Below are 120,135 nucleotides of genomic sequence, written 5' to 3'. Positions count from 1 at the left end.
CGTTGGTGTAATCGCTACAAGTCTTAATCTACTGCGAGTGAGTGTTGTTTAATAAAAAAATACATACCTTCGCGTGCAAATGCTAAAAAATATACTAACCCAAAAATATTCTGTGTCTTTCAGATTTTTTTGATAGTGTCATCCGTTAGTCGAACATTTGACATTGAAGGACTGATTATACAGATTACAATCTTATCTTATCAGTACATGTACATGTTCATGGTTAACAATGTCGGTCAACAAGTCACAGATCACAATGATCATGTGTTCGCCAGCGTGTAAGAGACTTTTACTTGACTTTTACTCGCAAATTCGTGCGCGGACTATTCAAACGTTGATATTAACAGACCATACAAAAATATTTCAGCGTTTTTATTCCTCATATGACCTGTACTTTACACGTTTCTAACTCGTTCTATCATTTTTATATTCGTGCCTTGTTATCTCAGACATGCGCGGTCTGTTAAGTAAAAGAATATAAGTGAATATAAATACACGCGGATATACATGAATATTTTTGAACCGGGCTCTGAAAAACCCACATAAATGATTGACTTATATATGAACTGACTGAATAATAATTTAATATGAACTTTTCTAATTGGTGGTCCAGCGGAAAACTCCAGTCACCGGTCAATTTAAGTGGATGTGCGCTAATGGGACCCACCTATATTTTTAAGGACAGCGCTCGTCTTCAATACTTTGACTCCAGATAATGAATGACGGCACGTTAACATGTTTCTTTTTTACTCAGTTTCGTTTCAATACGGAAAGAAACGCGATATAAAAACGGAGGCATATTCATTTAGTCCAATCGCTTTCACTATTCAAACTAACAATTTTTGCGGGCTGAAAACGGAAATATTTTTGTATATATGTATATATATATATATATATATATATAGTAGCGAGAATAATGTGGAGTTTTTAAGACGATAATCTTCGTTAAGCGAAAAAGTCACATTCTGTTGAAGGCTTGTATCATTTTGCTATTGCTAATTCTATCATCATTTTGTAGGTACGAAATACAGTGGTACGTAACTCCCTTACAAATACAGAAGATGGTACTTTTCATGCTGCAAAGAGGCAGTAAGACCTATTATTTGCAGCTCGGTAGTCTTTTTGCAGTATCTTTGAAAGGTTTCACGTCGGTAAGAAAATATTACCCGCAGTGTCGTCGGAAAATAGTAAAATAAGTCTTTTATTTCAAAATGTTTCTCGTATTAAACAGATAATTCTAGTATCGATGGAATTTTTTATTAATAACTAAAAATTCTATCGATATATCTATCAAGTCTATGAAAGTAATTTCGCGAATATTCGTTGTGATCCTTTATAGAAATTTAATATTGAGTTACTTCAAATTAAATTTATTTTAAATTTAAAAAAATGTACAATAATTTTTCCTATTGTATAACAACCATTTATTCTTTTCGCATTTCGCGTTTCGTTGTCAGCGTTACTTTAATGCATGATCGAAGGGGAATTTTTGATACCAACTATGATATCTTAAAGAATTATGTTTATAATATATTATTATTTCGTTCAATAAACATTATAATGGACTTATATCGTTCAATAAATTTTATAATATTGGCAAATATTGGAAATATCGCAAGAACTATTAGTATGCAACGAAATATATAGTACATATTTGTAATCCAGTTATATGATTAATTTTTTATTTGAATTATAGATCATAGTGAATTTCAGAGCAATCGATAAGTTACTTTGTAAAACATAAATAATAAATCAATATTTATAATTATATAAAACGTTACTAAATTAATTAATTAAAAATATTCGTAACCATATAATTTAAGTATTCAAAATTACTAGCCACTAATATTAGAAATAATGCGCAGCAATTAATTAATTAATTTACCACTATTAAATTTCTATAAGAAGTGTCAAAAGTCGCCGAAATATCTTGTTTGCTCATTATATATGTGCGTATATGACTAATTTTATAACAGGAAAAAAATATCTTCAAACTGAAATTATTAATCTGAAAATTTTTGTCAAAATTTTGGAATTAATAGCCTCGTATGTTGTAAGAGCGAAATCATTATTGGAACGCGTTTCTTTGCAGCTGATGAGCGCTTCGATATCTTATTTCACCTTTATCTATTCGACGCGACAATGAAGCGGGGATCTACCAACGACGTAGTTTATTAATAAGAGAAATAAAATATTAAAATAATTAAAATTTATATCCAAAGATTTATTTATTATACCGGTTTTTAACTGTCAAATGTAAACATATTTGGTAAACTAAATGTTGACTTGTTTATTCCATTTTAAATTGTAACGAGTACGGGAATAAGGTAAAATATTATTCCGCTGTACTCACAGATGAGGCGACATGTTTATGATTTTCTTAACGCGATTTATACATCATATCCAAAGTTAATTAACATTTTCTAAACTCTAACTTTGATGATATATAGCCATATAACAGCAGTGTAGGTCATTTATCACTTTTATAATATTTTCAAATTTGTGTTTCTTACAGCAGAGAATTCGATCAAATTTGACCTATTTTGCATGTCTCCTTATTAATCATTATATTAACATTAGAGTTCGATTATTTAATGAGGTACAAAACATAACCGAATTTATAAAGATTAAAATTAATTTTAGGTTGTTTGTTTCAGATCAATAGAAAAAGTACAAACTTTAGGGCAATGCGAACAGAATCGTCTCAACAGCTTATATTTAATCAATTATATTTTCTTTTATTATATGCATAAAACATAATAAACCTAAATTATTTTAAAGATAAAAGATGTATAAAACTTAAATATTATAAGTGCATTCATTTTATACAAAAAAATTTTTGGAAATAGCCTTGAGATCAGCCGTTTAAAGTAGAGACACTCCCTGAAAATTATTATCAACTTTTTGGAATGAATAGTCTCATATTTTAAACGTGCATTCATTAAGGGAATGAATATCTCATTGCAGCCGCTGATCGCCACGATATCTTATTTCACCGTTATTTATTCAACGCAACCCTAATAGAGATATACAGTATCAATGTAATCTCTCAGCAACGTATCTAAATAGAAATTTGCTAAAAGAATTAAATCTACGCTATTTTTCATTACTATTCCTAGGTATGGAATATAACCGAGGTGGCCGTGGTTGGCTTATTTATCTCATTACAAGAAATTGCTATGTCAACGAAAAGATATCCTGATATGCCGCGAATTATTTTATTTTATATGTTTTAAAAAGATGCAGGAACATAAATTTTCAGATACATAAATTTTCTGAAGACTTACTGCTGTAACGTGAGGTGATATATCAACATCGAGAGCCAAACACGATGAATAGAGTTCAGAGATGAAACGTAACGTACGAGTATAAGCGCTCGTGTTAGAATGAAACACATTAAACTACGAAGAACAGAAATATGTTTGCGTGTGGGACAGGATATTTCGTGAGAGCCCTTATGTCATAGCAAGGAAATATCTGGAAAAATATTTTCCTCCGGAAAATCGCTTAATCGCAGATATAGCATCAAAAACAATGGCGAAATAAACATTGCGTTTTCACGGTGTTATTTCGCGGTCATTTTGTTCTCATTTCGCGTTATTTAAAACATTGGCTACATTATGCTAGAATGTACGCTCAATAAGAGGTAAGTTATAAGATAATCATCCTACTCACACAAGGGGGTGGAGGCAAGCAAACCTTCCTCGATGTATTCGGCGTCAAGCGGGTCTCGATGCTCGTGCAGGGATGATTTACACGCAGTACGTTCAAACGCATCTCAGTCTGAATCGTATTCTCCTGCTTATACTCGGCTTGTGGCCCTATCAGCAATCGAAACTTGTTTCATTGCAGTTCGGTCTGCTTTTTGGCATTCTGACGACTTTTATTCTATCTCAAGTATGTTGATTGTTTTGTACTACAGTTATTACACGTTAATTTGCTTTGCAGTCAAATCCATAGAAACTTTTATTAGGATTCACGTTAAAATAATAACATTTTTAATTTCTCGATTCTTCTTCTTAGATAAAAAGCTTTTTGTTCCGGGGTAAGTTTAGATCTAATTATATAAGGATTTTAACCTGATCTAATCATATATATAAAACAGATAAATTTTTCTTGATTATGTCTGATTAGATCGCATATAATTATAACATGGGAATAAAACGCAAATGAACAAAAAAAATAACAATAAAAAAGTAATAAAAAATAAAAAAAAACAAATAACAATATTAGATATAAACTGATATGGAGTTATATATATCTTGATAAAATCACATATAAATAAGATCAATAGATCTTGCATATACCATAGTTATATGTAATTTAATACAATTATATATAATTAGATATCAAATTTTTCCCGGGTCCCTAACTTTTTATATAAAATATAAAATATATGTTATATAATTATATATATTATATATATTATATAAAATATAAAATAGGAAACAAAATTTATAGCACAAACACACGCGCGCGCGCGTGCGTCCTCGCATGCACGCATGCACGCACGCACGCACGTATGCACAAGAATTATAAGACATAAGTTGTTACGTGCATAGATTGGCGTGATTTTTACTTCAAAATGTACGATGGACCTAGTTCTAAAAATTCTCTTCACTGTATTTTTTTTAACTACCTGCGTGATAAATTACGCTTCGTTTTACGTCAACAACGAAGGAGTGAGTTAATGATAATTAAATACTTTGTATTCGAAAAGACAAATAATTTTTGAAGTTTTATAAATGTTTTTCTTCTTTAATTTTTATAGTTTTTCATTTTAAAAATTTTTTAGTTTTTCATTTTTATATTTTATAAATGTTTTTCTTTTTTAAACGCTTTGTAAACGACAATGTGTTTAAAAAGAGTCAAAAGCTCAAACATTAGTGCTAAAAATTAAGATATGGAGTAACAGATTTAAGAATTAAGATTAAAACAACAGGTGAAATCCCTGATCGAACAAATTCAGCGTAACTATGACGAATTAAAAGACGAGAACGAAATTGCTATCATGGATGAATACGGAAGCAAGACAAAATGTTATACTGTTATATTAACAGGTGAGGTAACAAGTTATGGTTTCTCTAAGACGTGATTCATACGTTAGATTTAAACTCAACAAATGTATTATTAACAATTTAAAACTAATGAAGTTCAAGTTTTATTTCTCATATTTATTTTCAAATCTTATATTGTGTTTGTAACATATATATCGAATTTTCGCAAAGCGTTCCGCATTATTTTCCCTTTCTTTACAGTTTTTATAGCATGTGGTATATCTGTTACTTTTCTATTGCAATTTTGGCAACGTATTCTCGGTATAATTCTGTCCTCAAACAAGACTCGACCGATTAACATGCTACAATTTATGAGTGAATACTGCGCCGATAAAGAGAAATATTTCTACTTAATTCTGCTGCACGCAAACGCGGCCCTTTACATATGCTGCTTCACGATGCTCAGCACTGGGACAATACTGTTATCATATGGTCAATATATTTGTGGGATGTTTAGAATTGCAAGGTAAAATACGAACTATTTATTTGTGAACAAAAATGGGTACAATATGCAGAGAAAAAGATTTCTTTAGATTTAGTATTCCTATTTAATTCACTAAAATTTATTTCATAGAAGCAGCATATACTTATACGAAATAATATTTGTTGGAGTAAAAATGTTATCGTCTCATTCAAGAAAACTCTATTATCTAACAGAAAGAACGCTATTGTTTGAAATATCTTTTAACAAAATAAAACATTATTTGGTTATAATAAATATGTAAAATGCAACAAAATTATTTCTTTGTAAGAAAATTATATTTAGTTTATTACACATTTTTTATTTAAGATAAATTTAGATATTCGTGGAAAATTAATCGAAACATTAGTTTCTTTGGAGCATGCCAATAATCATATTTATTTGGATGCAATACAATTTATTAAATTTGAAGAAATCTTTTCCTTAGTATAGTTATAATAGACAATGTTCGCGAGAACTTCGGTACGTGAATTAGTACTCATTCAAAAATGCAGCAGAAAAATATATAAGTATGCGCTATATATATTAACATATATATCTCACGGAAAAGATAATTTAATTGTTACGATATGACGTTTTATTACTTAATTTGACTGATATTCGACCATCAACGAGGTAGTTTGTATAGCCTATTTTGCGACATTTAACACCGGATGATGTTGTTAGCATACGATCAACCTATTCACGAAATATTCAGGATTCAGGTGATGGATAAGCTTCGCATTTGTGAAGGAAAATTTAAAATCACGTCTGCCATTTACAAAAATCCAGCGGCCGTGTAAAGTCTTATACGGCTAAAAATATTGGAGAAGAGTATAAAATATATGCTATATATGCGGACTTATATTGCATACGTTGCAATTTAGTTCGAATATTGTACACAAAACTTTACTTCCACCATTTAATAAATAGTTAACTAGTGCCGCTACTAATAAGCAGTCGTATCTCACATAAGTGCGTTAATTCAAGATATCATCATCGAAATTGTTTCTCAAATTGTTTACAGTTATCGCATCCGGCACGTGATGAAGCTGAACGTGATGCGACCAACGAATCCGCGGAACAAAAACTCGCCCTACGAAGGATTAATTTACGCAGTAGATATTCATCGCAAAACTTTACAGTTGGTATTAATCCAATTATATGCTAAAACGTGTGCAATGAGAAAAAGAGAGAGAGAGAGAGAGAGAGAGAGAGAGAGAGAGAGAGAGAGAGGAAGTGGGAGGAAAAGAATGAGAGAGAAAGATGTACGCTTTTACCTTTTGAAGGTTTGCCGAATGTCTAATGTCCATATTCTCGTTATCGTTCTTCTTACTGATAGGCGCTGGTGTAATCTCTACGAGTCTTAATCTACTACGAGTGAGCGTTGTTTAACAAAAAAATACATACCATTGCATGTAAATGTTAAAAAGTATATTAATGCAAAAATATACGGTGTCTTTCAGATCTTTTTGATATTGTCATCCATTAGTCAAACATTTGACATTGAAGAACTGGTCATACAAATTATATTCTTATTTTGTCAGTACCTGTACATGTTCATGGGTAACAATGTCGCTCAACAAGTCACAGATCACAATGATCATGTGTTCGCCAGCGTGTAAGAGACTTTTACTTGATTTTTACTCGCAAATTCGTGCGCGGACTATTAAAACGTTGATATTAACAGTTCATACAAAAATATTTCACCGTTTTTACTCCTCATATGTTTTACACGTGTTTTACACGTTTCTAACTGGTTCTATCATTTTTATATTCGTGTCTTGTTATCTCAGGCATGCGCGGTTTGTTAAGTGAGAGAATATAAGTGATTATGAATTCACGCGAATATACATGAATATTTTTGAAGCGGGCTCCGAAAAACCCACATAAATGATTGACTTATATATAAAGTGACTGAATAATAATTTAATATAAACTTTTCTAATTGGTGGTCCAGCGGAAAGACTCAAGTCGCCGGTCGATGTGAGTGGATGTGCACTAACGGGAACCACCCATATTTTTAAGTACAGCGCTCGTCTACAATACTTTGACTCCAGATAATGAATGACGTCACGTTAATATGTTTCTTTTTTTCTCAGTTTCGTTTCAATACGGAAAGAAACACGACATAAAAACGAGGGCATATTCATTTAGTCCAATCGCTTTCACTACTCAAACTAATAGTTTTCGCGGGCTAAAAACGGAATATTTTTGTAAATATATATATAGAAGCAAGAATAAAGCGGAATTTTAAAGATCATAATCTTCGTTTAACGAAAAAGTTACATTCTGAGGAAGGCTTGTATTATTCTGCTATTGCTAATTCTACAATTCTATCATTACTTTGTAGGTACAAAATACGGTGGTATGTAACTCCCTTACAAATGCAGAAGATGATACTATTCATGCTGCAAAGGGGCAATAAGGCGTATTATTTGCAGCTCGGTAGTCTTTTTGCAGGATCCTTGAAAGGTTTCACGTCGGTAAGAAAAGATTACGCACAGTGTCGTCGGAAAATAGTGAAAAAAGTCTTTTGTTTCAAAATGTTACTGCAATATCATGAGTATTCGTTGTGATCTTTTATGGAAATTTAATATTGAGAGCTACTTTAATTGAAATTTATTTTAAATTAAAAAAATTTACAGTAAATTTTCCGATTCTATAACGACCACTTAGTCTTTTCGCACAGCGTTTCGTGGTCAGCGTTGTTTTACCTTAATGATCGAACGGGAATTTCTGATACCCACTATAATATCTTGTGGATGTTTATAATATATAATTATATCGTTCAGTAAACATTTTAATGGACTTATATTGTTTAATAAACATTATAATGCTGGCAAATATTGGAAACAGCACAAGAACTATCGGTATGCAACGAAATATATAATACATATTTGTAAACGAAATATATATTACAATGTAATATATATTATATATTTGTAAACCAGTTACATGATTAATTTTGGATTTGAATTATAGATTATAGTGAATTTTAGAGCAATCGATAAGTTACTTTGTAAAACACAAATTATAAAACAATTTATATCAGACATAAGAAAATTTAATTATTTTTTTGGTTATCAAAAATTTGTAATTATTTTTGCAAAAATGCAGATGTTACTTCCAGAATATGTTTATAATATTTAAAAAGTAAATAGAACATCGCAGATAAGTTCGCAACGTATTCTAAAAATGTATGAAAAATGGTAATATTTTACGATGTAAGAAATATTATAGAATCACAAATTATAGTAATAATTATTATTATTAAATATTAATCATTAATGTGAAACATTATCAAATTAATTTAAAGTATTAGTGACTGTAATTTAAGTATTCAGAATTACTAGCCACTAATATTAGAAATATTGCGCAGCAATTAATTAATTAACTAATTTACCAGTATTAAATTTCTATTAGAGGTGTCAAAAGTCATTGAAACATCCTGTTTGCTTATTATATGTGTGAGTGTACGACTTATTTTATGATGAAAAAAAATTCTCTTTAAATTGGAATTATTAATCTGAAAATTGTAGTAAAAATTTTGGAATAAATACTCTCGTATGTTGTAAGAGCGAAATCATTAAGGAAACGCGTCTTTTTGCAGCTGATGAGCGCTTCGATATCTTATTTCACCTTTATCTATTCGACGCGACGATGAAGCGGTGATCTACCAACGAAGCAGTCCATTAATTAGAGAAATAAAATATTAAAATAATTAAAATTAAGATAGTTAAATTCAAAGATTTATTTACTATACCTTGATTTTTAATTATCGGATGTAAACTTACTTAGAGATTTTGCTGCCTTGTTTATTCCACTCTAGATTATAACATCCATTTGCTGCGTCGCACGATATACAGTAAATCATATTCTTCGGCAAGACAAGGAAATATACAGGTACATAAACTTTCTAAGTATTATCGCGACAGATGACTGCATGTTTCTGCAGATGTATCAGCATCAAAGGCTGAGTTTGAATGAAACGTAACGTACAAGTGTTCGTGTTAGAATGAAACACGTGAAATAGTGAAGAAATAGTGAAGAAATATAAGTACGCTTGCGCGGTCCTCGCGGGATAAGATCTCCCGTAAAAGTCATTATTTTATGAGACGATAACACCTGAAAGAATTTGTCTCTCTGAGAAATTGATCGTTGAATTGCGTGCTACTTCCCGATAATATTTGTGAAATACAGTTGTCGAATTCTCACGGTGGCATTTTACACGAATCATTATCGTATTTACACTAACTCGACTAATTTCTATTCAATTTGATACTAAAGTGGGCAAATTACCTAATCGATCGTTGGAAGATAGGAAGGGACGAACACATCCTATCGAATCTTCCGCGGTCAAATGCATATCAAACGTCGAATAAAGATGATCAGTATCGAGGTTCAGTATTTTAGTATCAGTAAAAATCTTCTACTAGCTACTGGCCTGTGGCCTTATCGGCAAACGAGAATTGCTCAACTTCAATACATATTATTCTTCACTATATTGTTGGTCGCCGTCATGTGTCACGTATGGCATAATGTTGAAGTAGTATCACTGCATAATAAGTTGTTATATTGCGGTTAACTGCGAGTTTCTTCATTTTTGTGCATTTTAAATATAAGAATTAACGCAACGTTCGTTATTAATATATTACGACTTTTTATATCGCAATTATGTGTCCAGCTTTGTTTAAATGTTAACTAAATTAAATAATAACTGTATACAAAATGCGATGTATTTTACATAATTCGTAATTTATTAATCGCAAATGCTCTCTAGCTCAATCTTTTCGAAAAAAACATTTGTTGATTGTAGTTTACAACGTTTATCACTATAGAATGTACTCCAGACATTATCGTCAAAGTGCTCTCTTCCATGTCCATTTTTATGGATTCCGTGATTCAATACTCCTCCTTTCGGATGAACATGATAACCGTAAGTTAATTAGTTGATTTTTTATCATGCTTGCTCATGTAAATAACTATATTAAAAATAACGTTTTATATATAATAATTTTCTATAAAATAAGTTGTTGAAATTACAGATCAAGATTTTACTGGAAGATCTTCAACACATATACAACAAGATGAAGGACAAGAACGAAATTGCTATCATAAAAAAATATGGAAATATTTCAAGATGTTATGCGATTTGGCTCACAAGTAAAATGAAATTATTCGATATCTATTATCAATTATCATTAATTAATTATTATTAATTAATGACCATTATTGTTATAATAATATTAGTATAATGTACAAGGTGTATAAAAAAAGTCAAATCCGTGGAACATCTTATAAAATATATATAAGTTTTTTACTTGCAATTAATTAAATAATTTTCAAGTAATTGTTAACATAGTTAGAAGAACGAGTTATATACCGCATAGCAAAATTATAGTCATTAAATATCAGCGTTGTTTTATTTTTAGTATCTGTCGTTTGTGTCCAATTCGGTCTTATTTTGATCCAGTTATCGTCAATTTTTTTCGACTTTGTTCAACCGAAAAACGAATCCGCGCGACCTACTTTGCTATTCCCAATGGAATACTTTGTGGATCCTCAGAGATATTTCTACTTAATAATGCTGCATATGAACACGGCAGTTTGTATAGGCATTACCGTATTAGCGGCAACGGGAACATTATTCATCGCGTGTCAAAAGTTCATCTGCGGACTGTTCGTTATCGCCAGGTAAAAAAGTAAGTACAGACTAAGTACAGAGGCGATTCTCATAGACGAGATACTTAAATTGACGATATTTCTCTAACGATGTATAAAAAATTTGTATTTCAACTTGTTATTTCAGACCAAGCTGGAATTGTAGCTTCTCCTTCCGCAAGGATAAAGCTGATTCAAGTTGGGTTTTCTTTCGTAAGGACGAAGAAGCACGCCGTTTGACAGATAATTATATAATAACGACGAAGTACTTGCAGTTACCGTGTCGAACGCGCGATAAGAATCAACGCGTCACAAATGGTCAACCCGAATAGCAGATATCTGACCTTTACGGAGATTTTCAGAGCTGTAGACATTCATCGGAGAGCTATGAAGTTGGTATTTAACTAATGGTATTGGGAGTACAAATTAGTTCGGTCCGTTTTCAAAAGATGGCTCTGGTTATATTTGTTAGTTATATTTGTTGAGTTATATTTGTGGACAGAAATATATCGAGGAAACTTGGCCAAAATTGCGACGAGAAGGAGTGCAAATATAACGCATATGACAAACACTGGAAGAAATGAGAAAGAAAGATGCACATTTTCTCCAAAAAATGCAATTCTATCGTTATTCATGAAATGTTGGTCAATAATAATTGCGGGATTTGGAATTTGAGATTTGTTAATTAACTTCGGATGTATAAATCGTGTTATATATTGGGAGTACAAATTAGTTCGGTCCGTTATAAAAAGATGGCTCTGTTATGAATGTTTCATAGTGACAGCTGATTTCAGTGGTTTCAAAGAGGTTAGACAGCTGTCAATAATATTCAGTTTATATCGCTTTGAGTTTCATACCTCTGTTTTTTACTGTGTTGAATATGTCAAATTTTGTGTTAACTAAGCAGCATTTGCGGGAGGTTTTAGTTTTCTGCTTTAATTGGAAGAAAAGTGCAGCTGAAGCGCATCGAATGCTTGTAGAAGTTTATGGTGACAATGCTCCAACTGATAAATCATGTAGGGAATGGTTTCGACGTTTCAAGAATGGTGATTTCAGCGTTGAAGACAAGCCTCGCTCTGGACAGCCAAAAAAATTCGAAGACAAAGACAAAGAATTGGAGGTATTACTCGATTGGCTCTTAATTTGGATCGCCTCAAAAGACAAGACATTTTTTCGAAATGGAATTCGAAAATTGCCTGAGAGGTGCGAAAAAATAGTAGCCAGCGATGGACAATACTTTGGTTAATCTGTTCATTCATTTTATTCGGAAATAAATGCATTTTTGAAAACGGACCGAACTAATTTGTACTCCCAATACATTTACGATATGTAATAGTGAACAATTTTTATGCTTTGAAGGTTTTCCCGATTTCTAGTAAATAAATTTGAGATGATGTTAGGAGCATTAATGTTGGTCGGAGTAAGCAGTTTGAGTTTCAATCTTTTTTGCGTGAGTTTCGCCTATTGATCTTCAATATTTCCTTATGTAATTCTAGACAATAACGTTCCGCATTAAGAATCGCATTCGAAAATTGTGTGATCTATCAGAAACGTAGAACCGCAGTAGATCGAGAACGCAAAATATGCAGACAGTTTCTAACAAAGATATTCATATTACAGATCTTTATGATCATGTCCTCCGAATATCGCAATGTCAAAGAATTATTGTTGCCCATTGTATGCACAGCTATAACAGCTACGTACTTGTTCTTAGCTAACTACATTGCGCAGGATATTACGGACCACCACAGAAGGATATTTGTTTCCGCGTAAGGAACATTTCCATAAGAATGACTGACATTTATTAAACTGACATTCGTAAGATAGTAAAATATGAAAGAAAAAAATATATAAAAAATAAAAAAATATTTATTCAGTACTAATAATATGTTTGTTCTTAAAACTAAATTCGTTTATTTAAATAGGATGAATAATTGCTTTCATGAGAAGTTATAAATCTAAGGAAATATATATCTTCTCCTTTGGAAAAGATTTTTCCTCAGTACAAAGTCTAAATATTGGTATAAGTAAACATATGATTAGTACCCATTGGATAAATGTTTTATTTTTTAGATATTTTTTTCTCTCACAATATAATTACTTCAAAAATACTCGCATTGAAAGCAAGAATTAACACAATTCTTGAAAGTCAAGCGTCGATAATTATTATTACTTACCTTTCCGTGTCCTCCCTCATTTTTCTCGTGTTATCGATTTGCTTGGTCTACTTAATAATTCGCAGATACAATGTTAACTGGTACAAAGCACCAATGCACGTGCAGAAGCTGATACTGTTCCTGCTGCAACAGGGTACCAAAGATTTTACGTTGAAAATTGGTGGACTGATCAACGGATCATTACAGTGTTTTGCCTCGGTAAGAAATTTTACCGTCTGTCAGAGATACGCTCGTCGATGCTTCCATACGCCGATTGTCACACTTTCGTCTGAACAATATCTATTTTATAGTTGACGAACACGTCGCTATCGTACTTCACCGTCCTGTACTCCACGCAAAGATAAAGTTGACAATTGCCGGTTTAAAATCAGAGAACATCGAACAAGGCAACGGTGCACCTCACGATCACTTGAACGTGCAATGGCCCGCCCATTTACCGATCTGTTCTGATCATAGCGAAATTTTTCTAGAAGACATAAAGTATCCCCCAAAAATGCAAATGTATCATCACATCCTTTCCCAATATATCCATATTCACTGACATTCTGACACGTTACAACAGCGAAAAACTGAAAGTCAAGACGAGACTTTCTTCCGAATATCAAACGTATCGTATGAGCGTACATGCCGGAATGAAGCACAGATAAAGCACAGAAGAGTGAAATACGGCTGCGCGGTCTTCGCGCAACAGGTTCTCCAAGGGGTGTTTCTCATAAGAAGAAAACATCTGGGAAAAACTCTCCCTTTGGAAAATCGATCGAACAATAGAATGTGCTTCTTTCAGCTAATGATAGTGAAAGCTCGCGGCTGTCGAGCTCTCACGGTGGCATTTTACATTCATCATACTTACGTTGACTTCGGCAATTTTCATTCATCAATTTAATACTGTAAAGTGAACTAAGTGCCTGATGGATCGACGGAAAGTAGGAAGGGATGCGCATACCCTATCGAACCCGCCGCGGTCAAACGTATGTCAGAGTTCACGTAGAGATGATCAGCATAGAGGTCCAGTACTTTAGTGTCAGTAAGAATCTCTTGCTAGCTATCGGTTTGTGGCCCTACCAGCAAACGAGACTCGCTCAACTTCAATACATCATCTTCTTGAATATCTTGTTGGCCGCCATCGTGTGTCACGTACGCTCAATATTAACGGAGTATCACTACGTAATAAGTCGTTACTTCTCACGGCAAGCTTCTTCTTTAATTATTGTTACTCGTTAATTTATATGTAATTATTATTATGTTATACTGCCATACATCATCGTTTTTGGGTCGCAATGAAATACGTACGGTTCTATTTAAATTTTATTTGTCAAGCAATTATCGTATGTAGGATGCGATGCATTTTATACGATTCATAATTCATTCAAATCGCAGAGATGTTCTTTACCTCGATATCTTCGATAAAACATTTCGATTGTAGTTTGCAACGTTCATCACTGCGCAATGCACACTGCACCTTGTTGTCAAAGTGCTCTCCTCCCTGTTCATCTTTATCGACGCCGCGGTTAAGTATATCACGTTCCGGATGAATAGCCTAACCGTGAGTTCAATCTTCGCTGTGCTTACCCGTGTAAATGACTTTGTTAACTGTGTGATATTTCATATTTAATAATCATATTTAATCTTCGATATAAGGAGTTGTTTAAATTATAGATCAAGATTGTGTTAGAAGAACTTCAGTGCATATGCGGTGAGATAGAGGATAAAAATGAACAGAATATTATAAAGAAATACGGGATTGTTTCAAAACGTTACGCGATTTGGCTCACTAGTAAGACGAATTCACGCAATGTCCGTTACGGATTAACAATTAATTACGATAACTACCACATCTAATTAGTTAATACGTGACCGTCAAATACATAGAAAGACATACAAATTATTTATCACAGAGAAAATGCGACGATGAAACATCGACATTGTTTCATTTTTAGTTATAGCTATTTGTGGCGAACTCTGCCTTATTTTGGTCCAATTATGGTCGAATATTCTCGACTTTATTCAACCAAGAAACGAATCCAGACCACATACCTTATTGTTCCCAATGGAGTACTTCATAGATCCTCAGAAATATTTCTACTTAATAATGTTGCACGTAGATGTAGTCGGTTTCATAAGCATTGCTATACTGCTGGCGACAGGCACGATATTCATCGCATGTCAAAAGTGCATCTGTGGAATATTCATGGTCGCCAGGTAAGAAAGTAAGTACAGATACGACAATCATAAACGAGGTTTTTAAATTGAGAATGTTTTTCAAACGAAGTAAATGAGATTTTTATTTGAATTTGCTATTTCGGTCGAAAATCAGACTAATAGAGCGGCTTCTCCTCTCGCAACGGCGAAGAAACACGCCATGTAACAAATTTCTATATAATAACTATAAATTCCTTGCAGTTATCGTATCGAACACTCGATGAAATTCAGCGTGCTTCAGAAAGTCAATTCGAGCAGCAGAAATCTGACGTTTGTGAGGATTATCAGGGCCGTGGAGATTCATCGGAAAGCAATGAAGTTGGTATTAAGCTATTAACGCGCATGTGATATGTAGTAATGAAAAATTCGTTCGTCTTCGAAGGTTCTCCCGATTTCTGGTGTCTAAATTTGAGGTGATGTTAGCTATGTTGATAGTAGCCGGGATTAGCAGTCTAAGCTTCAATCTTTTCCGTGTAAGTTCTTGACATTCTTCCCCGAGTGTTTGTCTTCACGTAGTTCGTAATGAGATTGATTAGCTTTGAATCTTACATTTGAGTGTCGCCACAAATTCCGCAAGAGCGGAAGGTGTAACACACGAGTATAACGTTCTAACAACACGAGTAAATCGTTCTAACGACGAAACTTCTTAGATCTTTCTGATTGTGACGTCTAGTAACGCCATCGAGGAATTGTTGCTACCTATTGGACTGGCAATTGCGATCACTTTATACATGTTCTTTGCTAACTATATCGGGCAGAATGTTACGGATCATAACAGACAGATCTTCGCTTCCGTGTAAGAGACATATTTGCACTGAAAAAAATTGCTACATTTAAATAAATATTTGTTATAAAGAACTTTGTATATAAGCTAGCAATCAACTTCGACGTTAAATTAATAACTCGCAGATACAACATTCGCTGGTACGAAGCATCATTGAACGTGCAGAGGCTGATACTGTTCCTACTGCAACGGAGTATCAAAGATTTCACGCTGAACATCGGTAGTCTAGTTACCGCATCCTTAGAATGCTTCGCCACGGTAAGAAAATTTGCCGCGCGTTAGGGGGCATTCGTATTCGTATTTTTATAACGAACGTAAAGAAAACATACCTGTTCCACAGCTGACAAACATGTCAATCTCGTACTTCACCGTCCTGTATGCTACGCAATGACAAGGCGGAAAATTATTAGCTAAATATCTCGCGATAAACACAATGCATTTCACACATTTTTCAACATATTGACGTAGCCCGTTTGTTTTCAAATCTGTAATGACCGTAGCAGTGCTTTTTTTAGAAGACATAAAACATCTCCCGAATGTACCAAAATAACATTTCAACAACCTTTCCTAATACTTACTGGCCTGTCGACAAACGACACATTAGCAACAAAAATCGAGCGAAGAGAGCTGTCGTTCGGAAATCGAACGTAACGTACGAGCGCACAGACTGAAATATAAATAATACCGGAAGTAGCGTCACCGAATAGCGGCTAATACGCTTGCGCGGCCTTGGCGCAACAGGTTTCCTCAGGGGTGTTTTTTTCTCTTGCGGGAAAATGCTATCTAGGAGAATTTCTCCCTCTGGAAAATCGATCGACTAATCGTACGCCTCTTTCAAACCATATGGGTGAAACGCGACTGTCGAGTTCTCACGACAGTACTTAGCTCTCCCTCGTCGTATTTACATTGACTTAAGCAATTTTTGTTCAATTTTACGCTACACAGGAGGGCAACGCGGATAATGGAATGATGGAAGTAAGAAGGGGTGCGCGAACCCCCATCGTCTTCCTTGCACGGTTCAAACGCTCCTCGAAAGCAGTGTAGAGATGATCGACATAGAAGCTCTGTACTTCAGTCTTAACAAAAATCTTCTGCGAGCTGTTGGTCTGTGGCCCTATCAGCAAACGAGACTCATTCAACTTCAATATACTTTCTTATTCGGTATAATAACGGCCGTCATCGTGTTTCATGTACGACGCACTGTTGAAGCAATATTATTGCGTGATAAATTATCGCGTTAAGATTAAGTCTTACTTTTACTTTCCCGAATTTTAAAAATATAAGTATTTTCATTCATTATTGTTATATTAAGATTGTTACTCTGCGATTATAAGTAGCTAAAGTTATTAAACTATTGTTTTATTAAAGAGTTATTAATAAATCAAGATTTATAATTTTTCGTATGAAAATAGGGACCTTTTAACGCGTCGACATTTTCGACGGAATTGTTGCTTGCAGTTTACTACATTTATAACCGCAGAATGTACTTCAAAACTAATCGTCAAAGTTCTCGCTTCCATGTTCGTATTTATAAACCTCGCGATCAAATACAGTGCGTTCTGGATGAATAGCGTAACTGTGAGTTGATTTTTTACCGTACTCGTCTATATAAATAACTTTGGTGAATTTGTTTTTATACGTAAAAATATTCAGTATAAGAAGTTGTTGAAATCACAGATCAAGACTTTATTGGAGCAACTTCAACGCATATGCAGCGAGTTGAAGGACAAGAACGAGCTTGCTATTATAGAAAAGCACGGGAATATCTCAAGATGCTACGTCGTTTGGCTCACAGGTAAAAACTCATGAAATAGCGAGACTATCGTCACAACTCAAATGCATTTCGGATAAATTTATCTAATAAATAAATATTTGAACGTTTCCATATGGAAATAAACTACAAAAATACTGGTATACTATTGGAAAACATCTTTGAAGAACAATAGTATACCAGTAATTTTTCGTATTCATAATTTATTTCCGTACGAAAATGCTCTTCAGATTTTTATCCATTAGATGAATTTTTCCGAAAGTGGAACAACTGGCTTTAAATGGTACTTCCGTCACTTTTGAGAATATATTATAAATTAATTAAAATTTTATCGTAAATTTAAAAAAACCTAATACAATAAAAATACCAAATGTTGAAACTTTCGAACAAAATAAATGTTACGTATTTGACACGTGTATTATTATAATTTATTAATTTATTTTCATGACGAGGTTACTTTTGTCACTAATTGGAACACTCACCTATCGCCAAATAAAAAAAAAATAATCGTTTAGAGAGTCAATATTTGTGCATTTTTAGCATGTATCGTTTGTGGCGAATTCATCTTCATTTTGATTCAATCTTGGTCGAGTATTCTTGATATTGTTCAACCGCGAAACGAATCCAGGCCGCGTATCATGTTGTTCCCAATGGAATATTTTGTGGATCAGCGAAGATACTTCTATTTAATTCTACTGCACATAAATGCGGCAGTTTGCATAGCTTGTATCACAATACTAGGGACATTAACGACGCTCATCTCGTGCCAAGAGTGCATCTGTGGGATGTTTGCGATCGCTAGGTAGGAAAACAAGCATGATGAAATAACTGCTATTAATGTGTAAGATATTTTTAGTTTTTTTATTGAAATTTGTTCTTAATAAATTAAATCAAATTTTCACTTTAGCTCGTCACTCAAACAAATAAATTAAATAAAAATAGATAAAAACTATATATTTGCAGTTACCGTATTGAACGTGCAATGAGGATCGACACGATGCGGGATGTCAACTTGAGTGGCAAAAATTTAATTTACGATAGGATAATCAAAGCTGTGGAGATTCATCGCAAAGCTATGAAGTTGGTATTTAGCCGATGACGCATATACAACGTGTTATGGGTGTATTGTATAGTGAAAAATTGTCTTGTACTTGAAGGCTTTCTAAATTCCTTATGTCGAAATTTGAGGTGCCGTTTGGCCTGTTAATAATGGCCGGAGTGGTTAGTTTGAGCCTCAATCTCTTTCGTGTAAGTTCATCCGCTTATGTTTTCGAGTGCACATCTCAGCATAATTTCACACGATTTTCTCCGTTTTTACTTTGAGACACGAGAACGCTTCATCTCATACGCGTAAAACTACAATAGATCAATATAATAGAATTGTGAAAATATGTGAAAATACGCTCGTGAAGTCGGTAGATTCCAGTGTATTTTTAACGTGAAATTCACGCGTGTCAGATCTTTCAGATCTTGTCGTCCGAATTTAATATCGAAGAACTGTCTTTACCCACTGCGTTCGCGCTTATGATTACTCTATACATGTTCTTGGCCAACTACGTCGGACAAAATCTTACGGACCACAACAGCCAGATATTCGCCACTGTGTAAGACACATGTTTTTGAGGCACCGATATTCGTAAGCGACGTAATAGTCACTTTAAAGATACTTGCTCGTCAAGCTCGAAAATTAACAGTATAAAACTCATAAGTTCCGAAAGTGACTTGGCCCATCGTTCTCTCACCTTTCTCGAATTATCTCTATTCGCTGTCTAATCAATGATTCACAGGTATAGCATTCAATGGTACAAAGCACCTTTGCACGTGCAGAAGCTGATATTGTTTCTTTTGCAAAAAGGAACCAAGGATTTCACCTTGAATGTGGGTAGCCTTCTCAACGGGTCCATGAAATCCTTCGCCACGGTGAGAGAATTGAATAGTGCGTCCGAGCGGGGTAGATAGATGATTATGCAACTTTTTTCTAAGAGTCGAAAAGAATAAAATATTTTACATGCACCCGACGACTTTAACCCGATCACATGTAACCTTTCGAACGATAGGAACGTAAAAGTTTTTACTTTTCACGTTTCCACTCTTATGGAAAAATTAGACGCGCACGTCTCAAACGGGATGAAATAATTCAGAATGGAATTTCTTTTACAGCTGACGAACACGTCAATTTCCTACTTCACTGTCTTGTATTCTACGCAAAGATAAGATTATACAGCGGGAGTATCACACGGTGCAGTTAATAATAAAGCAACGGTATATTCCTTATGTAACGTAAAAGAGTACACCGCAGCGTAACTTGTGCTATTATCAAAGATAAAATATCTTTAGAATATCTTTTAAATATAACGACGGGATAATACGAGATGTAATCCCATCGATATGTACCAGTGTTTTCCGCAACATACGCGCAACATGCAGCGCGATCAAAAAAGGCAGATTACGATACGTGGGATTGAATAGAAAATGAGGAACATACCTTGCACAAAAACATTAACTTCTTTTCGGTTGCAACGTGCATCGTGGGATATTGTATACATTCGTACACATTAACGTAGCAATGTATACGATGAACGAGGGACGTCAGAGACGTTCAGAATGAACAGACGTGTCCTTTCATGAATCGAATACGTATGTATCTGCGTTGAAGTGCTCGCGGCTCTAAGAAACAATGAATGATCCCGTATGACGTTATTATCAAATGTTACAGCCACAATAATTTTCTTTTTTATGTGGGAAAGAATCATCCACTGTATTTCTTTCTATGCGAAATTGCGCTATCGACTATGATGTTCATTTAGGCATAGGAACTCTACTGAGGGAGAATATTGTTAAATTGCGGTAGATGTAATCAAATTACGAGTATGCAGAGCGCAATATGGCACTTTCTCACAGCGCGTAATTCTACGGTAAAATTCACACTAAAAAGTAGGGTGTTGTATCGATCGATCAGAAAAGAGGGGATGAATGGAGCTTCAGAGACCTTTGCGCGGTCAGACGCATTTCGGTGCTCGTGGAGACATGATCTGCGTGAAGTCGCTGCAACTTGAATTCAATCGGGTTCTCTTGCTGGCGGTCGGTTTGTGGCCCTATGAGCGATCCAAATTCGTTCGAGTGCAATTGATCTTGCTCTACAGCATCTTGATAACCAGCATTATATTTCAGGTACATCAGACTTCTTAGATGTTTATTGCATAATTAATTAACTTTTGCATACTGTTACTCATAATGACCGTTCATTTACATGACGAATAGGTACGATTATATTAAAATAATTTCAATTGCAATATATGGTTATTTCACTTACGCACACCTTTCATTCATATATTACACGCAGAAGAGCAACTAGTGATTCCGGGGCTCTCCATTTGTCATTGATAGGGTTGGTAAATTATATTTAAGACTGTCTTAAGTTCATCTTCAAATGCTTTAAAAGTTACTAAGTGAAGTTAGAAGTTACTAACTTTGTAGCTTTCTAAATTAACACCTAACTGATTAGCTAATTGCAACCCTGGTCATTAAATACCGCAAGTTACGTTTGCGACGCGAAAAGCAGTGAGATCTCTCTTTTCCCCCCAGTTCACAGCGTTTATGACTGCGAAATACAATGCACACTTCGTCATCCAAGTTTTGTCCGCTGCATTCTTCTTCATTACCCTCCTGATCAAATACAACTCATTCAGTTTTAACATAGACAACGTGAGTACACGCAGATATGCGCTTTCACTCGTTCGTGGTGTAAAGCACCTTTCGTTACACGATTGACTTTGTTGAACCTCGCCAAGACAAACGGAATAGAAAATCATTGAAACGACAGATAAAGAATCTATTGGAGGTTCTCCAAAGCATGTACAACGAACTGAAAGACGACAGTGAAGTTATGATCATCAAAAAATACGGAACAATCGCGAAACGTTATACCTACATACTCACGTGTAAGACAATCACTTTTCATTTGCATATCGAGGGTATCAGTGCATCTAAGAGGATTATAATAATTTTCTTAAACTATCCTTCAGTACTCGGTATGATTGGATTATGTCTCTTTGTGTTCCTCCCATTTTGGCCACATATTTTCAATACCACGTTGCCTATGAATGAATCTCGACCGCTCGCCTCGCTACAGATCATTACGGAGTACTTTGTAAATCGAGAAAAATATTTCTACTTAATTCTACTACATATAAACACGGCATTTTGTATCGGCTGGGTCGCGTTGCTGGCGGTAGGAACGATGACTATCACATATTGGCTATATGCCTGCGGGATGTTTCAAATTGCCAGGTGAGGACACTATTAGTCGAAATTGGGAAGGTGAAAAAAATCAGTATTGAACAGTCTCGAACGGTTTCGACGATACATTGCGATTTCTACTTCAGGATTTCTTTGAGTGTTAACGTTTCTCACAACGAAGTTAAATTGTCGAATAATTATAGCAATGCTAGTTGTTTGCAGTTATCGTGTGGAGCAGGCTAAGACGAACAATTCTCTAAAAATAAGCAATGTAAGCAATGATAATTTGGTATATAGAAGGATTATTTGCGCTATACATATGCATCGCAAGGCTTTGAAGTTGGTATTCGTCACAGAAGGGAATCTCACATATGGATGTAATCCGTAAAATAGTGATAATATCTTATTATTTTTAAAGGTTTGTAAAGTGTTTCTTATCTACAATCGAAGTATCGTATTTCATCCTAATGACAGGCATAGTAATTACTTTGAGCCTCAATCTTTATAGGGTAAGTATTGCTTTTCACTATTAAAGCACATTGAATATTATGTTATTTCTATAGGATGACGATCTTGTTCATTGGAGTACGAATGATATCTAAAGTACTTCTATGAATCTGCTACGTAGACTGGATTTATTAGGGACATTAATTTGAGATTTAATGCTATGTTCGATGCAGAATATATGAAAGAATGCGGACTTTGCAAGACACGAAACAATTTACATTTCTACATTCACAGACGCATCAGATCTTTATTAGATTCTATGAAAATGAATTATAACGTCGTATACGTATATTTCAGATTACTGAAGAACTATTAACCGGTGTCAATTTGGAAAAATGTATGTCACCTTTCTTGTTTCTGATTGCCAACTACGTACTAATGTTTCTTGCCACCCATATTTCGCAACAAGTTAAAGATCACAGCAATCTCATATATATTACTGCGTAAGAAACATTTTAACGTTTCTCTATGTATATATGTGTTTGCGTGTCTATCGATATGATGAAAATTAAGTTTTAAGTTTCTCAAAATCGTCGATCGGACATATTTATTCTTTTATAGGTACAACTTCCCATGGTATGTAACTCCCTTATATGTGCAGAAGACTATATTATTCATAATCCAAAAGGCCACTAAACCTTTCAGTGTGAATTTCTTCGGATTAGTTATGGCATCTCTGGAGGGTTTCACAACGGTAAAAATCTAGCATGTAGCATTTAGTCACCTTGTATATTTTATATATTAAAAAAAACTTTTCACTTTTCACTATATAGTTGACGAGCACATCGATATCTTACTTTACCGTTATTTTTTCCATGGGATCATGATGTGCAATCATTGGTGCTGTACACTGTATGTAGTAATATTAGAACCAAATATATAATAAGATAAAATTGTGATTCGGATGCAATTAGCGCATAATTAAATGACAATCAACGCCGCAATAATCCAGAATGTTAATTTTGTATTGCTTATATATTTTTCCTGATGGGAGATACGTATCATGAAACATATAAGACTATTCTTAAGTGGAATAGTTCATTATTACTCTTCTTACGCCCTACAATTTTTTTTTATTTAATATTTTTTAATAGAGGGATTTTAATAATGCGTGAATTAAAAGTGTGGACTATTGTAATCAATCATGGACATCAAAACGTATGAGTGTCTAAAAGATACTGTGGTTCGGCTAACCAAAAAAGTGTTTGGTTAAAATTATTTTTAGCGAAAAATGATATTACATATATCACTGATCACTGATCTGAATAACAGACATTCAAAATTGCTTACGCACTTGTTACCGTACTAAGAAATTAACAACACAGAAAATCAGAATTTAATTCACAAAGGGATTTTTTATGCTGTGGAAATGCATCGTAAAGCTATGACGTAAGTATCTTTCGGATGATGTGTGAATACTTGATACGAGCGATTTAGCGAAACATGTGAGGTTTGCTTCAAGAATAACTTCTCGGAGCAACTTAATGTTTCCGTTACAAAATAGTCGCGACACCGATATTCGAATTTCCGAATTACACGACGTAAAAAAATATAAAGTTTTACACGGGTCAAGTTCGAAAAAAACGGAGAGTAAAACATTATCCTATCTTAATTTCGAGTTATATTTTGTTTTAACTACACCGCAACGAATGATTTGATTATTGAAATACTTAATGATTAAAATATAAAAAATTAATGAAGGGACTTAGGGTTTAGTTAATTTATTAAATGAAAATTTAACTAAAACTAAAATTTTAACTAAAAAAATACCCCTCTGTCATGTAGCGGATCTCATTTATTATTATACAATATACCCTGTTTTACAACAGTAATATTACAACAAAGTGTGTGTGTGTGTGTGTGTGCATCTGTGACTCCTCTGTTTAGATTCATCAAAATTTATATGTCCAAGATAGAAGTGCCTTTCTTCCTTATAATAGTGACCGGAGTAATTTCCCCGAGCCTTAATTTTTTCCGAGTAAGATTCGTTGACTATTTTTATTTGTACCACCGAACGAGTATGTAACACCCCATATAATATAGAACCTTGCAGCAATGTTGCTGCATGCATCTGTGCTGTATAGGACATGATATTATAGTATCATTAATATCGCACTGACACAGTTTCCTTAATAAGAATTCGAATTAGCTAAATCTGTTCGATACTACACGATACAAATTATTAACATTGCGATTCAAACGTATTTTGGAATTAACCTTGAAACATGGAACCTCAGCTTTTTCAGGATATATCGACCGGATTTGAATTCAGGAGAATGATATTGCCTATTATATTTTTATATGTCTTTCATATCTACATGATCATTGCTAACAATTGCACACAACAAATCATGGATCACAACGATCACGTATTTGCGACTGTGTAAGAAATATTTTTATAGCTAACAACATAAAGTATATAAATCAATCAATATGAAAGAAAAAGTGTTAAATTACTTTTTAAAACAAAGATGATCGTATCGAGTGTTTTCCTCGAGAGTTTTGAACTATTTTTATGTGCGTTCAATTCATAATTTCTTCATTAACTCGTAGGTATAGCGTCGAATGGAACGAGGTCTCTTTAGCTATGCAGAAAATAATACTGCTTATGTTGCAAAGAAGCAACAAACCTTTTCATGTGAGTCTGAGTGGGGTATTCACAGGATCTTTAGAAAGCACTGCCAAAGTAAAAAATATATACCGTGTAAATCAGTTTCTTTAGTGCAGCATAATTCAGATGAAAAAAACCGAAAAGTTCCATTACAGTTAATGAGCACTTCTATGTCTTACTTCACCGTTCTTTGTTCCACACGGCAAGAATTGTAACCTACGGTGGAAGAAATAATCAGAACGATCTTTCAAAGCAACCAAGACAACGAGGTTTAATTGGATCAATCACTTAGAGATGTTCAAGAATTATCACTTATGTGCAAATTAAAAATTTTCGTAAATAACAAATGCCTGTGCCTGTAAAAAATATAAAAACTGAGAATTCACGACATTATTTTTGATGAAAATTTCTTATGAAATTTGCTTTTACTTAAATATAATAGCGATTGCAGGAAATTATGAAGAAATTCCATTATACGATATGCAATATTCGTAAAAATGTAACTTTTTTCCACCTGTAAAAGATTAATATAAACAATAATCATATTCTTTATTTTTATTCAATTATAAATGATAATAAAAAATAATTTTATAAATCTACTATATGTAGACTCTAATTACTAAAAACGTTAATTCAATTTTTAATATTACGTTTTAGTATATTTAGGCTGGACGAACAAATATAGGCTGTGCAAAAAACGAAATGGAATACAACACTATATGCAAAAACGTATCTGAATTTTTATAATTTTTCTGACTATTTTTGTAAAACTATTTTTGTAATTCCCGTAAAATTGAGATTCGTACTTAATAGAATAAATAAAATTTTCATTTTACCTCTCCAAAGATGAAAATGTGAAACTTTTCATTTTTGCGTTTTCGCTCCTAAGGATAAGTTACGGGCAAGACCAAAACGAATGAGATAATGAGATCGAGATCTATACGAAAGATTTTCACAGTTGACAAACACATCGACTTTTTTACTTCACTGTTCTGCATTCTACACAGAAATAAAATTATCAAATAAGAGTATGCACCAATGTAAAAGAGTACATTGTAGAGTAGCTAGGTTTTTTTCTGTTAAGGCACAAAGTATTTCTTATGTGTTAACGACAGGATAACATGAGATATCACGAAATTTCTTAAAGTAATGTACTGATGTTTCCACCGATGGCGTACGAGATGAACCGCGTCAGGCGAAACAACTCAACGGCACATAAGAAGAAAGCAAGTTGCGATTCAACCGATCGAATTTTCAGTACACATACATATACACATATAAACGCACACACACATTTTGTACATTTATACATACTAAAGTAGCTACATATTCGCCGAGCGAGAGACCTTTTCCCTCAGGAATCGTATGTGACGTTTGACTACATGTGCTAAAGTGGTCGCGGCTCCAAGAAATGACATATACCTCTATTCCGCATTTCTACTAAATATTATAATATTATAATTATGATTGGGAAACGAACACGGTCGTATTTCTTTTGAGGTGATACCGTACAAACGACTCCATCGGACGTAGAACTCTTTAGGGGAAGAAAATTGCGAATATTCAGATCCGAGTATACAAATTATGGGGTTTCAGAATGCCATGTGGTACTTTCTCATCGCATCGCGCGTATTTCTATAATAAAATTCGCACCGAAAAGTGGGTTGTTATATCGATCAGCGAAGAGGAGGGGATGAACGGAGCCGCGGCGACTACTTTGCGATCAGACGCATCCTGGTGCTCGCGAGGACATGATCTGTGTGAAGTCGTTGCAACTCGAATTCAATAGGGTTCTTTTGCTGGCGGTCGGTTTGTGGCCCTATGAGCAATCCAAATACGTTCGAGTGCAACTTATCTTGCTGTACAGCATCTTGATAACCAGCATTATATTTCAGGTATATCAGACTCCTTAGATATGTATTGCATAATTAATTAACTTTGGCATATTGTTATGTCACAAAAATTGTTCACATACATAACGTTTAGATATGATAATATTAGAATTATTTAAATTGTAATATATGGTTATTTCACTTGCGCACTCTTTCCGTTCATACATTACACGCGGAAAAGCCACCAATGATTCTAGTTGATTCTAGAGCATTCCACTGGCTACTGAAAACTAGTTAAAATAGTAAATAATTTTCTGTTAAATTTAACACAATTCACATGTTCCAAACGGTACATATATATTTCTGTGTTAATTTAACACAAGGTTAATATATTGAAAACAAACATAAATATTACGTCAAGAATTAATAAAAAATTAACACTCGTAGTATGTTAATTGAAGTATAAAATGTGTCATTTTAATACTTATACATGTTGAATATCAACATAACACAGAATATTGAGATAACATAAATACAACATGTTAAATTAACACGTGAATGTGTTAAAATGTTAACAAGGACTGATTATAAGACATATATAAATTATTTTTATTACGTACACTCGGGACAAAAAATGTACAGAAATTTTTTTTTCCTCGCAGTTCACAGCCTTTATAACTGCGAAATGCAATGCACATTTCGTTATCCAAATTCTGTCCGCCGCATTTTTCTTCTTTACCCTCCTGATCAAATACAATTCATTCAGTTTTAACATAGACAACGTGAGTACACGCAGATATGCATAAACTTTCACTCGTTCGTGATGTAAAGCACCTTTTGTTACACAATAGATTTTGTTAAACCTCGCCAAGACAAATGGCATAAAAAATCATTGAAACGACAGATAAAATACCTATTGGAGGTTCTCCAAAGCATGTACAACGAACTGAAAGACGACAGTGAAGTTATGATCATCAAAAAATACGGAACTATCGCGAAACGTTATACTTACATACTCACGTGTAAGATAATCACTCTTCATTTGCATATCGAGGGTATCAGTGTATCTAAGAGCCTTATAATAATTATCTTAAACTATCCTTCAGTACTCGGTATGATTGGATTATGTCTCTTTGTGTTCCTCCCATTTTGGCCGCATATTTTCAATATCACGTTGTCCATGAATGAATCTCGACCGCGTGCCTCGCTACAGATCATTACGGAGTACTTTGTAAATCGAGAGGAATACTTCTACTTAATTCTATTACATATAAACACGGCATTTTGCATCGGCTGGGTCGCGTTGCTGGCGGTAGGAACGATGACTCACACATATTGGCTATATGCCTGCGGGATGTTTCAAATTGCCAGGTGGGGATACTATTAGTCGAAATTGGGTTCGTGAGAAAAATCAATATTGAACAGTGTCGATCCGTTTTGACGATACTGTGCGATTTCTACTTCAGGATTCTTTGAGTGTTAATGTTCCTCACAGTGAAGTAAAATTTTCGAATAATTATAGCAATGCTAGTTGTTTGCAGTTATCGTGTGGAGCAGGCTACGACGAACTATTCTCCAAAAATAAGCAATGTAAGCAATGATAATTTGGTATATAGAAGGATTATTTGTGCTATAGATATGCATCACCAGGCTTTGACGTTGGTATTCATCACCGAAGTAAATCCCATATATTGATGTAATCGGTAAAATAGTGATAATATCTTGTTATTTTTAAAGATTTGTAAAGTATTTCTTATCCACTATCGAGGTATCGTATTTCTTTCTAACATCAAACTTAGTAATTACTTTGAGCCTCAATCTTTATCGGGTAAGTATTGCTTTCCACTATTAAGGCACATTAAATATTACGTTATTTCAATAGCGTGACGATCTTGTTCATTGAGGTACGAATGGTATCTAAAATATTTCTATGAATCTGCTATGTAGACAGGATTTATTAGGATCATTAATTTGATAATTAATGCTTCGTTTGCTACAGAATATATGAAAGTGTACGGACTTTGCAAGACACGAAACAATTTATATTTCTACATTCATAGACGCATCAGATTTTGATTACATTCTATGAAAATGAATTGTATTTTCGTACACGTACATTTCAGATTACTGAAGAACTATTAACTGGTGTCAATTTGGAAAATTGTATATCACCTTTATTGTTTCTGATTGCCAACTACGTAGTAATGTTTCTTGCCACCCATATTTCGCAACAAGTTAAAGATCACAGCAATCTCATATATATATCTGCGTAAGAAACATTTTGGCGCTTGTGTATGTTTATATGTGTTGCGTGTGTATCGAAGTGATGAAAATTAAGTCTTTAGTTTCTCAAAATCGTCGATAGGCCACACTTATTCTTTTGTAGGTATAACTTCCCATGGTATATTACTCCTTTGCATGTGCAGAGGACTATATTGTTCCTACTTCTAAAGGGCACTTATCCTTTCAGTGTGAATTTGTTTGGATTAGTGGTGGCATCGCTGGAGGGTTTTATGAGGGTAAAAATCTAGCATGTAGCATTTAGTCACCTTGTATATTTTATATATTAAAAAAAACTTTTCACTTTACATTATATAGTTGACAAGCACATCGATATCGTATTTTACCGTTATTTTTTCCATGGGACCATGATATGCGATCATTTCCATGGGACCATTGATGCTGTACACTATATGTAGTAATTTAGAACCAAATATATAATAAGATGAAATTGTGATTCGAATGCAATTAGCGCATAATTAAATGACAATCAACGCCGCAATAATCCAGAATGTTAATTTTTTATTGCTTATATGTTTTTCCTAGTGGGAGATACGTATCATGAAACATATAAGACTATTTCTAAGTGGAATAGTTCATTATTACTTTTCTTAGGCCCACAATTTTTTTTTTATTTAATATCTTTTAATAGAGGGATTTAAATAATGCCTGAATTGAAAGTATGGACTATTGTAATCAATCATGGATATCAAAACATATGAATGTTTAAAAGTCACTGTAGTTCGGTTACTCAAAAGAAAATATTTAGTTAAAATTATTTTTAGCGAAAAATGATATTACATATATCACCGATCATGATCCGAATATCAGACATTCAAAATTGCTTACGCATTCGTAACCTCGAAACGCACACGACGGACTAAAGAATTGTAATGTAAAAAATGGTGATTACAATTGCGCGATTTTTCTTTAAAAGAAGCCTCTCAAGAATATACTCTGTCGGAAAAACGCATCTCTCAAATTGCCTTCGACGCAAAGATAATTGCTTAATCGTACACTCGTTCTTGCGAAAAATTTTTTAAGTGCGACTGTATGATATCGCGGTGGTATATTTCGTTATTTCACGTTGCTTAGAAAACTAAATTAAAGAATTTACTTAAGAATTTACTAAATTAAAGAATTTACACTAAAATATATATTAGAACAGAGGTTTCGTAGAATAATCAATCGAGCGAAAAGAAGGGTTCAGCGAATTTTCGCCCATTTGTTCGCGGTCAAACGACGCTCGACATTCGTAGAGAAATGATCTGTGTGGACATTCGAGATTTCAACATTAATCGGACCGTAAGCTTCTTTTGCTTACGGTCGGCTTATGGCCTTACGAAACATCCAAAATTACTCGCCTGCAATTGATATGCTCTATGATGTCTTAATCAGTTCTATTATATTTCAGGTAAGTCAATATTTATGTACACCTGATTTTTTTTCTAGAATACTTGTCAGTTACAAGATTTATGAACCACAATATATAGTTTCCATTATTACTACCACTACTATACACATATCTATCTATCTATATCCATCAATATAGATAAAATTATTATCTATCTATATCCATCAATATAGATAAAATTATTTGAAATTAAGATCACATATTTTTATCATGCTATAACTATTATAAGTAAATATGCATCATTGGATTTTTTGACAAGATATTCTATGTAGAAATGTGATAAATGATTTGAGATGTTTTTATATTAACTGGAAAAATATTTTTGAAACTCTAATACTTCAACGAATGTTTCAATTTTCGCAGTTTACAACATTATTGACTTTAGAATGTATCCCGCAGTTTATTATGGAAGTTCTGTCTTCCGTAAACTTTTTTGCTACTTGCATTATAAAATATATCTGCTACAGTCTTAATATGGATACTGTAAGTGATTGAATAAAACTAAGGTTCAATTATTTGTCGTAAATATTTTACGCCTAATAATTCTCCCCACAGAACATTCTTTGTTAAATTTCTCTTAAAAACGAATGGTAGATACAACACTTGTTGTAACTACTTCAGTACATAGTTGATGAGCTAAAAGACGAGGTTGAAATAGCTATAACGGCAGAATATGGGGCTACCGGGAAACGTAATATTATATATTTACTGGTGAGGTAATAATTATTTTCATTTCCTTGCTTCTTTCGTTTTCGTTTTCATGCTTTCTTTCTCTCATAATCCATTATCTTCATTACTGCTTGGTTTATGTCCAGTCACAAAAAGATTGCAACATTTATAAGTTTCGAAGTATTTCCTGTGTCCAGTAGAAAAATTTATTTTTCAGTAATCTCAGAAAGTACATTTCTCAGGCAGTACATTTACACATACATACACACACATAAACGCACATACACATTCTGTACATTTGTACATACTAAAGTAGCTACACATCCGCCGTGCGAGAGACACTTCCTCTCAAGAATCGTATGTGACGTTTGACTACATGGGCTAAAATAGTCGCGGCTCCAAGAAACGACATATGCCTCTATTTGGCATTTCTACTAAATATTATAACTATGTTTATTATTTAAGTAGGAAACAAACACAGGTCATATTTTTATCGAGGTAATACCGCACAATCAACTCCATCGGTCGTACAGCTCTTTCGGGAAAGAAAATTGCGAATATTCATATGCGAATATCCAAATTACGGGGTTTCAGAATGCCACATGGTACGTTCTCATCGTATTACGAGTATTTCTATGATAAAATTTGCACCGAAAAGGTGAGGTGTTATATCGATCGGCGAAGGGGAGGGGATAAGTGGAGCCGCGGCGACTACCTTGCGATCAGACACATCTTGGTGCTCGCAAAGACATGATCTGCGTGAAGTCGTTGCAACTCGAATTCAATAGGGTTCTTTTGCTGGCAGTCGGTTTGTGGCCCTATGAGCAATCCAAATTCGTTCGTGTGCAACTGATCTTGCTGTACAGCATCTTGATAACCAGCGTTATATTTCAGGTATATCAAACTTCTTACATATTTATTGAATAATTAATTAATTCTTGCATATTATTATGTCACAACGATCGTTCACATACATCACGATTAGATATGAAAATATTAGAATAATTTCAATTGTAATATATGGTTACATGACTTGCGCACTCTTTCCGTTCATACATTACACGCGGAAAAGCCACTAATGATTCTGGAACTTTCCATTTGCCACTTTCCATTTGTCAAAAATGTTACATTAGTACATAATTTTCTGTTAAATTTAACATATTTTACATGTTCCTAAACGGTCCATACACATTTCTGTGTTAATTTAACACTAGCATAATGTATCAAAAAATAACATAAATATAACGTTCGCAATTAATAAAAAAGTAACACTTGTAATATGTTAATTGAAGTATAAAATGTGTCATTTTAATAGTTACATATGTTATATATCAATATAACACAGAATATTGAGATAACATAAATACAACATGTTAAATTAACACGTGAGTGTGTTAAAATGTTAACAAGGATTGTTTTTAAGACAAATATAAATTGTTTTTATTACGTACACTCGCGGCAAAAAAATCTACAGAAATTTTTTTTTCCTCGCAGTTCACAGCGTTCATAACTGCGAAATGTAATGCACATTTCGTTATCCAAATTCTGTCCGCCGCATTTTTCTTCATTACCCTCCTGATCAAATATAACTCATTCAGTTTTAATATAGCCAACGTGAGTACACGCAGTTATGCATAGACTTTCACTCGTTCGTGGTGTAAAGCACCTTTCGTTACACGATAGATTTTGTTAAACCTTGACAAGACAAACGGCATAAAAAATTATTGAAACGACAGATAAAATACCTGCTGGAAGTTCTCCAAAGCATGTACAACGAACTGAAAGACGACAGTGAAGTTATGATCATCAAAAAATACGGAACTATCGCGAAACGTTATACTTACATACTCACGTGTAAGATAATCACTCTTCATTTGCATATCGAGAGTATCAGTGTATCTAAAAGGCTTATAATAATTTTCTTAAACTATCCTTTAGTACTCGCTATGATTGGATTATGTCTCTTTGTGTTCCTCCCATTTTTGCCGCATATTTTCAATATCACGTTGTCCATGAATGAATCTCGACCGCGTGCCTCGCTACAGATCATTACGGAGTACTTTGTAAATCGAGAGGAATATTTCTACTTAATTCTACTACATATAAACACGGCATTTTGCATCGGCTGGGTCGCGTTGCTGGCGGTAGGAACGATGACTATCACATATTGGCTATATGCCTGCGGGATGTTTCAAATTGCCAGGTGGGGATATTATTAGTCGAAATTGGGATCGTGAGAAAAATCAGTATTGGGCAGTCTCGAACTCTTGTCTCGAACATAACGATGCAGTGCGATTTCTAATTCAGGATTTCTTTAAGTGTTAACGTTCCTCACAACAAAGTTAAATTGTCGAATAATTATAGCAATGCTAGTTGTTTGCAGTTATCGTGTGAAGCAAGCTACGACAATCAACTCTCTAAAAATACTGAATATAAGCAATGATAATTTGGTATATAGAAGGATTATTTGCGCTATAGATATGCATCGCAAAGCTTCGACGTTGGTATTCATGATCGAAATGAATTCCACGTGTGGATATAATCCGTAATATACTAATAATACTTTGTCATTTTTGAAGGTTTATAAAGTGCTTCTCATCCACAATCGAGGTATCGTATTTCATCCTAATGACAGGCATAGTAATTACCATGAGCCTTAACCTTTATCGGGTACATATTGCGTTTCACTGTTAAAGCACGTTGAATTTTATGGTATTTCTATAAGGTGACGATCTTGTTCAATGGAGTACGAATAATATCTAAAATACTTCTATGAGTCTGCTACGTAGACTGGATTTATTAGGGACATTAATTTGAGATTTAATGCTATGTTCGATGCAGAATATATGAAAGAATACGGATTTTGCAAGACACGAAACAATTTATATGTCTACATTCATAGGCGCATCAGATCTTGATTACATTGTATAAAAATTAATCGTGCCGTCATATACGTATATTTCAGATTACTGAAGAACTATTAACAGGTGTGAATTTGGAAAAATGTATATCACCTTTATTGTTTCTGATTGCCAACTACGTACTAATGTTTCTTGCCACCTATATTGCGCAACAAGTTAAAGATCATAGTAATCTCATATATATTACTGCGTAAGAAACATTTTAACGTTTGTGTATGTATATATGTGTTGGCGTGTGTATCGATATGTTGAAAATTATGCTTTTATTTTCTCAAAATTGTCTATCGGACGCATTTATTCTTGTATAGGTACAACTTCCCTTGGTATATTACTCCCTTACATGTGCAGAGGACTATATTATTCATACTCCAAAAAGGCACTAATCCTTTCAGTATAAATTTGTTTGGATTAGTCATGGGATCTCTGGAGGGTTTCTCAAGGGTATGAATCTAGCGTATAATATTTAGTCACTTTGTATATTTTATGTATTAAAAAAGCTTTACACTTTTCACTATGTAGTTGACGAGCACATCGATATCTTTCTTTACCGTTATTTTTTCCATGGGACCATGATGTACGATCATTGATGCTGTACACTATACGTAGTAATATTATAACTAAATATGTAATAAAATGGAATTGTGATTCGGATGCAACTAGAGCATAATTAAATGACAATAAACGCCACAATAATCCGGAATGTTGATTTTTTATTGCTTTTAGGTTTTTCCTAATGGAAGGTACGTATCACGGAACATATAAGACTATTCCTGAATGGATTAGTTCATTATTATACTTCTAACTCCATACAATTTTTTTTTAATTTAATATCTTTTAATAGAGAGATTTAATAATGTGTGAATTAAAAGTATGTACTGTTGTAATCAATCATGGATATCAAAACTATGTATCATATGAATGTCTAAAAGACACTAGTTTGACTAATAAAAAAAAAATATTTAGTTAAAATTATTTTTAGCGAAAAATAATACTGCATATATCACCGATCATGATCCGAATAAGGGCCATTCAAAATTGCTTACGCCATCGTAACCTAGAAAAGAAACGTCGGAGTGAAGAATTGTAATGCTATAAAATGGTGATTACGACTGCGCAATTATTCTTCAAAAGAAGTCTCTCAGGAATATTTCTCTGTAGAAAAAACGTATCTGTCAAATTGCTATTGACGCAAAGACAATTGCTTAATCTTACACTCGTTCTTGCGAAAGATTTTTTAATTGTGTCTGTCCGATCTCGCGGTGGTATTTTTCGTTATTTCGCGTTACATAAAAAAATAAATTAAAGAATTTACTCTAAAATATATATTATAAGAGAGGAATCGTAGAATGATCGATCGACCGAAAAAGTGGTTCGGCGAAATTTCGCCCATTCCTTCGCGGTCAAACGACGCTCGACAATCGTAGAGGAATGATCAGTGCGAACACTGGATATTTCAACATTAATCGGCATCTCTTGCTTACGGTCGGCTTATGGCCTTACGACCAATCAAAAATTTCTCGCCTCCCATTGATGTGCTCAATGGTGTTTTAATCAGCACTATTATATTTCAAGTATGACAGTACATATGTATTCCAGATTTTTTTATAATAGAATATTTGTCAGTTGTGCGATTAATGAATCACAATATATAGTTTTCATTATTACTACCACTGCTATACACACATCTATCTATCTATCTATATCTATCAATATAGATAAAATTATTTGAAATTAAGATCACATATTTTTATCATGCTATAATTATTATAAGTAAACATGCATCATTGAATATTTTGACAAGATATTCTATGTAGAAATGTGATAAATGATTTGAGATGATTTTATATTTGTTGAAAAGATATTTTTGAAAATGCGATACTTCAACGAATGTTTCATTTTCCGCAGCTTGCAACATTTCTGACTTCAGAATGTACCCCGCAATTTATTATGGAAGTTCTCTCTTCCGTAATCTTTTTTGCTACTTACATTATAAAATATAACTCTTACTGTTTTAATATGAATACCGTAAGTCATCGAATAAAACTAACATTCAATTATTTGTGTAAATATTTTACGCTTAATAATTCTCCCCACAGTACATTCTTTGTTAAATTTCTCTTAAAAACGAACGGTAGATACAGCATTTGTTGAAACTATTTCAGTACACACTTGTTTAGCTGAAAGACGAGTGTGAAATAGATATCATGGGAGAATATGGAGCTACCGGGTAATATAATATTATTATATTTACGGGTGAGATAATCCATTATTTTCATTTTCGTGCTTTTTTCATTTTCACTTTCTTGCTTTCTTTCTCTCATAATCCATTACTTCAATTACTGCTTGGTTTATGACTAGTTACAAAAAAATTGCAACATTTTTTTGTAAATTTCGAAATACTTCCTGTGCCCAATAGAAAAATTTATTTTTCAGTAATTTTAGAAAGTATATTTCTCAGGCAGTACATTTACACATACATACACACACACATAAACGCACATACACATTCTGTATATTTGTACATACTAAAGTAGTTACACATCCGCCGAGTGAGAGACGTTTCATCTCAGGAATCGTATGACATTTGACTGCATGTGTTAAAGTAGTCGCAGCTCCAAGAAACGACATATACCTCTATTCGGCATTTCTACTAAATATTATAACTCTGGTTATTATTTAAGTGGGAAACAAACACCGGTGGTATTTCTTTTGAGGTGATACCGCACAATCGACTCCATCGGACGTAGAGCTCTTTCGGAAAAGAAAATTGCGAATATTCAGATCCGAATATCCAAATTACGGGGTTTCAGAATGTCATATGGTACTTTCTCTTCGCATCGCACGTATTTCTATAATAAAATTTGTATCGAAAAGTGGGATGTTATATTGACCGGCGAAGAGGAGGGGATGAACGGAGCCGCGGCGACTACCTTGCGAGCAGACGCATCTTGATTCTCGCAAAGATCTGCGTAAAATCGTTGCAACTCGAATTCAATCGGGTTCTTTTGCTGGCGGTCGGTTTGTGGCCCTATCAGCAATCAAAATTTGTTCGTGTGCAACTGATCTTGCTGTACAGCATCTTGATAACCAGCGTTATATTTCAGATATATCAGACTTCTTAGATATTTATTGCATAATTAATTAACTTTTGCATATTGTTATGTCACTACGATCGTTCACATACATCACGTTTAGATATGATTATATTAGAATAATTTCAATTGTAAGATACGGTTATTTCACTTATGCACTCTTTCCGTTCATACATTACACGCGAAAAAGCCACTAATAATTCTAGAGCTTTCCATGATTCTAGAGCTAATGATTCCAGAGCTTAGCCATTTAAAAAATGTTACAATAGTAAATAATTTTGTGCTAAATTTAATACAATTCACATGTTCCAAACGGTTCATATATATTTCTGTGTTAATTTAACACAAGGTTAATATATTGAAAAGAAACACATATATTACGTCAAGAATTAATAAAAAATTAACACTCGTAATATGTTAATTAAAGTATAATATGTTTTATTTTAATACTTACATATGTTGAATATCAATATAACACAGAATATTGAGATAACATAAATACAACATGTTAAATTAACACGTGAGTGTGTTAAAATGTTAACAAGGATTGTTTTTAAGACAAATATAAATTGTTTTTATTACGTACACTCGCGGCAAAAAAATCTACAGAAATTTTTTTTTCCTCGCAGTTCACAGCGTTCATAACTGCGAAATGTAATGCACATTTCGTTATCCAAATTCTGTCCGCCGCATTTTTCTTCATTACCCTCCTGATCAAATATAACTCATTCAGTTTTAACATAGACAATGTGAGTACACGTAGATATAGACTTTTACTCATTTGTGGTGTAAAGCACCTTTCGTTACACGATAGATTTTGTTAAATTTCGCCAAGACAAACGGCATAGAAAATCATTGAAATGACAGATAAAAAATCTACTGTAAGTTCTGCAAAACATGTACAACGAGCTGAAAGACAACAGTGAAATTATGATCATCAAAAAATACGGAACTATCGCGAAATGTTATACCTACATGCTCACATGTAAGACAATTACTCTTCATTTGCATATTGAGGGTATCAGTGCATCTAAGAGGCTTATAAAAATTTTTTTAAACCATCCTTCAGTAATCGGTATGATTGGATTATGTCTCTTTGTGTTCCTTCCATTTTGGCCACATATTTTCAATACCACGTTGTCCATGAATGAATCTCGACCGCTCGCCTCGCTACAGATCATTACGGAGTACTTTGTAAATCGAGAGGAATATTTCTACTTAATTCTACTACATATAAACACGGCATTTTGCATCGGCTGGGTCGCGTTGCTGGCGGTAGGAACGATGACTATCACATATTGGCTATATGCCTGCGGGATGTTTCAAATTGCCAGGTGAGGACACTATTAGTCGAAATTGGGAAGGTGAAAAAAATCAGTATTGAACAGTCTCGAACGGTTTCGACGATACATTGCGATTTCTACTTCAGGATTTCTTTGAGTGTTGACTCACAACGAAGTCCTCACAACGAAGTTAAATTGTGGAATAATTATAGCAATGTTAGTTGTTTGCAGTTATCGTGTGGAGCAAGCTATGACAAATAACTCTCTAAAAATATTGAATATAAGCAATGATAATTTAGTATATAGAAGGATTATTTGCGCTATAGATATGCATCGCAAAGCTTCGACGTTGGTATTCATGATCGAAATGAATTCCACGTGTGGATATAATCCGTAATATACTAATAATACCTTGTCATTTTTAAAGGTTTATAAAGTGCTTCTCATCCACAATCGAGGTATCGTATTTCATCCTAATGACAGGCATAGTAATTACCATGAGCCTTAATCTTTATCGGGTACGTATTGCGTTTCGCTATTAAAGCACGTTGAATTTTACGGTATTTCTATAGGATGACGATCTTGTTCATTGGAGTACGAATGATATCTAAAATACTTCTATGAGTCTGCTACGTAGACTGGATTTATTAGGGACATTAATTTGAGATTTAATGCTATGTTCGATGCAGAATATATGAAAGAATACGGATTTTGCAAGACACGAAACAATTTATATGTCTACATTCATAGGCGCATCAGATCTTGATTACATTGTATAAAAATTAATCGTGCCGTCATATACGTATATTTCAGATTACTGAGGAACTATTAACAGGTGTGAATTTGGAAAAATGTATATCACCTTTATTGTTTCTGATTGCCAACTACGTACTAATGTTTCTTGCCACCTATATTTCGCAACAAGTTAAAGATCACAGCAATCTCATATATATTACTGCGTAAGAAACATTTTAACGTTTGTGTATGTATATATGTGTTTGTGTGTGTATCGATATGATGAAAATTAAGTTTTAAGTTTCTCAAAATCGTCGATCGGACACACTTATTCTTTTGTAGGTATAACTTCCCTTGGTATATTACTCCCTTACATGTGCAGAGGACTATATTATTCATTCTTCAAAAGGGCACTTATCCTTTCAGTATGAATTTGTTTGGATTAGTCATGGTATCTTTGGAACGTTTCACAAGGGTAAAAATGTAGTATGTAGCATTTAGTCACCTTGTATATTTTATATATTAAAAAGAACTTTTCACTTTTCACTATATAGTTGACGAGCACATCGATATCTTACTTTACCGTTATTTATTCCATGGGACAATGATGTACGAGTTGTTGAACTGATGCTGTACCATATATAATAACATTAGTGCAAGATATAAATTAAGTTGAAATTATGATTCCAATATAATTATCACACAGTTAAATTATAACCATCGTTGCAATAATCCAATATGTCCAAATCTCAATTTTTGATTGCTTATGTATTTCTCCTAGTGCAAGATACGTATTATAAACATGTAAGACTCTTCGTAAATGGCATAATTCGTTACTCTTTTAATGCGCTTCAATTTTTTCACATTTCTTTGTTCCATACGGTAAAAATTGTAAACCTACGGTGGAAAATAATATATAATAAAATATAATCGAGACGATCTCTCGAAGTAACTAACACGACGAGTTCTAGTTGGATCAATCGCTTGGAGATTTTCGAGAGTTATCACTTATGTGCAAATTAAAAATTTCCTTTTATAACAAATGCCTGGGTCTGAAAAAATAAAATGTTGACAATTCACGACGTTATTTTTAAAAATGGAAATTTCCTATGAAACTGGTTTTTATTTACATACTGTTGCAATTGCAGGAAATTATGGAGAATTAGTTATATATCTGCCAAGCGAGAGACATTTCCCCTCATAGGTCATACCTGACGTTTGACTACACGCGGTAAAGTGATCGAGGCTCCATGAAACCTACGCATGTTCCTACGCGGCATTTTTATTAAATATTACAGCTATGGTTATTTTTTTGCATAGGAATCAAAACGTATGAATGTCTAAAAGACACTATGCTTCGCAAGTATGTTCGACGAATATTATTTTGAGCAGAAAGTAATATTACATGATCGATGATGATCCGAAGACAGCCATTTGTACTCGCTTATGCATACGTAACTTCGAAACACGCTGGACTAAAGAAACGAGTACCTATGACGCTAAAAAATGGTGACTGCGACTACATAAGTTTCCCGCAAAAAGAAGTTAAAGGAAGCCTTACAAAAATGTTTCTTCGTGAGAAAAGCGCATTTGCCAAATTGCCATCGGCGTGAAGACAATTATTTAATAGCATACTCGTTTTTACGGAAAATTCTCAAAGTAGTCTAATGTAGTTATTGCATAATTAAATAACACGCAAAATCAAAAGTTCATTAAGTACTTGATACTTCTTGTGAATTTATTTTCTAATGCGATATATGCAGATAATTGCGATACGTACCGCATGTACTTACTCGTACGTGCCACCATCCTCAAAGCAAAATTATTTCTCATAAGAAGCGATTTAACTGACCTTAAACAATAATCTGAATGCTGACACTTAACATCCTACTTAAGCGTACGAAGCTCCGAAGTATATATACACTCGCTGAAACCATATGGAAGTGTGACTCCGACAAGTAATGTCCGCGACTGCGCGTTTTTAACGTGGAAAAGTCTCTCGAGCGTGTTCCTCCGTGAGAAAAATGCACATGTCAAATTACTAGCCGGCGCTAAAATCGATCGCTTAATCGCGGACTTCCTTTGGAACGGGCAAATTATTAAATTGCACATTTTACGGTCGTACGCGTCGTCCCGCGTTAATTTTACGACGGAAAATTTCGCTAGAGAGAAAAGTCACGAAATGTTTGATCGACGAAAAAGAGGGGACAAACGGAGCTTCACTTTTTTTTTCGCGGTTAAACCCGATTCGGCACTCGCGCAGAGATGATCTGCGTGAAGTCGCTACAACTCAATCTCAATCGGATTCTCTTAATAACGATTGGCTTATGGCCCTTTGAGCGATCTAAATTCGACCGAGTGCGACTGATCTTCATTTACAGTATCTTCATAACCTCCATTGTGTTCCCGGTATGTTGCTTATGACGTTTAATATTTAGCATGTAATACCTGACAACTAATGTTGTGTAATTATAAACTATTACACTTTATTGTGCATTTGCATATTAATATACAATCATTAACACGAATACATTTAAACATAATTATATTATATAAATAATCATATTTGTGCACATTTTGTTCAGTTACGTATAGATAAGCGTCTGATAACATTATTCAACACTATTTTGCAATACGAATATGAATAGTCATTTCCGATATATTTTTGTTTGCTAAATACGAATCCGTTATCCCAATTTGGTTGCATCACGTCACAATTTTCAGAAAAATGAAATCTAAGAAGCCAAAAATGTCAATTTTGCGTTTTTCATGATGTTGCAGCACTGCCGGCAAATATTTTTTTTCAATTTTGTGAATGTCCCCTGAAAGAATCAATTTTTAGCTTTAAAATGCATTTTGTTTCATTTCAGTATGATTTTTCATTTTGTCGAGATGTAACATGAAATCAAAATAAAAATCATCGTTTTTAGCCTCTTTGGCTCCAAAGAGACGTCTTTTTTTTTTAATTTCTGACGTGATAGCTAAATTTGGACAAGTGTTTAATAGGCAGAAATATATTAGAAATGATTATTCACACTCGTGATGCAAAAAAAGGTCCAAATATATCGAACAATAAAATTATTAAAAAGATTTTTCACTTATTTATAAGATACTAAAGTAAATTTCGCCACACCAAAGCCCCAACAAAATCGTTTTGCGCAGCTTGCAACATTCGCGACATCGAAATGTACTCCGCAACTTATCATCGAAGTCTTGTCAGTTGCATTTTTCCTTATCTGCTTCCCGTTAAAATACATCGCGTTCTATCTTAATTTGGACACTGTAAGTATTAGGTTTTTCACTCATGCTTCAGCGTTTTGTGCACAGTTCCGCTAAACGACCAATTTTGTCGAACTCAACAAAAATATGTAACATAGAGAATTGTCGAAACAATATAGATAAAGCTTACAATGGAAATACTTCAGAGTACCTACGACGAGCTGACGGACGACAGTGAGATTGCTATCATAGAAAAATATGGAACTACGGCGAAACGTTACACCTGCGTGCTCACGCGTAAGACGTTTCACCGCTCTTGTGCTTTGGTTATTTAAAATTTTCCTTTAAGACAGCATATGTTGCAAGTCACATTTATACGACAATTTCCTCGAACTTTTAGTGCTCGTCTCACTCAGCATATCTGTTTTTACGTTTCTTCCATTCTGGCCACGATTTCTTGACGTCGTATGGCCCGCGAATGAATCTCGTCCGTATCCTCCGTTGCAAATTACGATGGAGTACTTTTCCGATCAAGAGACGTATTTTTACTTGTTCGCGCTGCACACAAGCGTGATTTTTTGCATAGGAGAAACTACGTTATTGGCGACAGGAGCGATTATCATAGCGTATGTGCAATACGTTTGCGGAATGTTTAGGGTCGCCAGGTGAGAACGCGGCAGCGGATACCGAAGTTTGAACTCACACAAGTGAGATGGGTTTCTTCATCCCAAGCTGGTTTGACAAAACTGCGATTTTTTCCACTTCAGGATGCAATCGCATTTTAACATCGTAAGCGGCTAGATTGTTATATGATTACAGCATATCAGTTTTTTTTACAGTTATCGTATGGAGCAGGCCATGGTCGGTACCTTAAAAATGAGTGACACGAAATATAAGAGCTTGGTGCACAAGAAGATAATTTACGCTATAGATATGCATCGCAGGGCTTTGAAGTTAGCATCTTACGATGCTTGTGCAGCAAATAAGATATATTTTAGCTGTGTAAGATATGCGATACACGATTATTCGATAGAAATTATTTTCTTTATTGTTTCCAAAGGTTTCTAAAGCTCTTTTTCGCCAAATTCGAGATGTACTTCTTTCTGTTAATGTTATCCATAGTGATTTCACTAAGCCTCAATCTTTATCGTGTAAGTATGAAAAGTTATATACAGTCAGTGTATAATTGTGTACGACCAATGAAATCGGCTTAGCATTAAGTGAGTAGAATCATGACAAAACGTGAGTAATTTCAGGCATTCAACCATGTTTCAGATTTATCACGGATTTTCAACTGGATGCGACATCGAAAGATCGATAACATCCACTTTATTTCTACTTTCTCACTATGTATACGTATTTGTGTCTAATCTGAACGCGCAACAGATCACTGATCATAATGAGCACGTATTTGCCACCGTGTAAGAGACATTTATATATGTGTGTATGATAGAAGCAGAAAAATTTCGTTAAATGAGAAGCACACACACACACACACACACGATGTAAAATTAATTGAAATAAATAATTGGAAAATGTTTCGCACATACGAAAAGTATATGTTTTAAGAATTATTTATTAAATTTTATTGTGAAATTAGATATTTCGTTACTATTTTGCAGATACAACATTCAGTGGTACACTGCTCCATTACAAATACAAAGAATAATATTATTCTTGTTGCAAAGAGGCACTAAAATGTTCTACATAAATCTCGTAGGACTGTTTGTGGGATCTATGGAAGGATTCACTACGGTATGAATTTTAATATGTATTAAAATATATTTACTTTAACGTACTTCATAAATTCATAAAGAATCATCGTATATGTTGCAGTTAACGAGCGCGTCGATATCTTATTTCACCGTTGTGTACGCCACCAATCGATAATGTAAAAATAATTAAAAATCCTGTACGATCCTATATATAAATATATAATTTAAATCTGAAATAAAGTTTATGAAACGTATGCTATACAAGTACATGAAATTGCAGCATAATTATGCTACGAAATTAAACAATATATAACATTGACAAATGAAGATATGTTTGATTCCTGATAGAATTTATTTATTTATTTTTTGATACGATACGCATACGCTCTATGATGCGCTATGTTATGTGCTTAATCGACGATAATCTGAAGAACGATTTTTAACGCTGCTTGCACAAACGTAAGCTCTGGAACTCCGTACTCGACAAGACTATGTGGGTTTGTGTCTCCGACAAGTGGTAACTGCGACTGCGTAAGCACCACTTCGATAAAGCTCTCAATAATATTTTTCCCGTGAGAAAAGCACACTTGTGAAATTGCGGTTGGCGTAAAATTGACCGTTTAATGATGGTATTGTTCTCAAGAGGAATTCTTAAATTGCGAGAGCCCCGTCTCGCGATCGTGTTACCGTTATTTGTCGTTCTGTATTATACATGCACAGTAAATTAGAACATTTATTTAAAAACACACGCTAGAAGAGAGAACTTCAGTAACGATCAGGCGAGAAGAGAACAAAGACGAATCTTCGTTCATTTCGTCATAGCCAGACGTGTACAGATACTGTTAGAAAAATGATATGCGTGAACACTCGATATTTCACTCTTAACCGGATACTTCTGCTCATGGTTGGCTTGTGGCCTTTCGAACGAACCAACTTAACTCGGCTGCAGCTGACTTTGTTCTATTGCATCATAATAAGTTTTATTCTATTTCAGGTATTTTACGGATCACGCAATACTTTTGATCGCTAAGTAAAGCATTTGACTACAAAGAGTTTGAAAATACAACGTTTGTTATTACTGCAATCACGCACAAATTTAAGCCTAATTAATATATCGAGATGTGAACACCCATTTAATAAAAGTAATATAACACCAATGTTATAATTTCTCAACGTTACATAATATATGTGTTATATTGTATTTATATTGCTGAGTGGAAAATTATAACATTGATATTATGTTAGTCTTAGTTGATCTTCACTGAAATAATTGGTATTATCGTATAATTATTACAGTTGCACTTATGTATCTTCCGTCCAATCATTATACATACAGAAGCAGAAAATGATTTAAGTTATGACTTAAATTTCAACATCTTTTTCATTTCTCACAGTGTACATCATTTGTGACTTCGGAATGCACTCTGGAGTTTATTATCGAAGTTCTCTGCAGCATATGTGTCTTTTTAATCTACGTGATAAAATACAATTCATACAGTTTGAATATGAATTCCGTGAGTAACCAATTAACAAACATTCACAATCGCTTGTATAAATATACAAGCACATATACTACTCGTACGGGAAAAAACTACAAGAATAAGACAAAATTTTTGTCGTGATTTTGTCATATTCTTACGGTCTTTCTTTTCCTGTACGGGTAGTCTGCACTAGAACTCGATTTTTTGTTGAACGTTGCAAAAACGAACGATAGATAAAACATTTGCTGGAAGTACTTCAATATACCTGTGATGAGCTAAAAGACGAGAGCGAATTAGCTATTATGGACGAATACGGGAACGCCGGGAAAATATATACTCTCACACTTATAAGTAAAACTATCCACCTATTTTAATTTTTATTACTCGATAATTATTATTATTGGATCAGTCAAAAAATTCTGCTCGATTTTCTGTCTTCCTCGATGGTAAGCTGGCCACTTTATGTGATAAAAATACAAAAATATTACCAGGATATCAGCATAGAACCATAAATAACGACTTAGCTATAAATATGTTTCTATTCAATATAATTAAATAAAAAATCACAATAGATTTTTTGATGATTGATCCAAATTAGATTTATGTAATAAGCTACCTGTATATGACAGCTTTTTTTAAATTATCCTTTAGTAATAGCCGTTTGCGGTTTAACTATTTTTGCATTTCTCCCACATTGCTTGAGCATTCTCGCTAATATGTCACCTGCAAACGAATCTCGGCCACATTCGCCGCAAATCGTGACAGAATACTTCATTGATTCGGAAAAGCATTTCCTTCTCATTCTGTTACATACAAATGCAGCATTTTGCATAGGGAAAGTTGTGTTGTTAGCGATATCAACGATGAATGTTGCATGTATCAAGCTAGTTTGCGGATTCTTCAGGATCGCCAGGTGAAACAATTGACATCGCTATTTATTAACAGTGAACATAAAAATTTGAGCGATAAACAATATATTTTATTATCTCAAACTAATTTAATGAGACTGCGATTATGTTCATTTTATTTCTAAAATTTTCTCGTAAATTAACACATGGCAATGCAGCTAAGTTATTCTTGATAATAAGATATAAATAATCATAATAATTATTTACAGTTATCGCGTGGAACAGACCATGATGATGTATACTCTAAAAATAAATAAAATAAACAACACACGAAATCAGAATTTGATTGAAAATGGGATTTTTTGCGCTGTGGATATACATCGCAAAGCTATGTGGTTCGTATCAATGATGGTTTACTGTATTATATAATGTCACTTCAGAAATAATTTCTTCAATAGATTTACACTTAGTAAATTAAATTGTATCAGGTTGTCGAGATACACGATCATGAAAAAGCATAGAAAAGCCAGTAAGAGCTAAGCGCGATTGCTGGTGTGAATACATTTATGTTAAATTTATATGAAGGATAAATATGTTTGTCAATATAAACTCACGTGCCAACTTATTTGCCGGATTTTTCAAACGTACACGGAAAATTTACTTTCCACGTCAAATCGATCGTGTATCCCAATTATTAATATTAATAATCCTCAAATTCCCACAAACTATTAATTAATTAAAGGTTAATTGATTTTCTTGAATATTGCGAACAATATTGCCTCAGCCAGGAATCGAACCTGGATCTCCCCACTTGCCGGGCGGGATACCTTAACCAATTCGGCCGCCGAGGCTTTACACTTAGTGTTATTTACAAAATACTAGAGTATCAATGTGATTTTTAAATTACTAAATATTCTGAATAAATTTGACGTAGAACGTTATATATTTATATACAAACGAAAACGATTCATTTACGAAACCGTGTTCACTGAGAAGTGTTTGCTTATTTTAGTTTATATTTTTCATTTTTACTTTATTGACTATTGTTTCTTAAACAACTTATATATATATATAAGTTGTTTAAGAAACGATATATATTATATTATATATTCATTTTAATTTTTAATGTCAGATTTAGTTATTAAAATATTTGCAAAATACTTAAAAAGATGAAAAAACTATAAAAGGAAGTAATATATTACAATACATCCTGCTTAATAGCAGTCATACTTTTTCCAAGCATTATTTCTCATTTTAGGTTCATAGAATTTTTTATTTCTAACATGGTAGTATGCTTTTTGCTGTTAATAGTGATTGGAATTGTTGCTTCCAGCATCACTCTTTTTCGAGTAAGTTTTATCTTCCGTATTCTTATACACACAACGGAATGCTATAACAGAATATTTAGCATTGTTTTATGTTAAGACAACTTGAATCGTAATTACTCACGATTTTAAATAGTTATAATCTTATGAAACACGGTACAATTCATAAAATATAGATTTTTAATCGAAATGCACGTAATATTTAACTAATTTGTAACTCGTATCTCAGATTGTCCAGGTGATTTCGTCTGGAATGGACTTCGATAAGCTGATATTGCCCTGTGTTTCTATAAATATATTTTATTTGTACATAATCCTCGCCAACTATTACGCACAACAAATTGTGGATCACAATGATCACGTATTTTTTACCGTGTAAGATACAGTTTTACAGATAATGAAATAAAATATATAAGATAAAATTAAAACAAGAAGAGATCACAATAATTCGTAAGACGCGAACATGGTAGTGTTATACATTTTTCTTTTACAAATCTTTACTTTCCGTTTTGGTTGACTGTATATTTGTTTATCGTTAAATAGATATAACGCCAAATGGTACAAGGCTCCTTTAAGTATACAAAAAATGATGTTATTCATGTTGCAAAGAGGCACTAAACCTTTCAATATGAATCTCGGAGGAGTAATCGTAGGGTCCTTAGAAAGCGCTGCTAAGGTAAAAGACGTACTAATGTTTCATCGATGCAGTGCCCATACCGGGAAAATTACAAGAATACGAAAAAATTACTGATATACCATTGAAGAACGATAGTTTTTAATTTTTTTGTATTCTTGCAGTTTTCTTCCATACAAGGAATTTTGGAATAGCAAACAGATTGAACATTTCTTTACAGATTATGAACGCTTCGATGTCCTATTTCACTGTTATTTATTCTATACGACGAGATTAAAGAAAATAATTCAGTGGAATGACTAAAGCAGATTTAAATTAATTAATTCGTTTGGTTCTAAACTGTTTAATCTAGGTTTGTCATTTGTGTGGAAAAGTAAGAAACTCATGAAATGTGTTTCCTGGAAACAACTAATATTGTAATTCATGAAGATAGAATGGGAAGTCAGCAACATTATACATAATACAAATGAATTATTCAACTTATATATCAACTTAGCTTTGGTGTTTAAATTAAAAATTTCTTTTAATAAAATATATAAATCTATAAGTGATATTAGCGATAAACATTGGCTTCACTAATGCTTATTTTTTGTAATGTAACGTATACTGCAATACATACACTGTTTGCAAAGCAAAATTTTCTCGTCATTTATAATATACTTAAATCCTTTTATTTTACATAGTTGAATTTTTATGGCCGTCGAAGCAAAGTTATTTTTAATAAAATGTGATGTTACGTACTTAGCCCACGATATTCTGAACCATAACATTCAACGTTGTTTATTCAAACGTAGCTCCGGAATATGTTCGCTCGATAAAGGTACGTGGAATTGTAACACCGAAAGATGGTAACAGCGACTGCGCGATTTTCGCACGAAAAAAATCTCTCGAGAATATTTTTTCGTGGGAAAAGCGCACTTGTCAAATTACCGTCGGTGTGAAATCGATCGTTTAACAACGGACTTATTACCATGAGAAACTCTTAAATTGCGCAAGTGTCCGATCTCTCGGCTATATAATTTGTCATTCTGTATTATGCATATATTGAATTAGGAAATTTACTTCAAAATATACACTAGAAAAGAAAACTTGTAGACGATTAAACGAAAAGAGAGGGGACGTGAAAACCTTCACTCATAGTTTTGTGGTCAAACGCGTGTCAATATTTGTGCAGAGATGATCTGTGTAAACACCCAATATTTCAGTATCCATCGGATTCTTTTACTTATGGTTGGCTTATGGCCTTACGAACAGTCCAAACTCACTCGACTGCAACGAATCTTGTTCAGTGGCACCTTAATAACTTTTATTCTAGTTCAGGTACGTTGAGATTTTTAATTTTATCTCATAACAATTTTTTTACAAAACATATCGTCCTTTACGGAAGCAAGTTAAACAACTAATAATTTAAAGGTTTTACTTCTGCTGATAAAACGTAAAAGTTACCATTACGACGAGATATTATAAGGAATTTGTTATTTCTTACAGTTTGCAACATTCGCGACTTCGAAGTGCACTCCGCAGTTTGTCATCGAGGTTCTCTCTGTTACGTTTCTCTTCATCGCTTATGCAATTGAATACACTGCGTACTGGATTCACCTAAAAACCGTAAGTAGACAATTGGCACATTGTCAACCGTTACAAAAATATTTCGCCGTTTTTACTCCTCGTATAGCGCCTTTTTAGCGCGTTTTTGAACTGTATCATTTTTATGCTCGTTTCTTACACTCTCAGGCACACACAGTCTATTAGACGAAGAAATATGACGAGTATACGGGAGTATGATGAATGAATATTTTTGAGAAGATTTCCGTCTTCGAAATTCATTTTTCAGCTGATGAGTGATAGCATGTTCATATGTTTCTCTTTTATTCGGCTTCATTTCGATATGAAAAGAAGTACGACAAAGAGCTATGCATTTATTCGTAGTTAAATGTTTAAATGTACGTTTACACACCTCAAATTTATACAGTACTTTACTCAATAATAGATAGTAGATAGTTTACCATTACCATTTGGATATATTCATATGTAATTCGCTATAATTCCTCGTTATTAAGGAAAAATACTTCTTTCCTACTTAAAAACGGGGTTATATATATTCAACTAAATGCAGGATTTCACTACTGAAATGAACAATTTTCGCGGGTTAAAAACGGCGAAATATTTTTAAGGGGATCGTTCGTGTTGTCAATCGATTACTTTGCATGCTCGTAATTTTCAATAAAAAGCATTTCGCGTTCCGAAAATTATACACTGTCTAAAAATTATTCATTTAATTCCGAAGAAAGCAAATGTCACAGAAAATTATTGCAATGGTAGATAAAACATTTACTGGAACTACTTCAACATATTTACGACGAGCTGAATGACGAAGAAGAAATTGCCATTATGAATGAATACGGGAATATGGCTAGATATCACACTGGCATACTCACGAGTAAGACAATCTCTTTTAGTTTCTTGCGGATGGCGAAATATTTAATTGTTTATTTCAAGTTGAACATTACATGTCAGCACGCCGTTGAATATTATATAATCATCTATCGAAAAATCTATCGAAAAATGAATTATATACTTAAAATATATTACATACTTGAAAGTTTCCACATATTTATGCATTGTTAAGACGAGATATCAGCGGAGATATCATATCAGCCAGTTCCTTTCAAACTGTATTTTTCGTCTCGTCTCTGATTAGACATTAGAAAATATATGAGCATGAAATTTGAAGTAAGCCGCCGTATGTGACGCGTTCGTGGAAATTTAATGTAAAGAGCAGAGACAGGAGAATGAAGAAGGAAGAGCTTGAAGTATTTGACGATTTTGTACTTTGGAATATTAAAAATCTACGATTTATGTGACAGTTGCTTTGAATCATTTCTTAGTTTTGTCCACGTGTGGCATGTCCGTTTTTACGTTATTCCCATTCTGGCCGTGCATGTTCGACATCGCATGGCCCGCGAACGAATCTCGACCTCATACGCGGATATATATTCCGACTGAGTACTTTATCGATCAAGAGAGGTACTACTATTTGATTATGCTGCACTCCAACGTAGCATATTACGTGGGCTCAACTGCATTATTAGCGGCCGGAACAACCGGCATGTCGTATTTTCTACACATCTGTGGAATGTTCAAAGTCGCCAGGTGAGAAAATCGACATGATAATAAGTGAAAAGATACAGACGGTGAAGAAATATTCACACTGAAAGAAAAGATCAGCGGTTTTGATCAAAAACAACCGATCAAGTAATGTATCCGAACGACTTTGAGGCTTCCAATTAAACGTTAAGTACTTTTATCCGATTAACGCAATTTCCGATTAAACGATTCCGATTAACAGAAATTCAGTTAGCATGTGTGTCTGTTAAACAATCATTATAAAAATGTATAACATCATATAAATGTATAATTGGATATTATATTGTACTTGATCAGATAAAGAAAGAATAGTTTCTTTTACTTTACGTGATATCCAACAAAAAATAATATAGAATACGAAGTGTAAAAACAATCTTCGATTGTTAGCAATCTCCTGATTGATTGTCTCAAGTTAATTCAACGGGGTTACGAATGCCTCGCCGTTCGCAGACATTCATATTTCGTTCATATTTTTTAGTGGCTCATATTTTCCTCTGGCTTGTGTGTTGTATGCGCTTTTAGATTACCGTAAGAAGTACAGTATATTAATATTTTGCAGTTATCGCGTGGAGCAGGCCATGATGATCTGTAGCGTGAGAAATCAGAATCTGATTCATGAAGGGATTATTTATGCCATAGATATGCATCGAAAAGCTATAAGGTTAGTAACGATCGGACATATACAATAAATGCATACGGTTTATCATGAGATTCACTATATAGACAGTTTTTCCCAATAAATCTGTGCTTATAATATGATATATCTTCTATGAGTTTCAAATCGTTTCTATTTTAACAAGTTTTTAACGTAAAACTCAATTATCCACATGTATTGAAGATTGAAAATAAAGGGGTCAGGAGGAAAGTTGGTTGCCGAGTAACTATCTAAATGAAAATGTAACACGGGAAACTTCTCCCTGTGATATTTCCATGTATATGATATATACTTCTTAACGGTAGCGGTATTTTCATGGGGATAACTTATCTGTTTAGGTTCATACGACATTTTATTTCCAAATTGCAAATATTCTTTTGCCTCTTAATAGTGAGCGGAGTAATTTCTACGAGTCTTAATCTTTTTCGAGTAAGTTTTGTCCTCACCATAAGTATTCGTCCATGCTTTAATAATCACAAACAATATATATCATTTTATAAATTTGGTTTACATTAGGACAGCTTAATTTCCATTAGCAATTATAACGAATTAAGTTAAATTAAGCGTATGTAAAAATTGAGCTCCAGCGTGAAACTCATGTCTCAGATTTTCCAGGTAATAACATTTGGATTCGATCTGGAAAAACTGATAATACCTTTTATTTGTTTAAATACCACTAACATCTTCATAATACTTGCTAACAATAACGCGCAACAAATTACGGATCATAATGACGACATGTTTGCTGCTGTGTAAGAGATAATATTTAATTTTAACAGATATAAGATAAAATATAACAAATAAAATTAGAACTAAGAAGAAATAAAAAAACGTATTTTGCATAAAACGAATATTGTTTTGTTGGGTGTTCCTTTCAAGAATCTCCACTTTTTTATGCGATTAATCGGTTAGTTTTTCATCGTCCCTTAGGTATAACGTTAAATGGTACAATGCTTCTTTACGTATACAAAAGATGATACTGTTCATGTTGCAAAAAGGCACTAAACCTCTTTGCGTGACTCTCGGTGGAATATTCACAGGATCTTTAGAAAGCGCTGCCAGGGTAAAAGACATATAGTGTATTATAATTTAGTCGAATACGATACATTTTAAATGCTAATACATTCCATTGCAGCTAATAAGCACTTCGATGTCTTACTTCACTGTTCTTTATTCAACACGCCAAAATATGTAGTATACAGTGGAATTATTTCGACGTTGGAAGTTAAGTCGATTTTCTTCAATTGAATCCAAAAGTAATCCTAGATACATGATTTTCAGTGTGAATTATTTTCGATGTAAATTGCTTAGTAATTTGACTTTTTAAAGTATTTCTGCTGTAAAAGCAATAAATTACGAAAGGTACTGTTACATAAAAATGCAAAAATGATCTTGTCATAATTGTTCCCTTTCGTGTAAAAAAAGTGTGCATCAATAATCCCTTATAAACTGATATTAGGACAAATATTAATAAAAACAATAGAGACATAAATACTACTGAAAGTACTACTGAATTCGACTATACTGAGTTCCAAACTATATCGATGTATTATTTCACGGTTTTGTATTCTACATAGCAAGATTCATAACATGATGAAATAGTTGTTTTCAGCTTAAATCAATTTTACTCTTCAAGTGTTATTGCAGATAAATATAAGTAATATAAATGACCATTTTAATCTGGACAACTCACCGGCAACGAATCGATGTGTCGATAGTATACTGATGTACAGTAACGGACAGAAAAATTGCGAAACTTTTTTACGGTGAGTTTCGCAACGCATCCCGTGCCCCATAAGAGAATTTGTTTCTAATAATTATCAAAAGATACATTTCCTATTGGACACGAGATGCGTTGCAAAACTCATTGAGAAAAAAAGTTGCAACTATCCTGTCCAGAACTGCACATCGGTTTTCGAGGCACGTGGACTGATGCTTCTACGCGAAGATTCAGCGTGACCTGCGAGCGTGCATGCGACAGAACGAAACGCATGGTGACGCATTCGCCAAGGGAATAATTTTCACGCCTGCGTCGTTCGAACGACAGAGCAGCCCCTCCGTGTGTATTTGTATTGTATGAGAAATAAACATCTGTCAAATTTCTTTCGGCGTCGTATCGATCATTTAATCATACAGCACTTCTCACGAGAAGCGTGCTGAACCGCGAGTGTCTCATTCTCACGGTGGTGTTTTCCCTATCATTTTTTTCCGCGCCGTTCCCGTTAAATTGTGTAATTAATGTTAGAATTTCCGCTGGAGGGTGCGAGACCATAGAATATTCAATGAAGCGAACGCAAAAGCGGGGTGAGCGAGACTTCACAGGGTTTTCCGCGGTCACATGTGTCTCGCCACTCGTCGCAGAATGATCTGCATCAAATCGCTGCATATCAGCCTCAATCGGTCCCTATTGCGAGCTGTTGGCTTATGGCCTTACCAGCAATCCAAGTTGGTACAATTACAACTAATCTTGTTTCTCGGTATTTTGTCAACCTTCATTTTATTTCAAGTACGTTAACATTTTTGCAAGGAAAGGTCTGGAAGCGTTCCCTATTGAATTTTGAAAGCCTTAAAAATATCGCAAATATGGGAAATATATAATAGATACGATCTTTTAAAAACGTTTCTTCTACTATTGCAAATTTTCAACTATTTAAAACGTTCGTACAACTCGTATCTGAAAGAAATTTTTTTTCAAAATTTAATTTTCTTAGATAAAATTTTTGACATGGTGTAGAATGTTTTTAAATTTGGTAATCATTGAGATGTTTAGATAGTAGAAATAAATATGAGAGGGGAACTTTCATATTGAGAAACAAAACATATTGTTAAAATATAGATACATAAATATTAACCGCATCAAAAGCATTAAAACACATTGAAATAAAACATTTTCTTATATATTTTGCTATTTTTATATCAAACCATAATAAAATACATATATATGAGGAATTAACTTCAGAAGATTGTTTCAACCCCTAAATAGAGAAAATGTTTGCAAAAAGATTTTCTTTTCTATTTCTCGTTTTTCTGCAATATATTCAAAGTTCACGAAAAGTGACATGTGAGATTTCGAAGCCTTCCTTTGTTGGTACATTACGACCCCTCAATAAATCAACTCTTGTATTACGAATCGCTTTCATTTTATTCAGATGCAAAGACGATTCGTACGTAATTTCCCTAATTTCATAGGACCTGGCGCAATTGGCGCCATTGCAATGTAAATATCGTAATAAAATTATTGCTTGCAGCTTACGTCGTTCCTGACATTAGAATGCACTTCGGAACTCGTCATCAACGTTCTCTCTTCCACGTTATTTTTCATTACATTCGTCATTCAATATGTCTCATTTAGGCTTAACAGAGAAACTGTGAGTAGACTGTACACAATATATCATATTTGCACACACGAAGAATAATGTTTGCAAATAATGCTTGAAAAGCGACACGACCCCTTTTGTGTAACGATGAAAGCGAAACGAAATTGATTATTCTTAAACTGACAGGTAAAGTCTCTGCTAGAAGTACTTCAACGCATATACAATGAACTAGTAGACAAGAATGAGATCATTATTATGAAAAAGTACGGGCAGCTCGCGGAACGTTACATCGCTGGACTTATTAGTAAGGCAATACGATTTATTGTTCATAAAGAAACGCAATTTAACGAGCTACATTTGAAGCCATTTGGCGAGTGTGCGATTAGATTTTTGGCGCAGCGAATTTACCGATTTTGGAAAGTTTTTATTTTTTGTATTTCAGTGTGTTTAATAATCTTGGCGACTTTGATACTTTTGTATTCATTTGGGCCGCTTATTCTTGACACACTGCGTCCTTTAAACAAAACCCGACTGCGGCCCTCGTTGCAGTTTGTCACTGAATACTTCGTCAATCAAGATGACTATTTCTATCTGATCTTGCTGCATGCAATCGCAGCATTTATAATTGGTACAGTCACAATGCTGGCGACGGGATCGCTACTGATAACCTTATTTCAATATGCGTGCGGAATGTTTCGAATCGCCAGGTGAGCAAAAAAATCGGTAAGCGAAGATACAGCGGAATATGCGATGTGTACAATTTGTTATCTCCACAAACGCCGAAAAAGACATTACGTAATTGTAAATAAAGTCGGTACCTGGTTCATAGAAATTAACGTAATTCTAACACCAGAAAAACAAATTATTCGCAGCTATCGTATTGAACATGCGATGACAATTGGGACCGTACGAAGCGTAAATACAGGAAACGAGAGTTCCATTTACGAGGATTTAATTTATGCCGTAGATATTCATCGCAAAGCCATGCGGTTAGTATTTCGACCGGAAATATGTTATGACGTGACGCGCGATAACGTGTCTTCTTTCTTGTCCAAAGGTTCTCCAACATGTCAATATCAAAATTCAAAGTAATGTGCTTCATTTTAATAATTGTCGGTGTGATGTGCGGAAGTCTCAATTACCTTCGAGTAAGACATATTTCCCGTTTTCAATTTTCACTATATTTTAAATAAAAACACCTGCAAACTCGGCCGAAATTGATCTCGATTGAAATTCTCTTGGCGACCTTTAATGATTATTAGCTCTGAATTGTAACATGCTCGTGCCTTAGATTTTTCAAGCGCTGACAGCCAAATACAATTACGTCGGAGAACTCTCGGTGTCCGTTACGTTCGTGATTGTCCATTTCTTCTATTTGGCCGTAAGCAANATGTTATGACGTGACGCGCGATAACGTGTCTTCTTTCTTGTCCAAAGGTTCTCCAACATGTCAATATCAAAATTCAAAGTAATGTGCTTCATTTTAATAATTGTCGGTGTGATGTGCGGAAGTCTCAATTACCTTCGAGTAAGACATATTTCCCGTTTTCAATTTTCACTATATTTTAAATAAAAACACCTGCAAACTCGGCCGAAATTGATCTCGATTGAAATTCTCTTGGCGACCTTTAATGATTATTAGCTCTGAATTGTAACATGCTCGTGCCTTAGATTTTTCAAGCGCTGACAGCCAAATACAATTACGTCGGAGAACTCTCGGTGTCCGTTACGTTCGTGATTGTCCATTTCTTCTATTTGGCCATAAGCAGTTACATCGGACAGGAGATCATAGATCACAATAACCACGTATTCGCAACCATGTAAGTGACATATCACAATCTCACTAGCACAGAGGGACCAAAAGAATTAATCTCGTTGAAATATAGTAATTTCCTTCACCAACTGTATCTACTTATTATTCCAACAAAAAAGGACCAATAACAATATTTGCATATTAGATTACCTTTACTAACATTAGAGTTGCACATATTACAAAAATAATCTCCTGACTTTAATCCATTGTATGATTAGAGTTACAAATTCCAAATACATATTTCTTAGTGCGACTTCCTCACGAGGGCACTCGTTCTTCGATGCGCGATTCTAAATTTTAATGAGAATCGTCGGTAATCATCTTCTCGAATTTTCTCCTATATAAATTTCTCTTCGATAAACATGAAGAAATTTCATCGAAAAATATAAATTAACAAACCTGATTGACCCGAATAGCATAGAACGAATATGTAATAATTGTTTATGTTTTCCTTCCCCGCATTGCATTCTTACGTCGTCATCTTGCAGATATAACATTGAATGGTACGGGACATCCTTAAACGTACAAAAGATGATACTATTTTTATTACAGAGGGGTAACAAGGCCTTTAATATAAATATCGGAGGATTGATTGTGGGATCGTTACAGGGCGCCGCCACGGTAACATTAAATTGACTCGATATGTTTTGTTTAGAAGAACTAATCAAAACTAGAAACTCATATTTTTGTAGATAATAAGTACCTCGATATCTTATTTCACCTTTCTTTACTCCACGCGGCACTGACACGAGATTTAATACAATGGAATAAACCTTAGTAGAAGAACTCTAGACACAAAAGATACACAAAAGATACTCGCTGTAATCTTATGACATCCATCATATTAGACCATTTAAAGTTAGCCAACGAACGAAATGCATTTGTACCAAGCATGTATTGATGCCAAGGAAATAACAAAAGAAAACGGAACAAGCATGACAATCTTATTAGTTAAATTATAGTAACATATAATTTGTGATTTTAACTGAAGGAAAATTTATAAGTAAAGCGTTAACGCATAAAGAGCTTAACGGTCGAAAACAAACATAACGTTTGTATACATTAAAACAAAATCGGAATGACACTTCCTCGTTTCGTAGAAGTTTTACACACGTTTCATTATTTTACGTAGTCGTAACATGGATAAGATTTTTGAAGAAAGGTAAGGTGTCAGAAAAACGTTAGGAAGAATGCAAAACCTCGATATCTACGGCGAAATGTACGTGAAGGCAATCGGGAGACAGTCGGTATGTCAGCTTTTAAGGTAGAAAGTCTGATGCCTCGTCGAACATTCCGACTAACAAGTGTGTGCACCGAAATAAAAAACGTAAAAAACGCTTCATTATTCGATGATGACTGTAAATGTACAAGTCTTCGATCAACAAGTAGCCCCGCTGACATTTTTTTGAGAAATAAATGTCCATTTCGAAACGACCCACCGACCACTTCGCTAGTGGAAACGCTTCCTTGGTTGCGAGTATTCCTATCTCATTGTTATTTCCCGCTGCTTTGCTTTAGGTTGATGTAAAATTGAAGCTATTAACGTTGGTGTATAGTTGAAGTAGAACTGGAATTGTACAAATAGCGAGATTAAAAAATTTATATTAATAATTAAGTAAAATAAACAATAAACAATAAATTCGTGAAAAATGAAAGGCTAAGCAGTTTATCACTTTATTTACTCGAATGTTATCGAAACATTAAAGTATATTAAAAAATATTTAATAAAAATACTTATGAAAATTAGAAAATAAAAAATAAGTCACTATATTATAAAAGCCTATGCATCTGCAAAGGTGTACGTCCTTTATATTTTTCCTGAAAGATTAGTTTAGAATTTAAGTATTACAGAAATTTTTAAGTATAATTTAGAATTTAAATACTAAAATGCTTCATATTTAACAATTAATTATTTATGAACACATGCGAGATTGGAAAATGGATGGAAAACGATAATGTTAAAAATTCCAACTTTAATATGTAATGTTTATATACTAAATATTTCAGAACAATGTATCGGAAACTAACAATTTTTAAGATTATTTAAATATTCTTAGATAAAGATGTTATTTCCAACATTATCTTCTTTTATAACACAACTCATCCAGTAAAATGATATCTTCAAAACACGTATAAAAGAATTATTGCGTAACCGCGACATCTTAGATTTTCCAGATTATATCTTACGAAGATAACAAATATGTGGTACTATTGCCTCACATACGTATCTATTGTTCCTGTATATATATTGTTCGCGAGCTTCTACGCTCAGGATATTATGGATAACAACAACGACGTATTTACAACCGTATAAATGAATCGCCACAGTATGGCACATGCACGAGTGTTTGTATCNTTATGGATAACAACAACGACGTATTTACAACCGTATAAATGAATCGCCACGGTATGGCACATGCACGAGTGTTCGTATTGCGATGTTATCAATGAATGTTGAGTATTGTACACGAAACGAACGAAATACCTGCACTCATTAAAATTATGAGAAGTCTCCAAAAAATACTCGCCAATTTTTCGTTATTTCGCAGATACAGCGTGGTACATAGCTCTTATAAAAAAAGATTATGTTGTTTCTGTTGAACAACGAGTCGATGAGTCGATGTGTCGATAATATGCCAGGATACTCATGGACAGAAAAATAACGACGCATTTATTCGATGAGTTTCACAAAGCATCCCATGCCTCATAAGAGAATTTGCTTTTTATAATTATTTTATAATTCTCAGAAGATATATTTCTTACTGAATACGAAGATGCGTTGCGAAACTCATTGAGAAAAAGTGTCGTAACCATCCTATCCATGACTGCACCTTTCCAAGACAGGTGGACTGATGCTTCTACACAAAGATTCAGCGTGATCTGCGAGCGTGCATGCGACAGAACGAAACGCACGGTGACGCACTCGCCAAGGGAATAACTTTCACGCCTGCGTTCGAACGACAAAGCAGCCCCTCCGCGTGTATTTGTATTGTATGAGAAATAAACATCTGTCAAATTTCTTTCGGTGTCGTATCGATCGTTTAATCATACAGCACTTCTCACGAGAAGCGTGCTGAACCGCGAGTGTCGCTTTCTCACGGTGGTGTTTTCCCTATCATTTTTTTCCGCGCCGTTCCCGTTAAATTGTGTAATTAATGTTAGAATTTCTGCCGGAGGGTGCGAAACCATAGAATATTCAATGAAGCGATCGAAAAAGCGGGATGAGCGACACTTCACGAGGTTTTTCGCGGTCACATGTGTCTCGCCGCTCGCCGAAGGATGATCTGCATCGAATCGCTGCACATTAGCCTCAGTCGGTCTCTATTGCTCGCTGTTGGCTTATGGCCTTACCAGCAATCCAAGCTGGTGCAATTACAACTAATCTTGTTTCTCGGTATTTTGACAACCTTCATTTTATTTCAAGTACGTTAACATTTTTGCAAGGAAAGGTCTGGAGGCGTTGCCCATCAAGTTTGAGAAGCCTTAAATATATAGCAAATATGAAAAATATATAATAGATACGATCTTTTTATAATGTTTTTTCTGCTATTGCAAATGTAAAACTATTTAAAACACGACGTTCACACAACTCGTATCTAAAAAAAAAGTACGATTCCAAAAATGAATTTTCTTGTGTACAATTTTTGAGATTGTCTAAATTTTTTTTTAATTTTGTCCTTACTGAGATGTTTAATTCGGAAAAATAAATATAAGAGGAGAGCTTATATATTCAGAAATAAAATATTTTGTAAAAAATTTAGATACATAAATATTAATTGGTTTAAAAATATCGTACAATTTTTATATAAAAGATTATTCTATATTTCTTGCAACTTTAATATCCACCCATAATCAAATACACATATGTATGGAATTAACTTTGGGGGGTGTGTTAACACCTAGGTAAAGAAAATGTTGATAAAAAATTTACTTCTCTTATTTTTCGCTTTACTGCAATATATCTAAAGCTCACGAAAAGTGGCGAGTGAAATTTCCAAAATTTCCTTTATTTGTACGTTACGATCGGGCAATAAATCAACATTTGCACTACCTCTCCAATCATTTTCATCTTATTCAGATACAAAGACAATTCATGATTAATCTCTCTAATTGCATAGGAAATAAAATTAGGGTGATTGTGATGTAATCGTCAGAATAAAATTATTGCCCGCAGTTAACGTCGTTCCTGACTTTACAATGCACTTCGGAACTCGTCATCAACGTTCTATCTTCCACGTTATTTTTCACTACCTTCGTCATCAAATATATCTCATTTAGGCTTAACAGAGAAACTGTAAGTAGACTGTACACCGTATATTGTATTTGCACACACGAAACATAATGTTTGAGAATAATGTTTGAAAAACGACACGACCCCTTTTGTGCTACGATGAAAGCGAAACGGAATTGATTACTTTTAAACTGACAGGTGAAGTTTATGCTGGAACTACTTCAGCGTATCTACAATGAACTACAAGACAAGAATGAGATCATTATTATGAAAAAGTACGGACAGCTTGCGGAACGTTACACCACTGGACTTATTAGTAAGGAAATTCGATTTATTTTTCATAAAGAAACGTAACTTAACATATTACATTTGAGGCCATATAGCAAGTGTGCGATTAGATTTTTGGCACAGCGAGTTTATCGATTTTAGAAACTTTTTATTCCTCGTTTTTCAGTGCTTTTAATAATCTTGGCGACTTTCATACTTTCGTATTCATTTGGCCCGCTTATTCTTGACACACTGTCTCCTTTAAACAAGTCCCGACTGCGGCCCTCGTTGCAGTTTGTCACCGAATATTTCATCAATCAAAACGACTACTTCTATCTGATCTTGCTGCACGCAATTGCAGCTTTTATAATTGGTGCAGCTACAATGCTGGCAACGGGAACGCTATTGGTAACCTTTCTTCAATATGCGTGCGGAATGTTTCGAATCGCCAGGTGAGGAAGAAAATCGGTAAACGGAGATATATGGGAATCCGTATATACGTTGTGCGCAATACGTCCTCTCGACAAACGCGGAGAAAAGCTTCATGTAATTGTAAATAAAGTCGATATTTGTTTCATAGAAATTAACGTAATTATAACAGTAAAAACAAATCATTCGTAGCTATCGTATTGAACACGCGATGACAATCGAGACTGTACAAAGAAACAATGCGGGAAACGACAGATCCATTTACGGAGATTTAATCTACGCCGTGGATATCCACCGTAAAGCCATGCAGTTGGTATTCTGCCCGGTAATACGTTATAATGTATCGTGTGATAATGTGTCCTCTTTCTTTCTGTTCGAAGGTTCTCCAACATGTCAATATCCAAATTCAAAGTAATGTTCTTCCTTTTAATAATAGTTGGTGTGATCTGCGAAAGTCTCAATTACCTTCGTGTAAGACATCGTGTAATTTATTATTACATTTCCCGTTTTTTTGTTTGTACCTTTTTTTTATAAAGATATTTGCAAACTCGGCCGAGATTGATTTCCATCGAGATTTCGCTTGGCGACTTTCAATGATTAGTTCTCGCATGAATTGTTGTATGTTCGTGCCTTAGCTTTTTCAAGCGCTAACAGCCGAATACAACAACGTCGGGGAGCTCTCGGTACTCATTATGTTCATAATTCATTTCTCTTACTTGGCCATAGGCAGTTACATGGCACAGGAGATCATAGATCACAATAACCACGTGTTCGCAACCGTGTAAGTGACATATCGCAATCTCACTCGCACTGAAAGACCAAAAAAGTTAATATCGCTAAAATATAGTAATTTTCTTCACCAACCGTATCTTCATATTGTTCCAACAAAAGAGGAGCAATAACAATATATACATATTAGATTACTGTCACTAACATTAGAGTAACACTTATTACAAAAATGATCGTCTGATTTTAATTCACTGTATGATTATAGTTACAAATTCCAAATTGACAAACCCGATTAAACGAATTCGTGTAGAGAGAATATATGATAATTATTTGCGATTCCTTTCCCCGCAATTGTATTGTTGCGTTGTCATCTTGCAGATACAACGTTCAATGGTACGTGGCATCCTTGAACGTACAGAAGATGGTATTATTTTTATTACAAAGGGGTAACAAGGCCTTTAATATAAATATCGGAGGATTGATTGTGGGATCGTTACAGGGCGCCGCCACGGTAAGATTATTTTGACTCGATATGTTTTGTTTAGAAAAACTAATCAAAACGAGAAACTCATATTGTTGTAGATAATGAGTACCTCGATATCTTACTTCACCTTTCTTTACTCCACGCGGCACTGACACGAGATTTAATACAATGGAATAAACCTTAGTGAAAGAATCCTAGACACAAACGATACTCGCCGTAATCAGTATCAATCAGATCAGTTAAAGTTAGCCAATGTACAAATACATTTGTAGGTGCCAAGAAAATGACAAAGAAAAAAATGTAACATATACGACACTCTTCTTAGTAAAATTATAGTAACATATAATTTGTGACTTTAAGAAAATACAAGAAAGAACGCAAATCTGCGATACAATGTACGTAAGGACCTCACCAAATATAATAATCGACAGTTAATATGTCGATTTTTAAGATAGAAAGGTTGATACTTCGCCGAAAGTGCCGACATAACTGACAGGTGTGCGCACTGGAAAGTGAAGCGCAAAGGGAAAACGCTCCGCTGCACTGTGTCGATTGCACATGCGCAGCTTTCGATCAACAAGTGGCTTTATTGACATTTTTCTTTCGCGACGGGAAATAAACATTTGTTAAAATGACATCTATTTTGAATCGATCGCACGACCTACCGACGATTTCGCTGGCGGAAATGCTTTCTTGGTTCGGCAAGTGTTTCTATCTCACGGCTATATTTCGCGTCGCTTTGAGTTAGATTGCTAGAAAATTGAGCCATTTATGTTAGTGTACAGTTAAAATAGGGATGTAATTGTACAAATAGCACAATTGGAAAATTTTATCGGGCTGCTAGTAAGTGGGCGTGAACAAAACTTTGACGACTTGCTCCTCGTCAAAAATATCGTGGTGCTGGCAGAGAGATGGTCTGTTTCGATTTATACCAACATTTTAACGTCAACCGGATCCTTTTGCTAGCGATCGGCTTATGGCCTTATCATCGAACGAAGCTCGCCCTAATTCAGATAATTTTGATTTCTGGTATTCTTACGAGCTTCATTTTATTACAGGTACATAAAATGATACTATTAATTGCAGCGATTTTTTTGAATTTAAAAGAAATTATATAATATTAAATACATAAATGTGTGTGTATAATAATAGCATATTTGATTATTACCGTCTTCGACAATTGTAAACTTTGCGTTGAATTATTGCGTGTGAAAACGCGACTGACTATTCTGCAGACACGCAGTTTCTTAACCAAGTAGATAAATATTTTCATTCCCTTTCATTCATGAATTTGTCACTTGCAGTTCGCAACATTCATAACTTCAAAATATACTCCGGACCTTGTCATCAATATTTTATCCATTTCGTTCATTTTCATCATTCATCTTATTAAATACAACACGTTCCTGTTAAAAATCCAAAATGTAAGTCGAGCATTTGTGTGCACTTTAATAAGTTAAATGACAAATCAATTTTTTATATGCCACAATAAATCGTAAAATATTACACTAAAGGATGACGTAAATTCGTCTTCATTGGCAGGTGAAATATTTATTGGATCAACTTGAGCAAATCTGTAGCGAGCTAAAGAATAAGAAAGAGATTGCTATCTTAGAAAATTATGCGACCGTCATAAAACGTTTTACCATTATAATTACACGTAAGGAAACATTCTTTGATTTCTATTTGTTTCTGTTAATGAATAAAATAAGCTTAAAAATTAACGGCCAAGCATTTTGCTATTCTGCCTGCCTTATTTTTACCAAAACATAAAAGTGTAATATAAAATATCTAATAAAAAGTAAATACAAAAATAAGTAACGAAAAATGTAAATATAGAAGTTTGCGTATCTGTAGAAACACACATCCTTTTTAATATTTTATTGAAAGTATAATTATATAGAATTAAAATATTCAAAGAGTATTCTGTACTTATATTCAATAATTCGTTCTTTTGCGAGAGTACACCAGACTGGGAAGTGCTTGGAGAATGATATAGTTGGAGCTTTTTAACTTTAACATTCGATGCTTTAATGTTTTTTTTTTATTTTAGAATAATATATTGAAAGTTTCGAAAGTAACAATTTTTAAAACTGTCTATTTGAACATCCCTAGTGCTTTCAGTGTTCTACCTAGTTATGACTAATCTCCTGCCAATGTGGCCGCGCATTCTTGATATTTTTTTGCTTGTGAATGACACCCGACCACGACGAGTGATATTAATTATGAGTGACTATTTCCTCGATCAAAAAAAATACTTCTATTTCATTCTGCTGCACACGAACGCGACTCTTTGTGTAGGGACGCTCGTAACTATAGCAACCGGGACAATGCTCGCGGGATATCTCAAACATGTTTGCGGGATGTTCAGAATCGCCAGGTAAAGAAGTGAGCGAATACATGAATACAATCGTACAAATGTGGGTAGAATTTCACCCATTTCCAATGAGTTTCAAATAATAATAGCCAAAATTACTTGTAGTTATCGTATGGAGCAAGCAATAAATATCAATATTGTGGAAGATGTTAGTCCGGTGGAAGAGATAATGATTTGTAAGAAAATAATTTATGCTGTGGATATTCATCGCAAAGCTATGAGGTAATCATTCAACGACAGCTATATGGTATGTACAATAATTATATTATTCTGTTGTCGAAGGTTCACTAAACTCGTTCTATCCACATTCGAGGGTATGTTCCTTTTCCTATTAGTGTTTGGTGTGAGTTGCTTGAGTCTTAATCTTTTCCGCGTGAGTCTTCTTTCAGTCTAAACATATTTTAAAAATAGCATTGTAGCAATTCATAAAATCCGAATTCTTAAAATACGTAACTAAAAGTTACATAATATCTAATAACTATATAAATAATAAAGATCTAAATATGCAATTGTGATAATAAAAAAAATTATAAATTTTACGAAACAAAGAAAATTTTATTTACTGATTGCTCTTCTATCTTAAATTTCTAATTTTATCTAATGTAACTCATCTTAGACTCGTACTTCAGATTTCTCAGATCGTGACGTTTGGGGATGATATTGAAGAATTTATATTACGTATCGCGTTCGTAGTTACCATTCTTTTATATATATTCCTGATGAACTATGTCGCACAGGAAATTATGGATTCTAATGAGCACATATTTGTGACAGCGTAAGAGAGTTATTGTATTTACATGTGTGAAATAACTTGCTCCAGCTGAGTCGCTTTGTGATTACAACTTATGAAACGAATACGAATATTTATAGCGAATATAAATAAATAGAAGATGCGTAATTTATTGAGCGCTCTGGGACAACCGCAGATATATATAAACGTTCGTTGATAATTATTCTGTCTCTTCTTCCAATTATCACTCACTAATGTTTTCCGTAGATACAATATCCGTTGGTACGTAGCTCCGTTGCACATACAAAAGATGATCCTGTTTTTGTTGCAAAAGGGCACTAAGGCTTTCACATTAAATTTCGGTGGATTGTTCGTGGCATCTTTAGAAAGTGCCTCCACGGTCAGAATAATATTTCACATTACATCGCAATACATCAAACATACAGAATATTACGAATGAACGTTACAAAGAAAGACAATTTTCCTTACAGTTGGCAAGTGCCTCTATATCTTATTTCACCATCCTTTATTCCACGCGACAATGACGTAAGAATTAATTGTTAATTACTAAATAATAATATAATATATATGCGTTCAAAGAGAGCTTAGTTAAACACTAGCAAAAAGCCGACTAAAATATTAGATAGAAACTTTGCCGATTTACACGGAAAAAAAATTAGTATCTGTTCAAGACATATATTCATATATAAGAAAGAATATATAATGTTATATGAAAATAAAACTAGCTTATATGAAAAAAATTCTATATAACTTCACTAAATATATTATATTCAAATTACTCAAGAATAATTTTCATAAATTGAGAGGAAGGAATATTTATAAAGATATTAAATAGAAAGATCGATATCTTCAAACCAAGAATTGTATCAATTTGAAGATATCTTTCTATTTAATAATTTTCCTCTCAATTTAGGAAAATTATTTTTGAATAATAAGAATATGACATTTTTAGTGAAACTATGTAGAATTTCTTCATGTAAGCAAGTTTTATCTTTATATAAAATTATATATTCTTGCTTGTATGTAAGAACATGAGTTTTGAATTGATACTAATTTTTCCCGTATATGAATAAAGTCGCAAAAATGTGATAGATACTAAGTAGCTCATACCAGGGCGAACGTAAAACCGAGATATTTTCAGTAAAAAAGCGGCCTCTTATCGGTATAACAAATTGATAGCCGGTATGTTGGTTTCGAAGGCAGGAAGACTAACGTCTCTTCAAAGTATCAAACCTAATTTGCGAGTGTATGCACAAGAATGAAGCAAGTGAAAACGCGTTGCTGCGCGAGGTGGTAACTGCATCTGCGTGGCGCTTCATCGACAAGTGTGTACTCTCGCTAATATTTTCTCGATGAGAAATAAACGTCCATTGAAATTACGTTTGTATTCAATCGATTACGCAACTACCGTACTTTTCACCGGCGAATACGTTAAACCGCGAGTGTCCCTATCACACGGTGATATTTCGCGCCACTTTGCGCTACGTTTATGTCAAATTAGATCGTCTACGTTGTTACATAGTTAGAATAGAAATAGAGTTGGGAAAATGGTAAGACTGAAATATACGACCGAACGGTCGAAAAGTGGGGATGGGCGAAGCCTCGACGGCTTCCTCACCGTCAAACGTATCGCAGCGTCCGCAGAGAGATGATCTGTATACAAACTGAACATTTTAACGTCAATCGGATTCTTTTGCTGGCGATTGGCTTATGGCCTTATCAGCAATCGAAACTCGTCCGGGTTCAGATAATCTTAATTATCGGTATTCTGACAAGCTCCATCGTATTCCAAGTACGTAAAGTAATCCGTGCTGCTAGTTATGGAAACCGTTCATCTTTTTTTTAGTGTAGATACAATTAATAATATTAATATTAATACAACTATTGTGCAATGTGATTGCAAACTGCTCGCTGTATTACGAGGCGCCTAAGAATGTAGTTGACTGTTTTAAACTCGCATTTTGCAGCCTGAATAGAAAAATCGATTCATTTTAATGTCATTAAAAAAAAAATTTATCAATTGCAGCTTACGGCCTTTTTAACCACAGAATGTACTCCGGAATTTATTATCAATGTTCTTTCTATCACATGTATCTCCATTATTTATCTCATTAAATACAACGCGTTTCGCATAAACACTCAAAATGTAAGGTAATCATTTTGTGTATATATCCTATTAGAAATGCTTCTCATAAGTGAATTCTTATTTCTCTTGCGCAATCTCGTTACAATATCGCAACGTGGAATTACGTAAGTTCGTTAGTTCTTCGTTGGTAGGTAAAATATTTATTGGAGGAACTTCAACAAATCTGTAATGAATTAAAGGATGAGAATGAAATCGGTATCATAAAAAATTATGGATGCAGTGCGAAACGTTATACGATTACACTTTCATGTAAGGGAATATCCGTTGACTGTTTTAGAAAGAAACGTCTAATATAGTAATCTCTAGAGAGCAACGTTAAATCAATGCAACAATATAATGTTTCGAAAAATTAACGACTTTGATGATTACTTTGTTAAATATCCTTAGTGCTTGCGATGTGCTTCGTAATTGCTATTAACGTGCAGCCAGTGTGGCCGCGGATATTTGGCTTTCTCCTACTCTTAAATGACTCCCGATCACATAGTACGTTGCAAGTCACAACGGAATATTTTGTCGATCAAGAAAGATATTTCTACCTGATTATGTTGCACATGAATGTATCATTTTCCATTGGAACGATCGCGACGGTTGCGTCCGCAGCGATGTTCTTAACGTATTTCAAACATGCCTGCGGAATATTTAAAATCGCCAGGTAAAGAAATAAGTTTATAAAGATAAAATTAAAAAATGGTTTAGCGGATATTAGGGTTAGGGCTCGTGAAAACAGATTAATCACTATATCGATTAACCGATTCATAATCGGTTTAACGATTTAAAAACGGATGTAGGATTTTTTGAACTCGATCAATCAGATAATCCAGTTAATCGGATAACTATTCAAACCAATTAATCATTCAATCCTGTTAATCACAATATTCGAATAACTAAGAAAATTTGATTCTGATTAATCAAGTTAAAAAAATCAGTTATCCGGTTTAAATCGTTAACCCGGTTATAAATTGGATATTTGGATGTTAGATTAATCGGACAAAATCACTTGGCTTAATTGGGATTATAAATAAAATTTTACTTGTTATATTTAGCAGACTTAATTAGATTATATAACTGTAACAAGAATATATTATTTATAGTTACCGTATAGAGCAAGCCATAAACAACGACATCATACCAAACATCAAGGATGATGTAATAATTTGTAAGAAAATAATTTACGCTGTGGACATTCATCATAAATCTTTGAGGTATTTATTCACTGATAAAGATATGGTATGCGCGATAACACACCTTCTTGTTCTTCATAAGGTTCATTAAATTTGTTGTAACCAGTTTCGAAGGAATGTTCTTTTGTATATTGGCGGTTGGTGTGGCTTGCTTGAGTCTCAATCTGTTCCGTGTAAGTCTTTCTGCTACTTTTAAATATATATCTAAATAACCAATGCGGTATTTCATAATATCTAAATTTACAAAACCCATATAAATGAAAAGAAATATATATATACGACGAAGAAACCACAAGAACGAATAACGACCTCACTTTCACACCGTGTCAATTCTAAAATCGTCTAACCACAAAAGTGCAAAATTTCCACAAAACATAGCAAAATTAAAATGTGCACCTTGCTCTTTTATTTGTTATCCCCTCAACTCTTTCTCGACAAACAGATTTATTTAAAGAATAACTAATCGTCAAACACAGAAGGAATTTATATAATAATTATGTGCGTCTTAGACTTTCCAGCTTGTGACATTCATGGACGATGTCGAAGAACTTTTGTTACATCTGTCGCTTGTAATTTCTATTCTTTTGTATTTATACCTAATGAGCTACATCGCGCAAGAAGTCACGGATCACAATAATCATGTGTTCGAAACAGTGTAAGAGAATCTTCACACTGTACAAGTACGATAACGTGATGCTTTATGTATATCCGCTTTAAGAAATTGTATTTTGTTAGGTTTCATGTTGTATTTCGTTAGATGTACATACAGATACTGGACATTTTGAAAAATTTTTATTTCACCAAAACATAGAAATTTTCTCGTCGTACCTTTTTCTTCTTTTTCAATTATCGGTATCTCTTTCTTCTATAGGTACAACGTTCAATGGTACACAGCTCCATTGGATATACAAAAGATGATGTTGTTCCTGATACAAATTGGCATCAAAGATCTCAAACTGAAACTTGGTGGACTGATCGTGGCATCCTTAGAAAGTGCCTCCACAGTATGAAAGATTTTCTATCCGTCAAAACTTACTCAACGAAATACACTAGATACGAACAAATATCAACGAGGACGTATATTGTTACAGATCACAAGCGCATCACTATCTTACTTCACAGTCCTTTATTCTACATGGAAATGAGATCAATAAACCAACAGTGTTGCAAAATGATATATTAGTGTAAAATCTAATTAAATAGCAAGACGAAATGAGAGAGGGAGGAAAAGAAAGAGTTGGTTATAATGCAAACAAATTTGTTGACGATCTATTCAATTCGGAATTACGAAGAAAACTGTTATATATTTATAGATTATGCCAATCTGAACGAAAGAGTCCTTTACGTTTTGCAAGTAACCTGCAAATTTTTTAGTTATTATTTAAAGATGTTTTTGTACATGGCCATTTTCAATAATTAATAACAGAAGACATTTTGTCCACATTGACTTAAACTACAAGTATGTGACGGATGGCACATGTTTGTTTGTGTCAGATGCCCCGTATATATGTATGTATGTACGTACGTATGTGTGTGTGTATGTATACTTACATATATGTATCTATATATGTATCTATGTACGTATGTATGTGTGTATACATGTATGTATGTATGCATGTATGTATGTATGTATGTACGTATATATAAGAGTGAGACAAATGAATATTTTTTCATAATACACTGAACAAAGGTGGTTTAAAACTAATATCATTTTTCTACATAGTCTTCATTACGTTTAAAAGCTTAATAAGTTCGCCAACGCTTACAAAATGTATGGATTCCTTTAAAAAAAAATCTTGTGGTCGCATGTGCAATCACTCATACACCACTTGTTGCATCTCTTCATCAGACTTAAAAGTTTTTTCTCATCGCTATTTTGAGAGGCCCAAAATGCGATAAACATTAGAGATAAATATCAGGTAAGTACGACGGATAAAGAAAGTACACTTGAGGCGCAGATTTTGGATGGTTGCAACCATTGCACAGGCAATGTAGAGATTGTCATGTTGTAACAAGAGATCCGAACCCTGATTCTAAAAAATATATGAAAAATGTCGCAAACGATAACTAAAATCCATTTCACACTGCAATGATCTGCACAGCGCTTCAAAGTACACATGTCTGCATTCACGTCTGCATTCAAATTACTCAATCAGTATTATTCTTTTATTAAAAGAAAAATTATAAAGTGTGTATTTTGATTACTATTAAAAAGTGAAGAATTTAAGACACCTTCATTGCGTAATGACGATCGTGTTAAATATAAGTTAGATTGAGAGATTCGATATCTGGACGTTAAAATGTAAAATCTGAAAACATCTAAAAGGAGTAACTCTATCATTTAAAACATCTCGAAGAAATTCGCGAATATAATATATAATACCTTAGCATAAATTATTTTATAGTTGATACGAGAACATAAAACCGACCCACCGATTAACTCTCTTTTCAAAGCTCCGATGTGTGTCTTACGAAGCCACACAATAAAATGAAACGTGCGGCACTACAAAAGAGTGATAGCGCTTGCGCAAAGTTCGGTAAAAAATTCATTCGATGAGTGTTACTGTATGAGAAATGAACATCTGCCAAATTTCCTGAGACATTTCATCGATCGCTTAATTTACTGTCCTATTCTACCAAGAAATTTTAAATCGTGAATTTTCCGATATCACGAAGATATTTTCCGTGACTTTTCATATCGCATGATATTAGACAATTTGCATAAAAATGTATTCAGAAGAAAGAAAACGGTGGAATATTTTATCGATCAACGGAAGAATGTGGAAGAACGCAACATCAGCTATTTTCACATTTAGATGCATTTCAATACTCAAAGGGAGATGATCTCTTTCGACCCGTACGAGAATTTTAACATCAATCGGATTCTTCTGCTCGCCGTTGGCTTATGGCCGTATCAGCGCTCAAACCTCGTTCGATTTCAATTAATCCTGGTTAATCTTGATCTAATAAGCCTCGTTGCATTCCAGGTAAGCTACTTATATTAATTTAATTTTGATATTAATTTTTTATCATAAAATGAATTATTATCACTGCATCACTTGTTAATGATAAATTATGTTCCATAAATATATGTAAGTTAATTTTTTAATATTATATATTTACGCATATGATATTAATCATGTTTATCAAAGATATATCATATAGTTTCCAAATGCTATATAAGAAATATAAATAATACATATATTAAACTTTGGGAGGTTAATGTTTGCTCGTGTAACGCACGCGTCGAGTTATTTATCAGATATTTTGCAATATTTAAGAGAATCACTTAATGAAGAATTAATTAATTAATAGATTGGAATAGGAATTTTGAGGTTTTCATTGCTAGTAAGTATTTGGTTGATGCATAATTATCCGCCGTTTACATTTTGCGTATTTATTACTTATTATTATTGGCGTTTGTTTGTTTTATTAATAAGAAACTTTCTTCTATGTTAATTTAATAGAATTGCGTGTTGAAAATCATATTCACCTGCGCCATATTATGCTCTACTATTTTGAGAATAGATGGACCGCAGCACAGTCATTCCGCGATCTCAATGATCTTTTTGGCGAAGGAACACAGCTGCCAGAAGTGCCTGATCGTCGAAATCCGATGGCCGTCCTCTTCTTAACTTGTCCTCCATGCTTGTGTCGCTAGATTTGAATCAAGAAAACCACTCTTCGAAACTGCCTTTCACTGATAGTTCCTTCGCCAAAAACATCATTGAAATCGTGGAATGACTGTGCCGCAGTCCATTCTTTCTCGAAGTGGTAGAGCATAACATGGCGCAGATGAATATGATTTTCTACACGCATTTCTATTAAGAAAATATAGAAGAATGATTTTTAATGAAAAATAAACAAACGCCCATATTCATAAGTAATAAATACGTACAAAGTAAACGGCGGATAATTATGCATCATCCCAATAGAGTCGATTCGGCGTGGGAAATTTCAAGAGTATGTTTGAAGAAGTCTCACAAGTAAGTCGGAATGTACGTTACACCGTTACAAATATTATTATCCCAAAGAAGTTAAATATTCATGTATTCGCATCAACAACTTAGCTTAGTTATTAACTAACCTATCTATGTTTTCCGCAATTATATATTTAAAATCCTAATATAATATAGACTATAAGTAATATAATTCCTACCTATAGGACTTACGGGAAAATAATAATAATTAACAAATTTAATCCAGCATATAAATAATTTTTTAATGAAAATTTCTCGATCACTGTCTATTATTTGCAGCTTACAACGTTCATGACCGCGGAATGTACTATTACACTTGTCATTAAAATTCTTTCCTCCGCGTTATTTTGTATTATGTTCATAATCGTACATTACTATTTTTGGGCAAACGATCAAATAGTAAGTTCAGCAAATGATTAAAGTACACGTTGCAATAAATATATATCCAATAAATAGTTTCCTGCGCCCAGCGATTCCTTCGCGAATTTCAAGACGCAAATGATACACGCTTTTCGTTGATATAACAGGTGAAATATCTGTTGGAGCAACTACAACGGACATGTAAGGAATTAAAAGACGAGAATGAAATCGCTATTATAAAAAAATACGGGAATAACGCGAAATTGTACACAATTGCAGTTACATGTAAGAGACAATATGATGCAATTATTGTATACATATTTAACAAATATCTAATTGTATTCGAACTTAATAATTTGAAATGAGTAAAAGGTCAATACACATAAAACAAAAAAAGCATTTAATATTTACGAGAACAAAGAAGCTGCGGACTACGAATATTCTTTTCAACAATTTTAAAGTGAGCAGTGCCAGCAGTCTATGCGCTCTTTTTTCGTTGCCAATTTGGCCGCGCATACTCGATGTCGTTCTAACAACGAATAAATCGAGGACGCCTTACAAGACACAGATCGTGACCGAGTATTTCGTTGATCCTGAAAAATACTTTCTTTTAATCTTATTGCACATGGACATATCATATTGTATTGGAGTTATTATAATGATCGGCACGGGAACAATGATCATAACGTATGTCGTACACGTCTGTGGAATGTTCAGAATTGCAAGGTAAAGACAAAAATTTAACATAAAAATAAATGCCGGAAAATATTGCAATATTAAATAAAATATTAGATTTCTGCAAAACTGTTAGTATTTTGACTAAATAAAAACATAGTAAAAACTTAAGAAAATAACTATAATATTTTTACAATCAACTAATAAATTAAATTGCGACATAATAATTCTTCATCGTCACTCCATACAAATTTAAGGAGAAACTATATAATTGCAACACATGAAATTGTTTGTAGTTATCGCATACAACGAGCATTATCGAGTGATGTTCTTCGGAAAATCGGTCCAAAAGAAGGGATAAAGATTCATAAGGAAATCATTTATGCTGTGGACATTCATCGAAAGGCTATGAAGTCGATATTTATTCGATAGTATAATAAAATGCGTACTGTACGATAAAATGTGTATAGTAACATTTCCTTTTCTTGTTCTTAAAGATATTGCGAATTGCTGCTATCCAGTTTTGAGGGAATGAATATGTTTTTAATAGTGTTCGGCGTGCTCTCTTTAAGTCTTAATTTATTTCGAGTGAGTATATTAGTTTTCAAACCAGACATCTAAACGCGGATTACATGTCATTTTATACGTATAATATTAGCAAAATATATTATATAAAAGAATGCGTAACTCAGATGCTACATATGTAAAACAAAAATAATCAAGCACTAGTACTTAATATTATGACAATTACAATGTAACAGATTTTCAAAAAAAAAAAAAATATTATTTGCAGGTAAAGCTAGATTATTTTCCTATTTTTTATGTTCTTAAGTTTTAAGTACTTTAACTGTACATAATATGATTTGCCTGTGTAAAAACGCAACATATTCATAAGGTGAATGTGTTTTTCTAACATTATATTTGTCTATTTTTTTAACACATTTCCTATTTTACAATAACAAAAAATTTCTGTAGCCGTCTTTAAATACAAAATTGTTTACTGTACAAATAATAAATGTTCTTTTGTCTCGTTACCTTAGGTCTTTCAAATTATGTCATTCGGTGGCGACATAGATGAGTTCTGTATGCATTTCACTTATGCATTTATTGATATCGTATATATGTTTTTAGCCAACTATGCGGCACAAGAAATTACGAATCACAACGACCACGTGTTTGTAACCACGTAAGAGATTTGTTGACATAACTGCTCAAAACTATAATTAATGTGCTACGTATATTGATGTGCAGAATAATAGCGAGAGTGAAATTTGAGAAACTTTCAAATCGTGCATATGTTGCAACATTACAGGCTTAACTCCTTCCTCCGAATATCCAAATCTGTATAAAATGGCAAAAAATATGCCAATAGTGAGATAATTGTTAGCTCCATACATTTTTTTCATCTCATTTTATAGATACCACGTCCAATGGTACGCAGCACCTTTACACATTCAGAGAATGATACTGTTTCTCTTGCAAAGGGGCACCAAGACCTTCACCATCACCATTGGTGGACTACTAATAGGATCCATGGAAAGTTTTACCTCGGTACGAAGTACACCGTATGTAAAGATATTTCAATTTTAGGCGTTTATCTGGCACAAACAACACAAAGGAAAATGTCGTTTGTTACAGCTAATTAGCGTGTCCCTATCCTACTTCACTGTCATTTATTCTACTCAAAACTGATAACGCAAGAATTTATCACTTGTTAAAACATTCAACGTCACGATTTGACAATGTCTGATGCAATGTTAGTCCATAATAATTCTATTAACTGAACTTAATCAGGTACGACAACGTTATTATAGTTTGTCAAGTAATAAATTATTTATCATTGGCATATGAAATTACTCTCTTATTTCATGAACTTATGATTTATCTTAATTATTTGATATTATATTTTACGTATATCATATAACATTTTTTTCAACTATAAGCAGTATAATACAACTATAGTGGTAATTAATTACTAAATGTAAGAAATATAAATTAAATTTTATAATTAGTTTTGTAAGCAGTCCTTTTCTGCAGCACACGAGAAAAGTGAAGGATAATTGTTAAATTTGGTCAGACATACTACTAATTTATTATTTAAACTTTCTGGATCAATCTATTATTTGCAGCTTAAACATTTCTGACCGTGAAATATATACCGGCATTTATCATTAAAGTTTTCTGCTCCGCTATATTTTCCTTTATATATGCAGTTAAGTACAACTGCTTCTACGCAAACGGCCAAACTGTATCAAACAATATCCATTACGGTAACTCCTTTAAAATATGAAACCCTTCCTCGAAAAGTCGGTTTCCGTATTCTATTATACTTTTCCAATCTTTGCGATGCTGAACGGTTTACGTTTTATTCATGTTACGATAAGCAAGATATTTACTGAAGGAACATGGAAGGATATGTAACAAGCTAGAAGATAGGATATCGCCTTCATAAAGAAAAAGCAACGCGGAATTTTATATTGCACATATGTACAATAGAATTACGTGTAATAAAAACTGTATTTTATTGTTTTTAACAAGTTTGCCCGTTTGCATTCAAAATACGTGACAAATTACTCTTACAAAAAAATTGAAAATCTTCCCGACAAAGTTTGTGGATACAATAGACAATACATTACCACAAATGATTTTATAGTTGATACCAGAACATAAAACCGATCCACTGATTAACTCTCTTTTCAAAGCTCCGATGTGTGTCTTACGAAGCCACACAATAAAATGAAACGTGCGGCACAACAAAAAAGTGATAGCGCTTGCGCAAAGTTCGGTAAAAAATTCATTCGATGAGTGTTACTGAATGAGAAATGAACATCTGCCAAATTTCCTGAAACATTTCATCGATCGCTTAATTTACTGTCCTATTCTACCATGAAATTTTAAATCATGTATTTTCCGATATCACGAAGATATTTTCCGTGACTTTTCATATCGCATGATATTAGACAATTTGTATAAAAATGTATCAAGAAGAGAGAAAACGGTGGAATATTTTATCGATCAACGGAAGAGTGGGGAAGAACAAAACATCAGCTATTTTCACATTCAGATGCGTTTCAATACACAAAGGGAGATGGTCTCTTTCGACCCGTACGAGAATTTCAATATCAATCGTATTCTTCTGCTTGCCGTTGGCTTATGGCCGTATCATCGCTCAACCCTCGTTCAATTTCAATTAATCCTAGTTACTCTTGATCTAATTAGCCTCGTTGCAATCCAGGTATGCTAATTTGTTTAAATTTAAGTTTGATATTAATTTTTTAAATTATGATGAATTATTATCACTGCACCACTAGTTAACACGTTGAGTGCCACGTCAGTCACCGGTGACTGACAGTATAAAGTACGATGTGAAACTAAAAAAATTACATAGTTTAATAAGTAATTTCAGAATCGTATAATTAATATATTTAAATATTTCTTATCAAAAAATTTTAATTTTTTGGCCTGAACGAGATTTCCTCCGAAATGCGCGTGGCACTCAATGTGTTAATGATAAATTATGTTCCATAAATATATATAAATTAATTTTTTAATATTATATATTTATGCATGTGATATTAATTATGTTTATCAAAAATGTATCATATAGTTTCCAAATGCTATATAATAAATATAAATATTATATATATTAAACTTTGGGAGGTTAATGTTTGACGGAGTAACGTACGCGTTAACTTATTTGTCAGATATATCGCAACATTTAAGAAAATTACTTAATCCAGAATTAATTAATTAATATATTGAAATAGGAATTTAGTAGTTATCATTATTAGTGAGTAGACAGAGTCGGTTCGCCGTGGGAGATTTATAGAATATGTTTGAAGAAGTCTCACAAGTAAATCAGAATGTACGTTACACCGTCAATCATTTTATCATCCCAACGTAGTTTAATATACATGTATTAGCATGAACAACCTAATTTACTCATTACTGACTTATGTTTTCTGCAATTGTATACCTAAAAGCATAATATAATATAGCCTGGAAGTAATGTAATTTCTACCTTTAGGATTTACGGGAGAAAAATAATAATTAACAAATTTAATCGGATGTATTATTAAATGTTTAATGAACATTTCTCGATCACTGTCTATTATTTGCAGCTTACAACGTTCATGACTATGGAATGCACTATTACACTTATCATTAAAATTCTTTCCTCCACGTTATTTTGTATTATGTTCATAATCGAACATTACTATTTTTGGGCAAACGGTCAAACAGTAAGTTGAGTAAATGATTAAGTACCTGTTGCAATAGATGTATTTCCAATAAATAGTTCCCCACGCCGAGCGATCCTTTTTCGACCTTCACCACATAAAACGATGCACGTTTTTTCGTTGATATGACAGGTGATTTATCTGACTGAGCAACTTCAACGGATATGTAACGAATTAAAAGACGAGAATGAAATCGCTATTATAAGAAAATATGGGAATAACGCGAAATTTATCACAACTGCAATTACATGTAAGAAACAATATGATGCAATTATTGTATACATATTTAACAGATATCTGATTATATTCGAACATAATAATTTGAAATGAGTAAACGATCAATACAAATAAAACAAATAAGCATTAGATATTTTATGAGAACAAAGAAGCTGCGGACTACGAATACTTCTTTTCAACAATTTTAAAGTGAGCTGTGTCAGCGCAATATGCGGTATTTTTTCGTTGCCAATTTGGTCGCGCATACTCGATGTCGTTCTAACTTCGAATAAATCGAGAACGCCTTACAAGACACAGATCATGACCGAATACTTCGTCGATCCTGAAGAATACTTCCTTTTAATCTTATTGCACATGGACACATCATATTGTATTGGAGTTATTATATTAATCGGCACGGGAACAATGATCATAACGTATGTCGTACACATCTGTGGAATGTTCAGAATTGCAAGGTGAAGAAAAAAATTTAACATAAAGCTAAATGCCGGAAGATATTGCAATATTTAATAAAATATTAGATTTGTGCAAAACTTTTAGTATTTTGACTAAATAAGAACATAGTAAAAACTTAAGAAAGTAACTATAACATTTTTACAAGCAACTAATAAATTAAATTGCGACATAATAATTCTTCATGGTCACTCCATACAAATTTAAGAAGAAACTATATAATTGCAACAAATGAAATTGTTTGTAGTTATCGCATACAACGAGCATTATCGAGTGATATTCTTCGGAAAATCGGTCCAAAGGAAGGGATAAAGATTCATAAGGAAATCATTTATGCTGTGGACATTCATCGAAAGGCTTTAAAGTCGATTTTTATTCGATAGTGTAATAAAATGCGTACTGTACGATAAAATGTGTATAATAACATTTTCTTCTTCTGTTCTTAAAGATTTTCCGAATTGTTGGTATGCAGTTTCGAGGGAATGTTTATGTACTTACTAGTGTTCGGCGTGCTCTCTTTGAGTCTTAATTTATTTCGAGTGAGTATATTAATTTTCCAAAGTAGTCATCTAAACGCGGATTACATGTCATTTTATACATATAATGTTAAAAAAAATACATTATATAAAATATATATAATTCGGATGTTGTACGTGTAAAAATAATTAAGCAATAATGTTTAGAAACATACCAATTACAATGTAACAGATTTTCAAGAAGAAAGGAATATTATTTGCATATGAAGCTAGATTATTTTCCTATTTTTCATATTCTTAAACTTTAAGTACTTTATGTGTACATATAATATGTGTAATATAATTGTCCTGTGTTAAATACAACATGGGGATAAGGTGAATGTGTTTATTTACCATTATATTATCTTTTTTTTTAACGCATTTCCTATCTTACTATAACAAAAAATTTCTGTAGACGTGTTTAAACATAAAGTCGTTTACTGTATAAATAATAAATTTTAATTTGTCTTGTTGCCTCAGGTTTTTCAAATTGTATCATTCGGTGGTGACACAGATGAATTCTGCATGCATTTCATTTATGCACTTATCGATATCGTATACATGTTCTTATCCAACTATGCGGCACAAGAAGTTACGGATCACAACGACCACGTGTTTGTAACCACGTAAGAGACTTGTTCACATAACTGCTAAAAATTATTATTAATATACTACGTGTATCGATGTGCAGATTAATAACGAGAGTGAAATTTGAGAAGCTTTCAAATCGTGCGTGTGCTGCAACATTATAAACATAACTCCCTTCTTCGAATACTCAAATCTGTTTATAATAGGCAAAAATATGCCAATTGTGAGCTAATTGTTATCTGCATTCATTTTTTTCTTCTCATTTTATAGATACAACATCGAATGGTACGCAGCACCTTTACACATTCAAAGAATGATACTATTTCTCTTGCAAAGGGGCACCAAGACCTTCACCCTCAATATCGGTGGACTAATAACAGGATCTATGGAAAGTTTTACCTCGGTAGGAAGAATACTGTATGTAAAGATATTTCAATTTTAAGCGTCGATCTGGCACAAACAGCACGAAGAAAAATGTTGTTTGTTACAGCTAATTAGCGTGTCTCTATCATACTTCACCGTCATGTATTCCACCCAAAACTGATAACACAAGAATTTATCACTTGTTAAAACATTCAACGTCACGATTACAATGTTTGACGAAAACAATGTTTGTTTGTAATAATTCTGTTAATTAAACTTAACCTCACCAGATACGCCAATGTTTTACAGTTTACCACGTAATAAATTATTTATCACTGTCATTTGAAATTATTTCATTAACATCTATATCTTAATTATTTGATATTAAATTTTATGTGTCATATAACATTTTTTTCATTTATGAGCAGTATAATACAACTATAGTGGCAACTAATTATTATATGTAAGAAATATAAATATTATAATTAGTATTTTTGACAACTCACGGAAAAAGAGAAGGACCACTTAAATTTGGTTGTACTAATTTATTAAAGAAACTTTCTCGATCAATCTATTACTTGCAGCTTACAATATTACTGACCGCGGAATGTATACTGCAATTTATCATTTAAACTTTCTGCTCCGCTTTATTTTTCTTTATGTACACAGTTGAGTACAACTGCTTCTAGGCAAAGGGCTAAACTGTAAGTCAAACAATGATTAAAATATCCGTAATAATAAACGCATTTCCGAAAATTGGGTATCTATATTTTATTATTTTTTCGGACTGATGGCTATGTGTCTGCGAGACTTATTGAGGGACTCACTGGTATTTCTAAAACCACTGTCCGTCGCATTTTAACGGAAAACTTGGGAAAGCGGCAGGTCCGCCTTGTTTTTCGTTTGACACCAGTCACCTTTTCGCTAGAACATACTGTGTATGGATGTAATGAGTTAATGACATTGTCTCAAGTTTTTCAGATTGTATTATTCAATGACAACACAAAGAAACTTTCATAGTATTCTCATCCACGTAATTTTCATTCTCCTGTACAAGTTCTTAACTGACTACAGATCTTGCACAAAAAATCTCGGGTTGTAGTAATCTCGTAAGAGGTCTTTTCATACTAAGCTCGGAGTTGTTAATGTACGCTGCTAAAATTATACACTATATGTTTTGTGATAATAATTATTAAGAAAATAATAATGCAAGTGAAAAAACTAAAGACACATCTGTTACTCAATGACCATCAAGATATGTTTGAGTCAGATTCAGGGTTTCGTTGTCTGAACGTTAAAGTGTGAGGTCCAAAATCGTTAAGAAGTGTTCATTTTTCATCTAAGAAACGCTCGAAATTTTTAATTACAATTTATGGTACTTCACGGGAAGATATTTCATTGCAGATAAATCAGAATGTAATATAACCAAATAATGAAATGGTCGACTTTCCAGTCGAAAGTCAGACGTATATATCATACGAGGACATATGCTAGACTGAAGCGTGGGACATTACGACAGCGCATGCGCAATATTTGTTAAGGAAAGTTTCACCTGATGAGTGTGTCAATGTATGGGAAACGAACACTTGCCAAATTTCCTGAGATGGTTCATCGATTGCTTAATCTACCATCCTCTTCCAGCACGAAACTGTTAGTTTTACGATTTCAGAGATATTTTCTACCACTTTTTATGTCTCGTGAAATTACATAATTTGCATAAAAATGCATCAAGAAAGAGGGAAACAATGGCATATTTTACCGGTCGACGGAAGAATGGGAAAGAATGAAAAATTAACTATTTTCACGCTCAGATGCGTTTCTATATTCAAGGAGAGATGGTCTCTTTCGATCCGTACGAGAATTTCAACATCAATAGAATTCTTTTGCTGGCAGTTGGCTTATGGCCATATCAACGATCAACATTCGCTCGATTTCAGTTAATCCTGGTTACTCTTGATCAAATAAGTCTCGTCGCAATCCAGGTATGCAAACTTTTTAATTTTTTATCATATCATGATCTGTTTATTACTACATAACTCTCAACGATAAACTCACTAATCATTCGTCAATGATAAACTATATTTTATGAGCATGTGTAATATCATTTTTTAATATTATATTTCACACATATGATATTATTTCTATTTATTCAAGATATATCATATAATTCTCAACTTCTATATAATAAATATAAATAATATATATTACAAACTTTTTTTGGGAGAATAATGTTTGGCGGTGTAACATACGCGTCGACTTATTTGTCAGACATTTCGCAACATTCAAGAAAATCAATTAATGTAGAACTCGTTAATTAATAGTTAGAATAGGAATTTGGAGGTATCAATATTAATAACAGGGTTGGTTTAGCATGAGAGGTTTCCAGCATATGTTTGAAGAAGTCTCACAAGTATCTTCACAAGTAAAATCACAAGTAAAATCGGAATGTGCGTCACATATGTTGTCATCCCAAAGAAATTTAATACACCTGTATTCGCATCAACAACCTCGTTTAACTGTTACTGACCTACGTTTTGCGTAATTGTGTGCCTGAAAGTCTAAAATAATATAAATATTCTATAAATAATATAATTTAGAACGTACTTTTAGAACGTACACGAGAATAATAATAATAATTATAAAATTTTGCCGGATGACATAATATTAATTCTTTAATGAAAATTTCTCGATCAATCTTTATTCTTTACAGCTTACAACGTTCTTGACCACGGAATGCACCACTAGGCTTGTCTTTAAAATTCTTTCCTCCACACTGTATTGTGTTACGTTCATAATTGAACAATACTTTTTTTGGGCAAACAGTCAAACTGTAAGTTGGGAAAATGTTTAAATATTCGTTGCAATAAATATATTACCGATAAATAGTTTTCCATGTCCAGCGATTTCTTTTCGAAACTCTTAACGCGAAACGATGTACATTCTTTCATTGACATGGCAGGTGAAATATCTGATGGAGCAACTTCAACAGATATGTAACGAGCTAAAAGATGAGAATGAAATCGCTATCATACAAAAGTATGGGCGTTACGCGAAATTTTCCACAATTGCACTTACATGTAAGAGACAATATAATGCAAATATTATACACATATTTAAGAAATATCTAGTTGTATTTGAACTTAATTATTTGAATTGAGTAGCAGTCAATATACATAAAATGAATAAGCATTTGGTATTTTACGAGAACAAAGAAGCTTACGAATACTTCTTTTCAACAATTTTAAAGTGGGCTGTGCCAGTGGAATATGTGGTGTTTTTTCGATGCCAATTTGGCCGCGTATTCTCGATTTTGTTCTGTCTATAAACAAATCGAGGTCGCCTTACACGACACAATTCATGGCCGAGTACTTCGTCGATCCTGAAAAATACTTTCTTTTAATCTTATTGCACATGGACGTATCTTATTGCATAGGAAATATTATATTAATCAGTACAGGAACAATGATGACGGCGTACCTCATACACGTCTGTGGAATGTTCAGAATTGCAAGGTAAAGACAGAAATTTATCATAAAAATAAGAAAACTGAAAATATTGCGATGTAGATTAAAAAATTAGGCTTGCGCAAGTTTTAGTATTTTGACTAAATAAAAATACAGCAAAAATTTAAGAAGAAGACTAAAACTTTCGCACATAATTAATAAATTATATTGTGACATAATAAATTTTCATCGTCCATTCCATACAAATTTAGAACGAAACTACATAATTGCAACAATTGAAAATGTTTATAGTTATCGCATTCAACGAGCACTGTCGAATGATATTCTTCGGAAAAGCGATCCAAAGAAAGGGATAAAGATTCATAAGGAAATCATTTACGCTGTGGACATTCATCGAAAGGCTTTGAAGTCGATTCTTTTTCACTAGTATAGTAAAGTGCTTGCAGTACGATAAAATGTATATAATAACATTTTCTTCTTCTGTTCTTAAAGGTATTACGAATTGTTGGTATGCAGTTTCGAGGGAATGTTTATGCTTTTAATAATGGTTGGCGTGCTATCTTTAAGTCTTAATTTATTTCGAGTGAGTATATTAGTTTTCCAAAGCAGTCATCTAAATGCGGATTATAAGTCATTTTATACATATAATGTTAAAAAAAATACATTATATAAAAAATATGTAATTCGAATGTTGTACGTGTGTAACACAAAATTTCACTGGACCGTTGTTAAATACAAATTTGAACTGTACAAATAATAAATTTTCATTTGTCTCGTCTCAGATCTTCCAAATTATGTCATTCGGTGGCGACGTAGATGAGTTCAGCACGCATTTCACGTATGCACTCACCAGTATCTTACACATGTTTTTGTGCAACTATGCGGCTCAAGAAGTTACGGATCACAACGACCACGTGTTTGTAACCACGTAAGAGACTTATTCACATAACTGCTCAAAATTATTATTAATGTGCTATATCGATGTGCGGAATAATAGCGAGAGTGAAATTTGAGAAACTTTCAAATCATGTACTGCAACACTATAAGCATAACCTCCCCTTCCCCTTGATTATCCAAATCTATTTAAAATGGCAAAAAATTCGTCAGTAATGAGCCAATTAATTTTTTTCTTCTCATTTTACAGATACAACGTCCAGTGGTACGCAGCACCTTTACATATTCAAAGAATGATACTATTTCTTTTGCAAAAGGGCACCAAGACGATTAATCTCACCATCGGTGGAGTAATAATGGGATCCATGGAAACTTTTACCTCGGTAGGACGTACACCGTATGTAAAGATATTTAAATTTTAAGCATCTCCCAACATAATACGAAAAAAAATATTGTTTGTTATAGCTAATTAACGTATCCTTATCCTATTTCACCGTCATGTATTCCATCCAAAAATGATCACACGAAGATCTATCACTTGTTAGAAGATTCAACGTCACAATTACAATGTTTGATAAAAACAACATTTGTCTGTAATAATTCTATTGACTGAACTTAGTCTAACCAGGTACGCCAAAGTTTTTACAGTTTATCACGTAATAATTATTTATCACTAGTATTTGAAATTATTTCATTAATACATATATATTAATTATTTGATTAAATTATATTAAATTAAATTAAATTTTACGTGTATTATATAACATTTCTTTCAAGTATTAATATTTAATTAATTAATTAGTATAATACAATTATAGTGGTAACTAACTATTATATGTAAGAAATATAAATATTATAATTGGAATTTTTTACAGCGCACGGAAAAAGAAAAGAACAACTGTTAAGTTTGGTTTTGGTGCATACTACTAATTTATAAATGAAATATTCTTCAATCTCTTTATTATCTATACTATGTTATAATTGGTTGTATATATATATATTAGTTGCACAGAATTATAAATATTTTTACGCAATGAAAGTACGTGCAAAAATGAACATTGTAATGTTATTTAATATGTGACGAAAACGATTAAAAATTTTAAAATAACGTCTCCAGCTGTGAGTCAGCGTAAATATTTATTTGATATAGTAATCCTGCAGCTTGTACGTGTCGAATGTATCAATGATCCAATTAAGAACATTTCAAAGAACATTTTTATATCTTTCTAATCAAATTTAGATGCCTACAAAAATAAAAAAAAATTTGTAGAAATATTTTTATATATCCCAGTTAGATTTTTTTACCGTTAAATAAAACAGAGTAGCGCATATTTGTCGCATTCATGTTTTTATCGCATTTATATATACGTAAGATATATACGTACAAGAAACAAAAAGACTATCATGATCAGCGTTTCAGTGTTTATGTGACATAACATTTTGAGGATTGTCTCCACGTTATCGACACTTATCAAGTTTGGCAACGACTATATATAGCATCCCCCCATATTAAAAATAAATTTTACGCCATAAATTTCGCTACTACGCTTTATTCAAGAAAATAATATGAAATAAATACCTAACGACACTTTCATTATTCAACAGTGATATCAATTATAAGTTCCATTATAATTAAGAGTCTTGTTTCCCCAACATCGAAACATTTTTAAATATGAGATTCTAAAATATCAAAACAACAAATTTGTTACCTAAAATCCCTCGTGAAAGCTTATAATTACTATCTACGATACCTTATCGGAGATGAATTTATTGGTGACAAATCGACATATAATGTCGACCGATTAACCGACCGACCAACCGACGATCAACCGATAGACCTTCCTATCAAAGGTCAGACTTGTGTATCGCACGAGGGCACGCACTGAACTGAAGCGTGCGGTACTACGAAGAAGTGACAGCGCATGCGCAAAATTTGTTACGGAAAGTCAAACCTTGTGAGTGATACTCTATAGGAAATAAACACCTGATGAATTTCTTTAGGTTACATATCGATCGTTTAGCCGGTTGTACTACCTCACCATGAAAATGTTAAAACACGAATTTTCCGATCTCATGGAGATATTTTCCGCGACTCACTATATTGCGTGAAATTAGATAATTTGCATTACAGTACGCCAGAGAAAGTAAGAACGTTTGTATATCTTATCGATCAGCTGAGGAGAGGGGATGAGTGAAATTTCACTAATATCTCCACGTTCAAATGCATCTCGATACTCGTGGTGAGATGATATTCTTCGACTCGTATCAAAATTTCAACCTCAATCGGATTCTCTTGCTCATTGTCGGCTTATGGCCATATCACCGATCAATATTCGTCCGATGTCAGCTAATAGTTTTTTCTGTCATTCTGATAAGCTTCGTTATATTCCAGGTACGCCAACATTTTCACTTTTTATCACGTAATAAATCATTTATCACTGGCAATTAAAATTACTCTGTTTCATGAACATATTTATCTTAATTATTAAATTATTTCATATTATATTTTTATGTATGTTATAATATTATTTTGAATTATTAACAATATAATAATCTAAGTAGCAATTAATTACTATACAAGAAATATAAATATTTTTATATATACACTTGTACTTTTTGCAGCGCGCGGAGGAACAACTATTAAATTTGAACGTGTACATCACTAATCTTTTAATAAAAATTTCTCAATCAATCTATTGCTTACAGTTTACAACGTTTCTGACCACGGAATGCACTTTCGAGCATGTCATTAAAATACTCTCCACTGCACTATTTTTTTTTATATTCGCAGTTGGGTACACCTCCTTGTGGGCAAATGGACAAAGTGTAAGTGAATAATAATTATAATACCTGTTGCAATAAAGTCATTCCTGTTAAATATTTTTCTATACGCTATTCTATTCTTCTCCGAACTTCACGACGCGAAAATATTTATGTTATATTGATGATATGGCAGTTCAGATTTCTAATTGAAGAAATTCAACGGATATGTAACGAGCTGAAAGATGAGAATGAAATCGCCATTATAAGGGAGTACGGAAGCGACGCGAAATTTTACACGGCTGCACTTTTATGTAAGAGTTAACATGATGTCTAAAGCAAATATCTATATGTATTCAAATTTAATTATTTCAAATGGATAAAATAATCGATAAACATAAAACAAATAAGCACTTGATATTTTATGAGAACAAAGAATCAATAATCTACACACTTATTCCTTTACAACAATTCTAAAGTGACCGGCGCTGGAGGCTTATGCATTCTTCTTTCTTTGCCAATTTTACCAAACATTCTCAACGTCCTGTCTACGAATGGATCTAGGACGCGTTTTACCATGCAAATTATGACCGAATATTTCGTCGATTATGAACGATATTTTTATTTAATTTTATTGCATATGGACATGTGCAGTTTTTTATCAATTATAATAGTAATTGGGGCAGGAGCAACGTTCATAACATATCTTAAACACGTCTGTGGAATGTTCAGAATCGCCAGGTGAAGAAAGAAGTAAATTTAACATAAAATACTGGTTCTGGGAGAGTATTGCAATTTTAAATACAATATAATAAATTGTGATTTAATTGATTTTCATCGTCACCGCGAACAAATTTAGAAAAGACCACGTAGTAATTATAGCGAATGAAATTGTTTGCAGTTATCGCATTGAACAAGCACTATCGTATAACATTCCTTGGAAAATCGATCTAAAGAATGAAATAAGAGTTCATAAAGAGATAATTTATGCCGTGGACATTCATCGAAAAGCTATGAAGTCAGTACTTATTAGCAGGGTCGGATAATAATTAGTTACTCATTGAAAAGTTGGAGTAAAAAGTTAATATCATTTAACTTAACTTAGTTAATTAGTTAATTGTGAATTAACGTTTTAATTTAAATTAATTAATTTAAAATTAACTTTAACTTTTTCTCATTTAATTCCAAATAATTTATCAACATTAAATTCGTTGTAATCTACTGATAATATAGAATTAAAAGAATGAAAAATAATGTCAGCAGAAATTTTTTTCTTTTTGAATGCTAGTATTTTTTTTCTTTTATAGAGTTCTGACCATAAAACAGTCGGTATTTTCTTACAATAGACTTTTTATAACAGCTTTTCATTATTTCGCATAAATATTTTATTAATGATTAAAAAAATAATTATGCAAAAGGATATACATAAATATATAGAGTATCCCAAACTTTTTTCGGTACAGGTGGTGTGCAGATAGAACGAATGAAACTGAGCAGTAAAGTCATGTACCATTTTGCAAAGTTCGTAATAGTTAATGAGGAATTAATTAATCTGCATGAACTAATAATCGCACAGAAAATAATAGACCGGACTCCGTATAAAAAAAATGGCTTACTTCTGAAAAACTTGTAACAACGATGGGTATCGACTGATATTGAAAGGCGTATTTCTTTTCAGCGCACAGCCCTATGCTGCGTTACTCCGTCTTTAGAAATCAGTTGATGCTCATCATTGTTAGATTTTCGGAAGTAAATAATTTTTTTTTTTATAGAACTTGGCCTACCGCTTCATTTTCAAAATGATACATAACTGTTCTGCTCACTTTCACCCGTTCTACCTGTATACCACGGGAACCAAAAAAGATTTGGGACATCCTGTACGAGTATATGCTTTACGTTATTATCTTGTAACTTTAATGCGTTAATTTAATTTTAACTTAACTTTTAATTCTGTTTGCTTCAATAAATTTTAACTTAACTAAGTCCATTTTATAGGCCATGAACTTTTAACTTAGCTTAGATAAAAATAAAAATTAACTTACCCAACGTTGCTTATTGGATGATACAATGAAATGCATGTAACTCTATTTTCTTCTTCCGCTTTCTTGAAGGTACACCTTAAATTTTGTATCCAGCTTCGAGGGAACGTTGATATTTTTTACTCTGTGCGGCGTAGTCTGTATAAGCTTTAACTTATATCAAGTGAGTCGTTTAGACTTTCCAATTATACATAAACGCGAACTATATGTCATTTTACTTGTATTTTATTTTTTAAAATTCTATGGTGTAAAGAAACACTCGGACGATGCACATGTGAAAATTTTCGGAAACTTATATGTATGTAACGAGGCGATGGCGTTGCCTCAGACAGATTTTTCAGACTGTGACATTCGATGGCAACACGGACGGTGTTGAACAACATCTCGTTTACATAATTGTGATTTTTCTATACATATTCTTAACTAACTATATTGGACAAGAAGTTAGGGATCACAATAACCACGTATTCGTAATCGCGTAAGGGGTATTATCATACATTGAAATCACCGTATGAAATCACGGTGACGAATAATAATAAAACTGAAATTTGGCAAAGCTTGCAAATCGCACACACGCTACATTATCAGCGCGAGTCTTCTTCTCACTATCAAATTACAAGTTTGGGAATAATCAATTAATATGTATTTGAGACAAATTTTGAGAACGGAAGAAATATTATTTATAATTGTTTTTTTTTATTTTTCCTACTTTTTACGATAAACATTTATGTTTGTTGTTAAATTTAAATATCATTTTATATATAATAATTCGTGAGTATAAAATATGCGTGTTCCTAATAATAAATACTACATGACAAGCGCACTTGGTTTCAAAAAAGTTTGAACATTGTTTCTTCGATGTTTTTGGAATTCCGCTGATGATTCAATGATAAAAACTTGTTTTTATTAGTTTCTAGAAGTTAAGTTTTCTCATTGGACTACCGGCTGAGATCCGAATAATATTAAAAAAATAATATTCGAGCTGTATTAAAACAGAGTATACATGATGTTATTTCAGATCTTTCAGACTGTGTCAATTGGTGGCGACACGGAAGGACTTTTACTTTATTTCATTTACATAACTGTCATTACCGTATATTTGTTCTTTGCCAACTATATGTCACAAGAAATCATGGATCACAATGATAATGTGTTCGTAACCGCGTAAGAGAGACTCCATCATATATATTTCTTGAAATTATTAATATACACAATGGAATCTAATCGAGAGAGTGAAACATTTAACAAAGTTTGCAACACGTACTGCAATACTATTTTCGTGCCGTTTTTACATTACTAAAATACAAATTTGTGAATTAGGCAAAAATATGAACCGGCAAATCACCTGTGCATCATCGTTGATTTCTTTTATTAATTTCTCGTCACTTCGCAGATACAACGTCCGTTGGTACTTAGCATCTTTACACACACAGAGAATGATACTCTTTCTCTTGCAAAGAGGCAACAAGATATTCAAACTCAGCATCGGTGGAATGATCATAGGATCCTTGGAGAATTTTGCCTCGGTAGGAAGTACACCGTGTGTAAAGATATGCGCATTCACAGAGCGTGTTTTTTCTGCGCAAGCAACACGAAGAAAAATGTTTTTTGTTGCAGCTACTCAGCATGTCCATATCCTACTTCACTGTCATGTACTCCATCCAATAATAATCATGCGAGGATTTGTCAAACACTGGGAGCTGTAACGTTACTATGCCAACGTTTTAAAATATTAAGGCTTAACCGGACCACGTTATTCCTCACGTTATTCTTCATGACATGTCACTCTGTTTGTGTCGTTTTCTTGTTACAAAGAAATGATACACCACGCATTTTGTAATTGCATTTGTTTGGAAAATAATAACGCAAGTGAAGAATCAAATCACGGCATCTTTGTTAATGACGATCACGACATATTTGTGTCAGATTCCGAGTTTCAATCTTTAGACGTTAAGATGTAAGATCCAGAATTATTAAGAAGAATGCATTTTTCATCGGAAAAAGTGCTCCAAAAAGTTTTCAGTTACAATGTATGGTACTTTAAAAGAAGAGGTTTTATTACTGATAAATCCGCACATCACACCGACCGACAGGCCGACCTTCTAGTCAAAAGTCAAACGTGCGTATCGTACGGAGGTACGCGCTCGACTGAAGCATCTGGCACCAAGGAGTAGTGAGGGAGTGACAGCGCCTGCGCAAAATTCATTACGAGGAGTTTCACCTGGTGAATGTTATTCTATGGGAAATAAACACCTGACGAATTTCTTTAGGCAACTCATCGATCGATTATCCTGCAATTCTATTTCACCGTGAAAAAGTTATGTTGCAAATATACTGGTCAAAGTAGTTTCCGTGACTCATTAGGTTGCATGAAATTAGACCATTTGCCGTAAAATGTAACAAAAAATAGAAAACGCTGGTATGTTTTATAGATCCGCTGAGAAGTAGGGATGAGGGAAACTTCATTCCCATTACCACGTTCAAATACATCTCAGTATTCGAAGAAAAATGATCTCCTTCGATCTTTATGAGAATTTCAATATCAGTCGAATTCTTTTGCTCGCGATCGGCTTATGGCCGTATCAGCGATCAAAATTCGCCCGACTTCAATTAATCGTGTTTTCTTTCATTCTGATAAGCTTCATTACATTCCAGGTAAATAAACATTTTTATTTCTCACACGTAATAAATCACTCAGGGAAATGTTTTGCTGGTCCAGCTAGAATTCTTAATGTCACAGGTAGAATGTATCGCTGTTTTTTGTATCTGCTAGAAAATTGTCTGTGGTACATATAATTTACAGCAACAGCGTTCTAACAATATGTGCAAGAAAATTTAAATCCTGTTACCAATGTTTAGTAAGAAATGTGACTGACTTTAGATGACCGGATGAACTCTACAGAGAGATTTTCTTGCTAAATTAGACAAATATTTCAAATAAAAAATCTGTCTCTGTCGCCTGTATTGATTAGATACAACACGCATGTGACATTGAAGTGTTTGCTAGATTTATCCATTTATCCATCTTAGCTAATTTCGCATATCTAGATAATTTCTGCTATGACTGCAAAACTATTTTTTTGAGTTTATCACTGATTATATTTACAATTCAGCTGTATGTTTCACAGACATATTTCTTTTAATTATTTAATATTACAATTTTATATATCACTTTCAATTACAAACAGTATAATACGATTATAATGGCAACTAATTATTATATCATATTTAAAAATATTAAAACTTGACTCTTTGTAGCACATAGAGAAGTAACTGATTAATTTGGGCGTGCAAATCATTAGTTTTTTAATGAAAATTTCTCGATCAATATATTGTTTGTAGCTTACAACTTTCGTAACTGCAGAATGTACTCACCAGTTTATCATTAAAATTCTCTGCTCCGTGATATTTTTCTTTATGTACATAGTTGAATATAACTATTTCTGGGTAAACGGCCAAACTGTAAGTCGAACAACTATTACAATATTCGTTACAACAAACTTATTTCCAATAAGTAGATTTCTACATTATTCCATTTTTTCTAAACTTCACAACGTAAAACGGTCCGTTACATCCGTTACGTTGATGACACAACAGGTAAGATATTTAATCGAAGAACTTCAACGGATATGTGACGAGCTAAAAAACGAGAACGAAATCGCCATCATAAAAGAGTACGGAAGCAATGCGAAATCTTACACGACGGCAATTACGTGTAAGGGACAACATGATGCTATCTGTAGCAAATACCTATTCATATTCGAATTATTTGAAATGGACGAAATAATCAATAAACATAAAACAAACAAGCATTTGATATTTTACAAGAACAAAGGAGCGGCGATCTACACAACTATTTCTTTTTAAACAATTTTAAAGGGACTGGCGCTGGCTGCATGGGTGCTCTTCTTTCCTTACCAATTTGTTCAAACATTTTCGACAACGTTCTGTCCACGAATGAATCTAGGACACGTCGTATGGCACAAATTATGACCGAGTATTTTGTCGATCATGAAAGATATTTTTACTTAATTTTATTGCATATGGACGCATCTTGTTGTATAGGAATAATAATAGTAATGGCGACAGGAACGGTATTCATAATGTATACTAAATACGCATGTGGGATGTTCAGAATAGCCAGGTGAAAAAAAGCAAGTTTAACATAAAAATAAAATTGCGTATTACGGTTTTATAAACAACATAATAAATTGCAATTTAGATAGATCATCATTACTACGAACAAATTTAGAAAGAGTCCACGTAATAATTATAACGAATAAAATTGTTTGTTTATACAGTTATCGCATCGAACAAGCAATGTTGCATGACATTCCTTGGAAAATCGGTCTGAAGGAGGAGATAAGAATTCGTAAAGAAATAATTTATGCTGTGGACATTCATCGAAAAGCTATGAAGTCAGTATTTATTTGCTAATATAATAAAATACATATAATAATATTTTCTTTTTCCGCCCTTAAAGGTACTCCGAAATTTTAATATCCAACTTCGAGGGATTATTCATATTTTTAATATTTTTCGGCGTGATCTGTTTAAGCCTTAATTTCTTTCTAGTGAGTCATTTAGACATCCTAAGTATACACTAAAAACAAGTATGCACTTAAACGCAAGCTGGATATCATTTTATTTACGTAAAGTTAACAAAAATTTTGTAATGTAAAGAAATATATCGTTACGATGCTACACATATGAAAATAATCAAGAATTCATATGAAATGAGTTGACGACATTGTCGCAGATTTTTCGAACTATGTCATTCGGCAGCAACACAAACAAACTTTTTCAACGTATCGTTCACATTGTCATTCTCATATACATATTCTTAATCAATATTGGGTAAGAACCTGTATTGGATAAGAAATCTCTGATCATGATGTCCACATATTCGTAACTCCTTAACTCATATAGCACAAATGTTCAACAGACATCTTACGAATATCTTAGAAACGTCCCAGGCATATTCATTTTTAGGGCATACCTAGAATGTCTTTTGGAGGTTTGTGTTACGTGTGCAAAATTTACAATAATTAATGTGGAATTAATTAATTTGTGTGAACTTATAAGCGCACGGGAAACAATAGACCGGACTCCGTATAAAGAAAAATAGCTTACTTTTAAAGATCTAGCAACGATAAATATCAACTGAAACCAGAGACATATTTCTTTTCGCGCGCAGCTCTGTGTCACATGCCGCACGTTTTCCTCACGCACCTAGAAATCAGTTCATGTTCATCGTCACTAGGTGATCTTCAGAAGCAAGCCATTTTTCTTTATACAGAGTCCAACTTACCGCATCCCGTGCGCTCATTAACTCATGCAAATTTCTCATTAACTATTGCGAACTTTGCAAAATGGTACATGATTTTTCTATTCAATTTCACCTGGCCTATCTGTATATCACGGATCCGGCGAAAATTATCTGGCATTTTTGAATAAAAAATTCAGATAATATTATTTCAGATCTTTCAGATTGTGTCATTGGGTGGCAACATAAAGGAGCTCCTTCTTTACTTCACTTACATAAATGTTATTCTCATATACATGTTCTTAGCCAACTATATCGCACAAGAAATCATGGACCACAATCATCATCTATTCGTAACCGTGTAAGAGGCTATTTTATATATCGCTTGAAATTATTATTAATGTAAAGCTTGTGGACTAATAGTGAGGTTAAAATTTGACAAAGTTTGCAAAGCATACTCAGCATACTAACAATACTATTTGCGTGTCATTTTGTTATTATAGAAATACGAATTTGTGAATAGCAAGAAGATGTGTCAGTGCTCCTATATTAATATTTCTCGTTATTTCGCAGGTACAACGTCCATTGGTATTTAGCACCTTTACACATACAGAGGATGATATTATTTCTCATACAAAGAAGCAACAAGTTATTCAAAATCAGCATCGGGGGAATATTCATAGGATCCTTGGAGAGTTTCGCTTCGGTAGGAAGTGTACTGTACAAAAATATGTGCATTCGAAGCGTGTTTTTTTACACGAACAAAACGGAAGAAAATATTTTTGTTGTAGCTTATTAGCGTGTCCATATCCTACTTCACCGTCATGTATTCCACCCAACATTGATTACATGCGCTCAATCATTGGGAGGTTACTATGCCAAGATTCTGTAACACTCACACTTATTCTGGTCTGTTATTTTTCGTAACATGTTATCCAATAAACACTAAATGTCAGTAACATAACATTGATGTTATAAAGTCCGACACAACGAAATAACTGTTACATAACACGTAATGTTATGTAACAGACATATTATTGTATCGGACATTATAAAATCGATATTATGTTACTGATACTTGATGTTTACTAGGTGCTCTATTTGTATTATTCTCTTATTATAAGGAAATTATACACTATGTATTTTGTGATTGCGACTCTTCAGAAAATAATAATGCAAGTGAAGAACCTAACCGCATCTTTATTACTTAGTAACAATCACGATATGTTTAAGTTAAATTCAGAGGTTCGATGTTGAAAAGTGAGATTCAGTATTATTAAAGAAAGTGATCAAATTAGGCTCGAAGAAGCGTTAAATTACAAATTACGGTACTACTTTACAATACCGACAAATCGATCAACTGGCCGACTGGCTAGCTTTCCAGTAAAGATCAGACATATGTATCGTACGAGGGCACGCATTGGACTGGAGCATGCAGCACTATGAGAGAGTGACAGCGCATGCGCAAAATTCGCTAAGGTAAGTTTCATCTGATGAGCGTTACTCTATGGGGAACGAACACCTGTAAAATTTCTTTTAACGCCTGTTCCATTAAACTGTGTCATTGTGAATATCCCGAATTGTGAATATTCGAACGGGAGTATTTTCCGTTATTTATTGCGTTGCACGAAATTAGATCATTTGCGTTAAAATATGACAAAGGAAGAGAAAATGATGATATATTTTATGGATCATCCAGAGGAGGGATGAACAAATCATCATCTACAACTCCACGCTCAAACGCATCTTGATACTCGAGGAAGGATGATCTCCTTCGATCTGAATAAGAATTTCAATATAAATCGAATTCTTTTACTATCTATCGGCTTATGGCCGTATCAACGATCGAATTTCGCCCGATTACAGCTATTTGTGGTATATGTCGTTCTAACAAGCTTCGTTATATTCCAGGTACACTAATATTTTTATTTTTCATCAAATACGATTTTTATTTTTTTTCCAATTATTTTATTTTTCATTAGATAAAATCGTTTATCACTAATATTTATGATTACTCAATTGTTCCGCGGGTAGATTTATTTTAGTTATTTAATATTACACATTTCTATGCGTCGTTCCTTACGAAAATATTTTACCGTTTTTATTCCTCCTATGGTTCGTTTTTGGTCTACTGTTAATCCATTCTATCATTTTCCCCATCAATCTATTGCTTGTAGTTTACAGCGTTTCTCACCACGGAATGTACACTCCGGTTTATTATTAAAATTCTCTGCTCCGCGATATTTTTTTTTATGTATATAATCGAGTACAACTATTTCTGGACAAACGGCCAAACTGTAAGTTCAGCAACGATTACAATAACCGTTATATATATAATAAAGTCATTCTCGAAATATATAGATTTTTATACGCTATCATTCTTATTTGGATTTCATATCGTGAAACGTTCGTTATGTTGATGATACAACAGGTGAAATATTTAATGGAAGAACTTCAAAGGATATGTAACGAGCTAAAAGACGAGAATGAAATCATTATCATGAAGAAGTACGGAAATATCGCAAAATTGTGCACAGCCGCACTTATGTGTAAGAGACAACATGATATCGTCTGTAGTAATTGAATCTTATCATTTGAAAAGAATAAATGATAAAAAAATATGAAACGAAAAATATTTTATATTTCATGACAATAAAGAAACAGTGATCTACACAACTACTTTCTTTTAAACAATTCTAAAGGTCTTGGCGCTAGTGCCATATGCATTTATGTTTGCCCGCTAATTTGGACACACATCGTCGACGTCGTTTTACCTACAAATGAATCTAGAACGCATCATACAATGCAAGTTATCACCGAGTATTTCGTTGATCCTGAAAAATATTTCTTTTTAATCTTATTGCATATGGCAGCATCCACTTTTATAGGAACTTTCATATTAATGGCGACATTACCGATGTTCATAGCTTTCCTTGCATACGTCTGTGGAATGTTCAGAATTGCCAGGTAAAGGAAAAAAATTTAATATAAAAAAAAAAGAAATAAAATATAAAAATAAAATTTAATATAGAAGTAAAAACGCGGGAATATTGCGATAATAAATAAACTGTAAGCGCATAAAAACTTTAATCTCTTAATTATATGAAAATGAAACGAAAATGTGCAAAGAAAGACTAAAATTTTCGCAAACAATTAATAAAGTAAAATTAGATTAGTTGATCAATCTTCATCGTCACCACAAACAAATTTAGAAAGATACTATATCATTGCAGCAAATAAAATTGTTCACAGTTATCGCATCGAACAAGCACTCTCAAATGATATTTCTCGGAAGATCGGTCCAAGGAACGTGATAAGAATCCATAAGGAAATCATTTACGCTGTTGATATTCATCGGAAGGCTATGAAGTCGGTATTTATTCGATAGTACAATAAAATGTGTATAATAACATTTTCTTATCCCATTTTTAAAGATATTCCGGACTTTTGGTATCCCGTTTCGAGGGAATGTTCATGTTTTTAATAGTGTTTGGCGTGCTGTCCTTTAGTCTTAATTTATTTCAAGTAAGTAGTTTAATTTTCATGAAAATGCACACGATTTATAGACACATGAATTATAGATGTTATTTTATAAATATAATATTAAGAAAAAATAAATAAAGGAATATATAACTCAGTTGCTGCTATAAAGATAATCAACAACTCGTATTCAGAATCGTACCGATCACAACGTGACAAATATTCAAGAGAGGGCAAATAATATTTGCATATAGCTTAATCATTTTCTTAGTTTTTGTACCCTTAAATCTTAAATTTTTTATACATTCATAACATGATTCGTCTGTGTTAAATATGTATGTGTGTAGATATGTAACGTGTGTAGGTTTGTTCACATGCACATGTGCATGCGTGCATGTGTACGTATGTGTGTATCATTAATTGGAAGTACCACGTAATAAATTCTCTTCTGTCTTGTTATTTTAGGTCTTTCAGATTTTGTCGTTTGGTGGCGACAAGGACGAGCTTTTCTTGCATCTCAGTTATGTAAGTTTCAATCTCTCGTATATGTTTTTAGCAAACTATACAGCACAAGAGGTTACGGATCACAACGACCACGTGTTTGTAACAACGTAAGAAGAATATTCACATATACCGTTGTAAATTGTTATTAATGTGCTATAAAGATTAATGAACAGATTCCCAGAAAGAACAAAAAATAACGGTGAAATGATTTCAGAATCAAATGATGAGGAAATGATTGAAAAATGGATTTTATAGACATCTTTTCTAGTTATTTTCTAGTTATTTTGAAATTTTTTTTTGTTCTACCTGGACTGATAGAAAGACTGAAATTTGAGAAGCTTTCAAATCGCACATATATTGTAACAGTAATGACACATATTCTTTAGATTTTAAAAATTATCTATTTGAAAATAGCAAAAAGATACGCCGATAATGCTGATTATTGACTCCCTTTGTTCGTTTTTTATCGTCACTTTACAGATACAATGCCCAATGGTATGCAGTACCTTTACGTATTCAGCGGATGATATTGTTTCTCCTGCAAAAGGGCACCAAGACCTTCAGCCTGAACATTGGTGGATTAATTATAGGATCTTTGGAAAGTTTCGCTTCGGTAGGAAGTACATCGTATGTAAAAATATGCAAATTAATATGCTTTTTGGCACAAACAACACGAAAGGAAATGTTTCTTGTTGTAGCTACTTAGCGTGTCTATATCGTACTTCACCGTTATATATTCGACCCAGAAATGATCAGGATTTTTCACTTATCGAAACATACAACGCTACAATTACAACGTTTGATAAAAGCAATGTTTGTCTGTGATCATGTTATTATTCGTATAATATTAATTTGTCTGTGGCACTTTCTCGTTAAAAATAAATCTTTCACGTAAATAAATCGCCTAAATGACGGGCAATACCACTTTTAATAAATAAAGGATGTATATTTAAAAAATTAACCAACAATTTTAAAATATAGACAAAAATGATTTTATATAAAACATACACCTAATAATTCCACAACAGGCGTCAACAATTGCAAATGCTACATGTGCGCTGACGTGAGTTAACGTTTTAATTTAAATTAATTAATCTAAAATGCATTAACTTTAACTTTTTCTCATTTAATTCCAAATAATTCATCAATATTAAATTCATCGTGATCTACTGACAATATAGAATTAAAAGAATAAAAAATAATGTCAGCAGAAATTCTTTTCGTCTTTTTGAATGCTAGTAATATTTTTTCTTTTATAGAGTGCTGACCATAAAACAGGTATTTCCTTACAATAGACTTTTTATAATAACTTTTCATTATTTCGCATAAATATTTTCCACGATTAAAAAAATAATTATGCAAAAGGATATACATAAATATATAGAGTATCTCAAACCTTTTCGGTACACGTGGTGTGCAGATAAAACGAATGAAACTGAGCAGAAAAGTCATGTGCCATTTTGCAAAGTCTTTTTGTTATTGCAGAAATACGAATTTGTAAATAGCAAGAAGATGGGTTAGTGCTCCTATATTAATATTTCTCATTATTTCACAGCGATATAACTGTTACATAACGTTACATTACGTGATGTTATGTAACAGACATATTATTGTATCGGACATTATAAAATCGATATTATGTTATTGATACTTGATGTTTACTGGGTACTCTATTTGTATTATTCTCTTGTTATAAGGAAATTATACATTATGTATTTTATGATTGCCACTCTTTAGAAAATAGTAACGCAAGTGAAGAACCTAACCGCATCTTAATTACTTAGCAACAATCACGATATGCTTAAGTTAAATTCAGAGGTTCGATGTTGAGATCCAGTATCATTAAAGAAAATGATCTAAATGAAGCTCAAAGAAGCTTTAAATTACAAATAACGGTACTACTTTACAATACCGACAAATCGATCAACTGGCCGACTGGCTAGCTTTCCAGTAAAGATCAGACATGTGTGTCGTATGAGGGCACGCATTGGACTGGAGCATGCAGTACTATGAGAGAGTGACAGCGCATGCGCAAAATTCGCTAAGGTAAGTTTCACCTAATGAGCGTTACTCTTTGGAGAACGAACACCTGAAAAATTTCTTTAAACGCTTATTCCATTAAACTGTGTCATTGTGAATATCCCGAACTGTGAATATTCGAACGGAAGTATTTTCCGATATTTATTGCGTTGCACGCAATTAGATCATTTGCGTTAAAATATTACAAAGGAAGAGAAAACGATGATATATTTTATGGGTCATCCAGAAGAAGGATGAACAAATCATCATCTACAACTCCACGTTCAAACGCGTCTCGATACTCGAGCAAGAATGATCTCTTTCGACTTAAATAAGAATTTTAATATAAATCGAATTCTTTTGCTCTCTATCGGTTTATGGCCGTACCAACGATCGAATTTTGCCCGATTACAGCTAATTGTGGTATATGTCGTTCTAACAAGCTTCGTTATATTCCAGGTACATTAATGTTTTTATTTTTCATCAAATACGATTTTTTTTCAATTATTTTATTTTTCATTAAATAAATCGTTTATCACTAATATTTATGATTACTCAATTGTTCCAAGAACAGATTGATCTTAGTTATTTAATATTACACATTTCTATATGTCATTCCTTACAATTATTTGACCAGTTTTATTCCTCGTATGGTCCGTTTTTAGCCCACCCTTAATTCATTCTATTCTTTTCCCCATCAATCTATTGCTTGTAGTTTACTGCGTTTCTCACCACGGAATGTACACCCCGATTTATCATTAAAATTCTCTGCTCCGCGATATTCTTTTTTATGTATATAATCGAGTACAACTATTTCTGGACAAACGGCCAAACTGTAAGTTCAGCAACGTTAACAATAACCGTTATATATATATATATATATATATATATATATACACATATATATATATAATAAACTTATTCTCGAAATATATAGATTTTTATACACTATCATTCTTATTCGGATTTCATAACGTGAAACGTTCGTTATGTTAATGATATAACAGGTGAAATATTTAATGGAAGAACTTCAAAGGATATGTAACGAACTAAAAGACGAGAATGAAATCATTATCATGAAGAAATACGGAAACATCGCAAAATTTTGCACAGCCGCACTTATGTGTAAGAGACAATATGATATCGTCTGTAGCAATTGAATCTTATCATTTGAAAAGAATAAATGATAAAAAATATGAAATTAATAAATATTCTATATTTCATGAGAACAAAGAAACAGCGATCTACACAACTACTTTCTTTTAAACAATTCTAAAGGTCTCGGCGCTAGTGCCATATGCATTTATGTTTGCCCGTTAATTTGGACACACATCCTCGACGTCGTTTTACCTACAAATGAATCTAGAACGCATCATACAATGCAAGTTATCACCGAGTATTTCGTCGATCCTGAAAGATATTTCTTTTTAATCTTATTGCACATGGCAGCATCCACTTTTATAGGAACTTTCATATTAATGGCGACAGGACCGATGTTCACAGCTTTCCTTGCGTACGTCTGTGGAATGTTCAGAATCGCCAGGTGAAGGAAAAAAAATGTAATATAAAAATAAAATATAGAAATAAAATATTGAAATAAAATTTAATATAGAAATAAAAACGCGGAATATTGCGATATTAAATAAAATGTAATTGCATAAAAACTTTAGTCTTTTAATTATATGAAAATGAAACGAAAATTTGCAAAGAAAGACTAAAAATTTTCGCAAACAATTAATAGAGTAAAATGCGACTAAATGTCGATATATCTTCATCGTCACTACAAACAAATTTAGAAAAAGACTACATCATTGCAGCAAATGAAATTTTTCACAGTTATCGTATCGAACAAGCACTCTCAAATGATATTTCTCGGAAAATCGGTCCAAAAAACGTGATAAGAGTTCAGGAAATCATTTACGCTGTAGACATTCATCGGAAGGCTATGAAGTCGGTATTTATTCGATAGAACAATAAAATCCCTATAATAACATTTTCTTATACCATTTTTAAAGATACTCCGGACTTTTGGTATCCCGCTTCGAGGGAATGTTCATGTTCTTAATAGTGTTTGGTGTGCTCTCTTTTAGTCTTAATTTATTTCAAGTGAGTAGTTTAGTTTTCCTGAGAATGCATACGAATTATAGATGTTATTTTATAAGTATAATATTAAGAAAAAATAAGTAAAGGAATATATAACTCAGTTGCTGCAGTAAAGTAATCAACAAATCGTATTTAGAATCGTACCGATCACAACGTGGTAAATTTTCAAGAGAGAGGAAATATTATTTGCATATAACTTAATCATTTTCTTATTTTTTGTGCCTTTAAACTTTAAATATTTTATATATACATAACATGATTCGTCTGTATTAAATATGTGTGTGTGAGGATATGTAAGTTTATTCACGTGCATATGTGCATGCGTGCGTGCGTACGTATGTTTGTATAAATAATTGGAAGTACTACGTAATAAATTCTCCTCTGTCTTGTTATTTCAGGTCTTTCAGATTTTGTCGTTTGGTGGCGACAAGGACGAGCTTTTCTTGCATTTCAGTTATGTAAGTTTCAATCTCTCGTATATGTTTTTAGCAAACTATGCAGCACAAGAGGTCACGGATCACAATAACCACGTGTTTGTAACCACGTAAGAGGAATATTCACATATACTATTGTAAATTGTTATTATTATACTATATAGATCAATAAACGGACTCCCAGAAAGAATAAATATAACGATAAAATAATTTCAGAATCAAATGATGACGAAATGATTGGAAAATGGATTTTATAGACATTTTTTTAGTTATCTTCTAGTTATTTTGAAATTATTTTTTGTTCTACCTGAACTGATAGAAAAACTAAAATTTGAGAAGCTTTCAAATCGCACATATATTGAAATAGTAATGACACATATTCTTTAGATTTTCAAATTATCTATTTGAAAATAGCAAGAAGATACACTGATCATGCTGATTATTAGTTCCCTTTATTAGTTTTTTATCGTCATTTTACAGATACAATGTCCAATGGTACGCAGCACCTTTACGTATTCAGCGAATGATATTGTTTCTCCTGCAAAGAGGCGCCAAGACCTTCAGCCTGAACATTGGTGGATTAATTATAGGATCTTTAGAAAGTTTCGCTTCGGTAGGAAGTACATCGGGTGTAAAGATATGTAAATTTGTATGCTTTTTGGCACAAACAACACGATGGGAAATGTTTTTTTGTTGCAGCTACTTAGCGTGTCTATATCGTATTTCACCGTTATATATTCTACCCAGAAATAATCAGGATTTATCACTTATCGAAAGATGTAACGGTACGATTACAACGTTTGATGAAAGCAATGTTTGTTTGTGATCATGTTATTATTCATGTCATGTTAATCTGTCTGTGGCACTTTCTCGTTAAAAATAAATCTTTCACGTAAATAAATCACCTAAATGATAGACAATACCACTTGTAGCAAATGAAGGATATATATTTAAAAAATTAACCAACAATTTTCAAATAAATACAAAAATAATCTTATATATAACATATACCTAATAATTCCACAATTGGTATCAACAATTGCAAATGCTACATATATGCTGTTATATGCTCACAATATGTCATTTAAGTTCAGAAAGTCGTTACTTAGACGATGCGGGCGCTTTTCATGTCCATTACATTGTATACAGACCGACTGACATTCCACAGTTATACAGGGTGCCCGGTGATTATCTCAGCATCCGCGCGTGGTGTGCAAGTAGAACGAATTAAACTAAAGAGGAAGGTCACATATCCTTTTACAAAAATCACAATAATTAGTGAGGAATTAATTAATTTATATGAGCTAATGATCGCACAGGAAACAGTAGACCAGTCTTTATATAATAGAAAAACTATCTTATATGTAACTTTGAAAACATTTTGCAAATTTAATAGAAACGAAAAGCAGAATCCGTTTAAACAATTAAACAACTAATTATATCAAAACGGTTTCCATCAAATGTTTCGAAACGGATGTACACTAAACGTTTAAACGTGTATTCGGAAAACGGATCGAAACGAGAACTCTAATCAGCACATTTTGTTGACCGATCAACTTACCAACCAACTTTCAAATCAATGGCAGGATGTGTATCGTATGAGAGCTTGTACAGGACTGAAGCGTGTGGCACTACGAAAGAGTGACAGCGCATGCGCAGAATTCGTTAAGGGAAGTTCCACCTGGTGAGTGTTACTCTATGGAAAATAAACACCCGTAAAATTTCTTCAAACGTCTCATCGATCGCTTAGTCTGATGACCTGTTCCAGTATTAAAATGTGTCATTACAAATATCCCGAATTCACAGAAATATTTCCCCGCGGCTTATTATGTTGCACGAAATTAAACCGTTTACATTAAAATGTGACAAAAAAAAAGGAAAATGATGATATATTTTATGAATCAACCAAGGAGAGAGGAAATGAATGAAACTCCACCTACTTCACGCTCAAACGTGTTTTGGTATTCGAGGAAGGATGATTTATTTCGACCTGACTAAGAATTTCAATATCAATCGAATCCTTTTACTCGCTATTGGTTTATGGCCGTATCAACGATCGAAATTTGTCCGACTACAACTAATTGTATTTTCTGTTATTCTAATAAGCTATGTTACATTCCAGGTCAGCACTTTTATTTTTTATCACCTAACAAATTGTTTATCACTTACATTTTCAGCTACTTAGTTATGTCGCGGTAACACAGTTTTCTTAATTATTTAATACTATATTTTTATATATTATAATATTACTTCCAATTATATTAATGGCAATATAATGCCATTATATATAAATACCACTATAATGGCAACTAATTATTAGAAGAAAAGCACCAAAACTGACATACCATTTTGTTTTTCGTCTCTAAACCTTGTTCAAAGTGTAACTTTGATGCGAACCAAAAACTTTCATACCAAAATACATGTCCAAATCCAAAGTGTGTAATTTTACACACTTTGGATCTACAATGTGGATTATAGATTTTTAGTAGCAGTAAATATCGGAATGCACCCTTTAATAGTTTATACCAGAAGCCCACAATAATAATTACAAATATTTAAACTTGTACCCTTTATGGAGCATAGAAAAATAATTAACTATTAGCTTGTTAAGGAAAATTTGTCTATCAACCTGTTACTTACAGCTTACAACATTCCTGACAGCAGAATGTACTCCTAAATTGATCATTAAAATTCTCTGTTCCGCGATATTTTTTTTTATGTACGTAGTCGAGTATAATTGTTTCTGGGCAAACAGCCAAACTGTAAGTCGAGTAACGATTATAATATCCGTTACAATAAACTTATTCCTGATAAGTAGATTTCTACATTATTCCATTTTTTCCAAACTTCACAACGGGAAACGGTCCGTTATGTTGATGACATAACAGGTAAGATATCTAATGGAAGAACTTCAACGAATATGTAACGAGCTAAAAGACGAGAATGAAATTGCTATCATGAAGAAGTACGGAAACATCGCGAAATTTTTCACGGCCGCACTTATGTGTAAGAGCATAATCATTAGATATTTTAAGCGAACAGAAAAGCAGCGTTCTATGCAGGTACTTCTTTTCAATAATTTTAAAGGGCTTGGTGCCAGCGTTCTATGTATTCTTATTTTGCTGCCAATTTTGCCACACATCCTCGACGTCGTTTTGCCTGCCAATGAATCTAGGGTGCGTCGTACGACGCAAATTATGACTGAATATTTCGTCGATCCTGAAAGATATTTTTTCTTAATCTTATTACATATGGATGCATCCTGGTTTATAGGAACTGTCGTGGTAATCTCGACAGGATCAACATTCATAGCGTACCTCAAACATGCTTGTGGAATGTTTAGTGTCGCCAGGTGAAGGAAGAACGAAATTTAACGTAAAATACAGTGCTAGGGGAATATTGTAATTTTAAATACAGCACACACATATTAAATTGTGATTTAATAGATTTTCATCATCAGCACGAATAAATTTGGAATGAGACAACGCAGTAATTACAGTAATTGAAATTGTTTGTTTGCAGTTATCGCATCGAACAAGCACTATCGAATGGCATTCCTTGGAAAATCGATCCAAAGAACGAAATAAGGATTCGTAAAGAAATAATATATGCCGTGGACATTCATCGAAAAGCTATGAAGTCAGTACTTATTCGATAGTACAATAAAACGTTTATAACAACATTTTCTTCTTCCGCTTCCGAAGGTATTCTGAATTTCTCGTGTCCAACTTCGAGGGTTTGTTTATGTTTTTAGTAGTGTTCGGTGTCGCCTGTTTAAGCCTTAATTTATTTCAAGTAAGTCATTTTACCTTTCCATGCGTCTAAACGTGAATTAGACGTTATTTTATTTATATCAATTATTAGTATAATTAACAAGAATTTTGTAATGAAAAGAAATGTATCGTTCCAATATTGCACATGTAAAAATAATGAAAAATTCATGTACATAATGAGTTAATGGTGTTGTCTCAGGTCTTACAAATTATATCATTCGGTGGCAACATGGATGAACTTTACCAGCATATTGTTTACATAATTATCATTATTCTGTACATGTTTTTAACTAACTACTTGGGACAAGAAATTGCTGACCATAATGATCGCGTGTTCGTAACCGCGTAAGAAATATTTTCATATCTCATTTGAAATTATTATTAATGTACATCACTTATCGATATGCAGACTAATAATGGGAGCGAAATTTGACAATGATTGCAAATTGTTCTCACGCTGCAATATTATTGACGTGTCTTCTTCTCATTACCAAATTGTTACTATGAAAATGATCAAAAGATGCGCCAATAATGCAATGCAGCGTGATATTTTTATGGAGGAAAAACGTTAAAACTAACGTAGATATAATAAACTGACATACCGGTAAACTGACATACCGTATCTTCCGATTTCAGATTTAATACTTTATATAGTTGGAGCTATTGGTGAATGCCTTTTCCCTTTTTCTTGTTTGTTTATTTAAGGTGGTCGGAAAAAAGTCAGGAGATCCTTTTTCATATGTTCAAAGAGCAATATACTTCGGAAGATTTTAAAATATTAAAACATATGCAAGATTAAAGATAACATAACGTAAGGAAAACTAAATAAAAAATAAAATAAATAAATAAAATAAAATAAATTAATTAAATAAATAAATTAAATAAATATATAAAGTAAATAAATAAAAATAAAAATTTATAAAATATTTATAAATAAATGTATAAAGTAATTTAATTTTAATTTTTTTAATTTATTTTTNTAAAAGTCTCAATACTATGGCGACAGATCACTTTCTTATGTGGAATATAGGGGAGATCGGTTGACTAAAGAGATTGGAGGAGTTGGTTAATCGATTATTCTTGCTATTTTTTAACAGATTATAGAATCGAGCAAGCAGATATTTCAAACATATCAAAGATGTTTGTGAAATTTCTACTTACTTGATTCTGTAATCTATTAGAAAACAACAGAAATAATCAATTAGCCAACTTATTCTTTTAACCAATTAAATTCAGTCTCTCTACACAAAGGAAATATTGTAATAAAAATTATTACATAAGTTTGTGATGCTGGATTATATTATAATTATTATCAGTTATTACAGTTAGTTAAAAATATTAAGCGTGTTGTAATCTTTAATAATGTATACACACGACACACAAACCTAAAGATTATAACATCATAATTTCAGTCATAATTCCGATATGGTCCAGCATTATAAAATTTTATGGTAATTTTTGTTACAATATTTTCGTGTAAAAATCTTGATAGTAAAACTAACGAATGTCTCTCTCCTGTCAGAAAAGTCGGAGTTGTTTATTTGGTTCTGAATCAATGATGACTGATTTGCACTCGCGTGACTCACGTGTGTCTCGATGCGTCACTCGTTGTCTCAGTAGTAATTTACATGGTCGAAATTGATATTGGGAGTTCCGTTTACTCGGATGCAAAATATAAATTTTGATTTTCTCCCCGCATGTGTAATAATTTTCACAGGGCTATCGTATATTTTGGTAGAGAAGTGTTTCTGATTTACACATTTCAATTTTATACCTTCAATAAGGCTTTAAAGTTTAAAAACAAAATGATATGTCGATTTTGGGATTTTTCTCCTACTCATTTTTTGATATTTTGCAGGTACAATATTCAATGGTACGTAGCACCTTTACAAACTCAGAGGATGATACTGTTTCTCTTGCAAAGGAATAAAAGGACATTCAATCTTAATATCGGAGGAATAGTCACAGGATCCTTAGAAAATTTCGCCTCGGTAGGAAATATACCGTATATAAAAATACACAGATTTAGAGCGTGTTTCTTGCACAAGCAACACAAACGAAAATGTTTCTTTACAGCTGGTTAGCGCGTCGATGTCTTACGTCACCATCATGTATTCCACCCAAAAATGATCGTGCGAGGATATATTACTTGTCAAGAAACCAACATTGGAAAAAAAAAACGATAATTATCTGTGATCATACTATTACTAGTATCGTCAAATTGTCCGTGTTATTTTTTCCTTAAAAAAAAATTCTTACACCTTATATAATTTATGATTGCATTTCCACCAGAAATAAAAACACAAACAGAAATCGTAGTGATATCTTTGTTGTTCAATATCGATAAGTAATATCTGTTAAGTAACTTCGGGAAAAAGTAAAATTTCCAATGTCGGAATGTCCAAGCATGATATCCAGAAAAATGAGGAAGAGTAGATCGAAAATAAGAAACTGCTGAATATTTTCAGTTACAATCTGTTACTTTACCGGAGGTAGTATTATTCCTGAGATATCGGCACATAATATTGATCAACCAACCTCAACTAACTTTTCAGTCATAGATCAAACATGTGTATCGTACGAAGGTACAAATTGGACTGAAGCGTACGGCACTCCGAGAGAATGACAGCGCATGCGCAAAATTCGTTAAGGGAAGTTTCATCTAATGAGAATAACACCTGTCCAATTTCTTTAGATGTCTCATTGACCGTTTTATAGTTACATTATTTCCCGACGAAAATGTTATACCGATCTCAGGATAGTGAAAATTTGTGCGACTTTTTACATTATGCAAAATCATACCATTTGCGCTAAGATATACAGGAGAAATAAAATAGTGTAGTATATCTTATCGATTAGCAGAGGAAGGGAAATGGGAGAAATTTCACTTACCTACATCTTCATAAATGTACCTCGGTAATAGAGAAGAGATGAAGTCCTTTGATCCGTATGAGAATTTCAACATCAATCGGATTCTCTTGCTTGCCATCGGCTTATGGCCATATCAGCGATCGAAACTTGTCGTATGTCAGCTGATCTTGATTCCTGGTATTCTAATAAGCTTCATTACATTTCAGGTACACAAACATTATTAATTTTTTTTGTAGTAATACATTGCATTTATTGCACTATTACTTACACTTTCTTAATTAATTCATATTTATGTAGAGAGAATTAATTTGATTATTTAATATTATATTTTTGAGTGTCACCGAGTGTGTTAGTTTTAATACTTAACAATATAATATGTAATAGTTACCAATTATTATATATTTTGATTATAAATATATTAATTTATATTCTAAAGCACGTGGAGAAGCACTTGAAAAATTTGTCAATCACTAATATTATAATGAAAATCTCTCGACCAATTTATTGTTTGCAGCTTACAACGTTCCTGACCACGAAATGCACTCCCAACTTTATCATTAAAATTCTATCCTCCACGATATTTTTTTTTATGTACGTAGTTGAGTACATTTGTTTCTGGGCAAACGAACAAATTGTAAGTCGAGCAAGGAATAAATATTCATACATAATACGAAAGACAGCAAATATGCGTCTAGGTACTATTCAAATTCATAATATAACTTATAATGATTTTTTTTTATTACGACTGAAGGGGATCTAAAATAAAGTTAAAACATTTTGTAATTTTATATTAAAATTCATTGAATTTAAACGACCTTCGCCTATAAATTTGCTTCTAATGTCTTTTGTATCGTATGTGATTATAATCTAAGGAGCCATCTATTATAGAATTGATGAAGTACTTGATACAATAAACATATTTCCAATAAATAATTTCCTACATTCGACCATACTTTTTCGAATTTTATGGCGCAAAACGCTATACGTTGACAAAACAGGTAAAATATCTAATGGAAGAACTTCAACGGATATGTAACGAGCTAAAAGACAAAAATGAAATCGCCATCATAAAAAAGTACGGAAACAATGCGAAACTTTATACGGCTACACTTACGTGTAAGAGAACATGAAATAAAACGATATTGTCCGTAGCAAAGTACTTATTTGTATCCGAAATTTATTACTTAAAATGAATGAATGATAGTTAAATTTAAAACAAAACAAGCATTTGATATTTTATGAGAACAAAAAAATAACGATCTATATAACTTTTTTTTCAACTTCTTTTAAACAATTTTAAAGGGGCCGGCGCTAGTGGCATAGGTACTCTTTTTTCCTTGCCAATTTGGCCACGTATACTTGACATCGTTCTATCTACGAATGAATCGAGGGCGCATCGTACGACGCAAATCATAACAGAATATTTTGTCGATCCGGAAAGATATTTCTATTTAATCTTATTGCATGTGGATGTATCTTATTTCGTAGGAATTATTGTTGTAATCGCAACGGGAACGATATTCATAACTTATTTCAAACACGCCTGTGGAATGTTCAGAATCGCCAGGTAATGAAAAAAGAAAAATCACCATAAAAATAAAAATTCAAATGTAACAATTTTAAATAAAATATAGCAAATTGCAATTGATCGTCATCTTGGTCAAATTTAAAATAAATCTACGTAATTGCAACAAATGAAATTATTTACAGTTATCGCATAGAGCAACTATTATTAGGTGACATTTCACAGAAAATCGGTCCGAAGAACAATATGAAGATGCATAAAAAAATAATTTACGCCGTAGACATTCATCGAAAAGCTATGAAGTTAGTATTTATTCGATAGTGTGACAAAATGCGGGTAGTAACATTTTCTTCTTCCGTTTTTTTGAAGATTCTCCGTACTTATAGTATCCAGTTTTGAGAGATTATTCATGTTTTTAGTAGTGTCCTCTGTTATCTCTTTGAGTCTTAATTTATTTCTGGTGAGTCTTTTTAGTCTTACAAAACGTGCATATAAACAAAATTCCATTTTACATGAAAATAATAATTCGAATTTATATCGCACTATTTAAAAATATCAGAACTTAATGACATTAAGGAATTTTTTTTAGCTTAAAAAACGGGACAATGAAAAAGCTACTTGCAAATAATATTTATTCTCCTCCTAAAACTTGATACAATTACTATGTATAAAATTTTGAGAGAAGAACAAATATTATTCGCAAGTAACTTGTTCATTGTCCCGTTTTTTAAACTAAATCTCTGCCTTTTAATATGGTTAAGTTCTAATATTTTTATACATAATATAATTCATCATTATAAAATGTGTGACTATATGTTTCCAATTATAAGTATTATATATCAAGTATATATATGATACTGTCTCAGATTTTTCAGATTGTGTCATTCGGTGGTAACATAGAAGAACTCCTACTTCACCTCATTTACATATGTGTTATTTTCTTATACATTTTCTTAGCCAGCTATATCTCACAAGAGATCATGGATCATAATAAGGACGTATTCGTAACTGCGTAAGAGGCTATTTCATATACTGCTTACAATTATTATTATTGTACACTGTTGATCACCGTGTGTACTAATAACGAAATAAAAGTTCGATAAAGTTGACAAATTGTACAGTACAACATTATTTGCTCATCTCTTTGTCATTATCGAAATGCGAATTTGTAAATGGTAATAAGATGTGCTGGTGATGTACCGAATGTTGACTTCTCATATTAATTTCTCGTTATTTCGCAGGTACAACATCCGTTGGTACTTAGCACCTTTACACGTGCAGAGAATGATATTATTTCTCTTGCAAAGAGGCAGCAAAGCATTTAATCTCAACGTCGGTGGAGTAATGATAGGATCTTTCGAAAATTTCGCTTCGGTAGGAGACTTACTATGCGAAGATACGCATATTCATACGGTGTTTTTTGCGTATGTAATTAGAAAAAAATTTTTTTTTTCTTATAGCTAATCAGCATGTCTATATCTTATTTTACTGTCATGTATTCCACCCAGAAATGATCGGGCATGGATTTGCTAGTCGATGAGAATTATAGCATCACGACCCCTAAACTTAATACTACTAAGTTAGTGATTAATTATTGATTTTCTGAATATTAAAAGTACTACTGTAAATAATTTTTAGTGATTCAATTATAGAGCTTATAGTGACCACAAGTATTTCAATGTTTAAGTCTGCAGTAATTGTATACTCTTACAGAAAAATATTACTAGTTGATTAGTAGAGAGGAAAGAAATATTATGGCCTGCCATTTACATTTTATACAATAACTATGCTTGAAAGTAAAAATGCGTTATAAGAAATGCCAGCTATTGCGCATTAACATATTAATGCTGCAGCGTAAAAGAAGACTACTAAACAAATAATTCCATAAGTAATCGCTAAATTCATCATCTAATAGCGAAAATATTAAGAGGTCTGTAATGCCTATAAGGGCAGTAATGTCACTTTTCCTTCTAATAAATTACTATTATGCAGTATTTTTATTAATCTCCAGTGACTAATAATTTTGAACACTTCAATTACAGAGTAACTAGTACTTCAGATTAATTTAGCTTCGNAATTTAGTACTAGTGGTAATGATTAATACTGAAATTAGTGACTCCACAATATTTATTGTATATCGTATATCGTTTTTCATATATTGTTAGAATATATTGTGAACTCGCTCGTCCTTTATTTCCAATATTTGCAAACATTATGTCATTAAAATGTTTTTTCAAAAGATATAAAAATACATTATAAACATAATTTTCCAAGATATCGCTAGAACACATTGATATCAGAAATTCCTATTCGATCCTTGAATTAAAATAATGCCAACTTCGGAAGGAAAAGGATGATGAAAATGACTGTTATAGGATCGAAACCACGGAGGCACTTATTATGAGATTAAAAAAAAAATAAAGAGGCAGTTCTTTTTATTATTTAATCAAAATGATCTAATATTAGTATGTCTTATCGCGTTTGTATCAATATAATTTTGTTGCAAATAATATTTTATAATTACAGTAATTAATTCCTGCAATGCCTAATCAATGATTAAGCACTGGCCAAATAATTGAAATATTGCCAATATTTCACTTTCGGTTACAATCTATCGTACATTACCAGAGACAATTTCTTTGCTGATACAGTAACACAATACCAACGAACTGATCGATTCTTCCGTTCAACTTGAGACATGTATAGCTTACGAAAGCACGCAGTGGACTGAAGCATGTGGTGCAATGACAGAGCAACAGCGCCTGCGCAAAATTCTTTGGGGGAAATTTCACCCGATGAATGTTACACTATGGGAAATAAACATCTTTCGATTTTTTCTATAGTCGTCTCGTCGAATACTTAATCATTATCTATTGCCCGATAAAAAATTTTAACCCACGAATGTCCTTATCTCACGGTAGCATTTGGCATAATTTTGTTTACATTTTCACGAATTTACACAATTTACATTAAACTAGGGAAAGAAAATATGATGGTATATCTTATCCACTGGCTGGGGAAAAAAATGAACGAAACTTTATCGTCATTTCCGGTCAAAAGCAACCAAGTGCTCACGGAGAGATGATCTCTTTCAATCTGCATGAGAGTTTCAATGTCAGCCGGATTCTTCTACTCTTGATCGGTCTATGGCCCTATAACCGATCGAAATTTACTCAATTCCATGCAATCATGTCCCTCTGCATTTTGATGAGCTTCACCGTATTTCAGGTATAGTGAGTATTTTTAATGTTATATTATGTGTATAATGTGTTACTCTACACATTCTCGCTTGTAAGGGAGTTACATTTCTCCATGTAATTTACGTGATGTAGCATTGTGTTCAGAAGCGCATGATGTGATATGCCTGTACGTTACATTATTATGAATTTTATAAATCGTTCATCAGTTACAAACTAAACTATAATTAGCTACCAAACTAAACTATAGTTCATTAAACATTACATTTATCAGCATATCAAGATTGAGGGTAAAGGGCAATCTAAATGGTCGAAACATTTCGTTAACGTTGGGAAATCCGAAATATTTACGAACACGAGTTATATATGTTACAAAAATAAATATATATTACGTCGTAATATAAGTCAATTAACAAGTATAACTTCATTTAATTAAAGATTTTTATTAAAAATAAAATTTTTTTATTAAAATATTATAAATAATGAGCTTCTCGTTGTGCGACATCATACATAAAAGTGCAACTAGCTATTCTAGACTTATAGTTTGCTGTCTGTACGAAGTTATTTGTCCCTTTAATGCATTTGTCTATGAATTTATCCCTGACAGTTAACGACGTTTCTGACTATGGAATGCACATCTGATTTTGTCATCACAGTTTTCTCCTCCGCATTAGCCTTTTTCGCCTGTACAATTATATACAATTCATTCCTGATTAACAATCACAGTGTGAGTTAAGAGTAAACTGTATTCATCATTAATAACATCCAAATTGAGTAAATTTTTACACATTACAACACCCTCCGTATATTATAACAAGAAATGATACAGGTTCATACCGTCAACAGGTGAAACACCTGTTGGAGCAATTTCAGCAAATCTGTAATGAACTAAAAGACGAGAATGAGATCGCTATCATACAAAATTATGGGATCAATGCAAAACGTCTTACAACCACACTTACACGTAATAAATTATATTCGTTAAATTTTATCACACATAAGATCAAATAGATTAAATAAATCTGGAACTTTTAAAAATATATCTTCTGCAGAATTAATAAACTGCGATTAATATGATTATATTATTTTAATGTTTTCAGTACTTAACGCTGTATTTTTTATAATTATTCAATCAATGTGGCTGCGCTTCTTCAATATCTTTCCGTTCGAAAACGAGTCTGAAGAACAAATGCTATTTATCATGACTGAATACTTCGTGGATCAGGGAAAGTATCTTCACTTAATTCTTTTACACATGAATGCAGCGATATGTGTATCGTTACTTGGGATACTAGCGACCGGATCGACGTTATTAACATGGCTCCAATACGTCTGTGGAATGTTTAAAATTGCCAGGTAAGAAAATAAAGGGAAGAATTTATATGGATATGTAAATTTTTTTCGAGAACAAAATGGATTCTTCATTTATAGTTCGTAAATAATTTGGACGAGAGAAATAATGATCATAAAATATTAATTACTTGTAGTTATCGTATTGAACAAACGATGGAGTTTAACGTACAACATAATATTAATCTGGAGAATGTAATTATGATTTATAAGCACATTATTTGTGCCGTCGACATTCATCGCAAAGCTATGAAGTCAGTACTCATTCCATAATATTTATGTTATACTTTACATAGGGTGTCCCACCATGGAAACCGAGAACAGTTTTGGACACCCTGTATATATTACGTAACATATATTCCATAATACTTGCGCAATATAATATAAAATTTCTCATATTCTTAAAGGATCTCCATCTTAATAATGAAGAAGTTTGAAGGATCGTTATACCTCTTAGTACTGGTATTAGTCAGTGGTCTAAGCCTAAATCTATATAAAGTGAGTTTCGTCACTTTTATAGACAAATCTTTAGATAAGAATTACAATACAATACTAAAATATATGGGTGTTTGTATATATAGAGGTTGGCCCATTTTAATTGTCCCAGGGAAATTTCGAAATATGGAAGACTTGGGAAAACGTTGCAAACAAAAGTTGTCTTGGAAAGTTATCCCGGGTTTGAGATAAAAGTTAGTGACATCAATTTCGTTATATAATCAATAATTCAAGTCATTTCAAACTCATTTTATATTTTTTCATATTAAAAAATATGAGAATAATTATCAAAAATTATAAAATATCTCGAAAAGCGCTTAATTTCGATTATCTCACCCTAGTACTTTTATACGCGAATGAATAAAGGAATCGATTTGTATTTAAAAAAAACTATATGATTACATATAAAAAATTAAAAGCGATTTTCAAATCTTTGAAAAGTTACTTCATCAGAAAAAGGCGTTATACACTCCTACATAATACAACAGTTTCTGTATCGTATAATTTTTATTAAATAAATTTTTTTCTTACATTTATAATTTCGCAGATATTCAAGATGATAATGATTATTTTCTCACTCTATATATTTGATTATCATGTCGTAATGTTGAAAGAGTTATATATGTACAATATATATGACGCTAACCGACAAAAATGTTTAAACAACAAAAATTGTTGAATTCTCGACCTACTATTAAGTTTATTAAGAGTTTTTTACTCAATATGGTGTGTACTATCTATTATATAAAGATTGAATGGCTTTTGTAAACACCCTATATATGTTGAAACAAAAGTTGTATACTTTGCTTAATTGTCACGGAATATACTATATGCGCCATCTATCTGATGATCTGTCTGAACATTTGACGGTAGTCGTTTAAAAGATAGTTCTTTTAATACATGGCAATGACACGTGCTTAGAATGCCATGTTTTGGTTTATCTCAGGAAACTTTTGATCTACCCTCGTATATATATTTCCTTTTTTTCATAAAGCAACTCACTAACTTTAAAGAAACAATTTTATGATATTTTTCCAAGGAGTCTATCACAACAATGGCTTCACAGATTTTTCAGATTATAAAGTTTGAATACAATTTCATAAGAAGTTCCATTCACTTTGTATATGCGATTGGCATTCTTTTGTATATATTCCTAGCCAACTACTCCGCTCAACAAGTCACGGATCACAATGACGATTTATATATCACTGTGTAAGAGAAAGTGTATGAATATTAATTATCAGCACATCTTATTTTCTCTTCCATTATTGATCACTAGTTGAGTCATTATCTCGTAGATACAGCATTCGATGGTACATAACACCACTATACATACAGAAGCTAATACTATTCATGCTGCAAAGGAACAATAAACCGTTTTACCTGCCAATCGGTAAAATGTTCTCAGCATCGTTGGAATGTTTCGCCACGGTGAGAAACGTATCAGTTTTTAGTGGAATATATTCAACGTCGTATACTCGGAACGAGATAGCACAAAGGAGAATCTTTTATTACAGCTAACAAGCGCGTCAATGTCTTACTTCACTGTTATATATTCTACGCAGCAGTGACACAAATTTCTTGTAATTATTCATGTAGAGAGAATCATATAGATAGAAGGACAATGTAGGTGAGTGTAACATAAAGATGAGCGATAGTTTTATTATCGTTTGTTGCTGTGTAGCACCGAATATAATATTTACATTTTCTTAGAAAAATTCACCTCTCTCGTTATTTGTGATATAAGGAAATTGTTCAATTAGTTTACTTATACAGTATAGTCCATTTTAATGGCCCAACTTAAATATCTTTTTTTCTACATCTTGTACAAAAAAATGCATTAGATGTATTAGACAAGATTTGTAAGATTTCGAGGAAACATTAGTCGATAACATTAATTTCGCTGAATAATCAATAACGCAACGTCATTTCAAATCTATATCAATTTCTTAAGAAGAATCGTATAGTTTTCTTTCAAAACATATCGACTCTTATATTTACTCTGCTTAAAAAACCAGAGTAAAATTATCGAAAGTGAAAATTATTGAAAAGTGAATACATTCCAAAATATTTCACATTTTACTTTGATATACTGTTTAATATATATG

The 120,135-nt window shown here is 33.0% G+C and overlaps 18 protein-coding genes across 18 annotated transcripts; all 18 read left to right on the top strand.

Moving 5' to 3' along the window:
• Positions 1-210: 210 nt before the first annotated feature.
• Positions 211-2,146, top strand: LOC106746679. The gene is made up of 3 exons (XM_014623478.1): positions 211-278; positions 1,019-1,151; positions 2,093-2,146. The coding sequence occupies exons 1-3, from the start codon at positions 214-216 to the stop codon at positions 2,144-2,146; spliced, it is 252 nt and encodes an 83-aa protein (XP_014478964.1). The 5' UTR covers positions 211-213.
• Positions 2,147-3,747: 1,601 nt separating this feature from the next.
• On the top strand, positions 3,748-9,184 carry LOC106746678. The gene is made up of 5 exons (XM_014623476.1): positions 3,748-3,897; positions 4,943-5,065; positions 6,984-7,138; positions 7,871-8,003; positions 9,131-9,184. The coding sequence occupies exons 1-5, from the start codon at positions 3,748-3,750 to the stop codon at positions 9,182-9,184; spliced, it is 615 nt and encodes a 204-aa protein (XP_014478962.1).
• A 1,878-nt stretch (positions 9,185-11,062) lies between these two features.
• LOC106746677 lies at positions 11,063-20,326 on the top strand. Its single transcript, XM_014623475.1, has 6 exons — positions 11,063-11,214; positions 19,076-19,192; positions 19,270-19,360; positions 19,580-19,716; positions 19,900-20,032; positions 20,273-20,326. The coding sequence occupies exons 1-6, from the start codon at positions 11,063-11,065 to the stop codon at positions 20,324-20,326; spliced, it is 684 nt and encodes a 227-aa protein (XP_014478961.1).
• A 759-nt stretch (positions 20,327-21,085) lies between these two features.
• LOC106746676 lies at positions 21,086-44,804 on the top strand. The gene is made up of 9 exons (XM_014623474.1): positions 21,086-21,283; positions 34,630-34,775; positions 34,894-35,026; positions 43,094-43,211; positions 43,315-43,579; positions 43,754-43,916; positions 44,190-44,335; positions 44,537-44,669; positions 44,751-44,804. The coding sequence occupies exons 1-9, from the start codon at positions 21,086-21,088 to the stop codon at positions 44,802-44,804; spliced, it is 1,356 nt and encodes a 451-aa protein (XP_014478960.1).
• Positions 44,805-50,144: 5,340 nt separating this feature from the next.
• On the top strand, positions 50,145-53,914 carry LOC106746675. The gene is made up of 8 exons (XM_014623473.1): positions 50,145-50,237; positions 50,406-50,525; positions 51,240-51,357; positions 51,785-52,070; positions 52,624-52,725; positions 53,307-53,471; positions 53,650-53,782; positions 53,855-53,914. The coding sequence occupies exons 1-8, from the start codon at positions 50,145-50,147 to the stop codon at positions 53,912-53,914; spliced, it is 1,077 nt and encodes a 358-aa protein (XP_014478959.1).
• A 2,761-nt stretch (positions 53,915-56,675) lies between these two features.
• Positions 56,676-57,435, top strand: LOC106746674. Its single transcript, XM_014623472.1, has 4 exons — positions 56,676-56,743; positions 56,909-57,025; positions 57,094-57,184; positions 57,328-57,435. Exons 1-4 carry the CDS (start codon positions 56,676-56,678, stop codon positions 57,433-57,435), a joined length of 384 nt encoding a protein of 127 aa, XP_014478958.1.
• Positions 57,436-57,483: 48 nt separating this feature from the next.
• On the top strand, positions 57,484-58,595 carry LOC106746673. The gene is made up of 4 exons (XM_014623471.1): positions 57,484-57,564; positions 57,708-57,856; positions 58,338-58,470; positions 58,542-58,595. Exons 1-4 carry the CDS (start codon positions 57,484-57,486, stop codon positions 58,593-58,595), a joined length of 417 nt encoding a protein of 138 aa, XP_014478957.1.
• A 4,392-nt stretch (positions 58,596-62,987) lies between these two features.
• On the top strand, positions 62,988-66,047 carry LOC106746672. The gene is made up of 5 exons (XM_014623470.1): positions 62,988-63,101; positions 63,412-63,557; positions 63,884-64,016; positions 65,532-65,649; positions 66,043-66,047. The coding sequence occupies exons 1-5, from the start codon at positions 62,988-62,990 to the stop codon at positions 66,045-66,047; spliced, it is 516 nt and encodes a 171-aa protein (XP_014478956.1).
• A 167-nt stretch (positions 66,048-66,214) lies between these two features.
• Positions 66,215-67,641, top strand: LOC106746671. The gene is made up of 6 exons (XM_014623468.1): positions 66,215-66,369; positions 66,472-66,588; positions 66,649-66,709; positions 66,996-67,141; positions 67,364-67,496; positions 67,588-67,641. The coding sequence occupies exons 1-6, from the start codon at positions 66,215-66,217 to the stop codon at positions 67,639-67,641; spliced, it is 666 nt and encodes a 221-aa protein (XP_014478954.1).
• A 7,819-nt stretch (positions 67,642-75,460) lies between these two features.
• On the top strand, positions 75,461-77,151 carry LOC106746670. Its single transcript, XM_014623467.1, has 6 exons — positions 75,461-75,510; positions 75,756-75,872; positions 75,957-76,047; positions 76,500-76,645; positions 76,878-77,010; positions 77,098-77,151. The coding sequence occupies exons 1-6, from the start codon at positions 75,461-75,463 to the stop codon at positions 77,149-77,151; spliced, it is 591 nt and encodes a 196-aa protein (XP_014478953.1).
• A 3,083-nt stretch (positions 77,152-80,234) lies between these two features.
• Positions 80,235-85,010, top strand: LOC106746669. Its single transcript, XM_014623466.1, has 5 exons — positions 80,235-80,350; positions 80,836-80,926; positions 81,383-81,528; positions 81,761-81,893; positions 84,813-85,010. The coding sequence occupies exons 1-5, from the start codon at positions 80,235-80,237 to the stop codon at positions 85,008-85,010; spliced, it is 684 nt and encodes a 227-aa protein (XP_014478952.1).
• A 305-nt stretch (positions 85,011-85,315) lies between these two features.
• On the top strand, positions 85,316-89,296 carry LOC106746668. The gene is made up of 5 exons (XM_014623465.1): positions 85,316-85,365; positions 85,810-85,900; positions 86,100-86,245; positions 86,462-86,594; positions 89,168-89,296. The coding sequence occupies exons 1-5, from the start codon at positions 85,316-85,318 to the stop codon at positions 89,294-89,296; spliced, it is 549 nt and encodes a 182-aa protein (XP_014478951.1).
• Positions 89,297-92,127: 2,831 nt separating this feature from the next.
• Positions 92,128-94,877, top strand: LOC106746667. The gene is made up of 3 exons (XM_014623464.1): positions 92,128-92,174; positions 92,404-92,536; positions 94,608-94,877. Exons 1-3 carry the CDS (start codon positions 92,128-92,130, stop codon positions 94,875-94,877), a joined length of 450 nt encoding a protein of 149 aa, XP_014478950.1.
• Positions 94,878-95,089: 212 nt separating this feature from the next.
• Positions 95,090-97,121, top strand: LOC106746666. The gene is made up of 5 exons (XM_014623463.1): positions 95,090-95,154; positions 95,312-95,432; positions 96,492-96,637; positions 96,850-96,982; positions 97,068-97,121. Exons 1-5 carry the CDS (start codon positions 95,090-95,092, stop codon positions 97,119-97,121), a joined length of 519 nt encoding a protein of 172 aa, XP_014478949.1.
• A 1,568-nt stretch (positions 97,122-98,689) lies between these two features.
• Positions 98,690-101,012, top strand: LOC106746665. The gene is made up of 6 exons (XM_014623462.1): positions 98,690-98,825; positions 98,979-99,243; positions 99,529-99,649; positions 100,222-100,367; positions 100,741-100,873; positions 100,959-101,012. Exons 1-6 carry the CDS (start codon positions 98,690-98,692, stop codon positions 101,010-101,012), a joined length of 855 nt encoding a protein of 284 aa, XP_014478948.1.
• Positions 101,013-104,026: 3,014 nt separating this feature from the next.
• Positions 104,027-108,413, top strand: LOC106746664. Its single transcript, XM_014623459.1, has 5 exons — positions 104,027-104,233; positions 104,781-104,926; positions 105,297-105,429; positions 107,705-107,878; positions 108,339-108,413. Exons 1-5 carry the CDS (start codon positions 104,027-104,029, stop codon positions 108,411-108,413), a joined length of 735 nt encoding a protein of 244 aa, XP_014478945.1.
• Positions 108,414-108,450: 37 nt separating this feature from the next.
• LOC106746663 lies at positions 108,451-112,590 on the top strand. Its single transcript, XM_014623458.1, has 5 exons — positions 108,451-108,455; positions 108,521-108,611; positions 108,789-108,934; positions 110,448-110,580; positions 112,459-112,590. The coding sequence occupies exons 1-5, from the start codon at positions 108,451-108,453 to the stop codon at positions 112,588-112,590; spliced, it is 507 nt and encodes a 168-aa protein (XP_014478944.1).
• A 725-nt stretch (positions 112,591-113,315) lies between these two features.
• On the top strand, positions 113,316-117,805 carry LOC106746662. Its single transcript, XM_014623457.1, has 6 exons — positions 113,316-113,321; positions 113,852-113,997; positions 114,227-114,359; positions 117,029-117,146; positions 117,283-117,538; positions 117,670-117,805. The coding sequence occupies exons 1-6, from the start codon at positions 113,316-113,318 to the stop codon at positions 117,803-117,805; spliced, it is 795 nt and encodes a 264-aa protein (XP_014478943.1).
• Positions 117,806-120,135: the final 2,330 nt, after the last annotated feature.

Source organism: Dinoponera quadriceps, unplaced genomic scaffold, assembly GCF_001313825.1.
Source record: "Dinoponera quadriceps isolate SergipeBrazil2010 unplaced genomic scaffold, ASM131382v1 scaffold1565, whole genome shotgun sequence".
NCBI lineage: Eukaryota > Metazoa > Arthropoda > Insecta > Hymenoptera > Formicidae > Dinoponera > Dinoponera quadriceps.
The sequence above is the reverse complement of the archived record's forward strand: the minus strand, read 5'-3'. Positions and strand labels throughout refer to the sequence as shown.

Bases quoted from the DNA above. Each gene is read 5' to 3' on its own strand.
- LOC106746678 (XM_014623476.1), top strand. From the start codon at position 3,748: ATGATTTACACGCAGTACGTTCAAACGCATCTCAGTCTGAATCGTATT. The intron at 7,139-7,870 runs GTAAGAGACTTT...ATTACTTTGTAG, and splicing joins GATCATGTGTTCGCCAGCGT to GTACAAAATACGGTGGTATG. The intron at 8,004-9,130 runs GTAAGAAAAGAT...GTCTTTTTGCAG, and splicing joins CCTTGAAAGGTTTCACGTCG to CTGATGAGCGCTTCGATATC.
- LOC106746676 (XM_014623474.1), top strand. From the start codon at position 21,086: ATGGAGCTTCAGAGACCTTTGCGCGGTCAGACGCATTTCGGTGCTCGT. The intron at 34,776-34,893 runs GTAAGAAACATT...ATTCTTGTATAG, and splicing joins AATCTCATATATATTACTGC to GTACAACTTCCCTTGGTATA. The intron at 43,212-43,314 runs GTAAGACGTTTC...TCGAACTTTTAG, and splicing joins TTACACCTGCGTGCTCACGC to TGCTCGTCTCACTCAGCATA.
- LOC106746663 (XM_014623458.1), top strand. The intron at 108,612-108,788 runs GTAAGTCATTTT...GTGTTGTCTCAG, and splicing joins TAAGCCTTAATTTATTTCAA to GTCTTACAAATTATATCATT. The intron at 108,935-110,447 runs GTAAGAAATATT...GATATTTTGCAG, and splicing joins GATCGCGTGTTCGTAACCGC to GTACAATATTCAATGGTACG.
- LOC106746665 (XM_014623462.1), top strand. From the start codon at position 98,690: ATGTTGATGATACAACAGGTGAAATATTTAATGGAAGAACTTCAAAGG. The intron at 99,244-99,528 runs GTAAAGGAAAAA...AATTGTTCACAG, and splicing joins GGAATGTTCAGAATTGCCAG to TTATCGCATCGAACAAGCAC. The intron at 100,368-100,740 runs GTAAGAAGAATA...GTCACTTTACAG, and splicing joins GACCACGTGTTTGTAACAAC to ATACAATGCCCAATGGTATG.
- LOC106746668 (XM_014623465.1), top strand. From the start codon at position 85,316: ATGATGACGGCGTACCTCATACACGTCTGTGGAATGTTCAGAATTGCA. The intron at 85,366-85,809 runs GTAAAGACAGAA...CTGTTCTTAAAG, and splicing joins GGAATGTTCAGAATTGCAAG to GTATTACGAATTGTTGGTAT. The intron at 86,246-86,461 runs GTAAGAGACTTA...CTCATTTTACAG, and splicing joins GACCACGTGTTTGTAACCAC to ATACAACGTCCAGTGGTACG.
- LOC106746672 (XM_014623470.1), top strand. From the start codon at position 62,988: ATGACAATCGAGACTGTACAAAGAAACAATGCGGGAAACGACAGATCC. The intron at 63,102-63,411 runs GTAATACGTTAT...TTCGTGCCTTAG, and splicing joins TGCAGTTGGTATTCTGCCCG to CTTTTTCAAGCGCTAACAGC. The intron at 63,558-63,883 runs GTAAGTGACATA...GTCATCTTGCAG, and splicing joins AACCACGTGTTCGCAACCGT to ATACAACGTTCAATGGTACG.
- LOC106746673 (XM_014623471.1), top strand. From the start codon at position 57,484: ATGTCAATATCAAAATTCAAAGTAATGTGCTTCATTTTAATAATTGTC. The intron at 57,857-58,337 runs GTAAGTGACATA...GTCATCTTGCAG, and splicing joins AACCACGTATTCGCAACCAT to ATATAACATTGAATGGTACG. The intron at 58,471-58,541 runs GTAACATTAAAT...ATATTTTTGTAG, and splicing joins CGTTACAGGGCGCCGCCACG to ATAATAAGTACCTCGATATC.
- LOC106746675 (XM_014623473.1), top strand. From the start codon at position 50,145: ATGGTTGGCTTATGGCCTTACGAACAGTCCAAACTCACTCGACTGCAA. The intron at 50,526-51,239 runs GTAAGTAGACAA...TTGCAATGGTAG, and splicing joins ACTGGATTCACCTAAAAACC to ATAAAACATTTACTGGAACT. The intron at 51,358-51,784 runs GTAAGACAATCT...TTTATGTGACAG, and splicing joins TCACACTGGCATACTCACGA to TTGCTTTGAATCATTTCTTA.
- LOC106746666 (XM_014623463.1), top strand. From the start codon at position 95,090: ATGGCGACAGGAACGGTATTCATAATGTATACTAAATACGCATGTGGG. The intron at 95,155-95,311 runs GTGAAAAAAAGC...TTGTTTATACAG, and splicing joins GGGATGTTCAGAATAGCCAG to TTATCGCATCGAACAAGCAA. The intron at 95,433-96,491 runs GTATTTATTTGC...ATATTATTTCAG, and splicing joins ATCGAAAAGCTATGAAGTCA to ATCTTTCAGATTGTGTCATT.
- LOC106746669 (XM_014623466.1), top strand. From the start codon at position 80,235: ATGACCGAATACTTCGTCGATCCTGAAGAATACTTCCTTTTAATCTTA. The intron at 80,351-80,835 runs GTATGTCGTACA...CTGTTCTTAAAG, and splicing joins ACGGGAACAATGATCATAAC to ATTTTCCGAATTGTTGGTAT. The intron at 81,529-81,760 runs GTAAGAGACTTG...CTCATTTTATAG, and splicing joins GACCACGTGTTTGTAACCAC to ATACAACATCGAATGGTACG.
- LOC106746664 (XM_014623459.1), top strand. From the start codon at position 104,027: ATGCGACTAAATGTCGATATATCTTCATCGTCACTACAAACAAATTTA. The intron at 104,234-104,780 runs GTATTTATTCGA...TTGTTATTTCAG, and splicing joins ATCGGAAGGCTATGAAGTCG to GTCTTTCAGATTTTGTCGTT. The intron at 104,927-105,296 runs GTAAGAGGAATA...GTCATTTTACAG, and splicing joins AACCACGTGTTTGTAACCAC to ATACAATGTCCAATGGTACG.
- LOC106746667 (XM_014623464.1), top strand. From the start codon at position 92,128: ATGTCACAAGAAATCATGGATCACAATGATAATGTGTTCGTAACCGC. The intron at 92,175-92,403 runs GTAAGAGAGACT...GTCACTTCGCAG, and splicing joins GATAATGTGTTCGTAACCGC to ATACAACGTCCGTTGGTACT. The intron at 92,537-94,607 runs GTAGGAAGTACA...ATGACACAACAG, and splicing joins CCTTGGAGAATTTTGCCTCG to GTAAGATATTTAATCGAAGA.
- LOC106746662 (XM_014623457.1), top strand. The intron at 113,998-114,226 runs GTAAGAGGCTAT...GTTATTTCGCAG, and splicing joins AAGGACGTATTCGTAACTGC to GTACAACATCCGTTGGTACT. The intron at 117,539-117,669 runs GTAAGAAAATAA...AATTACTTGTAG, and splicing joins GGAATGTTTAAAATTGCCAG to TTATCGTATTGAACAAACGA.
- LOC106746679 (XM_014623478.1), top strand. From the start codon at position 214: ATGTTCATGGTTAACAATGTCGGTCAACAAGTCACAGATCACAATGAT. The intron at 279-1,018 runs GTAAGAGACTTT...ATCATTTTGTAG, and splicing joins GATCATGTGTTCGCCAGCGT to GTACGAAATACAGTGGTACG. The intron at 1,152-2,092 runs GTAAGAAAATAT...GTTTCTTTGCAG, and splicing joins CTTTGAAAGGTTTCACGTCG to CTGATGAGCGCTTCGATATC.
- LOC106746670 (XM_014623467.1), top strand. From the start codon at position 75,461: ATGATCATAACGTATGTCGTACACGTCTGTGGAATGTTCAGAATTGCA. The intron at 76,048-76,499 runs GTGAGTATATTA...TCGTTACCTTAG, and splicing joins TAAGTCTTAATTTATTTCGA to GTCTTTCAAATTATGTCATT. The intron at 76,646-76,877 runs GTAAGAGATTTG...CTCATTTTATAG, and splicing joins GACCACGTGTTTGTAACCAC to ATACCACGTCCAATGGTACG.
- LOC106746677 (XM_014623475.1), top strand. From the start codon at position 11,063: ATGGAATACTTTGTGGATCCTCAGAGATATTTCTACTTAATAATGCTG. The intron at 19,361-19,579 runs GTAAGTTCATCC...CAGATCTTTCAG, and splicing joins TGAGCCTCAATCTCTTTCGT to ATCTTGTCGTCCGAATTTAA. The intron at 19,717-19,899 runs GTAAGACACATG...AATGATTCACAG, and splicing joins AGCCAGATATTCGCCACTGT to GTATAGCATTCAATGGTACA.
- LOC106746671 (XM_014623468.1), top strand. From the start codon at position 66,215: ATGAGTGACTATTTCCTCGATCAAAAAAAATACTTCTATTTCATTCTG. The intron at 66,370-66,471 runs GTAAAGAAGTGA...AATTACTTGTAG, and splicing joins GGGATGTTCAGAATCGCCAG to TTATCGTATGGAGCAAGCAA. The intron at 66,710-66,995 runs GTGAGTTGCTTG...CTCGTACTTCAG, and splicing joins TTTTCCTATTAGTGTTTGGT to ATTTCTCAGATCGTGACGTT.